The sequence below is a fragment of the Dermatophagoides farinae genome, chromosome 7, assembly GCF_024713945.1.
Source record: "Dermatophagoides farinae isolate YC_2012a chromosome 7, ASM2471394v1, whole genome shotgun sequence".
Classification (NCBI taxonomy): domain Eukaryota; kingdom Metazoa; phylum Arthropoda; class Arachnida; order Sarcoptiformes; family Pyroglyphidae; genus Dermatophagoides; species Dermatophagoides farinae.
The window spans coordinates 109,574-213,841 of record NC_134683.1 but is presented as its reverse complement, the minus strand read 5'-3'; the positions used below and the strand labels follow the sequence as shown (position 1 = coordinate 213,841).

The window sequence follows — 104,268 nt, the reverse complement described above, 5'->3', positions numbered from 1 at the left end:
AGACACACACGCACACATGGGATTTTTTCTGTTGGTCAGTTTTTTCCTTTTTTTGATCCAAAAATAACAACAATAATTTCCGGGATCTGATGACCCCCATCATTTTTCTCAAGAAAGAATGGAAAAAAATCCAATAGCAATGCATACGGCAGCAAAAAAAAAAAAAAAAAGAAAAACCGAGAGTAAAATGAATTAATAGCAAAATGATTATGCCATCCATATATATCGTGTATGTGTGTGTGTGTGTTACGATTAACGAAATAATAAATACCTGACAACGATGAAAAAATAGTAGAGAAAAGAAAAGAAAATTATCATTAATCATCCTGCACATTAACTTGGTTTATAATATAAAGGCCATACACACAGACATTATTTTACATTGGATGAATGAATGAATAACGGTAAAATGGTGGTAAAATAGTGATAATCATCACAATTCAGGACGCATACACACACACACAATGGTTACATGTTTTTTTTTTGTTTGGTTAAATATAATTATATGGACAATTCATCCACAGAATGTATTGGTAAATTGTCCATATAAATATTACTTTATATCAATGTGTATGATTATACCGGTAAATGATAGATAGATTTATCGTGATTATATCAACAAAAGAAAAACATAGCCTTGAACTGTTACAGCATTTATGAATGATCGATTTTGTGTACACCTCGATGTTATTCCACTCTTGATTGAAATGATTTTATTCAAATCTGAGATAGCAGCAGCAATCGCCAGTAGCCCAATAACGAAGTATTCAAATGAAAATAAACAAAAAAAAACTTTCCAACTGACAATCATCATCATGATCATGATTGGACTATCATTGGAATATATATTGGGGGCCAAACTCTCTGGTATATGAGAAAAAGAAGAAAAAACCCAACGGCCATAATTGAGGCCATAGATATATGACCATAGACTACGTAGTACTGCTGCTGCTTCTATTTGCTTCTTCTATTGCTCTATAAATAGTAACTGAATGTGTTGTTGGAAAAATAACCCGAAAAAAATATATAAAAAAAGAAAACCTCAGCTTGAAATGCGCAAATGTAGAAAAAATGGCTTGACCTACACACACACACACACAGAGAGACATGCTGAACGAATTTGATCCTGAACACAATTGATCCATTCATTCATTCATTCAAAAATATAGTCTACTTGGAATTCTTTTTCCATTTCGGACAATTTGTTATTATTAGCTACTTCGATACTGGCCTTGTTCATTAGTCGGTAAGTTCCGTTTCCGGAGCCATGTGTTTTCATCAATGGATGGATAACTGAGCATTGAGTTGGAAATAGGTAGGCGTGTTTGTTTCGACGCATTAAATAGATCAAATGAATAAACAAAATAAAATGAAATGAAATGAAAACAAATGAATGAATAATTGAATAATGAGTGAAATTTTTCCCATTTTTCCCATTTCAGCGGGAAAGAAAAATTGACTTTTAATGAAAATACACACTCACCACATACCATGACAACATTGAAAACCATAGAATCTTGAACAACGCCCACCCATCCAGTATTATAACGGACAAACCTCAGAATAATAAAAGCATTTTTTATGGTCAAATTAATATTCATTTATTCAATTTGATTTGTCATCATCATTTTGTTACCGACCGACCGGCAACGGCAAAACAACATAAACAAAAAAAAACAACCAATTTTTTCTTGGTTTTTCAATTAATTCGTTTAATAATTTAATGAGAAAACTGAGAAAAAGCAGTGGTTTGTGATGAAAAATTTCTTTTTCAACAAAAAAGACACGCCTTGGTGTGGCTTGAGATCATTTGTTAATTTTTAATTTTTTAAAAAGTTTTCTTTTATGCCGAAAAAGATTGTTTTCTTTCGTCATTTTTTTCTTCTAGTGTGACACATGAACACACACACAAACACACAGCAGAGAGTCCAGTGTTTTTTCACCTGTTTTCGCATTTCTTGAAATTGAATTTTATTCTGGAACAACAACAAGAGGAAGAAAAAATCCATTCAGAACATCATTGCTTAACTTGTTTGTTACGATGGTTATAACCAAGGGAATTGCCACCATGCTGTTTTTCTTTCTTTTTTTTTGCCGTCAAATATCCTTTTTCAGGTTGTTTGCTATTTTTGTCGAAAATTAATTTTCTTATTCGGGTAACTGTCGTCGTCATTTCTTTCAGTTTTATATTTTTCCAAACTTTCAATCCCTTGAAATCTACTATTTTTTCACTTGTTCATCTATGATGATGATATCTCTCATGGGTATATGAATATGGCCCTCTTTTCTGTTGTTGTTGTTGTTGCTGCTACTTTTACTAAATCATTTGTCTCGAAAAAAGCAGTTAAAAAAGTATTTCTGTTATATTTTCTTAACGAGCTTGATATATATGTGTGTGTGTGTAAGAAATTCATTGAATCAAACGATACATTCAAGCCCAGAATGCAATCATAATCAAAAATGTTAGTTAGTTTATTTCATTCCATGTGTATCATAAGGGCCATTGGTCAGCAAATAAGGATGAAAATAAGAGCCACATATATGAAAAACATACACACGTATTTAAGACATTATATCGTTGTCATCATCATCGTTGCTTTCATTCAACACACGCAGAAAGTCATGAAATTCAGAATAAAAAAAAACTTTTTTGTTATTCAATAATAATGGTCATCATCATAATGGCGATTATTATTATTATTATGGTGTTGCAAAATGATAATAACAATAAATGACGACAAAAATAATCAGAAATAAAAAAAAACTTGAATACCAAACCTGAATTTTTTTTCGATTCATAATTCAGATGGATATTAGAATAACACTACGTAGATGTTATTAAAATTGAATGAATTGGAGAGAGAGAGCGCGCGAATATTCTAGCATTGACTTTGTTGTTTTGTTTGTCTTGTTTGTTTGTGTGTGTGTACAAGCAAACGAAAGAAAGAACCAGAATTATGCTCCATACAGTAAAACTACAACATACATATTATAGTCGAACATCAATCAAGATTATATTTGTGTGTGTGTGTATGTGTTCGGCTGTTGCTGTTATTTATTATGGAAAAAAACACGACTTTTTTGGCTCATTTTAGCTAAACTGGTTTGTCGTTTTTTTTTGAAAAAAATCTATATATCGGGATCATAATCGAAATTCTAGTGTGAAGCAATGACTGTAACAATTTTTATTTTTCAAATCATTCGATTTTTAATCGTATTTGATAAGCATTGTTGTTGTTCTTTGGTCATTTATTGTTGTTCAGTGTGTGTTAATTCGGTTTATAATGTCTGTGGTCAGAGTATATTTAAATCGATGTAAACGATAATAATAATTTGAATACGGCCAAACATCTGATGTTTACAATGTCTGTGTTTGTGTTTGTGTGTGTGTAAATGCAACAATAAAAAAAAATTGACAACATTTACACCCAATGTTGTTTCATCCGTTTTATATTAATTCAGTCATTCATTCATTCACTGAATTCATTCTATGTGTAACAATAATACAAATTGTTACATCATCATCATTTGACATATATGCAAACAAGATGTCGTACAAGTTGGACATATTTACATCATCATCATCGTGTTATGTCTTTTCACTGTTTCGCAGTTCAGTTTTTTCTATTTCTGGTTAAAATTGATTTTTTTTAATTTTCACTCTATGAATCAAAAATGCTATCTAATATGTCATCTCTCTCTCTCTCTTTCTGTGGTTAATGAACCAACAAACATATAAACACAGATCATCATAAATGAATACAAAACAAAAAACAAAACCCGATCGAAAATGAAATGTTTCTAAACCACTATCAATGGCAGGCAGAATATTTTTTACCAATCGGACTGCACAATTGATGTTGTTGACCTACATTAGATGATCTCTGTTAATTTGTGTGATGAATTTTGAAATGAAATGCAAACATTTTTTTCCATTTCAACTTACTCAGTCACTACAGCTACGAAAAAAATTATCTATCACAAGTCTAACGAGAAAAATTTATTTAAAAAAAAAATGAAATGAAATGCAAATGTAAATAAACAATCAATCAACCAATCAAATATTTATAGATTTTATAGACATTTTACAATTTGTTCATTAGTATTGACGATAATTGATCAAAAAAAAAACGAGAAAAATTAAACAAATATATCAAATGACAAAGAAAAAATGGCCAGAGAAAAGAAAAATAAATATTCGGCATCTCCCAATTACAAACAAACGACCGATAGACATGATGATGATGTTTGAAATATAGAGAAAAAATGAAATGGAAACAAACTAATTCCCCGGAGAGAGAATGAGCAAAGAAACGATGTGAATAAAAAAAAGTGGAATGCAACACATAAACAAGCAAAAAGAAAAAAGAAGAAAAAAGAAAATCTGTTATTCAAGCGAATTCCACAAAAGAAAACAGGCAAAATCTACAAATATTTGGCCATCTATTCTTTCAGCGGTTTACCTTGTTTTTGTTTTTGCAATTGTGTCCATACTACACTACTGGAAACATTCAGTACAGATCATCATCATCATCATCTGTAGGAAAGAAAGTCAGATTCTGGGTTTTAGAGAGAAAGAAAATTCTATTTTCATTTGTGCTGGTTGTATGTTCAAGTTGATCATCTCTTATTATTATCTTAAGCATCCATACACACACACACACAACATTTGTCTCATCATTTTTCTGGCCAAAGCAAAGAAAAAACTCTTGGCTTTTCTATCAAACTAGGTTTTCTTTCTTTTTTTTTCTCTCATTGGACTGGGATTGGTTTAGATCTTTTTCTCTGCATTCTCTTTTTTTTTTGCTAACAACAACTACAACAACATAGACCTACCGTTGATCCGATTATTTATTTATTTTTTTCGTTTCTCTCGGATATCTTTTTTTTGGCCATGGAAAAATATAATGGAAAAGAAGAAAAAAAAATAATGAAAAGTATACATTATTTTCTTTTTAAGACATTGGCGGTGGTGGTGGTGGTGGTGGTGGTTGTAAGAGATTATCGTTGGAAAATAGTTTGTGTATGGGAATGAATGAAGAAAAAAAACAACCAAAGAACGATGCTGATGATGATTGAGAGGACCGAAAAAATGTTGACGGTCTACCTATATATGATGAGAATGATGATGAACAAGCCAAGACGAAGAATTTAAATTAAGAAAAAAGCCAAAATTCTCTGTTATTTCCTGATCATCTTGGATATTCATGCGATTGGCCGAATGAATTGATCGAACAAAATGAGATGATGATGATGATTATGCGAAACGAACCGAAAAAATGGTAGGATTTTCCAACCACATTCGTTGGTCATAAAGTTTATTTCTAGAGTGGACTTTTCAAAAAGAGAAAGAAAGAAAGGAATCATACTTTTTGTCTTTATGTTCATGTTTTCAAATTCTACCATATATTCAATTAAGAAGTTTGTTTGTTCTATTTTTCCGGGTTTGTTGAAACTTTATGTTTTTCGTAGACATTCTGCTTGTCACAGAGAATGATGGTGCGGATAGATATATTGTGAAAACAACAAATTTTCAATTTTAAAAATTGAAAATAAAAATGAAAACAAAACGAAAAAATAGATAAGCCAAATGAAATGAAATAAAATGAAAATCAAATTATTAAACTGAGAAAGAAAGGAGAAAATTTCATTTCATCATCGTCGTCGTTGGAGAAACAAAACTATTTACGTAAATCGAATGACAATCAATGGTTTTCCTTTCATTTCCTTCAACATACATTCACACGAATGTCACGTCATGTCACACACACACACAAACATTGTTTCAATCTTGTTAGCCTGATGTTGTTGCAAGTTTTTGTTTTCTTTGTTTCTCGAAACAAAAAATGAGAAATAATTTCGAAAATTAAAACAGAAAAAGCATTCAAACAACAGATTGAGGAGAGAGAGAGAGAGAGAGAGAGAGAGAGAGAGACAAATCTTCTTTTTTTTCTACATTTCTACATCGTATCGTGTATGGTCATAATTTTTAATTTGAACAAACGAAAAAAAAATTTTTTTGTTGTTATCCATTGTTTGTTGATCATGTCGTCAAAACATTTTTTTTCTTTCATATCAACAAAATGGATTTTTTTCTAAGCTGCTGGCCAAGATGAAGCGACTTCGATTAACAAGAAAAAAAAAGCAAACAACGACAACGAATCATGAGATTTATCCAGCAAAAACAGCAAAACAGCAAACAACAAACAGACATAAATCATAATTGGAAAATCCAAAACAAATAAGCAGCGAACAGAAAATCAAAGTGAGAAATGTAATGTAATGTAATGTTTTTTTTTCTTTGTTGGCCAAGTGATAATGACAGTCATTCTCATTCATTCATACTGTGGATACATTGGGTCTGGGAGAATCGTTTCGCAAAGTTGAAACAAAGAATCATCTGGAATCCAAATCATATTTCTGTTTATTACAATTATCATGAATTTGTCTAGTGAATTTTATCAAAAAAAATGAATGATTGATGTATATGGTAAGTAATAAGTAATAATCTGAAAAATGGCCAATTTCCTGCTTGCATAAAAAATGAAAAAAAATGATAAATTCTTATCTGAGAATAAGAAAACAACTTGGTGAACAATTTCAAATTCAAATTTGCGAATAATAACAAATAATCATCATAATATATGATGATTGGGCTTCAAATTTCCGAAAATATGATCCATTTGATAAAATCATCTAGATCGAATGGAATCGATAAAGTATTTGCGTGTGTGGCCACAATAATTGTTCAGTCAATATGGAAGTGAATTTTGAAGTGAATCCGCGACGACAATCGGCACAAAAAATTTTGAAATTTATTCAAATTCAAATTCCTTTTTATTTGCTTTGTTTTGTCTTGTTTGATTTTCTCATTCAGATTTTCTCTTAGTTTATCGATAATTTGTGTGCAAAACAATATATCGATTTTCTTTCTTTCGGTGTGAGAGAACAATTGGCCAAAAAAATTTGTTTTTCGATATCTAATATTTCATATTTTTTTTCTAAAAAAATTGACGGTTGAAAATTTCTTTTTTTTTGTCGTCGACAAATTCTAACAAAAAATGCCGTAGAGACAATAACCAATAAGACATAATAACTTTTGTTTTACTTCAATTCAATTTGATAACGGAAAAAAACAAAACCATCGTATCATCATTTCAGTCAATAATGGTTATTTTATTTTCGTTTTCGTCCACCACCTTATGTCATGTCTATTAGACCGAGGACCCTTTTAAAAGAAAGTTTTTGTTCCATCATCAACATCATCATTGACACACCCACGCAAACAGCATCAATGCATCATCTTCATCATCTACAATCATGAAACACATTTTGCAGAGCCGAATCGAGCCGATTTTCCGAAAAAAAATAAATAAAAAAAAACTTCAACGACATCAAAGTACGAATATTGGATGCAGCAGAAAGAGAGCCAGAAAAAAACAATTTGAATATTCATCATTCTGTCGAGTCGAGAAATAAAAATCTATAGTAAAAGAAATAGAAAAAGAAAAACTCGGAGATTTTTTTCTGGGGGGTGTATGGGTGTGGAAGAAGTTGATGTTTCTGAATTTGATTCAACCATGAATGTAGAGAAGAAGAAGAATAGGCCAATGACGACTATACAACACACACACACACACACACATTGACTTTGTTTGTTGAATGAATGAATGATGAACATACACACACACACACACCATTCAAGTTATTATTGGGCCCAACCGGGGTTTGTGTAGTAGTTAATGATTAAATAGAGAGCCGAGAAATCTGATTCAGTTTTTTTTCATTTTTTTGGGGTTACAATTTTCTTTCACTGAATAAGTCTCTATTGTACTAATGATCGTATACATCCTGCTCATAATAGTAATATGGTACACTGGTTGTTGTTTTTGTTTCTTTTTCCTGTATTCAATTCATTTATTCATTCATTTTTTCAGTGAAATTTTTCATTATTTTTTTTCCTGGATATTCAAACTCAAACATCATCGGATCCATGTGGTGGTCTTTATGTGTGATATTCGACCATATTGATGTGATGGTAGAATGATATGATGATAAAAATAAAAATGAAATGAAAGAAAAAAATAAAATAAAATTATTATGAGAGAAAAAGATTTGTAACTTCCGTTAGTTTCGTATACAAAAAAAAAATATTAATTTTCACAGCTAACCAAATAAAAAATACAGTGTACACAGGATCATAGCCAAACTTTTGATTGTTTCGCTATGATCCAATGATTACTCATCTATCTGAAATCATCATCATTTCAGCACTAACCAGAACACAATGATGATGATAATCATACGAAAAAAAAAATTCCAGGTCCCCATGCTACCATCTAGTGACAAATGATTATGTATGAAAATGAATGAAATTTTTTAAAAACATATATCTCTGAGTATTGGAAACTGGATTCATTCAATAGAATTCAATTATGATTTGAAAAAAAACTTGATTGATTGGCAGGTTTTCCCAATTGATCAATTTAATCAAAATGCTGCTGCTAATATTCGATTTCATCAATTTATCATCAATTTTTTTCGATTTGATTTGATTCGATTTCATTCATAATATTCACATCATCATCATTGATGCTTTTCGTGATTTATTATTATTAGAAAGGAAGAATGAAAAGAATTTTTATTACATCGGATGAACAGACACAGAGAGAACGGGGCCATAATATAATATGGTCAAAAAAAAAGAAATCATTTAATGTGGGAAGCAAACAAAAAAAAGTAGCGAACAAACGAACGAAAGAATGAAAAAAAAATAACAACAAAAACAAAATAGACGATAATAATAGACACACAATAAAGAAAAATGAGATAAAAATGGTCGCCTGTCATTGCCACCTGTTCCAACATCGACACACACACCAACTATATCCATAGTATCTTATCATCTAGAATCAGATTCGATTCTTCTTCTTCATTTTTTCTTACTTATTCTCGATTATTCTTCGATTCTTTTTATTCTTATTGTCTACTATTAAGTTCGTTCACAATGTTCACAAATTTTCTTTTTTTTTTCGCTTGGTTTGGATTTTCTGTTTTGTGCGTGTGTGTGCCAACGAAACATAAGATACATATTACACACAGTCTTGATCATCATCATCGTAATCAAAAAAAGAGCCATGAATCGGGTTGGGCGTTTTTGGCCTTTCTTGTAAACGCGAATTCTAAGAAACAATATTCTACAGTTTTTGCTGCTGTTGTTGTTGTTTAGATTCTTCATTTCTTTTGATCATCATCAGACAACGAAATCAAAGAGTTTCGAGAAAACTCTGATATATTTCTGGTTATTTGATTTCAAATATTCAAAGATTTTTATTAGTAAAATGAAAAATGAGTTGTTCTATACTTTGATTCTGATCCATTTGAAACTTTATGATCAAACGATTTGACAAATTTTTTTTTCTTTCATTGGATAAATAAATGAACCAGAGAAAATAAAAAGGGTCTCTCACTGTCTCTCTCACTCTCACTGGTTGTAATAATCATCATCATCATTTGTTACATTTTTGTAATGATAATGTAACAATTTAATTATCTTATTCACATCATCTTGGTCCTTTGATATTCATCTTTCATTTGGGTCTCTCTTGGGTTTTAGTTGAATGAATGGAATGGAGTTTTTTTCGGATATTTGATGCCTCATCGCCGTCGTTTGCATATTGTATGTGTCTGCTTGGTATTTATATAGTTCATTCATTCATTCGTTTGTTCAAATGGTTTATTTTTTCATTTTCTTTCTAATTAACTAATACGATATTCATTCAGATGATTAGAGCCATCGACATTCTTGGTGAAATTCTCTCTTCACATACTCACATTTATAAATACATCTGGAGGCTAAATTTCAACTACTGTGAAATACAGTTTTTTCATTCATTTGGCTCATCAATCGAATTGAATTCAAATTGTGAAAAAAGAAAGAACCAACAAAAACCAATTCAATCCATTCATCAATACATAGAAAACATGACAACCAAAAAAAATATCACACACACACACACACACACACACACACACACACACACACACAAACACTCGATTTTGAAGGAAAACATTCACTAATTTCACTTGTATGCTCAATAAGCGAACCAATGATCATCGTCACTATATTTTGGGGCAAAACATTAAATTCATTTTCCTCAACAACAATGTTCCAACAATTGTCCATTGTCAAGTAGTAGTAGAAGTAGATGGGCTAACAAAAAAAGATTTTGGGATAAGATCTCCACATGATTTTCTATTCATCTCAATCCAATTGTATGTTCTTGAAATAAGTGTCTGATGGCCAATTGAAATCGATTTCTAACACTCTCTCTCTCTCTCTCTATCTCTTGAATGGATGAAGCAAAATAGTAATAACAAAGTGTAAGTAAAGTAGCCTGATCGACTAAATTATTCCACATGATCAAGAGACAATGAGAAAAAACGAGAGATTGATTTATTCCTTATATACTTGGCCAATCTAATCTCAAGTCTTTTTACTTCACATACACACACACAGAGACACTTTGAGAAATGAGATTGTGATTTTTTTCGATTGTTTGAAAAGAAAAAAAATTCAAGTGTTTTGATCATGTGTGTGTGTGTGTGTGTGTGATTCTTATGGATATGTGATAATATAACAGTAAATTGGATCTTTGCATCACTCTCTCATTCACAGCAGAGAATGATAAAATCTATTGTATTGCCAATAAAAGATAAGATTAAAGAATTCAGTAGTTCCATTAGAGATATTTCTTTTTTTCAAAGAACGACCATGTGTTGGGCTTTTTATTATCTCCAGATGAGTGTGTGTGTGTTAGGGTTTGCAAATTCCCGAAAAAATTGGAACCGGTTCCGAAACCAAAAAACGGGAAAAAAACCGGGAAATCCCGGGTCCGTTCCCGTTTTTTTTATTCACATGAAAACTTATTATTTTTCAATTTTTATTCATGATTTTGGACATAAAATAAGAGAAAATGATCTTCTTTTTGATAATGACTCTTTTCATTCCATTTTTGGTTTCTTCAATGATGATGATGATGATGATTGTTTTCACACTTATTCAACAACAAAAACAACATCATCTTATAAATTGATTCACACCAAAAAAAGAGAACCAAATATCTATTTGGTGGTGATGGCTTGTTTTTTTTCTGTTTTTTAAAGAAAAAAAATATTCTTGTCTCATTTCTGGAACTTATTCTGATCAAATCAAATCGAAAAACATGATAATGAAAATCATGTGAATTTCTAAACGGGAAAAAATCCAAATCTAATCCGATTAGAATAAAAACATTTGAAGCAAATATGAATTCATTCGTTTTGATGTATTCAACATTTCTTCATTCATTCATTCATTCAGTGATTCATTCAAATTAATTAATGAAAATATCACTGAAAAAAATGATAAAATAATAATCTAACGGATTCTGTGTGTGTGTGTGTGTGTGTGTGTGTGTGTGTGTGTGTGACGCATACGTTATTTCAAAACATTTGTCATTATAAATTCAGATTCTTAATTATATTTGATATAAAACCTGCACATTGTGTTGGATTGAATCAAGCTTATTTCTAGATTTGATGATTAGTTTATCTCCCCAAATTTGATAACCATACGTGATAGCAGGACGGATAGCAGGAAGTCTTTTTTGTGATTCCAGATCAGTAATCACTTCTTTAAATTTATATCCATTTCGATTCGTTATTGTATCATTCAAATAAGGTTTGCTAGCTGTTGAAAATAAAAACATCAGCTGTATATATTGAACTATGATTGTAAACTAGAGATTCTAGAAGCTTCTAGTATTATTTAAATATACATATAAATGAAAAATTGTCTTTACTAATTGTATCAAATTTTGTCACTTCAATAAATGCAATTGTTTATAAAAAACACATTTTTCTGAACACTAGCATTAAAATCTCCATGAAAAATAATCGACAAATTAGAATAATGATGGATATCATCGATTTTGCTTTGATGCATATTCATCCAGTGAAATTGAATATCGTTTGCCATCATAAAATCACTTGTAGCAATCGATCGAAAAGTTTTTAAAACAACATTTTAAGACATTTTAGACATCGTCAAAGGCAATTTAATAATTTTTTGAGAACCGGGAATTTTTTTTTGGAACCGGTTCGGTTCCCAACAGACCTGGAACCGGAAAATCCCGGTTCCAACAGAACCGGGTGCAAACCCTAGTGTGTGTGTTTATGTGTGAGGATGGTGGAAAAAATGATTCGCAGAGAGAAAAGACAATAACGCGATCACTGATCTGAGCTAATTTTTTCAAGAATTCCAAGAAGAAAAAGAATCGGTCTTTTTCGTTATCGAAAATACCCAATCAAAGGAAGAAAAAATCAACGAGAACCACCAATATGTAGTAATATGAATTTCAACCTTGATCACTATCATCATCATCATCATCACGATGATGATATGATGTATGTAACTCGATTAATCGAAAAAAAAGAAAAGAAAATTTTCTTTTTTCCAATGTGTGTGTTTCGTGTTCATTGAATTCATTCAATTCAATTCAATTCAATTTTTTTCGTTGCATTGTCGATATATAATATGCAAATTATATTATTCAGTACTCGATGATGATGTTGGCGATGAAAAAGTGCGTGAATAAAATGAAATTATAATATTAATTAGCTTTGCACTATAGCTTTTTTTTTTTTTTTTTTGGTTGTTGGAAATGGAAGCAACAAAGCCCGTGGTGCCGAAGAATTAGGCGCATAAATAAAAAAGAAAAAGTTTTCCATTCTCAATTCATTACGATGTAAAAAGTGAGAATTATGAAATTTATGACAACGAAAAAACTAGAGAAAGAGAGAGAATAATTTTTTTTTTGAAAAAAGTTGTACAAGTTATGAGACTATTCGCACGCCCATCAATCGTTTTCCATTAACATATTGTGTCTGTGTGTGTGTGTGTGTGTTCGTTATCGTTTTGATTTCAGGTTCCAGTTTCAAGCTAAATTACCAACCAACAAAAGAAGAGAAAAAAATAATAACGACCGAAAAATATCCTGTCAAAATAAACTTGTGCGTGTGTGTGTGATTGTGCCTAATTTTTTCAAGCAACGAAAAGGAAAAAACCGAATAATTTATTCAAAACTCGACAAAAAAATTCCAAAAATGAGATGTCAGTGTGTGTGTGTGTGTGTGGATTGAAAAAAATAATCAAAATAGAAGAAAAAATCTGTTGTAAAAATAAATCTCATTCATTCTGAAAACAAAACAAAACAAAACAAAATAGAGAAAAAACATGAAAACTTGGAAAAAATAATATGGCTGGTTGGTCGGTTGGTTGATGGAAATTCAATCAAAATTAGATTAATTCACATTCATCATATCACAGAATGGAGAAAAAAATTTTAAATTATTAAAAAAGAATTTTTTCCGTTGAATCATTTGTATGCAAGCGAAAAATGAATGAATAAAATTTATTATTTTCTTCTTGCATTTTATGGAATTCTTTTTCCTTTTTTTTGTGTTTGGTTTGTTATGAGAATATGCTCATCATCATGGTTTCATACGCAACGTTTTTTTTTGTTGGATTAATTCAATTAGATTTCTTAGTAAAAATAAAATAAAATTGGACTTTTGTTGTTGTTGTTGTTGTTGTTGGTTCGTGCATATTCATTCATTCCTTTTTTTAGGTTATAAATATTTTTTTATTCTCTTCCATCATGTCGTTTTTTATGACGATAATAAGTTGGAGAAAAAACTTAAAATTTTCCGCAAAACATGACATCAAATATGGAAAGACAGGGTGTAGACATTTGAAAAATTTCCCTGATAATGGTGACATTCAACGACGACGATCATGGATGAGCTGAAGAATTGAAATGCCAAGTTTTGTTTCGAACCAAAAATGGCAAATCACAATAAAATATGTGTTCTGTACACGAAACCAACAAACGAAACAAAAATTCGAACCAGACCATATGATGAATTCTGTAAAACGAAAATAAATCTGGAATCATTGTTTGTCCGTTGGAATAAACAAACATTTTTTTTCGCCAAAACAAAGCGAACAAAATTCTCAATTGTTCACACACAACGACGACAAAGAAGACATCTCTGGTTTTCATGTTGGATTCGATTTCATTTCATTTTTCGTTAGTTTTCCATTCATTTCATGATGATGATGATTCCATTTCGAAACATTTTTTTCTGCTTTTGTTCAATATGTATCAACAGACTTGAATATGTGGTGTCGATGACAACTACTAAGCAAGAATTTTTTTTGTGGATTTTTTTAATACATTTTTTCCATCAATTTTTTTTGTTCTTTCTTTCTGGAACAATTCAGTGTCCAATGACATATGAAACCGACAACGACGATGAACGAAATGGTCTCATTCCATTTTCTAGATTTCGAAGTTTCAAAAGAAATGGATTTTATTGTGTGTGTGTCGGTTTTGAAAACTGAACCCATACAAGAATAAAACGCCTCATTCCTACCCACACACACACACACTCATTTTACATTCTCATCATCATCATCATCATCATCATAAGCAATTGCCATTTTCATGTCCGATGAAATGAATTGTAACGAACGAAAAAAAAGAATCATCAAAACAGAATCGAAATCGGAATCCAGAAGAAAAAAAACGAATGAATAAAAAGCAAGCGAAAATATTAGAAAAAATGATGATGCCACATATCATTTGTATGTAAAAGTTTTTTTTTATTTTGATATTTTCAGCTTGCATGCAATGTGTGTGTGTGTGTGTGTGTGTTTGGAATGATTGAATCACATTTCGTCTATTATCATCATCATCACAATGTTTATGGCATTGTTGTCGTGGCAATGGTGGTGAAGAGAAAAAAAGCCAATTGATCATCATTATCATCATCAACAACATTGATGGTTTCCATATATGTGCAACGAATGAATCGGAATCGGAAAGAAAGAAAGAAAATAAAATTCATTCGACACGTCGTCGTCAAATGCACACACACACACACACATACACAATAGAGCTTGATTCCAATTGTTTTCATGTTGGTTGAGAAAAAGAATTTTCTTTCCAATATTTATGTGGCGATTGTCACCACCAACACACAAACAATGCTAATGCCCCCAAAAATATACATGGCCATCATCATCAGGATAAATTGTATCCAGCGAAAAAATCATGATAACATGTTTTTTTTGTTACAAACGAAACGTAGAACTATTCGAACGAATCACGAATCCAATACCGAACAAAAAACATTTCATTTTCAATTCGCATAATGATTCAGTATGTGGTTTGTCATGAAAAAATTTTCTCCATGGTTTCAAGTGACAATTTCTCTCTCTCTCAGTCATTCATTGCTTAAATTCTGTCACTGATGATGATATAAATGAATCTTTTGCTATTATTGTCGCCATTCACACATAACAATCTATCATGTTTTATTCAGAAATCATATATTGGCTTTAATAAATTCTACAAAATGAAAAAATCCGGTTGAATAATGAACAATAAAAATGATAAAAAACTTGACTTTGTTAAAAAAAATTGATAAATCGAGAGTCTTTCGAATTCTCTCTGGGTGTGTCGGCGTGTGGGTGTTTGAGGAATTTCTTTTTCTTTTCATCATCATCGTGGAGAGATGAATTTTTTTCGGAATGAAAAACTTTTCGTTCTTAGAATATGTGTATTGTTGGCAATAGATGACAATAGAAATAAACATCCACCATGACGACGACAACAACAACAACAACAAAATGGTTTGGAATATAAAAAAAAATGAATTGATCGTGATCATGATGATGATCACAAGAATCACGAACACACACACACAGACAGAGAGAAAAACGCAAATTATGTATAATGGTTTCTCATCGTCATCACAAACAATAATCATTTGGAATGTAGAAAATTTTTTTTGGTTCCATTCAACATCATCATCATCATCAACAACAACAACAATATTTGGTGTAATCAAATGTGAATCCAGAATCCAGACAGACATATAGATTTTTTTCTGGTTGTTGTTCTATGAAAAAATTTGATCGTCAAACTTTTTTTTTCAAAAAGCGAATCAAATGTCTCCCTTACGCCACACAGATTTCTTGGATATTCTATTTCGGCTTGATTGACAATAGTGGATGAAGGAATGAAATGAATGAAATGGTGGTGAAGAAAGGCAAAACCGGCAGCAGCATGTCGATCACAGATTCTTATTCAATGGTTGTTGTTCGTGATGTATTTTGATGAAAAAAAAATTTTCGTTTTTTTTTCTTTTTTGATTCAATGTTCACCATAATGATGATAATGGTTGATGAAAATCATTATTATGGAAAAAACTAGAGAGCGAGAGGGAAAAAATGTTTTCATCATCATCATCATCATCATTATAGCAGTTGTATAGTGGATCATCATAATGGTTTTCGAGATGAACCAGAATGCAAATTTTTTTATAATATAAAAAATCGACACTGCAAAACAAAACAAGAATATTCGCTTTTTTGGCTCACACGTGCCTACACTGCTACTACTGTTACATATGTTTGCTGAGAATAAAAAATCCGGAAATAAACGAATGAAAATAAAAACAAACAACCAATTTTATCCAAGAGAACGAGATATGCATCATCAGATTCGATTTTCGGTTCGAGAGAATAATCGATTTTCGATTGGAATAGAAAAAAGATCCATTGTCTCTATAATTGAACATGGATGACCTACTACTACTATAGTGGACCTTTGCCGAACCAATAAATACCGAGCCGAAAAGAAAGAAAAAACAATGACTTTGATTGACTGTGAATCTGTTTTTTTATCCCTCTCTTTGAATAGAACAGAAATAAATAAATCGAACAAACACATTTAATGTATATATTGGGTGTCAAAGCCATCAAGATTTTGCTGCGAGAAGAAGAAATAATCTCGATTTAATCTTGTTTAATGTTTCGGCATCACTTATGTGTGTTTTCAAGGCAATTGTAATTCTCAAGTTTGGGTTATAATGTGTTGACGGAAAAAAATTACAATGTCGAAATGCTTTACTTTTATTTGGCCAAAAAAAAAAAAAAATTTCAAATGATGATCGTATGTTGCTGGGAATCCAATTACCTGTATGCAACACACACACACATAGACATATAGACACATTCAAGATTTGTGTCCATTTTACTCAATGATAAAAAAAATGTTTGACAAAAAAAATTTGGATGCCAAGAAAAAAAAACGGAAAAAACTTTAATAGGATTTACAATACGTTTTCCAAGATATTTTGTTGATAAAAAATTTTACTTCAATCTCTCGAATCGTTTTCATTCACATTCACATTCAGATGTGTGTGTGTGTTATTTAATGTTTATATTTATTTTTATATATTCTGTTTGTGTGTATGTTGCTTTTATTCCTTTTTTTTGATATTTTTGTACAGTGTACTAAAAAATTGAGTTTTTTTACTCTCTTGAAATTTATGTCTTTTTTGCCTACCCTCTACCCTACTTTTGGAAATGCACGATGCAACAAACAAAAATTGACACTTTGCACAGTTTGGCCTTACCGTTTTTTATTATTATTATTTTGGATTCAGAATGATAATAATAAAAAAAACGAAACGACAATGAATGAATCCATTCCAGGAGATTTTTATTTTATTTCCTTCTCTGTCTCGGTTTGGTTGCAACGTTTGGTGTGACACAATCACATTGTTGGATCAATGTTTTTTCTTTCTCTCTCTCTTTCCAGATGATAATGTCATTATTTACATCCATAATATCGTTTGTCGTTGATGTGTGATGATGATGATGATGATGATGAAATAAAATTGATTTGATAATGTTGTTGTCGTCGTCGTTCATCTCATGACAGCTAACGATACCTTTTGGTGAAAAATGGAAACATCAGAAAGAATCGAAAAACGAAAAAAATCTCCATTCAGACTGCAGTATTTTCGTTTTTTAGTCTTTTTTTTTGGTTTTTATCTTCCTGAAATTCCTTCTCTCTTGGAGATCATGTTCATCCAGAGTGATTATGTTTTTTTGTCTAGTTTCTCATCATCATCTTCAGTCTCAAGTGATTTCCATACATCCAAACACATAGACAGATATCAATTCGAAAAAATCCCAGGACGACTTCAGGTTGTTGTTGTTGTTTTCGTTGCTTGTTTAGTTTTCCTCATCATCATCATTACCAATGATTTTAGCCGAATGTCAAGATGAAATAATTGATGCACCAAATTATCAATATTAGCCATTAAAAGTTTTCATCTTCCACTGCCATCTAGTATCAGGAAGCATGAATAAACATTTTTTTCTCAAACAATAGATGGCACTACAAACACCACAATAGATATTTTGAATTTTCAACCGAATGTATTGATCGATCGTAAATCGTAAATGTAATGTAATATCCAACAAATATGTCATACTGTCAATCTAATCTCAGTTCTTTCTAATCTAATCTTAGCATTTAGCAAGTATATCTTCCTTTTTTGAGAAAAAAAACACTCAAACATTTCAAATTTTTGGTTTTATAAAAAAAAGAGAAAATCTGAACAAAAAGAAAAAATGTTTGCAAACATTTCAATTATTCAAACGCACTCACACATAAATCCAGAGACAGACAATAAATGTATCACACACATCATTTACATCATCCTTATTATTAAGTTGTCATTTTGATTGGTACGAGTAAAAATATCACCCATAAAATCGAATGAATCGAATGACACATTTTTTGAATTGAAACTTTTTCTCGGATACCGTCATTTGGTATGGCTAGGATTTAAAAGTTGGAAAACTAAATGGCAAAATAAATAATGATTCAAGGAAATCCTAGAAAACTTGCCTATTTTCGACCTGGTAATTTCTAAGGAAAAAAGTATTATTTATTCTTTAAACAATATTCTATTCTCTACCTCTCTTAATATTCTTTTTCCAAAAAACAACAAAGATGTTGATGATTGTTTCAAAGTCCCAAGCGATACCAACACACACACAGACACACATTGTCACCCTTTGGTGTCCGAAATTAATGAATACGATACATAAAAAACATGCATTAGGCGCGAAAAAAATAAATATATACCAGGCTCCAATAAAGCTCATGGGATTTAATCCTTTGTGCATCGATGGAAAAAAAAATGCAACACAAACATATAGAGATTTGTGAAGATAAGATTGAAATCATGATGACATAATTTCAATGATGAAAATAAATAAATCCATGCAGAAGCGACAACATGTGAATCGAACACACCGACGATGATTAGGATTCAAAAAATATTTGTTTGAAAAAAAGAAGAAAATTATAATTCCAGAACCGTAGATTGATTGGCAACAACAACAACAAAAACAACGATGATGATGTTTTTCAGGGTTTTTTTCTGGTAGAAAATAAAAATTCAGGCTAGATTACACACACGCATACATACAAATCAATAATATTCATGTCGATTCTGGGCTTATCTGCTGAAACGAGAACCGAGTCGTCTTCACTAACGAAATTGCCAAAAATTCGTTTTTCTTTTTGTTCACTGATTCATTTCAAAGAATTTTTCATCCAAGCAGAATAAATCGAATAATAAATTAATGAATGAAGCCGAAAAAGCACATTTTATTAATTAACGGATTGATTTTTTTTGCCAGTTGGATTTAAAATGATCGAAAAACCGCACAATATTGGCTCAATGTTTATTATTAGCAATTTTATTGATCGATAAGCACAACACACAAAAATAGATAAAGATTTTAGATGGATCATTAATCCAAGTGTGTGTGAATGGAGCATGTGCATTCAAAGCTTACAAAACAAACAGAAATTTTCAAATTTAACAAAAAAAAAATCCATTCAAATCCAAATACATTGGATTCTGGTATGAAATCATCACGTACAATGTAGATTTATCATGTAAAATAGATCCAAAAATCACCGGGTGGTGGTGGTGGTGGTAATAAAATGATGATGATAAGGCGCCATCATCCAAAATATATCCCTGATATCTAAATCTATAGCTTTTTTTTTAAAAAAATCAACAGCGATCGGAAAAAGTTTTTTCTCGTTTCATTTCACTCCTAAAAGCTTAATTGAGTTGATATTAAATTCTGGCCGAATTATCAATGAAGGGGAAATGATTTTTTTTGAGAAAAAAACTTTCAATAAACATCGGTTATGTTTGTGTGATTCATCATGTAACATCATCATCCATGATTATGATGATAAAATGAAAAAAAATGAATGAATGAATCACTCACAACACACACTCGGCACATTGTTGGAGCAATCAAACACCATGAAAAGACAAAAACAACAACAACAACAAGAACGAAAATAAAGTTCAAACTTTATATATTTGATATTAATTTTGATTAATGGATTCTCACTGCTGATGTTTGTATTGGATATAAAATTGGATCTTTCTAGATAGATTATACAATCTGGATCGAGAGTGAGAAAAAATTCATCAGCAACAATGTGTGTGTCTTTCAATTTCAATTTTGTTCACTATCGATATTAATATTTTTGTCGTTGTGAATTGAAAAAAAATTGAAATTTTGATCTACGTTGAACATTATTGTGTGTGTGTGTTGTGTATATGGGAAATGCGAGCTGAGAAAAATGTCATTCAGGCATAGCACAAACAACCAAAAAAACAATGAAAAAAAGACAATAGTGGATGGGATGTCTACTAGAATTTACTACCATTTACTACCCACCACCACCACCATCATAATCATCATCATCATTCTTCAATATCAAATGCAGTAAATGATGAACCGTGAATGTGTGTGTGGTGCGTATGTTTGGACTTTTGAATTTCGGGAAAATATGTCTTGTTTTTGTTTTGCGTTTGTTTCACACACACACACACAAACACACACAGCACACCCTTTTTGAATGGCATCCACAAATGAGATTTAATGGATGGATGTGATGATTGTGATGCCCGGAAGATCATCATCATCATCATTAAATTATTTATTTTTTTCTGCAAAAACAATGTCCATTTACCGCCCATTTTTTTCATGGGTTGTTGCCGATACTCCCCATTGGCTATGAATGCACATTTCTTAATGAATAACCGAAATGATATTTTTATGAACCAAAAATAAAAACAAAAACAACCCAAATCAGATAAATTCGAAGATGCTGCGATAATTATTTTGTATGCATGACCTTTTATGATGATGAGGAACCTGACCGATTTTTGAAAATTTGAGGCCATTTTCTAATTAATTACCCAGATTCTGTGTTTTTTAATAACATAAATTATTGCGTTTTTTATTCTCTGGAGAATTTTTTTCGTTCTGCATTCTGTTTCGGTTCGTGATTCTTTTTGTGGTTGTGTGTGTGTGTCTGTTTAATGATAATTTACATTGGAATTTGTTTTCTTTCTCTAAAACAAAAATGATAAAAATACCTGAACCATACATCACAACGAGAAATAGAGATAACAAACCAAAAATACCAAACATTCTCATCACAAACTAAACTGGACTTTTCTGCTGTTGTTTGCTATTTACCTGTGATTCTGTGTTTGATCTTTTGTTTTTTGTGGTGGGGATAAAAAATAATTTTTTTTTGCCACACTCTCAGTCAGGTGCATTACCGTTAATTGAACTAGCCTATCCATGCTTTGCACACACACACACATGAAAAACAAAACAACCAACTCCAGTTCACTTGCATTTTCACCACGTTCAATTTAGTTGAGAATTATGTGGACCTGTCATCATCATCACAAGTCTGTATATCAAACATCAACAAAATGTGAAAAAAAACAAAACAGAAAAAAATTCTGCCTGTCTGATGGATTCTTTGGTTGTTGTCTAACATTATAGCGAAATCACAAAAGATTCAAAAGGAATTTTCACCACCACCACCATCACCAATCACCATAAATAAAGTGGTGGTCATTCATTCAGGAGAAATGCAATGCCATGAATAAAATAATCGACTTAATAAAAAAATAATAATAACCGAGTGGCAATCATCATCATAATGTTGATGATGATAACTGTAGCGCGACAATTTTCTTTCAAAGGTCTGAATAAACTTGAGAATGATGAGCCGACACATATATGACACACAATGAAAATATATCCGCGAATTAACATTCAGCTCACACATACACAAATTCTTCTAATTTTTCTAAAATAGAACAACAATTTCCTTGTCCAAGAGAGACATTTATCTTTGAATTTCAAGTTACAGTTTTACCCTATAAACACAGACACACACACTCGAATTTTTCAAATAACAATCATGATTTGCAATACATATGGGCCACAACAACAACACATATCTTTTCAAGCAAAAGGGGCTATATGCTGATTTGCTGCACATAACAATCCATTATTTCATTTTCATTTGCACAAATGCACAAACCAAACCAGCATAGAGATAGCCAAAGACAGAAATTGGATATATTTTTGCATATTTTACCCATTACGCCAAAATAATATCAGAGACTTTCCTGGATTTCGTGGTTGTTGTTTTGAACCAAAAAAAAATTACAATGAATTCAGCCAAATTCATAGAAATGATTATTATTATTATTATTATCAAAGAGACACGAAAGGCAAATGAAAAAAAACCAGAAATCAGATTAACCACCAGACAAAGTGAATGAATAAAATTTCGTTAGAAAGAAAAATGTTTGAAAATTAATATCACCAAATCATTATACGATGATTTATTATAATATCACAGAGACACACACACACATGATTATCGAATTACTAACCAAACTGAAAAGAAAAATATCCCAATGATTCTCAAAGTGAATTTTATATTTTTGAATTTATAAAATTAGAATCAAACAAACAAAAAACGGATGAGTTGATGCCGTTGGTTAACCAAATTTTTTACCTGATTCATCGAATCATGCATTTCATCACTGTTTGCTTGACGTTGTCAAATGGAAGAAAACATAATCGCTCATTATGTTGAGATTAATGAATTTTTATTTTTTAAACCGATTTCTGGAATTTTTCTTTCTTGCAGACAAAAAAAAATTTAGCCAAATTTCTAGGAATACGAATATTTTTTTTTGTTTTTTGACCTAAACTCAAAAAAGCCAAACCAATATTATGTTTGGCAATTCAACCATGATAATCTGGTTGATCATCATGTTGGTATTTAAACATTGATCCGGACAGAAAAAAAAATTGGCTAATTGAAACATACAACAAGAGACCAAGCAAAACATAATTCTCAACTAACGAAGCGATTATAATTATAAACATGAAAGATCAAACAAACAAAATAAAATGATGCTCTTATTGACGGTCGTCGATTCCGTATGGATGATCATCGTCGTTATTCGATTGGAAAATACTTTTTCTATCTTCCAGTTTGAAAATAAGTTTCCCACAGATCAAAAAATCGAATTCCATTGTATTCGGTTTGTTTGTTTGTGCCGGAGCTTAATTCATTTTTTTCTTCCCGGCAACTTTTTTATTATTAACTGATGATCTTCGGGATGTGGAAGACGAAAATAAGAAAAAAAAAACATATGATACAATTACTACTGCTACACACAGAAATCGACTTTTGGTACAACTTTTTTCCAATTCCTCCAATGTTAATGTATTGAACAACAACAACAACAACACAAAATGAACCGCCGATATCAATTTAATGAACTTTTTAATTTTTTTTATCGAAAAAAAGTCAAAAACTTTTTTTCCGCCAGCACTCATGTCATTGAATTTTTCTTGATTTTTATCTGACGATCAAATTGATTAAAAATTAATTCATTTTAACTGATGTTTTCTGTCGCTCTTGTGCAAAACAAATTGGTCAATGAAACGAATAATAAAAAAATCGAATCAAATGGAATGATAAAATGACAATTTCAATTTCAATTGACCATTTTTTTGTAACATATCAATCGATGGATCGAATGAAATGTAAAATCAATTTGATTTCTTTATTCATGGGTAGATAAACCACCTTAGTATTAAATTATTTACAAATGTTTTTCTCGTATATTGAAAACAAGAACGAAACAGAAAACATGGAAACAATTTCTGGAAACTTTTCTGAAAAAACGGATTTCTTGAATAAAAAAACGAATCGCCTGATTATTTTATTAATGCACTATTATTAGCCAATAACAATCACCGAATATTCTCTATACAGAATATGTTCAATATTGTTGTTGTTGTTGTTTTCGGCCAGAGTTTCTCGTTTTAAATATTCTGTTCACACACATATTTTGCCTGCAAATTTTGTTTGAATTTTTTTTTTCATTCTGATTATTCAATGGATATGAATGAATTATTTCGTCATCATCATCAATGTTGTAATCATGGTAATTGTATAATCATTTTTTTCGCGTTGACCCAGCAACACATACACAGCAACGCACACACACACACACACACAGACACGTTCGGTAATTTCACATCCAATTTTCCATTAATCTAATTGTATTTCAATTCACTTGAAGAGAATGGCTATTTATATTTCAACTGAAAGGGAATAAAAAAAGGGCCCAACATTATTAACATGGTCATGATGATGTGTCCATCGATCGTCGAATGAAAACAACAAAAAGTGACAAATCTCTAATGTATGCATAACTTCAACTGCTCATTGTAACCGAAATCGTTTCCGTTTGAAAATATATTCTACAGAAAATGAAATGAAATTTCAACCTAAATGTGTGTGTGTAAGTGTGTGTGAGGGGCAAACATAATTTTAAAGCAATTTCTTCTTTCTCAAAAACAACAAAAAATAATGGCTTACACATTGACTTGAATGCAATTTATTTATTTATTTATTTTTTCACTCGAAAAAATTTCTTTCTTTTTCAAATGTCATTTTTCTCAATTATATAATATGTGGATACACACCAAATGGTCTGTGTGTCGTAGCATCTGTTATGTGTGTGGGTCATGATTTTTTTTTCGCTGTAAATAATGTGTACGCGGAACAATGAACAAAAAACAATAGAAAAAAACGATTTCTGTAAAACGATTTTTGATCTTTTTTTTTAAAAAAAAACTTGATGATCAAGAGAATGAAAATTATTTGTCAAATGTCTCAAGGGAGAGAACGAGATAAAACCAAGAATTTATTGTAAATTGTAAATAATTAAAACGTGGATCTTTTAGAACAGAAAACTTTTTGGAAAAACAGGCTTTCACACTATCATCGTGATTATGATGATTATTATTAAAAGTCATTACATTTTACATTTTTCTCTCTCCATCATCGTTGTTTTCAGCCAAAAAAAAAAGTGTTTTAGTCGAAGGAGTGAATGAATAAAATTATTTCATTCAATAAAAAGAAAGCATGGAATTTTTCTTTTTGCACCATTATTATACTGTTGAGTGTTTTCCGTGGTAGTATGTCATTCATGATTGTCGTCAGCATTTTTTTTTCGACGACGATATATAACGATATAACACAAAAATAATGATAATGATGAAGACGATGGTGACAAACAATGATGATGATGATGATCATTTTTTCATATATTCAAATTCCACAGTTTCTGACAAACCAGCCATCTTTTCTTCATCTTTATTTTTATGGTAGGAATTTTCTCAATTCTTTTCGAATAATAATAATAATTCCTATCAAAAAGAAAAAATTGGGGCAAATAAAGACGAAAAATTTGCATACAATTTTTCTGCTGTTTCGTTCGCGTTGGACGATGAGTGGGAAATGCTTTTTTTCATCGAGAAAACTCAAATGATAACGACAACAAACAAGGCTGCAAGAGAATACAATGGTTTTGTGTTTTGCTTTGTATTCTCTGGCAGCTTTGTTGTTCTGGAACCTGGTCCATCGTTATTCTTTTTTATTCAATTTAACATCATGATCAATAAATGCAGTGATGAATTCACAAAAATGGACAAGGCTGTCTCTCATTCATTTTCTCACTCAAATTATTGAATATTTTTATAAAATGGTGATATTTACAAAGTGTAAAATGTAAGAAAAAAATAATGAACCTACCTTATTCACGACCAAACATGTTCTTCGGCATTACGTTCCATGTCCAATTCTTTGTGATTATCGAATAATAACCATGACATTCGAGTTCAATCATCTTGCACAATTTTGTCACAAAAAAGTCACAAAACAATTACAAATCACAAACACAGAAAAAATCATATCATTAGATTTGTTTTGTTGAATCATTAAACTGTCGTTACAATTGTTGTATGTATCATGGTAATAATAGAATAGTGATGATAATGGAGATGAGCAATAGAAGCAGAACAATATTTATCATATGAATATCAATGTGCATCAAGTGGCATGACAAAATTTACATCGACATTTGAATCACAAGGTCATAAATTGAGATCAAATTCATCAATATCATCGATCATCGTCATCATTTGTTTTCATTTCATACATTGCATTGGTTAGACTGCTTAATTGTAGTGAATGTAATAAAGCACACATCTTCCGACCAATTTTGATTATTATTGCTTTATATTTGTTCGAAATTTAATGAAAAAAAAGAAAAATCATAAATTAATGCAATCGAATCAATCACTAACTTATTTTATCATCATTTTACGAGGCAATAACGAGTTCACAATAAAGAACAATGGAAAGTGGCGCGAAAAAAATTTGACATACAAATGAGTGAATAAAATAAATTGAACAACTTGTAGTACTCAATGTTCAACGTGTTTATACTATGCTTACTGGAGAAATTGTTGAGCCAAAACAATTACCAATTTTATACACGACAATCCAAAAAAAAACCTAGATTCCATAAAACTTCAAACGGTTCCAAATTTTTAAGGAAAGAATAAATTGTCGAACTATACTTGGGTGTGTGTGTGTGTGTAAACATATATCTCGATGGAATGAGGAATGGTGAACAAACACTTGAAGTTTGTTATTTTTTGTTTGAAAGTATCGTTTTTCCTTTCTTGGAATTTTTTATTTTATTTTTTGCTTCCTTTTTCCTTGAAAGAGTTTACTTGAAATTCTAGACAAGAATATTTCAAACGAAAAAATGGATTTGTTTGTCTGTTTTCAAAAAAGGCGAGAAAATTTCTTTTTAAAATAAAATCAACATTTTTTTATTGGCATCTTTTTTTGCAAAAAAAAAATTTAATCGATCAAACATTTTGTACATTTTTCAATGATAAATTAATGATGATGAAATGTATTCAATCATTGGCTAATACAAATTGGCCAACAACACATACATGTTTCATTTACAAATATACAATTCAAATCAAAGAGAATTTTGTTTGTTCGATTCAAATGCACAGAGAAAATCCAGATAGATGAATTGATTGAAATGTACAGAATTCATGATGTTGGGGATTGATAAATAAATAAATAAATGAATCAATTTTTTCTGTTTTTTTTTGTTTGCCAAATCAAATCAAATCAAAATTTTTTTCCTGATGATGTATGTGTGGAATTTGAATTTATGATTTACATATTTTGTTCGTTCAACATCTTCTTCTTTATTTACATTTTTTTGTTTGAAAATAAATTCATGTGACAATGTCATCATCATTGGATCGCAGTGTAAGTAATGTAAATGCATCACGATCGGGCAATTTTGATTTGATTTTTTCGTTTCTTCGAGAAAATACTGTGTATCATCATTTCAATTGAATTGTAGCAGCAATAGTTGCATGATGCTGTTGACAAGAGCCAAGACAAAAGCTTCGCAAGTTTTTTTCACATTCTTTTCAATGACAAATTCAAGATGCTGAAGCTTATCCGTTTCAAATTCGGACAGAAAAATCAAATTTCGGGCTCACTTTCTATGTTATTGGATGGAATCCCAATGGAGAATCACCCCAATCGATGTAAAGGATGTTTTGTTCAAAGAAAACAAAAATCGAAATTGGTAAAAGTCAATTCGATTTTTGGTTTTCAATATCGTGTAAGCTTCGTTTATAATATGATGATCCACTTTTTTTGCATAAATATGATTAAAATTGCTAGTCATGTTTGAAATGCAATTGAATTGATTTCTTTTTCTTGCACCCGACATTCGATTTAGATGATTAGCCCACAAAAATCTAGGCCAAAACAATAATCATGATAATCAAACGTTATCATCACGTTATACACATTGGACGATTACCGATCGATGAAGATGATGATGGTTGGTTATTATGAAACGAAAGATTCATATAATGGCCATTTCTGATCATTTGTCACGTACGAAACAATATTGTTTTTCTTTTTTCGAAGCCGATTGATTGAGAGAATCATTTAAACGAAACCACAAGTCGACCGAATGAATGAATTAAATCACTGAAGATGATGATGATGATGATGATGATGATGATTGGATTTGGATTTGTTTTTTTCATTTTATCTATCTATGTATAAATTGATCAGAAAAATAGAAAAAGAAAGAAAGAAAATTATCAAAATGGCTGAATAATGATAATTATCATTATTATTCCCAAATGACATCTTTCGGGAACTAACCTGGAATGGAAATAATCATCAAATCTTTGTTAAGAATTTCAGAATAATGATGATGGTTGATATCGAAATGACCCAATGATTGACAGTGGTAGTATTAGTTGAAGAACAAATGGGTGAATTATGTTCATAATCATCACAATTGATTTGTTGATTTTGTTGTTGTGTATTCCATTCCATTGAACGTGCATCGCGAATTTTGTCATATGTTTCTTGGTCACATTTACGTTGCATTACGGTAAATATACAACGTTGTAATGACCAATGACCACAACAATATTGACGACGATAAACACGTGATTCTTTGCGATAACCTTTAATTATAGCTTGTGTTAACGATTGATGGTATGATTGATTACACCAGGATATTTCATTATGTATTGCCATTATACAATCAACAGCACCATGAACTTTTGATGACGATGATGTTGATTGTGTTATTTGATTATGATTCATTGGAGGCTGATGTAATGATGATATCGATGAATTTGAAGTCTGATAATAACGTGATGATATCGTACGGGTTGGATACGCAGCTGTTCGTGATGATAATCCGCGTAAACGATGTGATTTCGATGAAGATGAAGATGATGATGCTGATGATGATGACGATGATGAATAAGGCAACGATGAGCAATATGGTGATATTATCAACAAAAACAATAACGACGATAATATTGCCATGTTGGACAATGACTGTTTTATTAGTCGTAATCTTACCATTCTCGTTTAAATTTTTTTTTTCAAAAATGCAAATTTTTCGGTAATTTCACATGATTTTGGTGATTGGGTTTCTTTCTTGTTTCAGAATACAACTTTCATGCGATAGAATATGGCCATTTTTATCAATAACTATGGTAAATGATTAAAACACTCTTCTTCGAGGAAACCAAATATTATGACACACGTAACGGTGATTCCAATTTTCGTTGATTTGCTCGGTTTGCCCGGTTGTTTCAAATAGGCTAGGGAAAAAACGAAATAAAAAAAAGAAATTTGAATTTATGGTAAAAAGGCAGATTTCTAAATGTGATGTGTCGAGCAAAGAGAATTTTGAGCTATAGAAAATGTTTTTTTCAATCTTTTCTCCTTTGTTAGCATCATTTTCGGTTAATAATTTATACAAACAAAACAAAAACAACAACAGTAATGCCCGAACAAACGGTTATGGCGTTTGGAATAATAATAATAACCGAATATATAGAGAGTGTTATAAATTAACGAAAAAAATGTGCATTCAGGGAATCCGATCCGACTTCTATATGTCTGGAATATTATTTTATTGGATCCATTTTTAGCAAACAAAAAAACATCGATCTGGATCGAAGCGGAATTGTATCAATCTAAAAGTGGCAAAAGAAAAAAGTGAATTTTGTTTACTTTTCTCAATATGAAAGCCAAAAAAAAAAATGTTTTAATTAGTTTTTCATCATCATCATAATGGTCATCATCATCAAGAAGTCGGGCAAATTCTTCATCAGACAAAAAAGAGGAACCAGAAAAAAATGAAAATCTAAAAAAAAAATTCTTGTTGTTGTACCAAAGAAAAGTATTGTTCATTTGTTTGTCATTTGTATGTCATTTATACAACAGCAGCAGCAGCAGCAGTAGCAGCACTTTTGATGATGATGAGATGCATTAAAAAACTTTTTTCTTTTCCATTTCACCCGTGTTTGAAAAAATACACTTTATTTTTCAAAGCTTACACAACCAACACCATAATTGTAACCGTTTACATAGCCATTGCACTTCATTCATCGACATGGCATGTATAGATGGAAATTATTTCGACACAAAAAAGAACAATGAACAAACATCATGATCACTATCACCATCATTATAGTGATGATGATGCCTTAATTCAATTATTACATACTTGTTCAATGAAAAACAACAACAAATCTTATTCTTCAACACAATGAATCTCATGGTGGTTATTTTTTTTTCAGGACACAGAAAAAAATGATGATTCCTTCTGTCGTTTTTGTTGTTCTTGTTGTTGTCGTTTTTGGTTGTTTTTGAAGAAATTAAATTTCCAACAGCAGAATGTTTGTCTCTCTTCAAATGATGATGGCGATAGCGAAACATAACCAAATACTTCTTTCTGGATCTGGTTGATCCCGCGCACAACAATGAAGATAACAAAAAGTTTTTCTCTTCGTCGTCATTGAAATGTTTTTTTTGTTTTCTTACAACATGTGACAAAGTTTCTGAATCTAGAGAAAATTGTTGAGAAAATGTTTTAATAGCCTTAGAGCTAAGACTAAGGAAATAGAAAATAAGAATCCAGAATGAAACAGAAAGACAGAAATTTCAAGTCGCACTTTTTTTCAGACAAAAAAAGTTTAGATGGATAGAGATTTGAGTGTTTTAACTTTAAAATCCACTGCTGAGGCTGCTGCTATGTGTTTAATTAAAATTAATTCATATTATCGAATGATTCTCGTCAAAAACAAAACAGAACGGCTAAGTCTATTCGATTCTATGTCTGATGTATATCACACTCGTAATTCGTTGGTAACAATAACACTAAGTGATAAGAATTTCGAATTCTTTTTTATCAGCAAGAAGTTTCACTGAGCAAAAAAAAGAGATTAAAGCGAAAGAATTATAAATAATTCATATTTCGATGCGAAAGAATCGACAGATTCATCTTGCTTTTATGAGGAAAATGTTTCCGAACAATAAACGAAACTTTTCCTGGTGAAACCAAAAAATTACAGAAAGTTTTTAAAAGATAAAAAAAGCTGCTGATATTCTCAATTTGTGTAATTTATTGCTTGTGGATCACACATATGGCTGGCTGTGAAAAAATGAAAAATATATTCTCACCACGAATCGATTAGAGACATTCATTCGACCAAGAAAATAGCTTGAAGCAAAACACACACATACACTGGATAAGAGGAAAAACTTGGTGAAAACAAATAATCAATTACGACAACGAAAGAAACTCGACAAAACAAAGGAATTAAACAAAAATGAATGAGAAATTGAAATGCAATACTTTCTGTCAAATCGTTTCCTTCGTCTTGCGTGTGTGTGTGTGTTACAGAATTTGGTCAACTGTGACGATTGTGTGGTCAATGTTTCGTTGTTTTTTGCTTTCGATTTGCCACATAAATGGATTCAACAAACAATTTGGAAATGTCAAATTGAAATTGACCACCACTAGTGAAAAACAAGCGAAACGTTTTTGTTTTTGTTTTTTTTTTTTGGAAAACACACAGTCCTTGGGGACAATCATTGATTTGTTTGAAATTTGTTTCTTATTCGATTTTAGCAATCTAGAATCTCGATCACTGGTAATTCAATTCGATTAAAAATTTATGATGATGACGACGATTAGAAAACATTGTAATAGGAAATTACCGAGGAAAAATTCTCTGCTTTTTTTTGTTACGAATAATTTTTCATAAGATGTTTGCCGCTCTATGGTGTGATGATCATTGCTGCAACAAATGCATCGAATCGATCGATTGATTTAGTTTTTAATTGAAAATGATGGTTCAGTTTCGTCTTTTTCAAGTTTTGCCGCTTGTGAATCACTTGAATAAATAGCTATAAATCTTGCGAGAAAACAGTAAACAAAAAACGAAACGAATAGAAAAATATTATTATGTTCAACAAACAAAACAAAACAAAAACGGGCGATGATCATTTGTGCAAACACACAAACACCAAAACGTGCACACGAATGTGTTTGAAATGTATCCAGGAAAAAACAAAATCAAAATCGAGAGATTAGTCACATAAACACATTATTATCATCATCATCATCATTCACTAAAATAAACTCACAATGGATTTGTCATTTGGCTTTTTGTTTTGTTCTGGTTTTACACAGTGTAACAAAATAGATAATCATCAGTATTGTAATTTGTCTGATTCATTTGGCTGAGAAATGTTTCGCATTTCATTTTTTTTAATTAAAAACGTGAACATTGAAAAACAAATGAACTGTTGGCACGATGATTGAATCCTTTTGAATGGAAATGGTCGAGATTTTCCTTCAAAACTTAAAAATCAACAAGCTAATCAAAATGTTTGTCACTGTGTGAATGCGTGTGTCCAAATCAAATGGTCGACACTATACTAACTAGACTGGTTGATTTTTTTCCCGTTTTAATATTGGAATGTATTCAGCAGAGATATATACCATCTTTCGAAAAAAAAACAGGAACAGAATCGAACAGACGTCATTCAAACAAACAAACAAAAAAATTCGAGTTTGCTCCATTCACCGATGCGCTTGTGTTATGATTCTCAGAATGGTCCGAATTTTTTCTGTTATTTAAAGTTCCGTATAGTTGATTACTATCGTCATCGTCGTTGTTGTTTGGTATGAAAAATAAAGAATAATTCAAAAATGTTTTTCTCTCCTTGCTGAATTAGATTATGAATTAACGCCAGGATTTATTGCCAGTTAATACTGCCAAATCAATCCAATAAACGCCATACAATCATTCAATGATGGAGAGGAAAGAATTAAAACCAACACTTTTTCGTGGTTAATCGACCAATTAACAAGAAAAACGAAATGAAACAAAATGAAACGAAATTCTCATTTCGAACATGGATGTTTTTCGCGGTTAGCGGTTAATCTCTTAACGAAATTTTTTTCTTGGTAGTTTCGCAGGAAAGCCCCAAGTCTTCCCGCTAGCTAGGCATATATGTTATTACATCCCACAACATTATCGTGTGTAACTAACTTAAACAAAGCAGAAAGAAAAAAAAATCTAATTAAATTTAATTGAGCTCATCATCAGGATACTATCATCGTCATAGTCACTTTGTATACTAGCCAGTCAACTATAATCGGTTGTAGCATGTAATGGAATGTAGTAAAATAATGTCAGACGGGCTTAAACAACAAAAAAAAAGAAAAAACAAAATTGAAACTAAAAAAAATTGGGAGCCTCGTTTCTTTTGGGTTAATTCTTTTTATCTTTTTTTTCCGGAGAGAAAAAGAAAAATAGAGGATACAGAGGTGATTATAAATACCCTATATTTTCTATTCAATCATCACATATATTCGATGAATTGGCGTAATTTAATTCATTTAACAACATGGCTATCGATGATAATCCCCATTTGAGATTAAAGAAAAAGACATCATTATAAACAACAGCAATGATGGTGTGAAATTATTCATCTTTTTTTTTGTCTGAAAATTTGAAAATTGTGTCGCCAACACACACACACACAGAATTGTTACAATGAAGAAATTATGAATCTCGCCAAAGAGAATTATGATTATGAATGAATTCGAGCAGTTTATTTTTTTTTTTTTTTTGTTTCGTAAATAACATATTTCACTCTACTCGATAATGCAAACATTCTCTCTTTCTGGCTGTCAAGATACTTGGTTCTTTTTTCAAAGCAACAGTTGACATGAATCTCTGGCATTTGAATCTTAAGAACCACTTTGCACACACAAATCATCATCGAAGGATGATCATGTTGATCATTGTAAAAAACAAAAATTGAAATCCGATTTCGTGATGTCTAAACAACATCGCTTGATGATGATCTACTGTCTCGGATTTCGTCATCATCATCATCATCTTTTTTTTTTCTCAAGCAAATCATCTCGTTTTCATGAATATAAATTCAAGAAAATGTTTTCTGGTGGCTTTACTGATGTTTGTTTGTAATGGAATTCAATCAACGAAAAATGTTATCACCACCAGGAAATGTTATTCAATGATTAAAACGATATTTTCTTTCATGAAATTGATCGACAGATTTCGATTCTCGTTGAATCTGAAGATGATGATGTGATGCCAGACCTCTTGTGTGTTTTCTCTGTTTGTTTTGTTTGTTTATACCATGTAAATCATAACGAAAAAACTTTTTGCGAAAAACAAATTCATCGAATCGATTGATTGATACATAGACACGACGGAGCACTCGACGTTCATTGACAGGATAAAAAACAAACAATTTTCAATATTTTGGCCAATGTGGACCGATTGAAAAAATTCAAGATTGTGTTCGCCACCAGCAGCAATAGTAATAACTAAATAGATTGATTGATGAAAAATATAAACAATCGAAACGAGAGTTGGTTATAGCTGGCTCTAAAAACTAAAAATAAAATTGGTTTCTTCGAAAATAACCTTGATGACGGGGAAACTTTCTTTCGGTTGGTTCCTGTTCCATCAAGAATGGTTTTTCTTGTTTTCTTCTTTCGAAATGGTTATATTCGATAACAATCATAAAATCATGATGATGGAAAAATGATTTTGTTTCGTTCTGAATTTTGCATCAATAAGCAAAAAAACCTTTTGAATATAATGGATTTCTTTTTATTCCCAATCCACATGATCATCATGATCACCGTCAAAACCAGATTTTACAGTTGGGACTATTTTGGGACCACAAACAAATCCTTCAGCAACAATAAAATCGATTCACATACACCACACACACACAATGACCATAATAAATCTGTTTGATTGATTTAAGCGGATAGATTTGATCAATATGAAAATTCAAAATTTTTACTGGCGCCAGTAATGCCACCTATTGACTGATAATAGAACAATTTGGAACCATTTTTTCGTCTCATTCAAGTTTCAAATGACCATGAGAGATTTTCATCATCACCACTACCCCCTCATCAATCAAAAAACCTGGGCAAAACTATTTCCGGCCATCTAAAATTTCAATGATCATTTACAACCAACGCAAATAATCATCATTATTATTTTCATGGTTATCAACCCTCGGATTCGATTATTCGATTGTAATGTGAGAAAAACCTACGCTGAACGTAAAAAACGTACATTTTCTATATTTGGACGATAGAAATAATTCGAAAAGCTCGAAACTAATCGATAATTGTCATTCATAAAATGGATGGGTTACACACTCAACAATATTTCGACGACTACCAGAAATAAAAACATCAGCTGAGTTTTATTATTGCTATTTCTTCCTATCTACACCAAAATCAAGATCCTCATCATTATTATACAGACATGCACACACACACACACGCAAACATTTTTTGACTGAATGACAATGAATGAAAAATCAGTGAAACGTAGCGCGATGTAATCAACTCTAACCGTTCATCACCATTGTGGATGATAATCATCGCTGAAAATTTATTCAAATTAGAATTACAATTGTGTTACATACAGGTGAAAACAATGAAAAAAAAGAAGAAATGGGAGAGAATTTACTTACTTTGTCCATTTGTCTTCATGAGAAGAAAACGAAGCTTTTTTCGAAACATTGTCGAAACCAAGACACGATAGAATCAAAATTCATCCATAGATCGAAATAGATGGCGTAACATTTTTATGTTCAAAAAAGCGTTGGCGACTTTCAATTCCAAAATGGAATCGCGTTCAATTTTTCTGATTTTGCATTTAAAAAATACGATCGGCCTTCGTAAATGGTGGACATACGGATGGAGGATTGGCGCGATAAAATTCCAAAAAAACTGATCAACACATCGGACAGACATTCGAATTAATTCTTCTTTTCTGGATAAACTAATTTTCGATTTGTATGTGGGCAACAATTTTGGTCAGACAGCAAAAACGCAACATTTGTCGTCGTCAACAGTAATATATCATTATTAATGACAAAAAAATTGATGAATTTTAAATTTATAAAGGTGGAGACACAAATGCCGAAAAAAGGTAAATATTGCAACAGAAAGAGACAAACGCCTGAACACGCATGTCAGCTTCAAATAACGAAATGAAAAAAAGAGTTTCGAACATTTCATTTTCATTATTTTCATTATTAGTTTGCTGATGATGATTGTCGAGGGCAAACAGCGGCAGCATCAATCTGCTTGGTACATTTGTTCATCACTGTTTTTATTGCATTGAAATTCGTAAATTTTCAATGATTACTTTATTCTGTTAATTTCAATTTCAATTAAAAAAAAATTGAAACTGACACATTCGATTATCATCGTCATCATTATTTGTCGAATCAAATTAATTATCATCGTTTGAATCAACCATTATCAATCGATTCATCATCGATCGATAAACCATCATCATCATCATCAAACAGACAAAATCTACAAAGGCAGATGTTTACATTCAACTAGTTGTTGTGTATTTGTGTGTCTGTGTTAACCCATAATTCTTGATTAAAATTTCAATTTCGAAAAGAGATAAAACACTATTTTCATCATCTGTTCATTGTTCAATTAAATGTCCGCCAGTCAATCAAAGTGTGATAGTTGGACCTTAGAAAACAACAACAATTGGCTTTGAATCATGTGCACCTGCTACTATTGCTGCTGATACATCTTTTGTTCCCTTTTTGTCTGTACGTGGAGAACACATTGACTTTTGTGTTTGAATCATTTATCTCTTTATATCATCTGGTGGCCAGGTCAACAAAGATTTTTCAATCAAAATTTTTCTTCATAATTGCACACATACATCACACAATGGCTGAACGTGAATCACATGATCGTTCCTATTCATCATCAGTTGATACATCATCATTGGGTTCAAATCGAAATAAAGTTGTGACGAAAAAAACAACTACCGTCGTTCCTGTAAGTTTGAAAAATGATTCAACTAGTTTCGAGATTCAAATCAATAATTTTTTTGATTTTTTGCTGAAAATTTTTCGGTAAAAAATCCACATTGCTGTGTGATATTTACCATACTTGGCATAACTCATAAACACATACACACACACACCAAGAGAAAGACATTGCTCAATCCTATTTACTTTTCCTTTCTCTTTCTCGTTCATCAATTCAATTTTGTGTCCAAACAACATTGTTTGTTGATGAAGATGCAATAATGTCCATTTATGGCTTGATGAACAAAAAAAAACTTGAAATTCAATTGCAACATCCACATCCAACACACAATTGCGTGTGTGTTTGTGGATGTGGTGAAGACAATGATGTTTTTTTTGAAAATTATAGTGATAGTGATATAGTAATTTATTTCAATTAGCCCAACTCATACACACACACATTTTAATTTTAAATTTTTTTTTTCATTTTTTTTTGTTTTTTCAATCGAAAAGTATGACATAAATTCCGGTGTAGTACCACCACCCGGTACCCAGGAAGAATGGACAACAACCAAACGACGAATAAATCATAAAACAAAACAAGTGGAAACACGTGTACAACGACAGATCATAATGGAAGATGGCAAAGTGATTGCCGATAGTGGACCACAAGTAACAACCAAAACAACTGAAGATCAAAAATCTGATGAACAAGAAGATACTAAACATCGTATGCTTGGTGATTCAGATGTGCCGGAAAAATATCGAAAAGATATTGGTAATCAAGTGATAGCCGAGAAAACTGTCACTCATAATGTAACAAAAGAAGCAAAAGAAGAAAATTATCAATATCACGATGAAAGTCTTCGGGAATTAGATGGCCCGGATATTCATCGACGTGCGGTTGAAGATCCAAATAAATTGATTTCAATTGAGAATGAAATTCCTGCCATACCACGTGGAAAACTTGTACATTTCTCGGCAAAAGGACGAAAAACAAATGATCGTGATGAAATCCTTGAAGTATCAAGACTTGGTAAAGATGGATTGCTCAATACGGAAACAACACAAACACAATATCATGAAGAATATGAAGATGATGAATTACCGGAACAACAAGCAGAACGTATGATTGAAAGTGATAATCATACCACCCATCAACGACAACTTGAATACAATCATCATGGCCATCACAATGATGATCATCGATCGATACGCACAAATAGTTCATTGAGCATGTCAAAAGATCGTAAATCTTCATCGAAAAAGTAATGTTTTCTTTCATTTGCTAATAACAAATTTATTGGTAAAATTTTCTTTTTCAAATAGAAACAAAAACCACCACCATCATCATCATACAGGTGATGATGATATAATTGAAACATCTGAAGTATATCGATTGTCGGATAAAATGCGTTCATTAAAAAGTTCTGGAAGCAATAAAAAATCAGGGAGGCCTCATTACACGACAATAACAAAAACAACTAGAAAAGATGATGCATCTACACAGGCATCAATGTCAGATTGTGATTGTGATCATCATGGATCAACATCATTACGATCATCATTCAATGTGGATGATAATGATTGTTTTATTGATAATAAACCCAAATATTATTATCAAGGTGATGTCGATGATAAAGGATTTATACAGGCACGGGTGAAAACATCAAAATTCGCCACAGAAAATGATCGCGTTGTTGAGGATAAAACATTCGAAGAAGATTTTGAACGGTCTTTCCGTAATGATGCAGAAAAATTTGACGTAAAACGTGATTTTGATCGATTCCGTGAAAAAACGGCTGAACATACAAAGGTAAGTGTTCTGTTCAACGTTTAATCGCTCGTTTCTTAATGATAAAAAATTTGCAGAGTATTCGAGATCGAGCTGTATCGCCAATGCTGCCACCATCTGGTCCACCATCCACCGAATTTATTCATAGACCAATAATGGAATCAAGTCCACCAAGCCAACCGACGGTGGGACGTTCACGATCATTTTATAATCATCAGATTGAACAATTGGATAAATCATCATCCACACATCGAACTTATGATCATCAACCATCCGCTTTTGATGATCGTTATTCAAGTTTACCCAAAGATTCTTATGGCAGCACTTATCGAGTTTCAAGTCCAATAGGTGATAACTGGAACAGCAGCAGACAACATCATTCGACTAGAGACCATCATCATCGTTATGATAGTCGCCGCACCACTACAACTGAAGGACGATCACCATCGTATGGTCATCATCAATCACGAGCAGCTGATTTTCCAGATTTTGCTCCGTTATCCAGTCCGTATGAGATTAAATCGCTTACAGCAGGTCGATGAAAAAAAAATTGTCATAATAACAACAACATAACGATAAAAGATGGCCCTACATATAGTTATGGGCAAATTAACAATTGAAAGTTGGCAAAATGAAATGAATGAATTTGAATTGATTGGTTATCCCTATCCCTATTTTAATAATTTTTATATTTATATAACACACACACACACAATGGATTGTAACTTGATTTGCATACGGAACAAAAGAATTAACTTTTCACTCAGTGGTCTTTTCATTGACCACAATGAAATGAGTGTGATTGAATTGAGACTAACTTTTTGTACACGACAATTAAAATTTTATTATTTTGCAAATAAATTATTGATGATTGATTGTTGATACATGCATAGATTTAAACACAAATGGAAATAATCAAACAAATGAATCAAGTGAATGGTGTTTTAAGGCGATGGAAATCTTGTGCCAATTCGTTAAGTTGTTCCTGTTGTGGATGATGATGATGATGATGATGATCATTATTCAAATCAACAGATACGGTTGCTGCAGATGCTGCTGAATGCATCACCTTAAGTCTTTTAAATGCTTTTTCCCAATCTGGTGATGATAATGGCATTGATTGATCTTTATTAGTATTATTTTGATGATGATTCAATGATAATGGTGGTGAATATGGTTTCGATGGTGATGTAGAATACATTCGTTTTTTCATCAATGATGTACGCATTGGTGATGGTGATGATTGTACCGTTTGACAAATATTGGCCATTGATGATGATGGGGATGACGATGAAAATGATGAATTACAACGACTATAATATGATGATGAACTGCTACCACCAGCGTTACCACCACTGCCCATTATCATCATTATTCCCATATCGCTCAACATTGATATGTTATTCGATTGTTGATTTTGATTATTCGACTGATGATTGATAGATGAATGATTGTTTTTTACCGTTCCAGCCATCGATGTAGTCGATGTAAATGTTGTCATCGAACGTTCTAAAATGATTCAAAATAAGAAAGAGATTCAAATGAAAAAATGAATCTTACGATTGATTTGTGTTTCCGATGGCATATAAATGGCTTGTGAACTATGACGACCACCAGGTGTGCTATTTTGATTGTTTATTGACATTGGGATAGCCACCGATGTTGATGATGATTCCAGTGTTCGATCAGTGTTCATCATCATCATTGATGTTGTTTGTGGTTGACAATCTGAATATCGATCTCGAACATCCATAGGATCATCATCTGAACTATCGGTTGTTGTTTCATTCATTGAGGATTCATAATTTAATGATTTATTCATTACAAACAAATCTTCACTGCTAGCTGACAATGATCGCTGTATCGAAGCGAGTAGAACTTCTTTCCTTAGATCACTATTACTACGCTTAGTAAATGTTTGATTCAATTTAACATCCGGTTCAATGAATCCTTCTTCAGTCGATTTTAATTTTGTCGAAAATGGCCCGTTTGAAATGCATGATGATGATGCAGATGACGAACCATTAGCACTCAGAAGCATCAATTTCTTTTTCGTAATTAAAGCTAAATCACAATTACTACTTGTAGGAATATTTTCTCGTAATGTTCCTAATGTATTTGGCTGTTGTTGTTGTTGTCCTGTTGCCACGAATGAATGCATTGAATATCGTCGATGTCTTATCGGTAACGATGATATGTGATTAGTAAGAAGCGATGTTGATGAATCAATGGCTAATGGTGAAATGGGTGATTTTTTCGTGGTTAAATTTGTCAAAGATTTCGAAGAATCTTTTGGTTGATTGGATGTTTCAAATTCGAAAAACATGATTGAAGTGTGCGTATTGAATAATGAATACTATTATCACAATTGAAAATATTGACTTATTTTATTTTTTTAAAACATTATTCCCTCTAATATTAACGAATTGCTAACTCGAAACAATGATCAACATTTTTATTATATTGAAATTAAATCGATTGTGATGATTTTTCATGAATGACAGAAGCTGCGCAGCTGGTTTTTTTTGTGTTTACACAGACAATTTTTTTCATGATGAGCGATTTGATTTGGGGTAGCTCATATATGACATGTCATTTAAATTTTCAAAATTTCAATTTTTTTTCTTTTTTCTGTATTTACAAATGAATCATTTAAATCAATTTTCTCAAATCAACAATTGCCATGATTTTATGCATGTGTGTGTGTGTGTGTAATTATTAATTTTGGTTAATGTGATATGAACAAAATTTGCCAAATTTGTTGTTTCACATGGGAATTTATTTTGAAATTATGTACGCTGCTGTCGGAGTAATTTTCGAATGTTTGATCGGAATTTCCGATAAAATTTGCGGGATAATCTATTAATTACCACCGAGAACATGACCACGTCCACCCCAATTATGGCCAGATGATGATGTAGATGAATCATTTGAAGCCGTATTGCGTTGGCTACGAATCGAAGATGCGGTCGGAAACGAAAGAAAACCAGTGGATCGTAATGGTGTGTAATTGGGTAGAAATCGATAAAGAATAGCCGGTGTTGTTATCAATTCACCACCTTGATCTCTTGGATAGACGTATTTAACGTAATAATATAGATGACCGGTTAGGATGCCCAAAATTTCAAAGAAACCTCTAAAATTGAAATTTTTTTTTGAAAAAATTATCACGTTTTTCATCAAAACACACTTACCCTCCACCAAGAATCATATTGAATCCAAGCAAAACCCAAGGCAAAAATTGTGCCTTGAATCTGGTGCCAAACCAGAACGAGACAATCATTTCTTTATTCAGCTGACACCAAACATACAGGACACTCAATATTAATGGATCCATTAATAGAAAGATATTCATGAATACGGCCATCAACTATGTTTGGTGTGAAATTGGAAATTTCTTCAAATATACAAATAAAAATCTGCAAAAAAACTTACAACCAAAGCTGACCAATTAAATATGAGCATAAAAAGATAATCGGCTGGTTTGCCCACAAATTCATTTGTTTCAAGATTTTTCGAATATTGATAAAGAAAATATAGATTGATTAGATAATGAAATCCAGTACCAGGACCAATTGGGTAGTAAAATGTTCCGGTAAATGGCCGCCATAACTATATTTAAAAAAGATACATGAAATGAGATTTGAATAAAATGTGACATGATCATCACATACCTCTAAACGCCATAAAGCATCTTTAGTCATGAACATGTGGTATGGATTTAAAAGGCCAATTCGACCTAAAACAGGCATTGCAATCGAAAGGCCAAACCAATATCTTGTGATGATAGGAATCGACATGAACCATTGTTTAATTTCGGCCATGATTTCTGGATGAAATTTTATTTATTCCAACAAAAACAAAACGATTATGATGTGTATAAACTGATGAAAAATAGGACTGTTTAACTGTTGGAAAGAAAATCTTGTAAAATAAATAAAATTTATGTTTAATCACGTAACACAATATTTACCAAAAACGAAACACCACATAGACAAACAACAAATGCACAGAACCAAGATAGGATTCTCTATTTTATAAGATTTCTATAATCTATAAAGTTTTTTAAAACAAAAAAAAAATCTTTCACCACCGATGCAATGCAACATCATCATTCATTTGCTACAATCATCATGAATGATAAAGCCAATATATAATCAAAAGTTTGTTATGAGTCGAATCACATGATTCACACACACCGTTCATGAATGACATGTCAATATGATTTTATTTTAAATTTTAAATCCTTTTATTATTATTATTATTTAAATTTTCACTGTTTCAATTTTGAAAATTAAAGCAAAGAAAAGATAATGGCAAAGCTGAACTAGGAAATTTTGGAATTTTGAATTAGTGTCTTATCGGTGTGGAATTGAATTTTTTTTCGTGTGATACAAGTGATAACAAATGTGTAAGAATGTTGTGTGTAATTCTGACCGTTTCAACTGTGAATGGTTGTGTGCGGAATTGTTTTGAAAAGAAGTAATTATCAAGATTGGTCAGTTGGAAAAACTGGTTTCACTGTTTTTAAAGCTGACCACAATTAGCAATGGTCACTTTCTTGGATGGTTTACCCGATTGTGAGCCATAGCTTTCCACCTTTTTTACAATATCCATTCCTTCGACAACCGAACCAAAAACAACGTGTTTGCCATCCAACCAGGTAGTCTTTACGGTTGTAATGAAAAACTGTGAACCATTGGTGTTTGGACCTGAATCAGAGGAGTGGTTCAATTAGTTTAGTAAAATGTGATAAAAAGCAATTCAAACATTCATGACATACCGGCATTTGCCATGGACATGATACCAGGTCCGGTGTGTTGAAGTGTGAAATTTTCATCGGCAAATTTGTTACCATAGATGGATTTACCACCAGTACCATTATGGTTAGTGAAATCACCGCCTTGGATCATAAAATTGGGTATGATACGATGAAATGAGGATGATTTAAAACCAAATCCTTTTTCACCAGTGCAAAGTGCACGGAAATTTTCCGCTGTTTTGGGCACAACATCACTACGGAGCTAATAATAAATAATAAAATGAAATGAAAATAAAATCAAAAAGTTGAAATTTTTACTAAAAATAAATTTTTTTTTTCATTTCAAATGAAAAACACCCATTGGCTAGAAGCGCCATCTATCGACAACCAATGCCTGTCAATCAATCGATATGACAGAAAAGAGAAAAAAACTGGCTACAACGTTGCTGAAGCCAAAGAGAACAAGACAGCGTGAACACGACATGGCATCATCATTTAATGGTTGAGATTTAGAAAATCTCAAATCGCACACCTCGCCGGTTATGCTGCTTATCACGTCATGACAAGCAAGCAACCGATGATATATAGAGCTATAATTTCTTCGTTTTCGAGAAACAATCTCCGAGAAAAAAATAAGCTTAGTGAATAATAATCAAAATAATTCGAAAGAATTAGGAATGCAACTTTTTACATTAAAAAATAGGTTAACATGGATTGGGGATAGGTTAATATATGGAATTCAAGTCAATTTATGAAAACAAAAAAAAATCTAAAGAAATGACAAAAAGTGAAACATACCTCAATGACAATACGACCCAATGGTTGATTATCGGCAGCAATATCGAAAAAAACACGAGGAAGTGCCATTTTAGATTGTGATTGATTAGCGTTATTAGTCGTTGAAGAAAACTGTCGAACGAAACAATGTCCAATTAATGAATTGAATTTCGAATGATTAACGATTGAATCGGGCAATCTGGTTGTCGTTATAAAAGAAAATGTCGATCCTTTTCGTTGTTGCAATAACGATTCAGACGATAGTAATGGCGATCGAGAATAAAAGCAACGTCTTATAACTGCAGCAGAAGAGCCACCACTAACTAGTAATGGCTGACGTAGTGGTACATTTTGATGAAACGAAATGTTCCGATGATGATTGTGAAATGATCGAATTTGATTATGGTATCTAGCAGTATTAGCCGTAGTGGCCATTGTAGCACTTATTATATCGTTATGTATACATTTACGATTCGACATTAATGAACGACGACCGGCTAATGCAGCTGCCATCTATCGATATCGGATCAAAAATATTGAAAAAATATAATTATCAATCATTGATCATTGATTTTCGAATCAAACACAAATAAATGAATTCAGAATAAAAGATAACAAAAATTATTGTTGCGGTTATAATGCTGATAATCTTAATTAGTTATTGAGCAAACTTCGAATCTCTATATATAGAGAGAAATGGAGAAACACAACACCAACCTATCGGACAATCAAACAATCAATTCCATTTTAAATCCAAATGGAAATCTACAAGGAACTTTGAAAATCTTTTCACAACATTAAACTTACCATTTAGTTAGATCTGATAACAAGATTAGAAAAATGTTCAAGAAATAAAAGAAAAGCAAACAGATAACTTTTAGCCAAAGTGAAATTATTATTTCCTTCAATGATGATTCTCTTCACACAACATAACATAACACATGTGTTATAATCCTGTTGTGTCAATGAACGCATGCGTCAATGGAAACATTAAATTTTCGCCAAATCAAAATCAGCCAGGAAATGATAATCAAAACCAAAACGATTGGAATTTTTCTATACTTGTGATGATAATGAACTTTTTCCATTTATTTCATCATTTTTTTTCATTTATGGCATTTGCTTCGATTATGGGAAAAATTTACAATTTTAGAATCATCGTCTATGGTCATCTCATTATTGAAAGTTCATCCAGATAATTCAAAGTTCACAACATTGTGTAGAAGAATTATTATATCAACAGGCAAACTGGTGATGGTCAATGACCGTTAATGAATAATTATAGACCATTTTCGTCATGGTTGACCCAAGACAAGGACGACCCAAGTAATTTAGCCTCAAGGGCCATCGGAAAAAGGTCAAGCAAAAGATAATGGCTAATTTCATCGACAACAACAACCGAAAAAAGAACCCAAACGAAACTAGACAGTCCAAGTCTGAAGAATTCGTTCCAGTCAGATTTATTATCACTTTACATTTTGGCCAATGTAATTGTTGATATAATATAACTTTGAAACTTTGATTTAATTCACCATACATACCTGTAACCATTATCTAATGGTTTACACGCACCCATGTCCATGACCTTGTCGATGACCTTGCACTTGGCCATCAAAATTGAATTTTTTTTCTTTTTTCCTTTCGAAATCTTATCTAGGGCCGCCGAATAGTCGTCGATCGGTCAATATGTCTGGGAAGATGGTATGAGAAAATTTCAAAATTATTTCATGTTTAAATAATACTGCTAATATCTTTTCATTGGTCATTTGTAAGGTGAACGTTGATCACGTTGGATCATCAAATTTGAAATGTATCAATATCGAATTCTTATAACATTATTATTATTGGCCGGATATTGGCCCAATAGTTCGAATGGATTTTTCTGGCCATTTACAGCATTATTCGGTAAATCATCATCAGTATCACCTGCTACACAAACGGGACCACTATCGGAAATTATATTACGGCCATACATTGCTGGTGATTCACAAACAACAGATCTAACTGCGTTATCATCATCATCATCTAGTTTGATTGGTCAACAATCAAATCTACTTGGTTCGGATATTGTGCCATTACAAACACAACAACTTCCTCAATCAAATTATGGTTATGTTAATCTGGATGGTTCAACCGGTACCTATAGCAGCAGCAGTAGCCAACAGCAGGAACAATTATTTCTGCCACATCAACAACAACAACAACAACAACAACAGATAGAACAAATTCCGTTGGATCAAACTGTTTCGATCATTCCTAATGATCCACAATTACAACAACAATATTCTCAACAACCATCATCTGAACAACAGCCATCCCTTAGTTCTTATCTATTCAATCCAGCCAATCTCTTTGGTAAGTGGAAAAGTTCATTGTTACTATTAATTCATTCGATTTCGTTACACTCGTTAGATTCAAAGCGATTCTCATACATAACTCGATTCAAACATCAACGACAGCAGCAACAACAACAACAGCCCACGATGACAACATCTTCAACAAAATATATGGCACCAAATCTGGATCAAAATCAATATCTGATTATCCCGAAACCAGTGCCATCAACTCAGCCAGTTTCCAACGTGGTTGAACATCATTCGCATAGCCAACAAGAACCACAGACCAATAATATTCAGCCATCTCAAACACAATCGACAGTTCAACAACAAAAACTCCCGGCCAACAATTGGGTTTATGTATCACCTGTGAATAAACTGAATAGTCAACAACAGCCAATCATATTGGAGGCATATTTTCAGGATCCATCCCTGCAACATCAACAAAATTACCAGGTTGGATCAATCAAAGGTATTATCAGTAAAACAAGCAAACAACGTGGCAGCAGCAGTAGTAGTAGTAGTGGCACAGGAAGTACATTAAAAATTCCTTTACTATCTTGGCTATCGGTGTCACCAAGTCAGATTCAATTGCCATTACAATGGTTCAAAACAAAATCACAACAGCCTGCTGAACAGATGATCGATGAACAACCACAACAACAGTATTATGGTTCGACAATTCAACATCAAAAACCTCTTCACGTTTATGCACCCGGATTGTCATCATCGTTGGCTGGAAGTGGGACAACATCAAACAGTTATTTCACTCAACCCCAATCAGTGATAAATAACGGTAATTCGGCCATACCAAAACCAACACAAACACTACAAGTTCCGGTTCAAAGCTCGAACCAGCAACAATCAGCTAATGGTGGTCAGTCGGTATGGTCATCAGGAGCAGAAATGGCATCGACAAATCGGCTACTAACCGGTACTGTACATTCACCACAACAATCTTCAGCTTTACAATTTTGGATCGAAACCGATCGTCAACCTGGTCGAGTAATATTTCCAAAGCCAACAACAATAACTAGTAACAACCAGTATTCTTCACAACAGCCATATCAAACGATTCAAGATTATCAACCAATTAGAACTGGATCAATATCATCACCACAACCATCATCGGCAACCGTATCACAAGTTGAATCTAATCAAGACCTAGGTGGATGGGATTCAATACCGATGGCTGATATTGTCAAACCGGGCCAACAAACATTGCAGCACGAAAGTAGTGAAACGATGGATTCCAACATTATGGAAACAATGATGCCTTCGGCCTCATCTGATCAATCGATTGTAATGAACGAAACTATTTCCAATCCACAACAACAGCAACAGATACGAGAAACAATTACCGGTCAACAACAGCAGCAACAATCACATCGTGTTGCCTATCAACAACAACAACAACAACAATCACCACAAGTAAATTCAACCACAGCCAGCAGCACTACGAATTCTCGCGCCTTATATAATCATCCACAATTTCAATCCATCTATCAAATGATCCAACAATCTCAACAACAGCAGCAACAACAGGAAAATTCAGTTTCACAAATATAAACATATATACACACACAACTGAATGAACACAACAAAAAACAACCACATTTCACTTTGAAATCATAATTTTATTCACATTTCCAAAAAAAAACTAGAAAAATACAAACACACATTGAACTATTAATATAATCATGAATATATTTTTGGACAAAAAAATCACACATGTCAACTTTGTATCACTTTTTCGATTGATTGATTGGATTGATGATTGAAAAATTTAAAATTTACTTAGTACGTTCATAGAATAACATGTATGGACTTGTTGCATCTCTTAGTACTGATTCCAATGTAATCGATGATACGGATGAATCACTGATGAAATACCATTTGCGATTCTTTTCATTCTTGTCATCATCATCATCATCATTATCGGCAGTGGTGGTTGGTTTATTGTTGCTCGATTCACGATTGCTACTAATCGATTCAGTTGATATTGGATCATCATCATTATTATCATTATTAATCGTATGTTCTATAGTTCCATTGGATGATTCATTTCTATGATCAAGATCTTCATACACAAATTGCATAATATGTTCAATATCAGATACAAATGGTTTCAGATGTAAAAATCTTCGAATATTATGGCCATCAAATGAACCAGGCCGTACACAAACATAGGCCATATAATGGCCGTATTTTAATGAACCAGAATGTATGACTACACCGTACAATGTATATTCTAATCGTCGATCATTCCAATCGCTTAGATCCTGTGGATCGCATTCCGGTTCATAGAATCGTGAGAAATATTCATAGATACGACTTGTATATGGTGATAAATATAATCTATATGGAAATGATATTTTCGTGTTCAATTTATGCATCATTCGATTTTTATTGAAACCAAGTCCAGATGCTTCGAACCGTTTCAATTGCAATATCAACACAGGTGGTGGTAGTGCAATTAGCTGACATCTTACGGCTTTTGAATACATTTTCTGACCGCCGTTACGTTTGGAACAATTTTCACAAAGATATTTATTCGATCCATCAAGTGTTTCTTCTTTGATAAAACTTCGTAACAATGCGCCGAGATCCATATTCTGATAATCATCATCTGTTCGACACATACGTTGATGTGCAAACAAATGAAATTTGTAGCGAAATTCATCATCAATAATTTTCGCCGTCGTTGTTGATGATGATGAAGAAAGTTGACAATTATCAGCAGCTGGAATAGGCAAAGATTCCTTTAGCTCATCATCATCATCATCATCAACGTTGGATAAAATATCACCTGATGGTACTATTTCTTCATTATTAATTTTCTCACTATTTTGACATTGGTCTCCATCGTCATCACAGCCCATATAATTTTCATCATCACTATGGTAGGGTGTAATGTCACCATTAGGTATTTGATTTTCTTCATGATCATTGCATGATGTTTGAGTATCATCAAGATTTTGTTGTTGTTGATGTTGTTGATTTTTCATTTTCATCTGTTTACGTTCAGCACGTCGAGCTGCCTTTTTCTCTTGTCGTCGTTTTTTTCTTCCAACCAATGATTTATCTTCTTCATCATGATTCTGGGCAGTTTGTTCATCACAACTTTCAACATCACCATCACATTCATCATCATCATCATCATCATCATAATCATCATCATTGTTTTTATTTTTCCTATTCTTTTTTTTCATTTTGGCTGATTGTTGTTGTTTATTCTTGGCGATGGTATTCGATGATTCTGATACCGATTTCGAGGATGACTGTGGAAATGTCGTATCAAGCGAAAGAGCAAGATCGATGAATGATTCAAATGTGAATGAACGATAATCACATTCATTACAATGAATGATTGATAATAATTGGCCACCAAATATTGAATCAATAACGCTATGTTTGGCTGTTATCTTATAACGTTGAGCATTTTCACAGTCTTCTGCTGTTGGATTACGACGATCCTCTATCCTTAGTCCTTTCAGCAGTGCATGTTTTTGCCGAAGAATTTCAGATTTTTTCAATGCATCCAACAATGTTATGAGTAATTCTTGAGCATCCTGTTGTGCATAACCTTCAAATTGTTGTTTTTCACGTTGAACATCACTTAACAATGATCTCGGATTTGTTGACCTGGTTGTTTTTTCAAATAATTTTGTTAGATAAAAAAGAAATTCAAATCATTTTACTTACTTTCGTGAGAAAATCTGTTGCTGTAATTGTAAGAAATCGATTGTCAACGAATTTGGCGGTGGTAACAAAAGATGTAACGATTCACTTGTGAATGCTTGTTTCGATTCATTCCAGTAGAATGTACGGGCATTCCAACGAAAATCCGTTTGACAACGTTCACGTAGATAATGATGCAGTGGATAGGTTTGTGCCATCACTTGCATAACTGAATTAAAATAACATGTATTACCTAGGTTCGGTAGACCGGATGGTTGATTATTCAATTGAGCAGAATGACCTTGCATTGATGACGATGATGATGTGGATGGTTGTGTGGTGACACCATCCATTTTTTCGCTTAATAAATCCATCATTGCTTCATCATTATTATCTGCTGCCACAGCAGCAGTAGCTGAATTTCGTTTCGATTTTATTGACGCTGTTTGAGCCAATTTCTTGTTATGAGCACGACGTTGTTGTTTGCGATTCTTTTTAGCCATCGTAATAATCTCGGCAATAGGATTCCTGACGATATATGGCAAATTCCAGAATAATAACCGAAAAACGTTGATCACGAATTCAAACGTGATCGATATGAATGATTGAATTAAATCAATGATGATGAATTTTGTAATTAATTTCAAGTTTGTTTGACAAAACTTTTTTATTCAACACACACACGTGCGTTATATTTACAAAAAAAAATTACACGGTATTTTTCTACATCAATGAAAGTGGAATGTGATTGATTTCTGTTTATGCACGTAAAATATTCATCAATGAGGTTGATCACGTGATATAATAAATAATTCTTTCATAATGGACGTGTAAAAAAAATTTATTGAAAAAATGGTATCCATGGTTTATGGATGAGCGGCATCAATGCTAAACAAATTTTTCTGGGAGTTATTTTTGTTTTGATTATTCTACTATTGATCATCGATCATGATCATGGTCAACTTTTTTGCTGTGGTTCGGGTTACATTCTACCAAATGCAGAGTTTATGAAAATTCCCATTGAAAATTAGCTTATTCGGAATTATCCTATTATGCATGGGGTTCAATCAATCGGATGCCATGGACTTCACCTAAAAAAATAAATGGTGCACCAAAATCTTTTGCCGCGGCATCATCCATTCTGTTACCATTGCCATTTACATTTGGTCTAAGGGCAACATTTTATTCATCTGAAAATAAACATGATTCGATCAGCAATAATGATGTATCATTCATTCACCTGTTGAATAACGAAGACAGTTATGATGTTGAATTTGTCATTGACAATAATCGTATATTGGCAAGTAAATGTTTTCTAAAAATTGCCTCATTGTACTATTCTAGAATGTTTTCCGGAGATTGGCTCGAAAAAGATTGTGTTATCATCAAACATTATTCATATGACACATATTACGTCCTTTTACGTTTGTTACATGGTGATGATACCAAAATTCATTACGAGAATTTCTATCTTTCGTGACTTTTCAATTATCAACAACCTTTCCATCGGAATAAATCGAATAAATCTTTAACCATTTGGTTTATGTCATTTATTTTAAATATATCTTATTATTATTTGTTTTCTGTTGTCCGAATAAAAACCGAACTACTTTTCTCGTATAAACATGGTTTTCATAAATTGACATTATTAGCGCATACAAGGTAATTAAATGAAAAAAAAATTGTGACGTATATACTCGACTGTTTACTGATGCTGCTGCTTCACACAAACATTATCCTCTCTAGAAAAATATTGGAACAAAATAATAATGATGACAATGAAACAATACATCATCAACACACAATTTACCATTGATGAAATGGCATAGAAGCAAATTTTGTTGAGCCATACTTCCATTGTTCGTGTGTTGTTGGTGGTGCTAGTGATGATAATCAAATCTGGATGGATTAGATCAATCTAGATCTGAATCCATTTCAACATCAACATCCTGAAATCATTGGAAAAGAGTGCCTGAATAATTCCAGTCATTCAAACCCTGATGTTTTTAGTGTTTCTGATTTATTTATTTATTTTATTCATTCATTCGAAAAACATCGTATTTGACAAGCCATTGTTGTTACATTGTGTTAATCGACCAACAATTGAATATTGTCCTTGAATAAATGAAAATGATGAGAAAAAAATTCATTCATTTCACGAATGCAAACAAACAAAAAATTGTGGATAACAAACAATTGATCAATTTGTCGATGTTGTTGTTTCCATAATTGTGAAACCATACTACAACGAGAATGTCCAGGTGTTTTTTTGGGAAAGTAATACCCCACCATAAGAATGAAATTTGATTTTTTAATTTCTGTTCTTTTATTTATTTATTGAAGGTAATTGATTGTAAATCAAACACTTTTTTATAAATTTTTTTCGCTAATTTTCCAGAAATCAAATATGAAAAAATTGAGACACATCTGACTATATCATATATCAATTTTTTAATTGAATTTCCAATCCATATCCATAATCCATAATTATAATAATATTAAATTGTAAACATCAAACACCTTGTCGCTTGTGTTGTACGGGCACGACATTTTCATTTCCTTTGTCTTTTGGATGAATTTTTATGTGATGATGATGACAATAAACACATCATCATCATCCAAAGTGATCGACATTTTGACATTATCATCATCAACAACAACAGCCACGCTGCCACCACCACCACCACCGCCAGCAACAGCACCAACAATCAATCAACAATATAGCAACCAAAAATAAAACAAACAGTGAAAAAAACCAATTCAATTTTAATCATTGAAATCCAATATCTTTGTCGTCATCAGTGTTGTTTTATCGTTTCGCCACCAGCAACCAACAACAACAACAACAAAAATGTCGAGCACACAGACACACTCACACTTGTGACATCGAAACGAAAAAAATTGATTGAAAAATAATAACACTTTCTGTAACGACAGAGAAAAAAATATTGTCATCTATAGACATCTATTAGGGCGTTGATCATCATTATTTTCATCAGCAAATTTTCCTAGCTTTTTTGTTGATTAAAATTTTTCCGAATCAATCAAATCAAATTGATCAAATCGAATCTAATCCAACACATCGACACAATATTAGAATGAATTGAACGCATGAAATTTTCATTTTCACACATATTGCCTTTACCTGTGAAAATCTTCAAGGTTTTCAATTTTGTGTCTGCCTCATCATTTTCAGAAAAAAAATGATGTGATATGATTGTAATGTATCCCCATCTCCGTTTATATCCATTCGAAAACAGTACGTAAAAAATAAAATGAAACGATTCTTTCAACGTGATTATCAACGACAATCGGAACCACCACCACCGCCCCCATCAGCCTCATCATCATTATCATCCTCATCATCTGCATCTTCATCGATATTACATTCATCAAGTGGTTCATTTTTAGGTAAAATATTTGTCGTTGGTCAATATCAATGTACGGTCGAAGATATTATTGCTGAAGGGGGTTTCTCATTGGTTTTTTTGGTCAAAGCTAATAATGGCATACGTTATGCATTGAAACGTCTATATGTCAACAATGAACATGATTTGGCTATTTGTAAATGTGAAATTGATATTGCCGTTAGTATTTATCATTCACATATTGTAACCATAACTTATTGCATCTTTTTATTTCAGAGAAAATTGGGATCTCATAAGAATATCGTGAAATTAGTCGAATCATGTGTTAATTATTGTGGTAATGAGGTGCATGAAATATTTATGCTTATGCAGTATTGTAAAGGTCAATTATTGCATCTAATGAATGATCGTCTACAAACTGGTTTCACTGAAATGGAAATTATCCGTATTCTATGTGATATTTGTGAAGCTGTTGGCCGAATGCATCATAATGATCCACCAATCATACATCGAGATCTAAAGGTAATTGATTGATATATATATATATCTAATCTAATGCTTTATTTAATTGTAATTTTCTCATTCTCATCATCGATAGATTGAAAACATTCTCATTTCTGATGATGGCAATTATATGCTTTGTGATTTTGGTTCAGCTACAACTAAATCATTACAATTAAGTGATAATGGTGGACGAAAATCAGCCCTATCTATTGAGGAGGAAATCAAACGTTATACAACATTAGCATATCGATCACCGGAAATGGTGGATGTTTATTCGGGACGACCAATTACTACTAAAGCTGATATTTGGGCTTTAGGTTGCCTTGTATATAAACTGTGTTATTTTACTCTGCCATTTGGGGAATCGACATTAGCCATACAGAATGCGCAGCTAACCATACCGGATTCATATGTTGATCGTTATTCTCAACAATTAACATCGTTGATTGCTTTTATGTTATCACCGGATCCAGGTGATCGTCCAGATATTTATCAAGTCGCTTATCTTGCCTTCAATCTTATTGGCCAAGAATCACCAATATTGAATCGAAATAATATTTCAAAACCAATTTGGTCCAATCTACGTGTACCACCAACTGAACAACAATCCCGTGAAATACGACATCAACGTTCTTCCAACCATGATCATCGAACTAATCAATCAATGACTAGCAATTCATCGACCTCATCATCAACAACAACGATGTTGACGTCAGCCACTAATCTATCGGCTGTAAATAGCACTAGTAATCATCAACAGAAACAACAACAACAACAACAAGCTGCTAATCATCATCATGGTGAAATTGAGAAGACAACATCAAAAACAACAACTGTTATATCAAGACAAAGACCAAAAGGTTTGTTGTTTATTATTGATTTTGCCAACTTTTTTTTCATCAATTTTCATTATCAAATAGCGAGCATTAACATTAATTCGGTGTTGCCAACATCACCGGTTGCTTTCCAACGTGCTCTAACACCATTATCATCATCATCATCGACATCAAATCATCATAATGAAACAACGATATCCGCAACGAATTTATCTGTGAAAGATAGTGGTGGTGGTAGTAGTAGTAGTAGTAGTCATTCTCATACTAGTGGCCTTACGAATTCGCATAGTTTCTCTTCCGGTAGTCAATTATTTGCATCGGCCACCACCAACACCACTAAAAGTAAATTATTAGATCAACAAAAACAATCAATGAATCTATCATCAAATCCAATATTAATCAAGGATGATGATGATGTACATTTGGATCAATTCGTACATCAGCGTCATCATATACAACAACAGCAGCAGCAGCAGCAGCAACAACAACAACATCAGCAATTATCAATGAATAATAATCCATTCATAATGGATACATCATCATCATCATCATCAAATATTCCGGCACCACCGACTAGGAACCAAAGTTTAACATTGCTTGATACGGCATCGACGATTGTTGAGCCAAACATACATACTAGTGGTACAACAACAACAACAACCAATTATCATCAACATCATCGTCGTAATATGAGTGATAGTAGTGCATTTAATCAATCTGCCATTGTCGGTGCTGGTAGTGGTGGCAAAATGTTTGCTATTCAAACAAACAATAGTAATCGGTCATCGAGTGAATTTGTTGCCGATTGTTGTACTACTGATCATCAACAATCATCGCCAACAACAACAGCAAGAATTCGATCATTGAATCCATTCGAAGATAATACAGATGGACAACAAGATTTTAACCGCCAACAGGCAGCAGCACCATCATCGACTTCTTCGTCATCATGTTTATTTGAAGATCAATTATTTGGTAAAGAATTTGATCGTATACGTTTGACAGAAGATTCGAAATGTAAGTACATCGCATGTGTTTGCGTTTTAATGGTTTTGATTCATTCGATTTATCGAAAAACAGTGGCCGATAATCCATTCGATCAGGTACCAGTAAATCAGGAACATTTAAAACAATATCTGGAAAAGCAGCAGCAACAACAACAGCAACAGAATTCTAGCAGCGTCGGCGGTGGTTGTACATCAATTATTATTACCGATAATAATAATGATGATCAGCAAGTAACAGCGACATTAAAAAAATCATCCACAGTAATGATAACAATCCGTTCAAATAATGAATTTATGATTGTTAATAATAATGAAACTGATAGCCAACAACAACGACCCGGTTCATCAAATGGTGATCAATTATCAAAGATTATATCAAACAAATCGATTAGCTCGTCTAGTCAAGGTATTATTCATGATGATGATGGTGATAAATCTAATCCATTAATTGCTACACCTAACAACAACAACAACAACATTAATAACAATAACAATAACAATAACAACCACAAAAATGATAGTAATGAAATAGATCTTAAACAAAAATGGCAAACATTCAATTGATTAATTAATCACTGTAAATCAATAACAGAAAAAAAGCAATTTGCCTTTTGAGTGCTTTGTCTTTTTAACCAAAAAAAAAATCTTATTTTTAAAAACGTTTCCTTTCTTTTCTAATCCATGAATTGAACAAACAAATTGAGGCCATCAAAAATGTGCTCAATATTTTTATTGATTGATTGATTAATTTGAAATTGGATCATGTGTGTGTGTTTGTGAAATCTTTAAAATAGTTTTGTTTTTGGATTTCTATGTGTCATTACTATATATATAATAGTTGAAAACTTGTTATTTTATGTGAAAAAGATGAATCAAGACAAGTTTAACGATTGATAATAAATGATTATTATTAACACTATTCTCTATATCTGGTGATGGTCAAAAATCGAAATCTTCTTTTTCCTTGTAATTTTTCCATTGCTTTATTTCGATCAGATTGCATGTCATCTTTTGTTTTGTTTTACATTTCCAACCACGCTGCGCTGAACACCTTGTTGCATCAATTAAATTGACCAACTTTATTTCATGCAATAATCCACATACTTAATCCACTCACTTTCCTTATATTTGTCATGGATCGTTTAGCATTAAATTATCTAAATTTATATTATTGTTCTTCAACATATTTACCATCCAATCGAATAGGAGGATTACACGACGGTACCAATGGCAGTGGTTGTAGCCCACCAACAACGTCCAATTATATGCCACTTTACTCATCCGATACAGCTGAAGATGATGATCATTATTATGATCATAGACATCATTCCATTGGTGACGATAAAAATGACATTACTAATAACAATGATGATGGTGATGATGATGATAATGATCATGGATTAAGAATGGGTCTTTTATCATCCAATATTAATAATCATCATCATATTGATTATGAAGCAACTGGTGATATGACTAAACCATTAGTCGAGGACATTGATGATGACGATGATGATGAAATTATCAATGATAATGTTGACGGTAAGTTCAATTTATTTTCAATGAATCACGTGTTATTGCAATAATGGATGTTTTTTCCCTCAAGATGTTAATTCATCCATAGGATCAGCATCAGATCTTCAGAATACCGATGATGACGATGAATCGGATACTTCTTCATCATCTGACGATGAGGATGATGATGAAGGCGATGATGATTCCCTTGATTCACGTGATGGTGATTCTAGTTTTCAAGATGCTAAAAATCTATTGAATGATCCAAAACAATGTGCAAGTCAACATGATGCTAGTGATGATGACAGTCATAATGAATCATTTAAATATGGTTTGGTTAAAAATCACTCCCCGCATCATCGAGTGTCATTACAATCATCGTCGTCGGTTTTAAAATCGAATACAATATGCAAATCTGCCGGTGGATTAAATATTTCTCGGATACAGATTACACATCATCACCATCCAAATAGTAGCGGTAGCCAGATACAACAATCAAACAATATTGATGATGGTGAAACTAGCATATCAAATTCTTCTATTCGATCTGATACACAGAAAAATATCGATTCACTTGATCATCTAATCGGTCATGTTGAAGGTCATCGACCATTATTATTAGAAGATGAAGATGAAGACGATATTATGCCCAACGTATGTTCAACGGTAAAATCACTGATTTCAATCAATGATCTATCGATAGTCGGACAGCAAGCTTTAGTATTTGATTCAAATAATGATTCCAAATATTCAATTCAATCACCACAACCACCACCATCATCCACATTCACACAACAACCGGTCAATGTGATTCTAACTACTCATCATCATGCTCCACATTCCGATCTGGAGACACTATCATTATCACCACCATCACCATCAACAACAACCAATACATTGAATAATGTTCACCATCATCATCAACATTCATTCGATAATTCTAGTGAAGAGAATGATCGTCGTCTTGATGAAGAAGTTGAACGTAGTCTCATTCCACAGGTTATGTTTGATCAAATGAATAATAAAGATCTTTTTGGATCGATACCATTTACGGATAAACAGCTAATTGTAAGTTATAACTGAATATCAAAACAATTTGCAATCTTTAATGTTTGAATCAATAAATAAATTCTTTAGAATCAAACTATTCAACATCAAAAAGAAACAAGTATAGACCCTGCCGCTTTGCTTGAACATAGAAATGAACCGATTTCAGTTCCAGCCATAAAAACCATAACAACAAATCGTTTTGAGAATTCATTTTCAGATTTACCCTTTTCGACTATCATACAGGAATCAGCAACAACAACAACAATGAATACTATTTCATCACCATCCATATTGATTGGAAATAATGATACAACTAATTCGAATCCCGGTAGATCGACAACCGATTTATTCGGTGCTGTTCCATTTGAAACACCACCATCGTCAACGAATAAATTACAAGGCCAAATAATAAAAATTCCTCAACTAATACCAGCACCACCCGTGGCAACTATAGCCAATAAGGTTGGAATACCTAAACCACTATCATCAACTGTGACAAATTCAACAACTATCATAACAACAACAACAACAGCTGCTGCTGCTGCTACTGTATCTAAACAACAGCAAACAACATCATCGGTTTCAACTGGTTTAAACACCAGTACTACTGGTAAACTGAGCCGTAATCAATTACAACGATCAAATTTAAAAATCAAATCTAAAGTTGCTAAAAAATATGAAGTTGATGAAAGTGATGATGAAGTTGATGGACTATTGGATCCGAATGAAAGTGAAGATCTATTATTGGATGGTGATTTCGACGATAATTGCGATCGATCAATAACGAAAGAATCATCATCATTATCAAACAAGAAAAAGAATAAAAAAGATAAAAAGGTAAAACAGCCAAGTGATTTGATAATGAATTCTTTTGAAAATTAATTAATCAATATGTTTGATTAGGAAAAAAGTGATAAGAAATCCAAAGAATCGAAATCAAAAGAAAAGGATAAAAAATCCAAGGATAAACCACCACATGATAAACCAATGGAAAAGGATAAAAAAGAAAAAGAGAAAGAAAAAATGAAAAATAAAAAAGATAAAAACAAAAAGAAGAAAGATAAAGAATCAGCGAAGAAAAGATCAACCAACGCCATGACTGATGTTCGTGATGATGATGGTGATGATGATGATAATGTTGTTGTAAATGATCAGATATCAAAACCTAAATCAACAACAACGACAACGACGATGATGATCACAGCAACAAATGCCTCGGATACGACATTGATTCCATCAAACACTAGACTTTCTTTAGTGAAAATGGTCGATAACTCTGGTGGTAAAGATAAAACGAATCGTAAGAATTCGAATAATAATAATTGTGGTGGATCAACTACAAAACAAGCATTTGCCAACATGAGTTTCGAGGATGAAACATTGTCATCTCATCAACCGAGTCTTCGACATGTCCATTATCATCATCAACAACAATTTAATTCATCTTCAAAACAACAGCAACAGCCATCAAGAACAACAACGGCAAATATTCAATGATGAAAAAAATCAAATGAATTTGTAATGTTTTACTTTCTCATCTCATCAAAAATATGTCTTTCCCTTCGACCTTGATCCTCTCGAAATTGAAAGATTTGAAATGAAAAAAAAAATTTTATAAACTTTAGTGTGATTTTGATAATTATGAAATTAAACATTAAACATTTAAACATTCGATGATGATGATGAACTTGTGATTTGTGTTGGCGCCTTGGCGTTTTTTATTTTTCTATTTGAAATTTTGATGATTTATATATATTTTTGTTTGTTTTGAACAGCATACACACACACACACACTGCCGACAAGATTTTTTGTAAATTATCACTCAAAAATAATCACAGAATCAGATGATGAAATGAGAGAGGGAGAGACCAGACCATGGTCACATAACATATATCGATAATCACATGATCATCATTTGGCTGGTCTTTCCAGGAAGACTAACAAATACATTTCTTACGTTTTTTTTGATTTTGATTTTGATTTTGATTTTGTTGATGATCGATACGTGATTGCATTTTTTTGGGTGCAAAAAGGTTGGCCGACCTAACTATACCACAGCTACTACTCTTACCTGCAGTTCTCATATGATGATGGTAATGACAGAGGAAAACTAAACGAAAAAATCGAAACATTCTGCCATCCAGATACAACAAGTACGATGATCATTTTTCAACTTTTAATGCATTTCATTAACATTTAATTTGTGAAGATGATAAGTTTGTGCACACATCACATGTTCTTGTTGTGAGCTACAGGCTGATTTTTTTTTATTTCTTTTCCAAAAAAAATCGTCTGATTAATGATGTGACAAGATTGTTGTTTGAAAACAGAGAGATTGAAAGAACTGGATTTGGATATAATCCAGCGCAATACAGTCTTGTTCATCATCATTTTGATGGTGGTGGTGGTTCAACCTTCAAAAATGTAATTGCATTTCAAATGACTGGATGTCATATGTTTCAAATGAAAGTATTCAATACCCTTTGCTTATCATCGAATTCAATAAGCTTGTATTTCGTATTTAAGAATTTGTCTGTTTTTGTATTTGGCATCTACATACATCATGACGACAACAACATTGTCGTCGTCGTCGTCGTTTTGATCAAATTTCAAATCAATTTCATCAACACTAAATGATGATGGTGGTGGCGGCATTAATGTAGTTGTTGAAAGTCAAGGAAATTGATTCTCCATTTTTGCCAATCGAAATCCATTTCATTGTTGAATTGCATCTGTATCTATAATGTGTATACACACGTACATCTCATAATTATTATCACCACCACTACGACCACAATAGCTTGATATAGTTAATGCACAAAAGCATCATCATCAAAACGAAATCTGTTGTTGCTTGTTGATGGTTTTTATTTAAACAAAACTTATACAACAACAATCATCATTTTTCGTTTTAGTGTTGATTTGGCTTATCTTGGCGTTGCTGGTTTAGTGTACTCACCCAATAGGTTTATAAAATACATCCTCATCGATTCATTTTTGTTAGTTGACCGAAAAAATATCTGGTAAATAAAACTTTTTTGTCGTTTTATAATTTCCTTTAGATAAAATCATAATTTCAACCTTTTCAACTGTTTTTTTGTCTATTTAATCACTGTAGGAACAGAACCCTAAAAACAAAAAAAAGGCTGTAACAATGAAAGAAGTTGGTACAAAAGCAATACCGGCATCACGTCGTCATATTGTGAATGATCCAAATGAATTACCCGATCGATATTCATCAACACCCGGTGGTACATTATATTCCACAACACCTGGTGGTGAGTAATTGATTTTGATTATCCATTTAATTTCATTAGATTAGATTAGATTAGATTAGATTAATTTTGTTTTCATAAATCTACTGTCGAGTAAAAATTCGTGATTGAACATAATTTGATTTGATAAAAGCAAAAAAACAACAAACAAATGTCCTCTTGTGTTTGTGTGTGTGTGTGTGACAACAACAATAAATGATTCACATGATATTTTTCAATTCAAGCTTAATCATTTCGTCAGTAATAATCAAAAAATTCATGAATTTATCATAAAAATTTAGAATTTTCATTTCAAACCATACAAATATCAGTCACATGCTTGATATCGTTGAAAACAATGTAAAAGACAAATACACAGACACTCGAAAAATGATGGCATCAAACTTATTTATTTTGTGATCATCACCATCCATTTCAGTCGTAGTCGACAACAACGTTTTTGTATTTGTATTTGTATTTTTTTTTTGTTATAAAAACGTACACTTATTTTTCTGCATACAAATTACCATTGTACAACATGTGATCGTTCAGTATTTTCTTTATTTCAACAAGTTACAATTTCTCTTTTTCATTCCCTCATTTCTGCTGTCGCTAAAAGAGATGGAAAAATATGAAGGCAATGGAGGATGGAGAAAAACATGTGACTTTTTTAATCATTCTTTTCTGATGCTGATGATGTCGGCCATGGGGTATAGCAACAACTACGACAACATCGATGATGATTGTCATAGCCATAGTAACGATGATTATTATTTTTGAGAAAAGAGATAGATTATGGTGATATATGATTATGATGATTGTATGTAATATGACAAAGGTGAAAGAATGATTAAAAAAAAGTAACAGTCCATTTTTTGGAGTGATGATAAAATCAATTGAAAAATCACATGTCATGGCTGACGTTAATAATGATGATGATGATAATGATTGCTAAATGTTTTTTCAATAATAATCATTAATCAATTTTCGTTGGAAATTTTTTCTTTATGTAAAAAATAGGCACACGAATCATTTATGAACGAAATTTTCTAATGAATCTAAAGAATAGTCCATTAGCACGTTCACCACCAACTATGGCATTCATACCCGGCGTAACCAATATTGAACCCACGGCACATAATCCTAAATATGAAGCACTTGAACCGAAAAATATTAAAAATAGTTCCAAAATTGTTGTTAAAAATCACGCTAAAAAACATCATCATCGTGATGAACAGCCGCAATTCGATATTGATATCTAATCCCAGCCGATTCAGATTTCAATTAACATTCATTGAAATTGTGATGGCCAAAATAAAAATAAAAACTCAAGTTGATTGATTACATCCTCATCAAAAACCAAAAAAAAAAAAAAAAAAAATGAAAAAATGATTTCACTTTTCTCAGAATTCAAAAAAAGTTCTTTCTTTTTTTTCAGTCATCTCAATTCTCAAATTCATTATTTCTACATTTCTGCACCACAACAAGGCCATCGATGACCGGTTTTTGTTCTTCGTTCAATTCGTGTTTAGTATATTGTTATCGCAATAAAAATGGGAAATGTTGATGTTCAAAAAGCCAAGTGAGACAACAACACAAGCTCAATTTGAATCAAATTTCGATTCATTAGAAGAATCGATGAATCAATTTGCAAATTCAACTACTACTTCATCTACGACATCTTGCCAATTTATAAAAAAATGTGATATTTTGCTTGTAAAATATAAAATTATTATTATTATTATTTTGTGAACAAAAACAAACAAACAAACAATATCGAAACACGAATTCAAACACTCACTGTCAAACTTTGTATTTTTTTTCTTTTTTTTCATTAATTATTCTCCTTGTTATAATTGATCTATGGGTTTTTCTCTTCATTATAATTGAATTTTTTTCGTCTTTGTTTTGTATTTTGAAATTCTGAATAAACATTGATTGATTGATGTATTATTGGAATTTGTACTAATGAAAATATTGATAAAGTAGCGTAATTATTGGTAAAAATAGAGAGATAAAAACTTGAAATTGACAATAATGAGCAATCATGACTAATACATTAACAATAATGAGGCATTCTCAACAACAATGTTTTGGTCGGTAAATGATGACAAAGCCAGAGAGAAATTAGTTGAATGACGATGCTTTATTTTACTGTGAAATCTGGTTCAAACACGTGTAGAGAAACATAGTTGTAATTGTGCTACGAAATATTTATAAGTGAAAATGTGTGAAAAAATATTCGTTCAATTCGCCAATCAATTCAACTGAGGAACGAATGGATATGGAAATAAACAACGCCAACAAAGTAAGTTACAAGTTGCCTTGGTAACTATAATTTTCAATGATGAATGATTGTATACAAATATAGTGGCAATTTTGATTTATAAACTTGACTGTTTGTATGATTGTACAAGAAACATGTGAATCAGCCTGTGAATGGGGCAAGAAACATTTGTTGTATGGATCGAGCTTTTTTGACCACAATGTCCAGGATGGGCAGTAGAATTTTGGGTTGTTCATTTCGCATAGGATGTGATTCAAGCATCGGGCAACATTTTGGGCCAGACGATTGTTGTTCAACTTGAAAATGATGCTGCCAAGGGGAATTGTCAAACCAAGGCATAGCTTGGATGATCAGTGTGATTTCAAGAGAGAGCAATATCAGCAGATATGTCGTAAATCGAATCATCGTCATTTGGCAATTGATAACAATACAAACATCCATTGCTTTTTATAGCCAATTTGGTCAGGGACTTTGAAATGATGGAATCTATTTCTGTTCGATGAATGTAATGACCAAGTCGATTCGCACCAAACTGTGAACAAACAACCAACAAAACAACAACAATGTTGAAATGAATTGAAATTTTAATTAAAAATTCATCAAACAAAACAAAAAGGAACGCCGTCCAATTAGCGAACGGTTGGCCAAACAATTGAACATCAATTCGGTTAATAAAAAGCTAGCAATATGATTAAAGCCTAAAGGGACAAGTGTAATAATTCACTCGTCTAGACATATGGTTCGTACCAATAATTCACACACTACATAAGGGTCCATGTTTGATGCTGGCCGGCGATCTTCAAGATAACCGTAACCTTTATCGGAAACGCTACGTGGAATTCGCACCGAAGCTCCTCGATTGGCCACACCATAGCTAAATTTTTCCATTGACGATGTCTCGTGTTTACCCGTCAATCGTCGGGTGTTGTCCAAACCGCCTTTCGGATCGTATTGAATGATGTGCTTGTGATGATTTTTGGCCAATTTTTGCATGGCTGCCTCGATCACTTTCATACCCCCTTTTGATGACATAGCGATTGTTGAGAAATTTGCATGACAACCAGCGCCATTCCAATCACCTTTCATCGGTTTTGGATCGAATGTTATGCCAATGTTAAAATCTTCAGCAATTCTATGTAGAAGGTAACGGGCTATCCAAAGGTCATCGGCTGCACGTACACCAATGGTGGGGCCAACCTGAAACTCCCATTGAGAAGCCATCACTTCAGCGTTCACACCACTGATTTCAATGTTCGAATAGAGACACGCTCGATAATGTGCTTCAATAACATCTCGACCAAATGCTTTGCCTGCACCTACTCCACAATAGTATGGCCCCTGAGGAGCGGGAAATCCACCGGTTGGCCAGCCAAACATTTTGTTCGGTTCGTTTCCGTCTAGCAACGAATATTCTTGTTCAAGGCCGAATGTAGGTTCTTCAACTGCAGCTTTGTCCATAGCTTGAACACAGGTGTGGCGTTTGTTGGTTACATGTGGCGTGTTGTCATAGTTGATTGTCTCGCATAATACCAGAATATTTTGACCTTGACGCATGGGGTCGGGATAAATTCGTACAGGTTTCAAATAGACATCAGAATTTTCGCCCACCGATTGGCCGGTGGAACTACCATCAAAGTTCCAACGAGGCAGTTCCTGTACGCTTTTTGGAACGAAATTCAACGTTCGTCCTTTGCTTCGAACATTCTCTCCAGAACCATCGATCCAGATGTATTCGGCAATGACAGCATCAGCCGGTTGTTTCAACGATCTGTAGCTGGCCAATACGGAAGCATTCGATTCAAGTCGAGTTTCTGCTATCCAGCGACCTGTGTGCAAGATAATAAATCACATAATTAACAATGAATTGTACATGAACCGAATACATACTTTGGATCACCATCACGGCCGCCTTACTATTCTTCTGCTGCTGCTGACCACGGCTCAATCCGATCCAACCGATTCTCAATGCTGAACGAAACATTGTGCGATATGACGAGTCTATCAAGCAGAAAGAGAAAGAGATGAATGTAATGAATTCAACTGAATCAGACAATGTCAAATTACGACGAAATTTCGGGTTTTTAAATGATTCGAAATCGGTGTGTGTTGAGCAATGAACACTGTCATGTTAACAAATGACAACAAAGCGATACACTTGTTTCCTGACTCGAATATCATCATAGGATTGATTTCATAGAGCAAAAACTGTTTTCATTGCTTATCGATCGATCGATTAGTTTTCAAAAACAATGCAAGACCATTCATCAATATGATGAAGCAAAACTCAACCAGATCAACGTTCAGGTGTTTGACAAAGTCCAAAGACTCACCAGATTTCTTGAGACTGTTCTTCAAATGATCTTTTCTCTAATGGACCACTGATGGAAATATGGTACAAACCAATGATCTGCTGCTGATCGGTCGGATCGGAAACAACGATTGATAAACAATATGTAATGAGAATGTTGTGTTCGGACGTACGAACGGACGGTTAATGAGCTCGTATATCTATCTTTTGCTCACCAACAAACACACACTACGGGCATACATGTGAAAATGATGGAATCAAGCCAACAACAACTTCAATATAGTTAGTTGAACAACAATATGCCTGCAAATGTTTGCCTTAGCTATACAGTGTACATTGCCAGACAATGACAAACAACAACACATCTCCCATCTATATAGACTGAACCATATTCTATATAGACATTATCAACATACACATGCATTCAGTAATCTTGATTCAAAGTCAATTTAGTAATGAATAATGATCAATTTGACCAGATATTTTAATTCGTTAATAAACATGGTTTTACCTTGTAATCAATAGATCAAGTCACTGCCAGTTTTATGTTGGCTATGGTGGGCATTATTTAATTGATAATTTCTTTGCATTTAACATGATTGGTGATGAATGAGCAATCTTAATAGAAGAAAAATTATCAATGGCCAAGTAGTGGCCAACATTCCCAATCCATATTCGATTATTATCCATACTGGTCTACGTTGTTTGTCGACCATTGTGGTTGTAATGCCGAGATGATCACCACATCTTTTTACTCGTTGCTGAATCAATGTTCGTGATACGATACGACGATCATAGGCGAATCCAAGCCAAGCACATAAATCTATGAATGCAGTGGCCATGTTGAAACAATTACGCCAACCATGTTCGCTAGCCGAATAATCCCAAGGAAAGACGTGATGGTAATTGTGGTAGCCCTCGCCATAGGTCAGATAAGCGACCCAATAGTTGTCCCGCGATTTCATCGAACGATCATAGAATTGATAGCCATACATATGGGCCCATGAGTTGACAGTCCAGGTGTGATGTAGTGACAAAACATAACGGAAAAAATTACCCATAACAGCAAGCCAAAAGTCTTCGTTCCAATAATAGACCGGAATCATGACAGGTACGACACCCCAAAACAGTAAAGTTAACGGGATATAGAATCGACGTTGAAATCGAACAATAGGGTCTGCCCATACATCCGACATATCGATCAAGCGACCTTTTGCTTTCACCTCTGGATGTTTACGACACAACAACCAGCCCATATGTGCGAAAAAAAATCCTCGACGTGAGTTGTGAGGATCGGCATCCGTTTCTGAATATTTGTGATGCGTTCGATGATCACGAACCCATTCGTAGAGATCGTTCTATTTAGTAGGAATTTCGTTTACAATTGAAAATCATCAAGATATCCAAAAAATACTTGCCTGAAGACAAACTGTATGAAGAATCATGAGTACGACACGAAGTGACCAATGTGCTTTGTAGGACCGATGTGTCCATAATCGATGTGCTCCTGCCAACACTCCAAACGATCCAATTGCACTTACGAACCATGACCATATGAGTGATTGCCACCGTGCATGCCGTAGGCCTACATAGAATCCATAAACTCCCAATGTATGCAATACGATCATAGCAAAAACGTTACGCCATACAATCGGTGCTTTGAAACTGCTTCCCGTCTTCACATGTCGATGCTGTTCATCTTTGTTGTCGATTTCCTTTTCATTACCGTCCAAGTTGGATTTTCGGTATCGTTGGACGTACCAATCGGGTACATCTGGTCGTCTTAGATCTTGATCATCGAATCTTTCACTCACAATGAATGCATTACTATTTTTGCTACAGTCTTGGTGTGGTTGTTGAGCCATCTTTTGCTGATCTGTTCGAATTGACACCTGAACATGTTATGAATTGGGTTGCTTGTGGATAATCTTTGACAGAAACCTTTTCTACCCATTTGTTTCGCTTCGGTTTCTCTTTTTCTATTCGAACATAATAACAGTCAAATTTAACGGTACTAATTGCTATCTGCGACCATTAAATAGATATAGCAAAGCGGACAAATTGGTCCTGACTGAATTGCCAATTAGTTATAGCCCATTCTCATTTGTTATTTGCAGCACAGGTAGCCATTATGAGAGGAAAATGAGCAAAGCAAATATATATTACACAAGTAGAACAATCGATCATAACTCAAATTTGTCAATTTGGCTAGTTTTTCCTTTATTTGACAATCAAGTGTGTGTGCATATGTGTGTGAGTTATGATTTAATGATCACAAGGAAGTCAGTAACAATAAATCAGTTTGTCATCAGCGTAAAATATACCTTAAGATGAGAATAAGGAAAATTAATGCCGTCGAAACAAGAATACCGGACACTAAGTCAAACAGGAAGGAAACAGGCTTCCGCTGTTTATCCATCATGGCTCCAAGTGGCTGTTGTCTATCACCAGTTCGTTCCAAACGTTGTTCGATCACTTTTCGAGATACAATTCTACGATCATATGCCAAACCAAGCCAAGCCGCAAGATCAATGAAAGCTGTAGTTACATTGAAATTGTGTTTCCATCCATGTTCGCTGGCAGAATAGTCCCAAGGAAAGGTGTGATGATAGTTGTGATATCCTTCGCCTAAACTCAGGTAGACTACCCAGTAGTTCTCTCGCGGTTCAATCGATCGCTCATAGAATCGATAGCCAAAAAGATGGGCTGCCGAATTGACTGACCAAGCCTGATGTAATAGCATCACATAACGAAGAGCGTTTGCCATAATAGAAACCTCTAGGTTTTCGTTCCAGTAATGAACGGGTACCCAAACCGGAAATATACCCCATAACAAAATGACTAACGGAATGTAGAATCGACGCTGGAATCGAACAATAGGATCTGCCCATACGTCCGACATATCGATAAGAGCACCTTTAGCTTTTACCTCGGGATGTTTACGACACAACAACCAGCCCATGTGTGAAAAAAAGAAACCTCGACGCGAATTATGAGGATCGGCATCTGTGTCGGAAAATTTGTGATGAACTCGATGGTCGCGAACCCATTCGTAAATGTCATTCTGTAGAGCGATTGTCTGGGCCATCATGAGCAATAACCGTAACGGCCATCGAGCTTTGTACGATCGATGTGTCCAAAGTCTATGCGAACCGGCCAATACGCCCAATCCACCGACCACTGCCATTAGACATGACCAAGCAATCGTTTTGCGACGAGCATTCCATATTGCTAAATGAATTCCGTACAAAGCGGCCAAATGCAATACAGTCATAGCGATTACGTTACGCCATACGATTATCGTCTTATATGGTTTATTAGTTGGTTCATCTTTCTCAAAACCATTCGCAACACCTTTCCCGTTGTCAGTCATCTGATGTCGAAACCAGTCGGGCACATCCGGTCGATCGAAATCTTCATCACGAAATTCTTCAGTTACGATAAACAGTTTGTTGGTCGCCATTGATTCTAATCAATTCGATGGCTATTGGATTAACTATGAACTATATATGAATGAACGCATACAAAAAAAGATAGAAAAAACCTGATCTGATGTGAGAAAGACATCTGTATTTATATCTAAACAACAAGTGGTCATCACATACAACATTACACTTGTACACGGATGTTCAAAACAATTTCGTGATTGGGTTGAACGTGGATGGATAGGATGTCTCGATGATCATGTTTGATTTAATGATCGGGTTGTCAACGTTATGATGCTATATATGATTGACAGATGAACGTTATATGATCAACAACAACGTAGATATTGAATTGAAAATTGTAAAATAACCGCCCAAAACGCCAAAGCCAAGCCAAATGCAGTGTCTATGATCGCTGATCGAGGTTTACGTTGTTGCTGTTCGGCGTCGAGTTGTCCAAGTGGTTCACCTGTACGACTAATTCTATCCTCGATAACCGATTTCGTAACGATACGTCGATCATATGCCAAACCGAACCAGGCGCAACAATCGATGAATAATGTGGTCATGTTGTAATTGTGAAGCCAACCATATTCGCTAGCTGAATAATCCCAAGGGAAGACATGATGATAGTTGTGGTAGCCCTCACCATGCGTTAGATAAGCGACCAATTTGTTTTCTCGAGGCCGAATCTTGCGGTCATAAAACCTATTGCCATAGATGTGAGCAGCTGAATTAACCAACCAGGTATGATGTAAGGAGGCCAAATAACGGAACAGGTTCAAGGACAGCGCAATAAATATATCTTCCTGCCAGCAATAAATGGGTACAATGACAGGTATGAATCCCCAAAACAATAAGACTAACGGCATATAGAATCGACGCTGGAATCGAACAATCGGATCTGCCCATACGTCCGACATGTCCACGAGAGCACCTTTTGTTTTCACTTCGGGATGTTTACGGCATAGTAGCCAGCCCATATGGGCGAAAAAAAAGCCTCGACGAGAATTGTGTGGGTCAGCATCCGTTTCCGAATATTTGTGATGAACTCGATGATCGCGAACCCATTCGTAGAGATCGTTTTGCAATGCTGTTGTCTGTGACACCATCAGAACTAGACGCAAAGGCCATTTGGCTTTGTATGATCGATGTGACCATAATCGGTGAGCACCGGCCAAAACACCGATCGAACTGAATTGACCGACAGTCCATGCCCACCAAATTGTCTGAAATTTGGTCTTGGTCGAAATAAATGCATATATGGCAAACACGTGAAAAAAGATCATGATGAAAACGTTACGCCATACGACTATCACTTGGGTATTGGATTTAGAAGAATCAACTGCATTGTTGTTTGCATCCCAATGGCCATTGTCGATATTTTGGCTGGCCAAGGATGATGGTGGCTGTTTATTGCAAACATTATCGTCGTTGACGAACATTTTGTCAAAACGTATGGATGCTGTAGTGTAGCCATATTTATATACTGGATCCAAATTGGCCAGTCCTGATGATCGTGTCATGTTGAATTGTTGCTGCCATTCCAGTCAATCAAGGTTTTTTTGTGATATATTTTGTACTTGTAATTGGTGATCGATGATTTATGGCGTTTGTTCCTTTTCAAATGGTGACAAATTTCTGTGAAAAAAAAACAACAAAACATTCTCCACTGTTTCGAACATTGTGTACTGCTGCTGCTGCTGCTGTTACATCAGTGTGTCCCCTTCTCACCACCATTGTTTGTACTAATATTTGTTCTAAATTCAATTTCGAACTAAGAGCTGAGAATCGATTGATTTTATTGCCTTTTTTTGGCCACAACAACCGATCTCATTCTCAATTGATCGGTATGGCTCCAACATCAGCTCGATTGGCATCAAACATACCAGAAGAGGATCGAGCTTTTTTCATGGTCATGGACATTGTATTCAGTCCACATCAACATTCGAGCGCTGAACTTGGTTATTATTATGAAGCCGAATGTGAGGATACATTCTCGATGCAACGATTTCAAGTGGCTGCTAAATTCTTCCATCATTATGATCAGTATCGGCCATTAAAACAATTGAGTCGGATATTGGTCAAATATGTCAACATTAGCTCTACATCTGGTTCTCTATCCGCTAATGCTCAGCATCGAATTCGCAATCAATTGATCAAAGAATTTGATCTGGTCAAACATAATGCTCATTACGGTCTTGTTCCAATGTATTCAATCTGTTGTCGAGTACCGAACGTATTCTATGTATTCATGGATCGTCCAGATGAAACTCTGGACGAATATCTATTACGTCACAAGGACAACATGTTGCCCAATTATTCAAGTCAATCAAAATCTTTTCGGCCTGTCTCTCTCATTCCATTCGAATCAACCCGATTCATATTACGATCTGTGTCGAATACTTTACTGCGGTTACATGAGAACCTAATCTTTCATGGCCGATTATCAGCCAATTCGGTGTTCATACGATTCAATCATCACAACCATCATCATTGGACAAAAACAACTACCGGTGATATATCATCAGTTCGTTTGGCCAATTTGGCATTCGCTCAAGTGTTTAAGCATCCACAAACCGATCAAGAACAATGTCGAATCGATGAACAACAAATAGAGGTGCAACAAACCAAAGAAATGATCAATTTATACGAAATGGCTGTTCGTGTGGGAGAATGCACACAATTTGAATCGATACAGCAAAGAGATCGATTTTACGATACACTATCCTTGTTGCTATATACCGATGATACCTGTTCGATAGCAAGCAAACAATCAACGTTACAAAAATTTGCCCAGTTTCTTTAAACCAATTGATGATGAAATGTGGGGAGAATGTCTATGTCTACCCTTCACACTTTAATTTGTCATGTGAAATTCAAACAAACAAAAAATATATGACCAATATATTTCCAATATTCAATGCACGTCACTGCTTGCTTGGAACATCGCCTATCACGTTTTTATTTGACATACGTCAGCAACATTATCATTATCGAGATGAATCGATCGATCAATCGATCGATCGATCGAAGGAAGGGGGATAGAGATATTAGTCACAATGAACCACAATGAAAACTAGGTCAACGTCGTTTGTCTCAACAACTCTCTGATAGGCTAGCTCAAAACTCAATTAATTTTCATTGTAATGACCACAGAAATGATTAACCATTGTGAATATAAATATGAATACCAAAGAAAAATAAAAGAATGTTTGTTGAGTTGGCACAGCTATTTCAATTGTAATGCTTTTGTCATGGTTCACGATGACTTTTCCGTTGTTGTTGTCGTCGTTGTCGTCGTGGTGGTAATCGGCGAATATCATCTTCGGTTAGGCCCAATAAAGGGAACCTAATGATGGGTTTTCCTTCTCGTTCCAGCTGATGATTTGTGACAAATGTTGTTGGATCAGTTGTGATTGATTCAGTTTCTCTATCGACGGCAACTACGTTATCAATGACCGATGCAGTTTTATCTGATGAACGACAATGTTGCAACAGACTATGGAAATCTTTAGTCATGACGGCCAATCCTCTTACGTATGGTTCTACATATGATCGACATAGATCCAACACTAATCGACCATGGTACCGGTCGACATTACCGCCAATCAAATATCGTTCTCCAGGTTTCAGTTTCACACCACAAGCAGCCGATGATCCATACGTATGTAGTGACTTGTATGTGGTCAACAATCGTTGCTCGTCACTTATGACACTGATAGGCTCAAAATGATAATCCACACTCATTGATTGTTCATTCGATTTTTCATCTGTCAAATGAATCGCATTAGTTAATTAATTCAGAATACAGACAGACTACGCCCTCATACTTACCGGTTATGTGGAGAAGAGCGAAAAAGTCAGTGCTGCAATATTGTGGTTCATCGGGCATCAAACATGAACAAGCATCGATGACAGGTGTTGTTATTGATGTCATCAATATCACTATGATGATCATTCGAATCGGCATTCCACCAAAGGCATTATGATGTTTGTCTGATACAACGGTTGTCGTGTGGGCCATGTTTGTAAAACGAATTGCCAACATCATTTACAGCGGTTGCTATAATGCGTCCTGCCTTTATATATGACTGATTTTTCTAGTGACGCCAGAGATTCGTCGTATTCATCATCGATGATCGACCCTCGATCGTAAAATGTTTGAAAAAAAGTAGAACAGGACAAGAAAAAATTCCAACTAACCAATTAACCAACCAGTCAGCTGATGTAATTGCTCTACATATTTGCCATTCGAGTCAACTAATGAGGCAATCTGGATCATCAAATCGATTGAATCAACCATGAATTATCAACAAAAAAAACATTACATCAGTATCAATGTTTATATGTGTGTGTGTGTGTGTGTGTGGCAGTCAAGACGAGTTAGTCAGTCAGTCAGTCAGTCATGATCATTTTTACAGATTGCACGTAAATCTCTCCATCCATTCGAGCTTGTTGAAGGTCCGTTATAGTGGTAAATAGAAAAACATACATGTAATACACACAAACACACACACACTCATGGCTGTTGATTGATTATTATGATCTTTCTAAAAATAGAACCTTAAAGCATCTGCTTCTTGATCTTGGCAACCAGTTGAGAAGAAGATGGCTAACCAAGATCGATATTTGGATTCGATTCAAGTTTTACAGCGAAATATTTAATCAGACTGGCACCAATTTTAATTAATGATGAAGAGGAAATTATCATCGATTAAATTGGCCATGATGACAACTCAATCATTGTTTTTTCATTTTGCATGTTTGAACTGTATTTCCGTTGATTTGTGTTGACGTAATGGCTCGTTTTTTCCACAGATGTGTGTATGTTTAACCACGATGTTGGCCGTAGACCATTTTGACCAAACATCGTTGCAAACATGAAACGGACAACGAGATGATCGAAAAGATAGACATTCCAAGCCACATGCCAATATTACCACCTATGGCACCAATCACTTCCTCATACGAAATGGCAGGACGATGTTGTATAAGTTGGAACGGTTCTGTCGAAGGTCGTATGTAGACTTGAGCGAAGCAGTTTGTTATCTGTTGTTGCTCGTAGATCATTTCATCGGTACCTGTGTCAATCAGCGTGTGTATAAGAGATTAGTGAATGAAATAAATCATCAATTTGCCAGATACTCACAATCAAACAGTCCACGACTGAATGACCGATAACCGGATATTTCATAAATAGATTGATGACACTCTTCTGGACAAACGGCCTCGCAGCTTTGTTTGGCCACCAGATACAGACTAATGTTCTGTTGGTCATGTGGGCAGATATGTTCGCGGCGTAACGATTCTTCGAAAACAGCCGAAGCAGACAATACGTTATAGTAACTTTGACATGAATGAGCCATTTGTGAGATATGATTCTTGATGCAATAATTACGACATTCCTCGTTCGTATGAAATACTTGCAACTTTGGATCCTCGCTATGTTTACCGTAATGGCTGCAGAATGGTCGATACGGTCGATCCATTAACATGGACATTCGTCGTGTGAAGACAACTTCATACAAATATGGTCCGGTCACATGTAGATATTTGTATTTACGTTTATTGATCAACGTATCTGACGAATGGACTGAAACAATGTGATAATGATGATACTATTTGATCAAGAGGATAAGATCATCAAATGCAAATCTTACCAGTCAGTTTGATGGCTTTTTCCGAAAGAAAGTGAAGTGTATCGATATCCATACGGATATCAATCTTGATCATCGTTTGTAGGTCATAAAAGATTGCAAAATTGTCCCGAAGACAATGATTCCATGTTCGATTTGATTGACGAGTTGGCCAATGACATGACAATGAATCATTGACACATTGTTCGAAGACTAAACGTTCTACATCGGCAATTGGTGGTATGTATTGAAGCCATTTTTCTTTCATGTCGTGCATAGAGCTAAAATAGGTAAAACACTTTTGACCTTCATAGACACTAGGCATGTATTCCTGTAAGTTGGAACATTCTATGCCATCGATCGATAATGGATCCTCGACCAGAGTGACACTGTCAAACATGTTTCGAATGCTAACCGGATATACTTTACAACCGGCTACAATTTCTTCGATTTGAACACTTTTCTCTACTATCACCTCGTAGGCGGTGTAATCCTCGAACGCTTTCGATTCGAATCTATCGAATGCTTTCTGGTTTTCAATGATTTCTTGTTGATTGGGCAAATGGTTGTTTCGTTTTTTGGCCAAGAATCGAGCATAAGTTTCGTTAAACTCAGGAAATAGTGCTATCGGATAAATGAAGGGAGTGACAGTCAATGATACAAACTGAACATATACCTGCTAGTTGTCTAGGAGTGAAAACATTGGCTGCACAAATAGTGATGGCGGGCAATTCATTCAGGACATCCGGTTGTTCATTGTAGATCGATATGGTGGTTTCATATTTATAATACTGTTTGGCAATGATTGCCATGAACAGCAGACATACGACCGATGTGATGGTTAAGATCACAGCCCATATCAATGTTTCACCATTGGTTCGTTTGATTGCAAAACCAGTGAAAGCATTGCATTTGTCTCTCCTAATAAAAATCATATTTCTGCATATGTCTGTTTGTTTCGGAAATCAGAATAACTATGAGACATTTTATTGGAAATGGACCATATTTATTATTGCATAAATCAATTGAAAATGGCACAATCATCATTGGACAGATGGTCCATCAAACACAAACACAGAAACAACAATCAATCCATTAGTAGTCATGGATTTCTTGATCGTTTAAACAATATGTAAAGACAGCATAGTATTCCACTAAATTGCCGAAGACGTATGACACGGATAATGTAGTTGAATATTTCAACTACCGATATGCCTAGCCATACATGTAGATGACCACCGATATTGCCAAGAAATGTTTCCAAAGACGTTGCTTCCACATGTTCAATCAATTGGGATGGTTCATTTGAACGGAACAAAGTTATTGATGTTTGATTGTATGGTTCGCTATTCACTTTGGTCATCGTGAACCATCGGCGTAGACAAGATGGACGACATTTTCGCGTGCAATCGTCCAATTGTTTCCAGTAGCCAAAATGTTGACAAGCCATATGTTTGAGCGAACAAAAAGGCATCATTCGAGTATGATTGTATTGTAACCAACGACGGATCCATTGATCAGTGAGTAGAGAGTAATAATTGATGCATTCTTCATTCAGATGTCCAGATAAACAATGAACAAAACATTCGCCTGATGAACGAAATCCGTTTGGTAAGGGAGCTAGTTGACCATTCCAATTGACTAATTGGTCGTCCAATGTATAATCATAGCCTTCGAAGCAATTTGTATCGAATGGAGATGGTTTAAGTTGTTCGATTTTTTCGCCATAAAAAATAGCCATACTATTATCGGGCAGCACAAAACGGATACTGTTCTCCAGCATGGAAGGTAAATTTTTATTATCATGTATCATGGCGAACAGAGACGATGCATTGCTTCGATTCTTGTCGATGTGATCCATGACAAAGGAAAATTTGGTTCCATTCTTTTTACGCATCAGCTGTGGTGACAAAATGATTTGAACAGAAGGAAACATGTCATATTCTAAAAATGGCCGTTTATCCAACGGCAATCGACTTAAATGGCCATAAATGTCGGAAAAATAGGTGAAACATTTGTGACCATATTGGAAACTGGTGACAACCGGTGCGATCGATTCACAATCAAAGACAGGCATCGATTCGTTGACAATAATAATAGTGTTGGAAAAGAGTTTACATTGTTCTACTACTTGTGACAAAGCAAGCGAATTAATCGTTAGTGAACCATTGTGATTTTGATGATGCAAGTTTAGATCAGTGTCCAGAAAATAATCCATATTTTCATCAAAACCATTCAATTTGCTAAATAATGATTAAAAGATTGACTTGATATTACTCAACTATAATGAAAACGAAATACTATACTATATACTATATATAACTTACAGTCGAACACACAATGTAATGGATGGAATATTGACCAAAGTGGGTGTGAGGAATTCCATGTTCACCACAGTCTTGTGTCTGACATATTCAATCCATACTTTGTTCGAAGTGATGAAAAAGAATGGAACACAACAGCCAATGAACATAAGACGCCATACATTGTTCTGTCGAAGGTAATGTAATCGAGCAAGATGTACATTCTGCCGAAATGTCAAACGTTTTGTATCCAAATTATGATGTCGCCGTGGACAGGGCTCCAAACGCTGTGCTGGTTGATAAATCACGAATATGGGTGGAGGCTTTGAACATTGTGTTGATGATGATGATGAAGATGATGACGATGACAATGATGAGGAATTGATCGAAATGCCCGAAGTAGATGAATCGGATATCGTAGACGATCGCCTTGACATTATTTTCGACTTGAACTTTTGACAGCTAAATTGCTAATGATTTCTTTTATCATTTTCCACTTTTCAATGGCAATAAGCAAACACACAGGACAATCAATCAATCATCCATTAGTAGCCATGGGTGCAAAGTGCCATGTTTATGGTAGTTCCAATTCACTATCATAATCTATGTCGTCATCAGCATCATCATCATCATCATCATCGCTAACTAGAATGCCGATTCTTTCGCCCACAATACGTACTGTTTCGAGCACTTTCTCTTTTACTAGGTTAAGCGACATGGCCAACAATGCCATACCAAACAGCAGATACAGAGCACATATGGCCAATGTCATTTGACCATCTTCGTGTGTCGACAGAACAGTTCGGCCTGGTACTAGATCGCCAAAGCCGATTGTCGACAATGTGATGAAACAAAAGTATGATGCGTCAAGAAAAGACCATTCTTCCGATGTGGAAAAGAACCATGCACCACCACAGATATAGCTTATGACCAAAGCTAAACATACTGTAATCGGTATATTTTTCTCCTGAATCTCTTTGTTTTCGTTGTCAATGTCAGAATCGAGATCATTGTGTGATCCATCATGTGATTTATCCTCACTTGGATCCGATATGTCCATCGGTAAAAGGGATGGCCTCGGGTGTGAACTATACAATTGGCCTGTAGGCTGGAATGTGGTGGTGGTGGTGGTGCTCATATGATGGTTCATTTGCATCAACATCATCATGTCTGACGATGGTATTGATCGTTGTTGTGTTGGCTGTTGATAGGATGATGTCATCAGATTAGATGATGAAGTTGATTGTCTGATGGATGAGGATGGCTGTGGTGATTGCAAGGAAGTAGGCCGTTGTTTTTGACCAAAACGAACCTGTGCATTGAGTTGTTGCTGTTGACGGCATCTTGCCATTGTACCGCTGTCGGCTGTCATTATAGTCAAGAAGAAAAATGTGAAAAAGTGGTCAGTTTGATGGAAAAGCCATTTCTTACTCACCCATTGAACTGGATCGAAACACACTAGGCCTTTTGGACATTGAATTGGACGCTAGTACCGCTCGATCTAAACGTTCATCGCTATACGAAGCATACTGATTGCATATGACTGGTGGCATATTGACGGTCGTCTTTCGAACCGGAACTAACTTGGATGATTGAGCCAATTTACCTGCACGTGATTTTCTAGCACGTAATTCATTGTGATAACGAGCCGATAGTGATCGAGAAAGCATCGTGCGTTCTGGTAGTTGCAATGTATTCGACAATGAATTGTGAGTTTCAGTTGCAGCCAACGATTCTTGTGGTTGCTGATTCCTGAGCATGGAACATTTTTCACTCTGGCGACCGTCAGATCGTTGTGAGGATCGTGAGCGGCTAATTCGTTGTTGTAACAATGATTGCTGTGGCCCAACCAGATAGTTTGGTCCATTCGATAATAACAATGGATTCATGGCCATAACGGTCTCATGGATGGTAGCATGCTGTTGTTGTTGTCGAGCACGACGACGTCGATGTTTTTGTATCTGACGTTGACGCCGCCGTCGACGTTCTTTTTTAGGCTTGACACAAAGATAGCAACAACATTTCCAGTAGATAAATTTAAACGAACGGGCCATCATGTGACCTATGTTGGATAGACAGAATAGCATCAAGGGAATCCCAATTATAGCGTACAGGATGGTAACCACCTTTCCCCATTCTAGACATACAGGTAAATCAATCACATCAATTTATCGATAACAATGACATAACAATGGACTACTTACCTGTTCTAGGAGCCACATTACCATAGCCAATGGTGGTGATAACTATAATCGAGTAGAGAAGTGCACCAGAGAATGACCATTGGGAATTGGTTTTGTTCAATTCTTCATAGCCATCGTAACCTTTGTATTTGACAGCGTGTAGGAATCCTTTTTCGAATTCGATAAGAATATCTTCGGCTCTTCGGGTCCAATTGTCGAATCGAAGAATGATCGATTCATTGGTCAGATTCGATAATTTTTGTATGAGTAGATCACGTGATTTCCGCATCTCAATACGTTGTTCTTTTTCGTGAACCGATTCTAATGCCTGAAACGTAAACGCACCGACAAGAGCATAGCCCAAGAGCAACGTACAGAGACCAATATGCGAGAATAGAAAAGTGACAACCTGACGGAAATAATAACAACATTTACCACATGTAGTGCTAGCAGCCGCCCCACGTTGACTACCGGTTGTTGAACCGACACCGGAATTACCGGCCGCAGCGATCGGTCCACAGCCAGCAGCTGATGCACGATTTGTGGATCGTTTGACCATTGTTGTTGTTGTTTTTTTAAATAATGATCAATCGTTCATTATGGTTGATGGTTGACAACAACCACCACAACAGCCATCGATGATACGTGATTTCGACTGTAAGTGGAGAACAATTTTGTGGCCGTGAACAATTTTACAATGAAGAATGTCGATGCTATGCTTGGATCAAAAACGAGCACATGTTCATCATCGAAATCGAGAAACGGTTTGATTTCTATAAATAACAACAATCAAAACAACTAGAGTCGATTGTTATTGCTCAATTGATTGTTGTGGTTGTTTGCACTTTCTTGTTGTCTCACAGTTCATTTCATTCATTGTTTTTTCTTTCTCTTACACACACCCTATCTTTGATTCGAATTTAATGGCTTTGTTCGAAATTGATGTAAACACAGATCCATTGCACACACACACACACAAATGGATGAGAATTTCGATCCAAACATGAATATGAGCCAAACACACAGATATACAGAAAACGTAGATCACATTGAATGATGGCCACACACACACATATAGAGCAATTGAATAATAACCGATATCTGTTTGTTAGAATTCGATTCGATCGCTTCAAATATCTAAATCGAATAGGTACTGATGATGACGATTACCACGATGTTACTGATCATCATCCAAAGGATTTTGGCGTGTGTGTGTTGATCGATCCGCCCCTACTCGAACTCTTAAAAATGGTTATGATATTTATTTTCATTTTTGAAAATAAAATTAAAAATAGAATCTTAACTCACGCATATACACACACACACACATAGAATATTTGAGCTCAAGACAAATTGAAAACCTATCATCGCCCACATCATCTTTTTGCGTATCTGGTTGCCTAATCTAGGAATGTTGATCTTTTTTCTTTCTTTCTTTCTGTCTGTCTGTCTGTCTGTCTGTCATTCCGTGTCGAGAGAATCCATTGTTTTATTTTCAAATTCGATTCTTATCCAACATCATTGTGCATCGGATTACAAAGCAAAATTGAGTAAGTTAACCAATGATATTCGATATGCCAGAGAGAGTGGATCACATCCTTTCACATTCATTCACAGTGGTATTCAACCGTAGGGCCATATTGGTAACAAATAAAAAGTTTATCAATCAGTGAATTGTTAATCATTACTTGTAACAAAATTGTACATGATTGAATGATTTAGATGATCAGATAATAAGAAAAAAACTTGGTGAGTGATTGACAATTTACTTGCACTTAATGGAGACTATCAATCACTTGAACCATGGGTATGATCATACTTTTCCATTTCACTGCTCCATCCCATTTGGGTGTCTTTTCGATGATCGGATCACATTTATCAGATTCATCTGCATAATCACCACATAAAAAATTGAATGAATCCCCACTGTAGCCTCGTATTATGGAATCAACTTCTTGCCGATATTTTGGACAGGTTTTATCAACGTGTTCCAATGTTTGAGTCGTATATTGACTATAAAGGCTAAAGAATCAATGAGAATGAGAAATTCGACTAAATTCATCAAATGAATCAATCTATTACCAACAAGCCATCGGAATACGAAGTTTAGCATCCGGATATTCACGAATTGCATGCAAGTCTGCTGATGCATTTCTAAGTAGATCTCCATAATGACGAAAATTTATTGGACCAGAACATTGGATAAGATCGATAAGTGCTTTTTTTCTCGCTTCTTTCGTACAATAACGTTTATTCACACGACTAATGCCGTACATAAGAATGGATAACGTTTGTTTCGATTCTTTTTGCAAACAATTTTCAGCAAATTTCCTGGTACATCGTTCATATCGGCGAATCTTACCACAATAAACATTAAACTGGGCAATCGTTTTAGGCGGACGTCGAATAATTTCCGAATTAGTTATCGGCATCAGATTCAATGAACATTGATCAGCTTTTTTGTGATCACAATCATATGTTGCTGCATCTATCCTGAGCACGGCTACAATGATAGCCGAGGATAACATTAATGTTAACATAACAAATGTAAAAATGATATATCTCGTCAACTTGAACAACAAAAAATTATGTCCAAAACAAAATGTAGCCATGACCATTGCCTTTTATAGATTTTGAGATGCGGACTGACCAACGGAAAGAGTGGTTAGTCGGGGTAATAACAAACACACACACAAACACACAAGACAGCTCACCACTTTCATTGATTCATTGATTTTCGAAAGGAAATCCACAATGCCATTGGTGATTATGACGCACATTTTCGGAATACACAAACAAAAGAATGAATATTTATTGGAAACAAAGTTTTTTTTTATTATTATTTTCACCATGCATTCATTCATGCTTAGTGAAGACTATCCACTATTTTAACAGAAGGTATGATGAAACTTTTCCATTCGAGCGGCTTGTTCCATTTCGGTAATCGTCCGATTATTGTATCACATTTATCTGAATCATCTGTATATTCAGTGCATCCAAGTTTTATTACATCACCAGTTGCTGATTGTAATATGTTTTCAATCGTTTCAATATGATTACTGCATTTAATATCGATCAAGGACAATGTCGATTCTTTTCGTCGTTGATATGCGCTATATATCATCATCATCATCATCATAATTATGATGATAATCATTGAAAATGGTGAAATATTCACATGAATTAATGATGACGATCATCCGATCATTCATTTACATATCGATTGCACTTACCAACATGACAATGGGATACGTAGATTGGCCGGTTTGATTGTCGGTATGGAATGTAAATCACCGGATAGATCAAATAATGGTTGAGCATACTTACGTAAATCGTTACCAGCACATTTAAGGAATTCAAGTAGATCCTTTTTAGCCCTTACGCTGCCACAGTAGCGTTTAGCCATTTTCGAAATACTGTATGACATGATTGAAAATACACGACGTGATTCAGATTGTAAACATTGTTGTGAATACTGCCGTACACATTCTATTGATTGTTTAAACTTTCGACACCAATAATTCATTTGGCTCATATTTCTGGGTGGGTTCTCCAACAATTCTGGATCGGTCAATGGCACCATTGCGATTGCACATTTATCCACACGTTCGGAATCGCATGAACCCTTTTTCTTATTCAATGATGATGATGATGATGATAGTTTCTTATTTGTTTGTCCATCTATTATCGATATAGAAATAATGGTAATAGCGATAACAGCTACAAAACGATAATAGATTGCCATGGTCATCAGAATATTCACAAAATGGGACATGAAATATAGAAGCACTCATCTCTCGTTTCCTTATATATAAATGAGATGAGATGAACTGTAAAGAGAATGATGTGGAGAATAATTTATCATTCATTATGCACTTGAATAGAAAACCTGTATCCATTATTGAATTCAATCACAAGTTTGTCTCTATCTGCTTGCGTCAATGTAAATTCATTATCAATTTTTGATCTGGGAAACAATTTTTCCCTTTTAGAAAAAAAATAGTACTTCTCCATCTTTTTTTCTGAGAATTTTTTTTTATTTTTTCACAATATAAATAATCATCATGTTTACATTTTAAAGACTTTCGACAATCTGTACGACTGGAAGGATAAAACTTTTCCATTCTAATGGTTTGGTCCATGGTTTAATTTTATCGATAATGTATTGACATTTATCCGAGTCTTCGGTATAATCGCCACAAACATAATTGAATAGATCCCCCGTAAATCCTTGTAACATTGTTTCCATCATTTCCACAAAAGTTGAACATTTATGTTCCAATAAATTTATCATCACCTCTTTTCGTCGTTGATAGCCACTAATAGATCATTAAAGATAAGTTGAGCAGGTTATTTTGTTATTTTGTTATTTTGTTATATTTTGTTATTATATTTTGTTTGAAAGAAATCTTACCAACAGCAAAGTGGAATACGCATGTTAGCCGGTTCGATCGTACGTATTGCATGCATATCGCCTGATAGTTCGAATAAAACCTTTGAAACATTTGTCAAATCGTTATCAAGACAATGGGATAGATTGAGCAATTCTTGTTTGCGTTTTGTTTGGCCACAATAACGTCGCAATGTTTTAGATATACTATACAACACTATGGATAATGTACGTCGTGATTCACTTGCCAGACATTGATCGGAATATTGCCGAACACACTTTTCGGATCGTTTGAATTTTCGACACCAATGATCCAAATCGGCCAATGTTTTTGGTGGTCTTTGCAATAATTCTGGATCGGTCAATGGTACCAACGATATGGCACATTTATCCACTTGTTTCTTATTACAGATGTTGGTTTGATTTATATTTTTTTGTCCAACATTTCCAGTGATCGACAATTGAATTTGTAACATGAAAATAATTCCAGTGATTGCCACTGTAATCAACGATGATCGTAGAGATTGTATCGACATTTTTTCCGACGAAATCCGAATCCAATTGAGATAAATTGAGTTAAACTTGTTGACTCTTCGAATCATGAATGCAATTTATATATGGCTTGCAGCCTCATTTTTGATTCGAAAAATTCCGTTGTCACATGAAGAACTGGATTTATTTTGCAAAGAAAAATAAAAATTTTCACAAATTATTCCTATAATGATTATGTGATCTTATCACACATCAATGCTGGTGATGTTGATGAATTAATATTCTTCATAATGCATCATCATCATCATGATGGAAAGGTGGTGGTGATTGGTGATTGAAGAAACTAAAAATAAAAAAAAAATTAAACACTTGAACACTTGGAAGCTGTCAACATCAATATCACTTTTAACCATTCCATCTTTCATTTCCGAAGAAGTGACTATCGTCCAGGTTTCTTCTTTTTTTTTTTTTGCATCAAGTGTGAGTTGATAATAAATTTTGTTCACAATTTTATAATTTATTGATTAGCTGATTGATTGATTGATTGATAAGACAGCGAAGCACAATTTTTCTCCACTATCTCCCTCAATCACGTTCTATTCTATTATATAGATTTGATCTGTTCATTGACGTTTGTAATTAAATTTAGATTGCCATTTCAAGGTCAACATCATCATCTTTCACGACCAACGACAACGACGACGAAAAAAATTAAATGGAAATCATTAAATCATTAAATTTTTATTTATTTCGTCAATATTTCGAATTAATTATTGATTATCATCAAAGTTGATTAAAATTTTTCCCGCAAAAACAGTTGATACAAAATTAAAATAAAAAACCATTATAAACGGCTATAAAGACATGATAAGATTGAAATAGTGGAAATGGTAAAATTTACCAAAACATTTGATCGTTCTGTTGATGAAACCATACAATATCATCATCATTCCAATTTTAATTCTGAATCTGAATTTTAATTTACATCTCTGCAAAATGACCCGTCGGGCTCTGCATTATGTTCTCAAGATTGGTAATCGTGCAAAAAATGTTCAATTTTTCCGTGATTTACTCGGCATGAAGGTATCCAGTTTGTATTGATGATTATCATTTGTTTTACCATTCAATTGATTGTTATCATTATGTTTAAGGTACTTCGCCACGAAGAATTCCATGAAATGTGTGAAGCACAATGCAATGGACCATATGATGGGAAATGGAGTAAAACAATGATCGGATACGGGCCGGAAGATGAACATTTTGTGCTTGAATTGACCTATAATTATGGTATTGGCAATTATAAATTGGGCAATGATTTGCAATCGATTCGCATCGAATCCAAATCAGCGTATGAAAATGTCAACAAACAAAAAGACGTTGTATTCATGCACAAAAATCCTGAATGTATCGTTCTCAATTCACCAGATGGTTACCTGTTTGAAGTATTCAATCCTGATCATGATCGATCATCGATAACCAAAGTGTCGTTATCCACAACAGACACTGTGAAATCTAAAAATTATTGGCATGGATTGTTGGGCATGAATTTATTGGAAGGAAATGAAAAAAGTTTTATCGCATCTTTCGGTGATAAAGACGCCCGTTTGGAAATGGTACTGACAACCGGTAATCAACCGGTACGTCATGAACAAGCTTATGGACGAATTGCATTTGCATGTCCTGAATCGGAATTACCCGAAATACAGGAACGAATGGATGCCAATAAAGAAACTATTCTGACAAGATTAATCAGTCTCGATACACCGGGTAAAGCAACCGTTGAGGTAGTCATCCTTGCCGATCCAGATGGTCATGAAATTTGTTTTGTTGGCCAAAAAGGTTTCGAACAATTATCAAAAGTCGATCCGAAAGGCAATGATCTATTGGAGGAAGCAATGGCAGCGGATAAAAGTGATGAATGGTTTGAAAAGCGTGGAACTGCCAAAGAAAAACGTGAATGAATCAATTTTAATATGCATGAACCGATTACGAAAGACTTTATTAAACGTTTTACATATCGACGATCACAATCATTGAATTTATTGGCTGATTGATAACGAGAGAATCATTCAACATTGAATATAATTTGAAATGGCCAAGGTAGCGTTTGTACCACCAAAACCAAATGAATTGGTCAATGCAATTCGTTGATCATCATTCCATTCCAGACATTCATTTCTCGCTATTCTAACTTCATCGTCAATAGGGTTGTCCAAATTGAGTGTCGGTGGAATTTGCCCATGATAACAAGCAAGGAGCGTGAAAATAGCTTCGGCAGAACCCGATGCCCCAAGTAAATGTCCGGTTGATCCTTTCGTTGATGTTATTATTAGCGATTTTAGCGTCTGCTCAAATAATTGTTTGATGGCCATCAATTCGATTTGATCACCAAGCGGTGTCGATGTTGCATGGCAATTGATATGACCAATTTTATTGGCATCAATTTGGGCGTTGTTCAAAGCATTCAGCATCGAATGTCGAGCACCACGGCCATCTTGACTTGGTGCTGTCACATGATGTGCATCGGCAGAGAGACCATAACCTAGAATTTCACCAAAAATTTGAGCTTGACGAGCACGAGCATGTTGTAATTCTTCCAGCATCAGAATAGCGGCCGATTCACCCATAACAAAACCACAGCGATCACGATCGAACGGCCGTGATGCTCGTTCCGGTTGATCATTGTGTCGGGTGCATAGTGCTCGAATACGACAAAATGATGCAAGTGATAGCGGGTGTATGGGCGATTCAACTCCACCTGCCAACATTATATCGGCATGATTCAATCGAATAAAATTGGCTGCATCGCCAACGGCATGTGCACCGGTTGTACATGCAGTCGATACCGTATGATTTGGACCACGAAATCCCAATTCCATACTGACAAAACCGGCCGGTATATTCAAAAGAATTTTCGTTATAAAATGTGGACTAACGCGGCTGTAACCATTTTGTCGTAAACGATCACCAGCTTCGATTACGTCTTCGAAATTAACCATACCGGTACCGATAGCCACACCACATCTTTGAGCTTCTTGTTCATCTTTTGGTCCAGACCAACCAGACGAATGTAACGCTTCACGTACAGCAATCAATGTGTATAAACTGGATCGAGAATATGTTCGTAGTTGATGTTTCGTAAATGTATCAGCCAGACATTCATCGATGTCGGGAATGTAAGCGGCAATTCGACATGGAATATCATCTGGATATCCATCCAGGTTTTTCACTTTTCGAACACCTGATTCACCAGACACTAAATTTGTCCATGATTTTTGGACACCGATGCCTAATGGAGATATCAGGCCGATTCCAGTTACGACAACACGGCGATAATGTCGTCGAACATTTGTCAGATGAGGAATTTGATTTGCCAAACAAAGAATCTTTGAACCAAGCATGATTGATTTGTTGGGAATCGGTCGACAACAGTGCCATCTATTATTGTGATTGAAATTCATTTTTCAATTTCATTGTATCCAGTGGATTGATTGAATTGAATTGAATTATAGTCATTAGTTTTGATTCTTTTTGGCTGTCTATTTTTGTTCTTTTTTTTCATTTAACCTAATAAATTTTGACTTCGAAACCCGGATTCCTTGTCCGTCTGTCACATGATATGATATCATTTTCGTTTAGTTTAAAAAATGAAGCGATTCTGTATATCAAGGCCACAACAGAGAATTGAGAATGAATTGGATACATTTGTGTGTGTGTGTGACAAATTGATGTAAAATGAACGAATTTTTTCTTTTAGCTATAGCTAATTGCTTTTTGTAATCTAATTTTAACACTATCTGTTTCGATTCTTTTCTTCTATCTACATGTGGTTAGGTGTGTGTGTGTGTAACCATGAATTGAATAATCCATCATAAAGGCTCATTCAATGCCTGTGGTAAAATCTGATGATATCTGATCGGTTACGTCTTCTATGAACACAATGATGAGAACATTTGTTTTGTATTCGAAATTCCTTTGTTTTTGATTGTTGTCGCAATGTTCTTCGTAACATCTAAACTCAACATCAAGCATGAGAAATGATAAAAGAATTGACCTTCATTTTGTTCAGCTTTTTTATATTTTTTCGAAATGTAAAAAATGAAAAAAAAATTTGCATATCCATTCAATATCATCATCTGCAAAAATCGTTTTGGCTTTGTTGCTATTTTTATAATTATTATTATAATTATCGTCATAATAATAACTAGAATAAAGAATTTACATTTTATATGCAGAACAATTCAATTCAATTCAATTTTTTTCGTGATGATAATGATTTCATACACATTCTCATTCAAATAAACGCTTCACGCCCACCATCAAGTCGCTGACGATGCTGATATATTCATTTCAAATCGAAAAAGAAAAGAGAAGAATTCAAAGAATCAAGATTTTTTTTCGCTATTGCTATAAAGATGAAAATTTTGATGATGATGATGATGATGACTGTGTATTTTATATTGGAATTAAATTTATAATATAAAATCTTGGAATTCAACTTGGTGTCGATAAATGGCGACTAAACCGAATAAAACAAAACGTACGAAAAGAATTTGATTGACATTGTCGCCAATGATATGATACGATGGATTTGGTTGCCAAATTCGCAAACAAAAATTTGGTCGGCAAATAAAATTCTTTATCCTTCATAAATATATGATGATGGTGATGGTGGTAATTAATGTAGCGAAACGGCAACAATTGAATTGTTGCCTTATTCATCAAGTTGGTTGAGTTACAGAAAAAACTTGTATCAAGCAATTGATTCATTCAAACAAGATAGGTATGTAAGATTTTAATCAAGTTGTCTCAAGTTGTCGTTCGATTATCTTGCCAAAGTTCAATTGTGCAATTCATGAATTAGGAAATTATTCAATTCTCTACTTGTGTGTATGTTTGAGGGTGACATTCACACAAAATGTTTATTACTTTATTCTATGCTTTTGTGTGTGAGTGTCATCGATATGATTAACACTTTAGATGTCACCATATAGCATCCATAGTAGAAAATCAATGTTGTTTGCTCAAGTTGATTTTCATAAATATGAATTTATGAATTTCTCGATTTCGAGCAAAATTTTTGTTTGTTTGTTTGTTTTTGAATTAGGACAATCAAATCCGAATGTGTGTGTGTTTGTTGTTGTTATTTTTATTATTGAAAAATGATCATCATAGCTTAGCTTTTTTTTTGCCGATGATAATTAAATCGTTCGGGTACTTTTTTTCTTTCATTCATGATCTAGTTCTCTTTTTTTTCGTTTTTAAAACTGACTGACTGACTTGTGAATGATGTGAACATTGAAATTCCTGTAAGAAAATGTTGGAAAAAGATTCTTGCTGTTGTTGTTGTTGTGGCACCAACATTATCATTCATCATGAAGTATGATGATTTCTATTATTATCATCATCATCATGGATGGATGATGAACAAGTTTTTTTTCCTTGTTCGGTGATCCAAACCACAGTAAGATGATGAAAGGATCGTACATTCTCAATGAGAGGATGCCAACATTTTCAGAAAGAAAGAAAACGAGAAAAGGGGCCTTCAAAAATTCATTTGATGTGCGTGTGTGTGTGCCGGGTGAACATGATAGTAATGTAAAAAACTGTTCATCTTTTATCCATAAAGAATGCTTGTGTATTATGACACACACACACACATGTATGTACTACATGAGAGAATTATCTGACTGACTGAGTCGATTCTTGATGATGATGACTTTAATAAAATATCATCATCATCATCATATATAGTGCAGAACCAGTGGGGTGTTTTTTTCGCTTTTTGTTTTTTCTCTTTCTCATTTCGGGCCATTCGAATCTAGAAAAAAATTCTGTTGTCTCTATGATAATAATATTGTTACCATTGTTCATTGTTGTTCTGGCAACTAGTTAATAATTTTTCTTTTTTGAATATCATTACCTCGACTTTCGAATGTGTAGAATTTATTTCCATTAACATTATGTTAAGCTTTTGAGAATTCTTTTCATGATGATAGTGGTTATGATGATAGGCTTGGCTTTTCTTTTTTGGCGACAAATTTCACATTCTCTTCATATGTGTGTGTGTGATGAATTTTAGACATCATTGTCGTTGGTGTCGCGGAAAATAAATCCAGTCTATGTTTGAATGTTTGAATCGATCGGCTGATTTCATTCTCTGACGAATAGTTTGTTGGCCAGGTTTAATCTTTGGTTTTTTTTCTGGCACATCATCATTGATGATGAACATCATCATTGATTGATTCCATCACATTTTCTGCTATATTTCCAAATAGACTTGTGTGTGTGCAACAAGTGTGTCTTGTGAACAAAATCTGAGATCGTTCATTCGATCCAGATTCCGATTGGTGTCACAAGTGTGTCTAAACCGGTAATAGTCAACGATCATTTCTCCTGTGTTCTTTGTTCTTTGTTTTGTTTACTATCCATGCAATTTTGAATCTAAACATCATTGTGTTAAAGGTAAGAGATTTTCGAATATGCAACACACTACATTTCATTTGTAATGTTTCATGGATTAGCCAAACCATTTTCCAATTGCTATAATTCTAATTCCGAATGATTAATTGTTTTTCTGTGCATGCATCACACATTTCAATACACACACACAATTTCTATGAATTGATTGATCGACTATTGATCAATCCAGTTGTTTGTAGATTGTTTTTTCTCCATTGCTTGTTACCATCTTGATCGATCGTACAATCGCCCACCCACATTTGTTCGAAAAAAAATTCTGGCACCCGATTCTTTGTTCTTGCTCAATTTTTTTTTGTTGTTTTGTCTTTCTTTGTAAATTCAATTTGACAACGACGAAAAAAACAACAAAAAAGAGTTTGTTTTGCTTGACAAAATTGAGCCAAAAAAAATTCATGTTGACCTCGAATTCAATCAACCAAATTCTGTCGGTGTATGATTTGAATGCAACACACACACACAGAGAGAGAGAGAGAGAGAGATATATGATTTTTTTTGAAGGACATTGTGATGGCTGCTAGCTTCATTCATTCGTTCATGGCATTCACTTTGTTAATTTCAATTTCATTTCTGGTTATCGATGATCACATTTTTCAGCTTTTTTGCCAACATACACACACAGACAGAAACAGAACTAAATACGTGATATGCGAGATAGTTGTGACGCAAATGTCACACCGTTATATCTACGTCATCATCATTATCATGTCAATCATAGAACCATTTCTTTCATTTTTTGTTGATGAGATTTTAAGATTCGATTTTGAAACAAATTTCTAATCATCAACGATGATATTGATGGACTTCATTCTGATTCATTCATTAAGGTATTGAATAACCAATCTATCTAATCATTGAATCAGTACGCGTTTGAAATTGATACATTTTCTATCATGCCGTCATTTCATTTAACTATCAATTTAGATCAGAATTTACTACAAACGACAAACATGACGACGATCATGTGTGAAATGACCAATGACGAACGACTTTTGTCTAATTCTAATTCCAAGTGGATAATGTTATGTTATGGCTGCCATAGCAAAGTGGAATATATTTTCATTTCCTCATATTAGGTAATGACGCCGACCCGTTTGTCATTGTCGAATCTCTCTCTCTCTCTCTCTCTCTCTCTCTCTCTCTCTCTCTCTCTCTCTCTCTCTCTCTCTCTCTCTCTCTCTCTCTCTCTCTCTCTCTCTCTCTCTCTCTCTCTCTCTCTCTCTCTCTCTCTCTCTCTCTCTCTCTCTCTCTCTCTCTCTCTCTCTCTCTCTCTCTCTCTCTCTCTCTCTCTCTCTCTCTCTCTCTCTCTCTCTCTCTCTCTCTCTCTCTCTCTCTCTCTCTCTCTCCGTGTGTGTGTGTGTGTTTTCCCCTTTTTCTTTTTTCATTCATTCACCAATGAATGGATTCTGTTCTCGTTTGAATTTGTCATTTTTATTTTTAGTTAGTTTATTATAGGAATTCATTACAACTCTTTTTTCCGTGAAAAGAAAAAGAATGTGATTTTTATAAAGGATTCTTGCTTAGTACTGAAGTGAATAAAAAAAGATTTCCATCCAAAATCATCTTTGATCAATCAAATTCAAAAAAATGCCATCTTCAATTGTCATCTTCAATCACTAGATGGCGAATCATTCTAATAAGGTAAATGCACTGCCATTTGTTGTAACAGTGCAAATAATGGAATGATGATGATAATGAGCCGTCAATTGCCACCGGTTTCATTCGATGCTACTACCACATTCAGTAAAAAAGAAAATTTCTGGCTGTTAAACATACGTGTTGTTACAAACACACAACACGCATTTTTTTATTTATTGTTGGTGGATAATATAAAATTATTGTGAATTGTGATTTTCTCCCATGTTCATCATCGGTTCGATCATCATCATCATCAAGGATTCTCCATCATCATCATCATCATCACCATCATCGTCATCGATTGATCGAATGAATCGTCAGTTTTACTCTGTTTTGATGATGATGAATTACAAGTGAGAATTATTTATTTATTATATTATTTTCTTATTATTCTCATTGGTTCGATTCGATTCGATGGATCGGCTGAAATGAAATTATTTGATTGAAGAAAAGCAAATTGTTCATTGCATTCGATTTGACATCGCAGACCTTTATATTATTGTTGAACGACAAAGAAAATCATCAGCCAACAACATCACCAGATTGATAGTCTTTTTTTGTTTTCTCATTCAGAATTTTCATTGTGAAATTCATTTATGAAAATATTCAATCAAACAATACATATTCAATTGAAACAGAGTGGTACTTAGCAACCAATGCCCATGAACATTGGTAAAAAGTGATCAAAATCTCGAAACCTGAGAAAAATCCACTTATGATTGTGGTCCGAATTTTCCGGCTATTTTTATTTTAATTACTTGAAAGATATATTTTTTTCTTCCAAAATCAAAAACGACGATGATTACCATCGATGATTGATATCTTGTGCTTTTGATTGATTTTATTAATTTCACACACACACACACACACATCATTTCGACCATAGAGGAATATCGAATTACTTTGATTGATGTAATCAACATCATTCATCATTCATATTATAATAATAACAATAACAAAAACGATAAAAAATTGTGAAAAATGGTTCATTGGATATATGGCTAGAGTGGAAAAAAGATTATCATGTGATCACTGTGTGTGAATTAAAAAGTGTATGGAAACAAAGAAAAGTGAATCTTCACCATCCACCAAATTACTACTAACTGCTTGTTAACAACAACCCCCTCCTCTCCACTTGTTCCACTTGTGATGCATCATTCATTCATTACGGTCATCGACACATTTGAAAAATTTATTGAAATTTATCAACATTTTCCGTTCTCTATAAATTCTCTCAATCAATGATGAATATAACACTATCGGAATCGTGATCAGCTGATTGAATTGATTGATTGATCTGTATAAAAAACAATCATCACTTTTTCTACTATTTTATATTTTATATTTATTATAATTTTAATTGGTGAAACATTCATTTCATTAGTTTGTGATTTTGTAAAATTCATCGAACTTCATACATTCATCACATAGGTTTTTTTTTATTTGGAAAAAATTCTTTGTAAATTTCATATAAAAGACTGTTTTTTCGAATTTGACTAATCTTTTTTCTCTTTTCATTCGATGATTATAGGTAAATTTTGGAAATTTTTGAAATTTACTGCGATATTGTTTTTATTCTCGATTGATTGAGATAGATAGTAGTAATCTATATATAAATTATAATTGTAAAAATGGAGTTGGCGCATACAAAAACATCACAAGAGGTGCTCGATTATTTTGGCGCCGATAAAGAACGTGGTCTTTCACTATCACAGGTGAAGGAAAATCAAAACAAATATGGTCCCAATGGTATGTTTAAATATGATGATTGAATTGTTGTTATTATAAAACCATTGGTTCACCACTCAACAGAGCTTCCGGCTGAAGAAGGTAAATCCATATGGCAGCTCGTATTGGAACAATTCGACGATCTTCTGGTCAAAATTTTGTTACTTGCAGCCATCATTTCATTTGTAAGTTTTTTGTTCTCAATCAATCAATCATCATTGCTATTAATTTTGTTTGTTAGATTCTAGCATTTTTTGAAGAAGATGAAGACACGATAACCGCATTTGTCGAACCATTTGTCATTTTATTGATTTTGATTGCCAATGCCGTTGTTGGTGTTTGGCAGGAACGCAATGCTGAAGATGCTATTGAAGCGCTGAAAGAATATGAACCCGAAATGGGTAAAGTAATACGTTCGGATAAACAAGGTGTACAGAAAATTCGAGCCAAAGAAATTGTACCTGGCGATCTGGTCGAAGTTTCAGTTGGTGACAAAGTACCGGCCGATATCCGTTTGATTAAAATCTTTTCAACCACACTACGTGTCGATCAATCCATTTTGACCGGTGAATCTGTTTCGGTTATCAAACATACCGACATGATTCCAGATCCACGTGCTGTCAATCAGGATAAAAAAAACATCTGTTTCTCTGGCACAAATATTGCCGCCGGTAAAGCAATGGGCATTGTCATCGCTACCGGTCTCGATACGGCCATCGGTAAAATTCGCACTGAAATGGCCGAAACAGAAGAGGTGAAAACACCGTTGCAACAGAAATTGGATGAATTCGGCGAACAATTATCCAAAGTTATTTCGGTTATCTGTGTGGCTGTATGGGCTATCAACATTGGTCATTTCAATGATCCAGCTCACGGTGGTTCATGGATCAAAGGAGCCATCTATTATTTCAAGATTGCCGTTGCATTAGCCGTCGCTGCCATCCCAGAAGGTTTACCGGCTGTCATCACTACTTGTCTAGCATTGGGTACCCGTCGTATGGCTAAAAAGAATGCCATCGTTCGTTCATTGCCTTCAGTCGAAACTCTTGGTTGTACATCGGTTATTTGTTCGGATAAAACCGGTACATTGACCACCAATCAAATGTCCGTCTCAAGGGTATGGGTCATACACACACATTGATAAATTTGATTGTTCCAAATTTTTATTTTCATTTTATTTTGTTTCTAGTTTTTCCTCATTAAAAATGCTGAAGGAGGCAATCCTGAATTGGAAGAATTTGAAGTAACCGGCTCAACTTATGAACCAATTGGTGAAGTATTCCAACGTGGACAACGTGTCAAATGTTCAGATTTCGAAGCAATGTTTGAATTGGCAACCATATGTGTCATGTGTAATGATTCAAGCATCGATTTCAATGAATACAAACAACAATTTGAAAAAGTTGGTGAAGCAACCGAAACAGCGTTGGTCGTTTTGGCTGAAAAGATGAATCCATGGGAATTTGAGAAACGTGGCCTTTCACGTCGTGATGCTGCACTAGTCGTCAATCATAATGTCAAGAAAATGTGGAATAAAGAACATACGTTGGAATTCTCTCGTGATCGTAAATCAATGAGCTCATATTGCATTCCAAAAGCCAATACTAAACTTGGCAATGATCCTAAAATGTTTGTCAAGGTGAGAATTGTCAATCAATCGATGATTGCTGGGAATTTTACTAAAATAAAATCCATTAGGGTGCACCCGAAGGTGTATTGGATCGTTGTACACATGTTCGAGTCGGTGATCGTAAAGTACCGATGACAGCTGCAATCAAGAATAAGATCCTTGAAACAACACGTGCTTATGGTACTGGACGTGATACATTACGTTGCCTTGGTCTAGCCACCATTGATCATCCACCAAAACCGGAAATGATGGATTTGGCTGATTCATCCAAATTTGCTCAATACGAGGTATTTGTTGTTGAATCCTACATGAATGTGTGATGGTGATACTTTTGTACTTTTGGTTTTTTAATTTTCTAGCAACAAATGACATTAGTCGGTGTGGTCGGTATGTTGGATCCGCCACGTAGAGAAGTGTTGGACGCCATTCAACAATGCCGAAAAGCCGGTATTCGTGTCATTGTCATCACTGGTGATAATAAAGCTACAGCTGAAGCTATCTGTCGCCGTATCGGTGTATTCGGTGAAGACGAAGATACCACTGGTAAATCCTATTCTGGGCGTGAATTTGATGATCTTTCCGTCAGTGAACAACGTGCTGCTTGCCGTCGTTCTCGTCTATTTTCACGTGTTGAACCAGCTCACAAGAGTAAAATTGTCGAATATCTACAAGCTGATGGTGAAATTTCTGCAATGACTGGTGATGGTGTCAATGATGCTCCAGCATTGAAAAAAGCCGAAATTGGTATCGCTATGGGTTCTGGTACAGCTGTTGCTAAATCAGCCGCCGAAATGGTATTGGCTGATGATAATTTCTCATCAATCGTATCGGCTGTGGAAGAAGGTCGTGCAATTTATAACAATATGAAACAATTTATCCGTTACCTCATCTCATCAAACATCGGTGAAGTTGTCAGGTAAACAAATGGCATTCTATTTTCTAACTTTGACTAACTTTCTCACTTTGAATGCTATGCATACAGTATTTTCTTGACTGCTGCTCTTGGTCTACCCGAAGCATTGATCCCTGTACAATTGTTATGGGTCAATTTGGTCACCGATGGTTTACCTGCCACTGCATTAGGCTTTAATCCACCTGATTTGGACATTATGGAGCGACCACCACGTAAAGCAAATGAATCATTGATTACCGGATGGTTGTTTTTCCGTTACATGGCTGTTGGTTGTATGTATTTTTTTTTCTAAAAAGAAAAAAACGAACAATCATTATATCTTTCTTATCAAATTGAATAGCATATGTCGGTTTTGCAACTGTTGGTGCCGCTGCATGGTGGTATATGGTTGCACCAGATGGTCCACATCTAACCTATTATCAATTATCTCATCATCTTCAATGTATCACTGATCCGGACAATTTCCGTGGTGTCGATTGTAACATTTTCCACGATCCACATCCAATGACAATGGCATTATCAGTATTGGTCACCATTGAAATGTTTAATGCTCTCAACAGGTGAGTTTCTTTTTAATTGAGTGTATCTAATTGGGTGTTTCAATTCGATTAGCTTGTCGGAGAATCAATCATTGTTCGCCATGCCACCATGGACAAATGTGTGGCTTATCGCTGCAATTACCTTATCGATGACATTGCACTTTGTTGTCTTGTATGTGGACATTCTTTCGGTATGTCATCCAAAATGATGATAGCAACGATTAGATGTTATTAATCTTGATTGATTCTCTTTCACTCAGGTCGTCTTCTCATTATGTCCATTGACAATATTGGAATGGTGGGCAGTGCTGAAAATATCGTTTCCAGTCATTCTGTTGGATGAAGTTCTTAAATACTTTGCTCGTAATTTTATCGATGGTAAACATTCAAAAACTGATGATGATAATGCTATGTTGGATGATGCTTTAATGGCCAAGGCTTCATCTTGTTATCCTACTACTACTCTTAATCCTTCTCCTTCTCCTACTTGCATTTCTTCCTTTGCTAAACTGGACAAAACTAGAACGACTAAACAAAGCGTTAAAGAATTGATCTTGTTGATCACATGTTGGCTATCATATTTCCTTCTATTATTGTCAACATCCAATGAATTAGCCGAATTAGTACCTACTATCGATTTATATTCATGTTTATTCACCGATTGATTCTATATTAACCAATTTCCATTATTCGTCTTTTCTGATACCCTACTTACTTTATTTTGTACGCAAATGATGAAATTATAATTGATGATTTAATCATTTTTACGAAACAAAAACTGATTCATCCTCCTCTCCCTTCCTTCCCACAACAACAACAACAAGAAAAAACTGATGTTTCCCAAATGATTCCTGGTATTATTTGTAATTTGTAATTTGTCTGCTACTTTCTAATCTCTGTCTTTGTCTCTGTGTCTCATCCTCGTTACTTTAATTCATTTCACTTGTCATTCTTTCGAATTGGGCTGGTTTTTTCAAAACTTTTAACAAACTTTCACTATTCGCGTCACATTTGCTCATTTATTTTTTGTTGCATGTATTACTATAGTATAGTATTAGGAAAAGTTTAAGTTTCTTATCCATGGTCTGACTGAATGCCATTATCACACTGGTGGTATATAAAAATAGCCTCAAAATGAATGAGTTGTTGATCATTTCATTCGAATTGTGTATGTTGATTGTCTGAGCGAGATTGTGATTGCATCAATTTCCTAGAAACTGGATTGGCTTACATGGTTGAATCAAATTAAATTCGATAGAGTGCAGCACGGTTTCAGTTTGCATTCATTTCTATCATTTCCTACCTGTGTTTCTTTTATTTTGATGTTATTTTTGTTCATTTTTTTTAAAAATTTTATTTTATCCCTTATTTCATTTCTACCCATTTAGTTACTGCAAGCACGGACTCAGGATCGAAGAAACGAAACTAAAACCCAGAATTACAGACACACATGCACTGACACACAAAGATGAAAGATCCAAAGAAAATAATTGAACATTATCATCACAACACACAATGCAATAATCCAGTTCGTTCCCTTTTCCATGATGAATTTATTTAAATGAAACATGTTCGGTGTGTGTGTTTGTGTGTGTGTAGGGGTATGTGTGATCATTGCAATTTATTATTAATCTTATCTTATCTTATCATTGATTGTTATTATTACTCACATCCAAATTGATAATAATAATTGATAATTAATCGATATCTTTCAATCATCATCATTATTATTATTATTGAAACCCTGAAAGATAAAAACCCTCATTCGGTCATGTCACATATTTTTCAATCCTTTCCTTTCTTTTTTTGTTGATTGTTTGTGTTTTCTCGAATTTTACACACACACACACACACACTCACACGCACACCCAATTGAATGTTTGTGTTTGATTGTTTTAAAAAATAGGTTTTTTAGATTATTATCCATCCGATTATAGAAAATTTTGTTGAATCGACCGACGACCACACCTTGCAATGTTGATTTGCTTTCTTCATAAACAACAAGTTCACCCGAATCCACACACCATATATACTCAGCGAGTCGGATTCTGTTTTCTTCTCGAATATTCTATCTATTCTGTCTCAATTTAGTGATGATTTAGTAAATTTATATATTCCCTATCCTATCGATCCGGATGACACACACACACACATATATATATTCTAGGTTTTTAATGTGAAAAAAATTGTTATTAAACCCAACAAACAAAAAATGATATGTTCAAATTGCGAAAAAAAATTTAAAAAATGAATAAAACAAACCTTTGTATGTATGTATAATGTATACAAGAAAAATGTGTGCAACGATTCCTTCATCGATCCATTGAGCATTTTATTACTTCCTTGCTAATATTTCCCATTCAATTCATCCTTCACTTAATGAGCCATTCAAACGATGATGCTGAGTGTGGGTGTTCACAATAGCCATCTATAATATCATCATCATTATCGATTGATCATCCCGTATCCATTGATCGAATGGTCATGTATTGTATGTATGCACACAACAGGCAGGCACGTTTACGGATATCAAATCGAGTCATCTTTTGTGCGTGTGTGTGTGTTTATATTCGATTTACAACCAAATTTTTTTTCATTTCATTTCCGTTTCTTTTTCATTCAACCATTATCGACAAATGTTTTGTCCAGCTGTATTATTATCGATATATCGATACTTGTTGTTCAATCAATACGATACACTTTATTTTTTACGCCGAAAATTATCGACTATAGCGCCGTTAATGAACTTTGATTTCATACGGTAATTGATTGGATATTCCGAAACACTTGTTGAACACTGATTGGAAACTTTTGATGATGATCATGATTGAAATTATTTTCATTTCGTAATTAAGATGCTCAACTCGAATTTGTCATTGATGAAACAACAAAATAATACGGAAATAAATTTATGAATGAATTTATTGTCAGTGGATCATTTGTGCTTGATTTCCTTGATTTTAGAAAAATTTAAACTGATTTTCTCTCATTTGAAAAATGAATTGATGTCGATTCGTTTTTCGTTTTGTTTTGTTTTATTATTTTGTTTCATAGAGATGGATTTGATCTACTTTTACAGCAACGGCAACTGATTATATCGATTTCAATTTCATTTCTCTATGACCTATTGATTGATCATCGATCGATCAATCACTCTTTAATCGACAAAGACAATAAAGATGATGATTCGATTTTTAATATCATTTTCAAAACGATTCAAGTTAATCGAATCTAATGAATGATAATGATGATCATCATTGAGCTATATATCATTGGTGGTCTAATTGGCAACTCATTTATTCAATGACTATGCCTCATCCACATAATCATTACCTTTCATTTTACACTAATTAGCCATATTCATTTTTTTCATCATTTAATCATTACATTCGTGACAATTTTTGAAACCAGTGCATGTGAGCATGTGAGCATGTGAATGAGCCCGATGGCCATTCTTTTCACTTTCTATTTTTGGGTTGTCAATTTCAATCATTCACTATCGATTTATACATTGTCAAAATGTCAAAATTTGATTTTGATTTTGATTTTTGTTTGAAATTCAATATAGCTCAGTCGAGTGATGTAATGACAATTTTTTGCTTCTGAATGATGCTGCTTGTTGTGGCCCTGAATACGCTGAATAATTGATGCATATTTTTTGTTAATCAATTGATTAATGGTCATGTTAAATAGTTGGAATTTTGCAAATGTTTTCACAATCGAATACTTTTGTTGAATTTAAGGTTGAGATTAACTGTGTTATTTGGTTTGATTTTCGTAAAGTGTAGGATTTTTGAATCCATAAAACAAAAAGCAAAACAAAAACAAGTATCAGCATCCATAAAGTTTGTCCTATTGTATTCTGAACAAAAAAAAAAAAATGAAACTGCACAATAACACGAACCAAACCAATTTAGAATCGAAGGGAGAGAAAAGAATTTTCCTGTCTCCTTCGTCCTAAAACTAATATAAAGTGGCATTCAAACAACAACAAACCAAACGTTTCAGGAACTTTTGTTGTTGTTGTTGTTCCTTCATTGTGTCGATCAGATTTCTGCTTCTTATTACATGTTCTTTCTTTTCTTGTTTTTTTTTTGTTCGAGTTTTCTTTTATCAATTCTTTCAGCCGTTTCGTTTGTTGGAAATATATGAATTCGTGTTTTGTGTATGGTGAATTGATGAAAGTTTTTTTTGGGGCGAAACGAAAGATTCTGCCGAAATTCTCCGACATTGTTGTGGCCTATTCTGAACTCAGAACTACGAATCGAGTGATTGAAAATAAACTTTTTGAATTTTTTCTGGTTTAAGTGTGCTGCTGTATTTGTCACAGCCATGTTGATGATGATGAGTTGAAAAATGAAAAATTTTGTTATTGCTTCTTCCTCGAACTTGAACAATAATGGTCTTGCAAACAAATCGAAAATGGATCCAGTTTTTTTGTCCGAAACAAACACAAAGATTCTTGTCACCAAAAGCCATCAGTTCTCATTGTCATCTGTTTTGATCAATTTTCAAATCTAATTGACTTTCGATTCTTTTTTTCAATCACATTCATTCATTCATTCGTTCATGAGAATCGATTCCAATTTTATTTGTAAATTTCCACGGAATTTTCTCGGTGATCAAAAACATTAATTTGTTGTTAATGTTAATGTTTTGTTCTCGGTGCTCATTTTTTGGGCGTATTGGCCAAGACCTAGAAATTGGACCAAACTAAACAAACAGACAAATGATGATGATGTTCCACTTGAAACCTGGCTTTCGACACAACAACAAAACAAATCTTTTCAAGTTGAATGTCCTCGAATGTGAATAAAAGAACGGTATGAATAAACATGACTATCACATGACAATTTTTTGTCTTTTGAATGGACAAGGAAAATTATGGCTCTTGTCATATATTCGACACATAGCATATAGCACCAACAGAGAAAGTCAAGAAAATTTATGGCCATTACCAGAAATGAAAATAAATAAATTCTCCCGACTTTTTCATGCTTTCTCATGCTGGTTGGTTTTTTTCGCCCCTTTTTTCTACATTTTTCTACACTTTCACATGTTTAAGCTTTGATTTTGTTTGTTTCATTTGTCGATTTTCCATCCATTTATTAGATGATGATGATCAAATTGTATGAATCTTTTTCTTTTCTTTTTTTAAATTTAGTATTTCTTCACGTGTTAACTTGATGTATATTTATGAATTGTTTATGGTTTTTTTTGTCCATGAAACATTGTTGTTAATGGCCATGGTTAAGTGATGTATTCATTCATTCCCAATAAGTCATTCGATTGACCGATTTGATTTGTGAGTTGAGTTGAGGCGAGAAAATTAATTTTTAGCTGTTGTTGAAAAACTCGTGTTGTAATCACATGTTCATTCCATTATGATTTCTCATCTCAACCATTTCATAATCCATGTTGATGATTTTATGATGGACACAACGATGAACAACACAGTTTATTCGATGACAAAAAGGGCAAAATCGTTGTTGCCCTATAAGTAATAGTGATAGGATGAAATCAATCGAATGATTGTGATTGGCAATTTTTTGAATTTGCATTTTTGTTTTTGATCATGACCACAATTTAGTTTTCCACATCTATGCTTTGGCTGATTCGTATTCACTGTGGTTGTAAATGGTGAAAAAAAACCAATCGATTTAGGTTTGAGACGAAAAAAATCAAAAGTCTTTTATCACCGATCCTTCCACTGCTAACTGATACGTTATATAGAACTATCACTTATGACAATAACAAATAATCGGTCGGACAATCTGATATATATCAATTGAATGTCATCGTTTTTTTTGCCACAAAATTTAGGGTTTTAACACAGGTGTTTGCTCTGAAAGTGATCATTACTATTTCTTTCTGACCAAAATAACCTGTAAATTTTGGCCGAAATCTTTTTTGATTGGCCTCAAAATCAATCAAACCGGAAATGTCCTGTTGGTTGTATAATAGAATAAGAAAATATCTTCATGTATTAAAAAGTCTGTCTGTTTTGTCGGTAATTTTCATTCCTATTTTAGGATCAAACAGTAACAACAACAACAACAACAACAAAACCGATTTTTGTTTGATCAGAAAAATTAATTTCGATTGTTTCGACAAAAGAGACGAATAATCTGGGATAATCTCGGATTGTTTGTTGTTTAGGACACAATCCTCTTAGCAAACAGTTCACAAGGACAAGATGCTTGCCCATTTTGGGATTTGTGAATTTCTTTGATTCGAATAGGAAAGGAATAGTGTAACAATGGCCAATCCATACGTGTGTTGAAGGACAGTGAATAAAAATGGTTCACACCAATGACTTGGAAAAATGATGATGAACATGTTTGGAGCCAATGCAATTTCGTTTCATATACCACAATCGTTTGTTTTCTGGACATTTCAATTGAACGATGTCAATTCTCAAAGTACATGTCGCCAACGCACATGAACATGTTTTTGTTGCATACAAATTTGGAATTATTCACAGCGAAGAAACGAAAACCCCTCTTTGTGCTC

General features: G+C 33.8%; 24 protein-coding genes across 50 annotated transcripts; 7 read left to right on the top strand and 17 right to left on the bottom strand.

Moving 5' to 3' along the window:
- Positions 1-26,999: 26,999 nt before the first annotated feature.
- LOC124496939 (uncharacterized) lies at positions 27,000-35,988 on the bottom strand. Of its 9 annotated transcripts, none has more exons than XR_012832320.1 (4): positions 31,779-32,503; positions 28,410-29,371; positions 27,982-28,297; positions 27,000-27,129 (listed from the first exon to the last, which is right to left on the bottom strand). XR_012832320.1 is itself a non-coding variant. In XM_047060509.2 (4 exons), exon 3 carries the CDS (start codon positions 29,127-29,129, stop codon positions 28,428-28,430), a length of 702 nt encoding a protein of 233 aa, XP_046916465.2. In that variant the 5' UTR covers positions 29,130-29,371; positions 31,779-31,975; positions 35,604-35,988; the 3' UTR covers positions 27,000-28,297; positions 28,410-28,427. The 9 variants fall into 9 exon arrangements, 8 of the variants coding, with proteins under 8 accessions (XP_046916465.2, XP_046916467.2, XP_046916468.2 ...); XM_047060509.2 differs by adding an exon at positions 35,604-35,988 and having other exon boundaries at positions 27,000-28,297; positions 31,779-31,975; XM_047060511.2 differs by having other exon boundaries at positions 27,000-28,297; positions 31,779-31,975; positions 32,208-32,503.
- Positions 35,989-36,153: 165 nt separating this feature from the next.
- On the top strand, positions 36,154-39,573 carry LOC124496935 (uncharacterized). Its single transcript, XM_047060505.2, has 4 exons — positions 36,154-36,945; positions 37,431-38,185; positions 38,247-38,733; positions 38,790-39,573. The coding sequence occupies exons 1-4, from the start codon at positions 36,835-36,837 to the stop codon at positions 39,252-39,254; spliced, it is 1,818 nt and encodes a 605-aa protein (XP_046916461.1). The 5' UTR covers positions 36,154-36,834; the 3' UTR covers positions 39,255-39,573.
- Positions 39,531-41,211, bottom strand: LOC124496936 (uncharacterized). The gene is made up of 2 exons (XM_047060506.2): positions 40,273-41,211; positions 39,531-40,221 (listed from the first exon to the last, which is right to left on the bottom strand). Exons 1-2 carry the CDS (start codon positions 41,036-41,038, stop codon positions 39,641-39,643), a joined length of 1,347 nt encoding a protein of 448 aa, XP_046916462.1. The 5' UTR covers positions 41,039-41,211; the 3' UTR covers positions 39,531-39,640.
- Positions 41,212-41,307: 96 nt separating this feature from the next.
- On the bottom strand, positions 41,308-42,849 carry Der-1 (derlin 1). Of its 2 annotated transcripts, none has more exons than XM_047060508.2 (5): positions 42,686-42,849; positions 42,387-42,620; positions 42,148-42,324; positions 41,907-42,082; positions 41,308-41,848 (listed from the first exon to the last, which is right to left on the bottom strand). In XM_047060508.2, the coding sequence occupies exons 2-5, from the start codon at positions 42,534-42,536 to the stop codon at positions 41,575-41,577; spliced, it is 777 nt and encodes a 258-aa protein (XP_046916464.1). In that variant the 5' UTR covers positions 42,537-42,620; positions 42,686-42,849; the 3' UTR covers positions 41,308-41,574. The 2 variants fall into 2 exon arrangements, with proteins under 2 accessions (XP_046916464.1, XP_075588660.1); XM_075732545.1 differs by having other exon boundaries at positions 42,387-42,636; positions 42,686-42,842.
- An 88-nt stretch (positions 42,850-42,937) lies between these two features.
- LOC124496937 (peptidyl-prolyl cis-trans isomerase) lies at positions 42,938-45,213 on the bottom strand. Its single transcript, XM_047060507.2, has 4 exons — positions 45,059-45,213; positions 44,273-44,764; positions 43,496-43,736; positions 42,938-43,424 (listed from the first exon to the last, which is right to left on the bottom strand). The coding sequence occupies exons 1-4, from the start codon at positions 45,059-45,061 to the stop codon at positions 43,240-43,242; spliced, it is 921 nt and encodes a 306-aa protein (XP_046916463.1). The 5' UTR covers positions 45,062-45,213; the 3' UTR covers positions 42,938-43,239.
- A 78-nt stretch (positions 45,214-45,291) lies between these two features.
- Positions 45,292-49,349, top strand: LOC124496934 (uncharacterized). 4 transcript variants are annotated; one of them, XM_075732542.1, is made up of 4 exons: positions 45,292-45,502; positions 45,909-45,952; positions 46,025-46,606; positions 46,664-49,349. In XM_075732542.1, exons 3-4 carry the CDS (start codon positions 46,060-46,062, stop codon positions 48,154-48,156), a joined length of 2,040 nt encoding a protein of 679 aa, XP_075588657.1. In that variant the 5' UTR covers positions 45,292-45,502; positions 45,909-45,952; positions 46,025-46,059; the 3' UTR covers positions 48,157-49,349. The 4 variants fall into 4 exon arrangements, with proteins under 4 accessions (XP_075588657.1, XP_046916460.2, XP_075588656.1 ...); XM_047060504.2 differs by having other exon boundaries at positions 45,292-45,738; XM_075732541.1 differs by having other exon boundaries at positions 45,292-45,738; positions 45,909-46,606.
- Usp16-45 (ubiquitin specific protease 16/45) lies at positions 48,204-51,882 on the bottom strand. Of its 3 annotated transcripts, none has more exons than XM_075732539.1 (3): positions 50,293-51,882; positions 49,397-50,232; positions 48,204-49,330 (listed from the first exon to the last, which is right to left on the bottom strand). In XM_075732539.1, the coding sequence occupies exons 1-3, from the start codon at positions 50,769-50,771 to the stop codon at positions 48,381-48,383; spliced, it is 2,265 nt and encodes a 754-aa protein (XP_075588654.1). In that variant the 5' UTR covers positions 50,772-51,882; the 3' UTR covers positions 48,204-48,380. The 3 variants fall into 3 exon arrangements, with proteins under 3 accessions (XP_075588654.1, XP_075588653.1, XP_046916473.2); XM_075732538.1 differs by having other exon boundaries at positions 48,204-50,232; positions 50,293-51,458; positions 51,509-51,882; XM_047060517.2 differs by having other exon boundaries at positions 48,204-50,232.
- A 96-nt stretch (positions 51,883-51,978) lies between these two features.
- Positions 51,979-60,219, top strand: LOC124496949 (uncharacterized). Its single transcript, XM_075732526.1, has 10 exons — positions 51,979-52,611; positions 52,667-53,855; positions 53,913-54,158; positions 54,235-55,000; positions 55,061-55,993; positions 56,057-56,389; positions 57,190-57,522; positions 57,587-58,563; positions 58,633-59,382; positions 59,449-60,219. Exons 2-10 carry the CDS (start codon positions 53,544-53,546, stop codon positions 60,040-60,042), a joined length of 5,244 nt encoding a protein of 1,747 aa, XP_075588641.1. The 5' UTR covers positions 51,979-52,611; positions 52,667-53,543; the 3' UTR covers positions 60,043-60,219.
- Positions 60,220-60,393: 174 nt separating this feature from the next.
- On the top strand, positions 60,394-63,753 carry Thor (eukaryotic translation initiation factor 4E binding protein thor). The gene is made up of 3 exons (XM_047060542.2): positions 60,394-61,569; positions 61,665-61,824; positions 62,821-63,753. The coding sequence occupies exons 2-3, from the start codon at positions 61,701-61,703 to the stop codon at positions 63,060-63,062; spliced, it is 366 nt and encodes a 121-aa protein (XP_046916498.1). The 5' UTR covers positions 60,394-61,569; positions 61,665-61,700; the 3' UTR covers positions 63,063-63,753.
- Positions 63,155-100,050, top strand: SERCA (ATPase sarcoplasmic/endoplasmic reticulum Ca2+ transporting SERCA). 12 transcript variants are annotated; one of them, XM_075732534.1, is made up of 12 exons: positions 63,155-64,108; positions 94,477-94,694; positions 94,758-94,858; positions 94,915-95,790; positions 95,863-96,312; positions 96,372-96,590; positions 96,663-97,219; positions 97,286-97,488; positions 97,557-97,776; positions 97,829-97,946; positions 98,016-98,133; positions 99,144-100,050. In XM_075732534.1, the coding sequence occupies exons 2-12, from the start codon at positions 94,577-94,579 to the stop codon at positions 99,182-99,184; spliced, it is 3,021 nt and encodes a 1,006-aa protein (XP_075588649.1). In that variant the 5' UTR covers positions 63,155-64,108; positions 94,477-94,576; the 3' UTR covers positions 99,185-100,050. The 12 variants fall into 12 exon arrangements, with proteins under 12 accessions (XP_075588649.1, XP_075588644.1, XP_075588645.1 ...); XM_075732530.1 differs by lacking the exon at positions 63,155-64,108 and adding an exon at positions 90,646-91,292 and having other exon boundaries at positions 94,541-94,694; XM_075732531.1 differs by lacking the exon at positions 63,155-64,108 and adding an exon at positions 90,707-91,292.
- Positions 64,654-66,749, bottom strand: LOC124496955 (glutamine synthetase). 2 transcript variants are annotated; one of them, XM_047060533.2, is made up of 3 exons: positions 66,418-66,749; positions 65,975-66,085; positions 64,654-65,913 (listed from the first exon to the last, which is right to left on the bottom strand). In XM_047060533.2, the coding sequence occupies exons 2-3, from the start codon at positions 66,066-66,068 to the stop codon at positions 64,808-64,810; spliced, it is 1,200 nt and encodes a 399-aa protein (XP_046916489.2). In that variant the 5' UTR covers positions 66,069-66,085; positions 66,418-66,749; the 3' UTR covers positions 64,654-64,807. The 2 variants fall into 2 exon arrangements, with proteins under 2 accessions (XP_046916489.2, XP_075588658.1); XM_075732543.1 differs by lacking the exon at positions 66,418-66,749 and having other exon boundaries at positions 65,975-66,366.
- On the bottom strand, positions 66,937-68,405 carry LOC124496954 (stearoyl-CoA desaturase 5-like). The gene is made up of 2 exons (XM_075732859.1): positions 67,814-68,405; positions 66,937-67,753 (listed from the first exon to the last, which is right to left on the bottom strand). The coding sequence occupies exons 1-2, from the start codon at positions 68,258-68,260 to the stop codon at positions 66,986-66,988; spliced, it is 1,215 nt and encodes a 404-aa protein (XP_075588974.1). The 5' UTR covers positions 68,261-68,405; the 3' UTR covers positions 66,937-66,985.
- LOC124496958 (stearoyl-CoA desaturase 5) lies at positions 68,582-69,918 on the bottom strand. Its single transcript, XM_047060535.2, has one exon. The coding sequence runs from the start codon at positions 69,856-69,858 to the stop codon at positions 68,704-68,706; it is 1,155 nt and encodes a 384-aa protein (XP_046916491.2). The 5' UTR covers positions 69,859-69,918; the 3' UTR covers positions 68,582-68,703.
- LOC124496956 (stearoyl-CoA desaturase 5) lies at positions 69,945-71,354 on the bottom strand. Its single transcript, XM_047060534.2, has one exon. It carries the CDS (start codon positions 71,344-71,346, stop codon positions 70,150-70,152), a length of 1,197 nt encoding a protein of 398 aa, XP_046916490.2. The 5' UTR covers positions 71,347-71,354; the 3' UTR covers positions 69,945-70,149.
- LOC124496959 (uncharacterized) lies at positions 71,427-72,999 on the top strand. Its single transcript, XM_047060536.2, has one exon. The coding sequence runs from the start codon at positions 71,427-71,429 to the stop codon at positions 72,627-72,629; it is 1,203 nt and encodes a 400-aa protein (XP_046916492.2). The 3' UTR covers positions 72,630-72,999.
- LOC124496963 (uncharacterized) lies at positions 72,761-74,175 on the bottom strand. The gene is made up of 2 exons (XM_075732546.1): positions 73,658-74,175; positions 72,761-73,593 (listed from the first exon to the last, which is right to left on the bottom strand). Exons 1-2 carry the CDS (start codon positions 73,872-73,874, stop codon positions 73,076-73,078), a joined length of 735 nt encoding a protein of 244 aa, XP_075588661.1. The 5' UTR covers positions 73,875-74,175; the 3' UTR covers positions 72,761-73,075.
- LOC124496901 (uncharacterized) lies at positions 74,622-76,450 on the bottom strand. The gene is made up of 4 exons (XM_047060464.2): positions 76,136-76,450; positions 75,484-76,083; positions 74,973-75,416; positions 74,622-74,904 (listed from the first exon to the last, which is right to left on the bottom strand). The coding sequence occupies exons 1-4, from the start codon at positions 76,392-76,394 to the stop codon at positions 74,654-74,656; spliced, it is 1,554 nt and encodes a 517-aa protein (XP_046916420.2). The 5' UTR covers positions 76,395-76,450; the 3' UTR covers positions 74,622-74,653.
- Positions 76,444-78,199, bottom strand: LOC124496952 (uncharacterized). The gene is made up of 2 exons (XM_047060531.2): positions 77,787-78,199; positions 76,444-77,702 (listed from the first exon to the last, which is right to left on the bottom strand). The coding sequence occupies exons 1-2, from the start codon at positions 78,197-78,199 to the stop codon at positions 76,562-76,564; spliced, it is 1,554 nt and encodes a 517-aa protein (XP_046916487.2). The 3' UTR covers positions 76,444-76,561.
- Positions 78,337-81,183, bottom strand: galene (potassium two pore domain channel subfamily K member galene). The gene is made up of 3 exons (XM_047060530.2): positions 79,967-81,183; positions 79,198-79,899; positions 78,337-79,127 (listed from the first exon to the last, which is right to left on the bottom strand). Exons 1-3 carry the CDS (start codon positions 80,502-80,504, stop codon positions 78,337-78,339), a joined length of 2,031 nt encoding a protein of 676 aa, XP_046916486.2. The 5' UTR covers positions 80,505-81,183.
- LOC124496961 (uncharacterized) lies at positions 81,588-82,618 on the bottom strand. The gene is made up of 2 exons (XM_047060539.2): positions 82,028-82,618; positions 81,588-81,967 (listed from the first exon to the last, which is right to left on the bottom strand). Exons 1-2 carry the CDS (start codon positions 82,561-82,563, stop codon positions 81,721-81,723), a joined length of 783 nt encoding a protein of 260 aa, XP_046916495.2. The 5' UTR covers positions 82,564-82,618; the 3' UTR covers positions 81,588-81,720.
- LOC124496902 (uncharacterized) lies at positions 82,734-83,722 on the bottom strand. Its single transcript, XM_075732544.1, has 2 exons — positions 83,179-83,722; positions 82,734-83,058 (listed from the first exon to the last, which is right to left on the bottom strand). Exons 1-2 carry the CDS (start codon positions 83,718-83,720, stop codon positions 82,812-82,814), a joined length of 789 nt encoding a protein of 262 aa, XP_075588659.1. The 5' UTR covers positions 83,721-83,722; the 3' UTR covers positions 82,734-82,811.
- Positions 83,961-84,939, bottom strand: LOC124496962 (uncharacterized). The gene is made up of 2 exons (XM_047060540.2): positions 84,360-84,939; positions 83,961-84,264 (listed from the first exon to the last, which is right to left on the bottom strand). The coding sequence occupies exons 1-2, from the start codon at positions 84,935-84,937 to the stop codon at positions 84,021-84,023; spliced, it is 822 nt and encodes a 273-aa protein (XP_046916496.2). The 5' UTR covers positions 84,938-84,939; the 3' UTR covers positions 83,961-84,020.
- Positions 85,702-86,849, top strand: LOC124496960 (glyoxalase domain-containing protein 4). Its single transcript, XM_047060537.2, has 2 exons — positions 85,702-85,910; positions 85,979-86,849. The coding sequence occupies exons 1-2, from the start codon at positions 85,752-85,754 to the stop codon at positions 86,786-86,788; spliced, it is 969 nt and encodes a 322-aa protein (XP_046916493.2). The 5' UTR covers positions 85,702-85,751; the 3' UTR covers positions 86,789-86,849.
- On the bottom strand, positions 86,845-88,228 carry LOC124496953 (3-oxoacyl-[acyl-carrier-protein] synthase 2). The gene has a single exon (XM_047060532.2). It carries the CDS (start codon positions 88,226-88,228, stop codon positions 86,897-86,899), a length of 1,332 nt encoding a protein of 443 aa, XP_046916488.2. The 3' UTR covers positions 86,845-86,896.
- Positions 100,051-104,268: the final 4,218 nt, after the last annotated feature.

Excerpts from the sequence above, each read along its gene's own strand:
- LOC124496956 (XM_047060534.2), bottom strand. The coding sequence starts at position 71,346 with ATGACACGATCATCAGGACTGGCCAATTTGGATCCAGTATATAAATAT.
- LOC124496961 (XM_047060539.2), bottom strand. The coding sequence starts at position 82,563 with ATGGTCATGGCTACATTTTGTTTTGGACATAATTTTTTGTTGTTCAAG. Across the intron at positions 81,968-82,027 it reads CGTATTCCGATGGCTTGTTG|CCTTTATAGTCAATATACGA; the intron begins GTAATAGATTGA and ends TTGATTCTTTAG.
- galene (XM_047060530.2), bottom strand. The coding sequence starts at position 80,504 with ATGGTCAAACGATCCACAAATCGTGCATCAGCTGCTGGCTGTGGACCG. Across the intron at positions 79,900-79,966 it reads TAATGTGGCTCCTAGAACAG|AATGGGGAAAGGTGGTTACC; the intron begins GTAAGTAGTCCA and ends CTGTATGTCTAG. Across the intron at positions 79,128-79,197 it reads GTTTCGATCCAGTTCAATGG|CCGACAGCGGTACAATGGCA; the intron begins GTGAGTAAGAAA and ends CTATAATGACAG.
- LOC124496939 (XM_047060509.2), bottom strand. The coding sequence starts at position 29,129 with ATGGTAAGATTACGACTAATAAAACAGTCATTGTCCAACATGGCAATA.
- LOC124496955 (XM_047060533.2), bottom strand. The coding sequence starts at position 66,068 with ATGTTTCGTTCAGCATTGAGAATCGGTTGGATCGGATTGAGCCGTGGT. Across the intron at positions 65,914-65,974 it reads GGCCGTGATGGTGATCCAAA|GTCGCTGGATAGCAGAAACT; the intron begins GTATGTATTCGG and ends TCTTGCACACAG.
- LOC124496952 (XM_047060531.2), bottom strand. The coding sequence starts at position 78,199 with ATGTCAAGGCGATCGTCTACGATATCCGATTCATCTACTTCGGGCATT. Across the intron at positions 77,703-77,786 it reads ATTACATTGTGTGTTCGACT|CAAATTGAATGGTTTTGATG; the intron begins GTAAGTTATATA and ends ATCATTATTTAG.
- LOC124496949 (XM_075732526.1), top strand. The coding sequence starts at position 53,544 with ATGAAACGATTCTTTCAACGTGATTATCAACGACAATCGGAACCACCA. Across the intron at positions 53,856-53,912 it reads AATGTGAAATTGATATTGCC|AGAAAATTGGGATCTCATAA; the intron begins GTTAGTATTTAT and ends TTTTTATTTCAG. Across the intron at positions 54,159-54,234 it reads TCATACATCGAGATCTAAAG|ATTGAAAACATTCTCATTTC; the intron begins GTAATTGATTGA and ends CATCATCGATAG.
- LOC124496935 (XM_047060505.2), top strand. The coding sequence starts at position 36,835 with ATGGCTGAACGTGAATCACATGATCGTTCCTATTCATCATCAGTTGAT. Across the intron at positions 36,946-37,430 it reads AAACAACTACCGTCGTTCCT|TATGACATAAATTCCGGTGT; the intron begins GTAAGTTTGAAA and ends TCAATCGAAAAG. Across the intron at positions 38,734-38,789 it reads AAACGGCTGAACATACAAAG|AGTATTCGAGATCGAGCTGT; the intron begins GTAAGTGTTCTG and ends AAAAATTTGCAG.
- LOC124496902 (XM_075732544.1), bottom strand. The coding sequence starts at position 83,720 with ATGTCCCATTTTGTGAATATTCTGATGACCATGGCAATCTATTATCGT. Across the intron at positions 83,059-83,178 it reads CGTATCCCATTGTCATGTTG|CGCATATCAACGACGAAAAG; the intron begins GTAAGTGCAATC and ends GATGATATATAG.
- Thor (XM_047060542.2), top strand. The coding sequence starts at position 61,701 with ATGAAAGAAGTTGGTACAAAAGCAATACCGGCATCACGTCGTCATATT. Across the intron at positions 61,825-62,820 it reads ATATTCCACAACACCTGGTG|GCACACGAATCATTTATGAA; the intron begins GTGAGTAATTGA and ends TGTAAAAAATAG.
- LOC124496958 (XM_047060535.2), bottom strand. The coding sequence starts at position 69,858 with ATGGCGACCAACAAACTGTTTATCGTAACTGAAGAATTTCGTGATGAA.
- LOC124496901 (XM_047060464.2), bottom strand. The coding sequence starts at position 76,394 with ATGATTTTTATTAGGAGAGACAAATGCAATGCTTTCACTGGTTTTGCA. Across the intron at positions 76,084-76,135 it reads CACTCCTAGACAACTAGCAG|CACTATTTCCTGAGTTTAAC; the intron begins GTATATGTTCAG and ends TTTATCCGATAG. Across the intron at positions 75,417-75,483 it reads AAAAGCCATCAAACTGACTG|TCCATTCGTCAGATACGTTG; the intron begins GTAAGATTTGCA and ends ACATTGTTTCAG.
- SERCA (XM_075732529.1), top strand. The coding sequence starts at position 94,577 with ATGGAGTTGGCGCATACAAAAACATCACAAGAGGTGCTCGATTATTTT. Across the intron at positions 95,791-95,862 it reads ATCAAATGTCCGTCTCAAGG|TTTTTCCTCATTAAAAATGC; the intron begins GTATGGGTCATA and ends TTTTGTTTCTAG. Across the intron at positions 96,313-96,371 it reads ATCCTAAAATGTTTGTCAAG|GGTGCACCCGAAGGTGTATT; the intron begins GTGAGAATTGTC and ends AAAATCCATTAG.
- LOC124496963 (XM_075732546.1), bottom strand. The coding sequence starts at position 73,874 with ATGATGTTGGCAATTCGTTTTACAAACATGGCCCACACGACAACCGTT. Across the intron at positions 73,594-73,657 it reads CGCTCTTCTCCACATAACCG|ATGAAAAATCGAATGAACAA; the intron begins GTAAGTATGAGG and ends TTCATTTGACAG.
- LOC124496960 (XM_047060537.2), top strand. The coding sequence starts at position 85,752 with ATGAAACCATACAATATCATCATCATTCCAATTTTAATTCTGAATCTG. Across the intron at positions 85,911-85,978 it reads GTGATTTACTCGGCATGAAG|GTACTTCGCCACGAAGAATT; the intron begins GTATCCAGTTTG and ends ATTATGTTTAAG.
- Der-1 (XM_047060508.2), bottom strand. The coding sequence starts at position 42,536 with ATGGCCGAAATTAAACAATGGTTCATGTCGATTCCTATCATCACAAGA. Across the intron at positions 42,325-42,386 it reads ATGCTTTATGGCGTTTAGAG|TTATGGCGGCCATTTACCGG; the intron begins GTATGTGATGAT and ends TTTTAAATATAG. Across the intron at positions 42,083-42,147 it reads TTAATTGGTCAGCTTTGGTT|TTGATGGCCGTATTCATGAA; the intron begins GTAAGTTTTTTT and ends CACCAAACATAG.
- LOC124496936 (XM_047060506.2), bottom strand. The coding sequence starts at position 41,038 with ATGTTTTTCGAATTTGAAACATCCAATCAACCAAAAGATTCTTCGAAA. Across the intron at positions 40,222-40,272 it reads ATCGGAAACACAAATCAATC|AACGTTCGATGACAACATTT; the intron begins GTAAGATTCATT and ends GAATCATTTTAG.
- LOC124496934 (XM_075732542.1), top strand. The coding sequence starts at position 46,060 with ATGTATCAATATCGAATTCTTATAACATTATTATTATTGGCCGGATAT. Across the intron at positions 46,607-46,663 it reads CAATCCAGCCAATCTCTTTG|ATTCAAAGCGATTCTCATAC; the intron begins GTAAGTGGAAAA and ends TACACTCGTTAG.
- LOC124496954 (XM_075732859.1), bottom strand. The coding sequence starts at position 68,260 with ATGGCTCAACAACCACACCAAGACTGTAGCAAAAATAGTAATGCATTC. Across the intron at positions 67,754-67,813 it reads TTCATACAGTTTGTCTTCAG|AACGATCTCTACGAATGGGT; the intron begins GCAAGTATTTTT and ends CCTACTAAATAG.
- LOC124496937 (XM_047060507.2), bottom strand. Across the intron at positions 43,737-44,272 it reads TGGGTCGTATTGTCATTGAG|CTCCGTAGTGATGTTGTGCC; the intron begins GTATGTTTCACT and ends ATTTATTATTAG. Across the intron at positions 43,425-43,495 it reads CATGTCCATGGCAAATGCCG|GTCCAAACACCAATGGTTCA; the intron begins GTATGTCATGAA and ends CCTCTGATTCAG.
- LOC124496953 (XM_047060532.2), bottom strand. The coding sequence starts at position 88,228 with ATGCTTGGTTCAAAGATTCTTTGTTTGGCAAATCAAATTCCTCATCTG.
- Usp16-45 (XM_047060517.2), bottom strand. The coding sequence starts at position 50,771 with ATGGCTAAAAAGAATCGCAAACAACAACGTCGTGCTCATAACAAGAAA. Across the intron at positions 50,233-50,292 it reads CAACAGATTTTCTCACGAAA|GTCAACAAATCCGAGATCAT; the intron begins GTAAGTAAAATG and ends AAAAACAACCAG.
- LOC124496962 (XM_047060540.2), bottom strand. The coding sequence starts at position 84,937 with ATGATTCGAAGAGTCAACAAGTTTAACTCAATTTATCTCAATTGGATT. Across the intron at positions 84,265-84,359 it reads CGTATTCCACTTTGCTGTTG|TGGCTATCAACGACGAAAAG; the intron begins GTAAGATTTCTT and ends ATGATCTATTAG.
- LOC124496959 (XM_047060536.2), top strand. The coding sequence starts at position 71,427 with ATGGCGTTTGTTCCTTTTCAAATGGTGACAAATTTCTGTGAAAAAAAA.